The following is a 144,179-nucleotide window of genomic DNA, read 5'->3' as shown; positions in this document are numbered from 1 at the left end:
GACCTTCACCTTTGGTCAAGGTTACATTGGGCAAGCAGCCCTGAGGCTGGGACAGGCAAGGGTCAGTTCAACATGGGTTTCCATTAATTTGGGTGGTATGATCTGCCACTTCACGTCCTCAGTCCCTGGGTAACTTCAGTCACACAACTCTTTTATTTCATGCACTCAGTGTTAAGGCACCCTTTCCCTCAGAATTTGCCAAAATTTTATGTTTTGCAGCCAACATACTGAGTGTGGTCACAGCATCTTCAATGCAGATCACCCCTCGTTCTGACTGATGTTCAGGCACCTTTTCTTATCCAATACATGCCCCACATTTGAGCCTGTTATTTAAAAAATGCTGTGGTATTCCTAGCTCTGTGTTAGAGAAAGCCCACCCTTCATCCAGCCAGTCAGCCCATGTGGGAGGTTTCTTGACAGCAGAGCTTGTTGCTCTCTACCGCCCACACCTGCTGCTTCCCTTTGTCTGGAGGTTGTGAACTGGGGAGATGCAGTATGGTTTGAAACCAAAAGGAAACTACTGTGATCTGACCTAAACACCTCTCCTTAATCAATCACTTCTATATTTTGTCTTATCAATAAAATAATAACATGAGACAGTGGCTCTTGGGTCAGAGTGGGATGACATGGAACATGAGCCAGGAGTTCCTTCCAATGAACTCAATTACCTGCAAATTAATTTCTAATTTTTTCATTACTCCATTCACAATTCTCTTTGTGGGTTTTTTTCCATTTTGTATTGAGGTATATTCACATACCATACAATCATCCAAAGTGTACAATCAATTGTTTACAGTACCATCATAGGGTTATGCATTCATCACCACAATCAATGTTTGAACATTTTCATTACTCCAAAGAATAAAAATAAGAACTAAATTAAAGTTAAAAAGAACATCCAAAATATCCCAATCCATCCCTCTATTATTCATCTAACTTTTGTTCCCATCTCTCTATTTATGTCCATACACTGGAAAAATGCAGTGTGAATCTCAAGGTTTTCACAATCACACAGTCACACCATGTAAATGCTATACTTATACAATCAACTTCAAGAATCAAGGCTACTGGGTTGCAGTTCAACTGTTTCAGGTATTTCCCTCTAGCTATTCTAATAAACTAATAAACTAAAAACTAAAAACTAAAATGGGATATCTATATAATAAACTATAAACTAATAAACTAAAGTCTAATAAACTATAAACTAATAAACTAAAAACTAAAATGGGATATCTATATAATGCAGAAGAATAATATCCAGAATGACCTCTTGACACCATTTGAAATCTCTCAACCACTGAAACTTTATTTTCTTTCATTTCTTTTCCCCCTTTTAGTCAAGAAGGCTTTCTCAATCCAACAACACCAGGATAATCACTGGGAGTCATGTCCCACATTGCCAAGGAGATTCACAGCCCTGCAAGTCATGTCACATGTATGGGGGAGGGCAGCAAGTTTACCTGCAGAGTTGGCTTAGAGAGAGGACTCATCTTAGAACAAAAGAGGTTCTCTGGGGGTGAGAACTTAGGCACAATTTTAAGTTGGTTTAGCTTCTCTCCTGCAGCAATAAACCTCATAAAGGCAAGCCCCAATCAAGGGCTTGATTTCTAAATTGGTAGTCCCCAATGGTTTTGAGAGTATCAGTAATTCCCCAGGTGGGGAAGTTTAATATTTCCACATTTTCTCCCCAGTCCTTCAAGGAGGCTTTGCAAATACACTTTCATTCTCTGCCCAAATTACTCTAGGATGTATTGGGCTTCAAAGCAGCCTGGACAAACCAACCAGATCTCACTCCCTATTCAAAGTTGCATGCAATCATGGTATTTGAACAAACTGACCATACAAGTTAAATTACATAGTGTGCTACTGAAAATATATATTTTGCACCAAATAAGCATCTCTTCCTTTGGTCTTACACAGAAGTTAAAATTTCAAAACACTATCAATATTGTTCTTTACACTTTAGTCTGATTTACTTTTGTCTTAACCAAGTCCATTTCATTCATATCTCTAATTGAAGTCTGATCGCTTTTTCAGTTTCTTTAACATTTGCTCTATGGGGTAATGCCAGCATGCACAGCCACCAAACTCTGGCTCTGAGTCTCAGGCATCACATATATATCTGAAGTTCCAGAGACTGACCAGGTTATAGACTGTGCCGGTTTGAATGTATTGTGTCCCCCAAATGCCATTATCTTTGTAGTTTTGTGGGGCAGAAGTTTCGGTGCTGGTTAGATTTGCTTTGAATGTGCCCCACCCAGCTGTGGGAGATGATTCTGATGAGATGTTCCCATGGAGGCGTGGCCCCGCCCATTGGGGGTGGGCCTTGATCACTGGAGCTATATAAACGAGCTGACTCAGAGAGAGGAAACTAGAGAGAGTGCAGCTGGGAGTGAAGTTTTGAAGAGAAGCAAGCTTGCTAGAAAGGAACGTCCTGGGAGAATGCCGTTTTGAGGCCGGAGCTTTGGAGCAGATGCCAGCTGCCTTCCTAGCTAGCAGAGGTTTTCCGGACTCCATTGGCCATCCTCCGGTGAAAGTACCTGACTGCTGAGGTGTTACCTTGGACGCTTTGTGGCCTTAAGACTGTAATTGTGTAGTGAAATAAATCCCCGTTTTATAAAAGCTTATCCATCTCTGGTGTTTTGCATTCTGCAGCATTAGCAAACTAGAACATAGACAAAGAGCTTAGCATCTCAAAATTTAGAAATAACCATTACAACTCAGGAATAGATGCAAATGCTGTAAGAGCATACAATCTAGGAACATTTACCATAAGCCTTCCCCTGGTAACCTATTCTCTCAGGTTCAATTCTCAGTATTTCCATATTATACTTAGCCCATATTAGTAAGTCTTTATAAAGTTTGTCTTTTCATTTTTGGTATTTCACTCAACATATTGTCCTCAAGATCCATTCACCTAGTGGCATACCTCACAACTTCATTCTTTATTTTAGCTGCTCAGTATTCCATTGTTTATATACACCATAGTTCACCATTCCATTTGTCTTTCAATGTACACTTAGGCCACCTCCATCTTTTATGAATCATGAATACTGCCACCATGATTACCAGTATGCAATTGTCCTTTCATATCCTTTCTCTCATTTCTTCCAAGTATATACCCAACAATGGGGTTGCAGGACCATATGGCAACACCAAAGTTAGCTTCCTGTGGAAGTACCACACTGCCTTCCAGATGGGCTGAACCATTCTACTTCCCCTTCAACAGTGAGTAGGTAGATCCCTCTCTCCACATTTTCTCCAGCACTTATATTCCTCTGTTTATTTTTTAAGCAATTTTATTCACACATCATACAATCCATCCTAAGTAAACAATCAAAGATTCCTGGCAAAAATCACACAGTATGTATTTACCACCACAATCTATATTAGGACATTTCCATTTCTTCCACAAAGAGGATGAGGCCAAAAAAGACAAAAGAAAAAACAAAAAATGAATTAAAAAATAAAATAAAATAAAATAAAGTTCAGACAACAATACCACTGCAAATAATCCCATACCCCTCCTTTATATTCCCCCTTTTATGTATTTAGCTTTGGTAATTTGTCTTGTTACAATTAATGAAAGTATTTTACAATATTACTGTTAACTATCAATTCTAGTTTACATTGATTGTATTTTCCCCCAATAAAATCCCGTGTTCAACACTTTGCAAACCTGACATTCATTTGTTCTCCCTCATGTAAAAAAAAACATATTTGTACATTTAATCACCATCATTGATCACTCTAGGTTTTACTAAGTTATGCAGCCCCAGTCTTTACCTTCTATCTTTCCTTATGGTGTCCTATATGCCCCTAACCTTCCTCTTTCAACCATATTCACAGTCATCTTTTTTCAGTATACTTACAATTTTGTGCTATCATCACACAGTATTATGCTATCCATTTCTGGATCTATACAATCAATCCTGTTGAACACTCTATACTCCTTCAGCACTGAGTGCCTGATCTCTGCCCTCTTTCTGTCTCCTGATAAAATATGTAACCTTTTAGTTACTTTTACTGCTTATCTTCATTCCACATTCTACTCCAACCTCTGTCTCCTGTCTTTTACTATCTGTCTGTAGCACTCTCTCTACTATTTCTTGTAGAGGAGATCTCCTGTTCATGAGCTCTCTGTGTCTGTTTATGTGTAAATATTTTAAACTCTCCCTCATTTTTGAAGGACAGTTTTGCCTGATACAGGATTCTTGGTTGGCAGTTTTCCTTTACAGTATCTTGAATATATCCTACCACTGTCTCTTCACTTCCCTGGTTTCTGCTGAGAGATCCACCTTTACTCTTACTGAGCTTCCCTTATATGTGATGGATCACTTTTCTCTTTCTGCTTTCAGAATTCTCTCTTTGTCATTTGGCAATCTGATCAGTAATTGTCTTGGAGTAGGTCTATTTGGATCAATTCTTTTTGAGGAATGTTGTGCTTATTTGACCTGTGATTTTAAGTCTTTCATAAGAGTTGGGTAATTTTCATTGATTATTTCCTCTATTATTCTTTCTCCCCATATTCCCATCTCTTCTCCATCTGGGACACCTATAACACATATATTTGTGTGATTCATGTTGTTATGCAGTTCTCTGAGATCCTGCTTGTATTTTTCCATTCTTTCCCCTATCTGTTCTTTTGTGTGTAGGATTTCAGATGTCTTGTCCTTTAGTGCACTAATCCTTTCTTCTGCCTCTTCAAGTGTGCTGTTGGATGTCTCCATTATGTTTTTCATCTCTTCTATTTTGCCTTTCATTTCCATAAGTTCTGCCATTTGTTTTCCCAAATTTTTGAGTTCTTCCTTATGTTTGCCCAAAGTCTTCTTTATGCCCTTCATCTCTTTTGCCATATATTCCCTCAACTCATTGATTTGATTTTGGAATTGATTTAGCATGTTTGTTTGAACATCTTTAATTAGTTGTTTCAACTCTTAAATCTCAGTTGAGGTATTAGTTTGTTCCTTTGATTGGGCCATATTTTTATGTTTTCTGTTGTAACTTGTGATTTTTTGCTCTCTAGGCATCTGGTTTTCTTGATTAGTTTGTTCTGGAGGTGGTTTCTCTCTTTTGCTAGGGTTTTCTTCTTGGTTGCCTTTTATTTCTTTCTGTTCTTTGTTTCTCTCACTGGCCAGTTGTCAGATTGGCTCTGCTCCCAGTTTTCTCCCCAAAATCAGGCATCCATAGTGGCCTGCCAAAAGGATGGTAGGTAGGCACTGGGCACCCCAGGAAGTTCAATGTGTGTGGAAAAACAAATCTGTTGGCTTTCATTGGTGCTCTGTTTTTCACCAGCCAACAAGACCTGGGTTTGTTTTAGAGCCCTACTTTAACAATTGGGTCATCTGTATTTCTCAGTGAAAACAGGGCTGGGTTTCCATGCAGGGCATGTAGACAAGCTCCTGTGGTCCTAAGAAAGTCTGGAGCATATTTTTAGAAGTGTTTTAATTCCCTTACACCTTTCAGACTGTGCAGCAGATGGCACTTTTTGGTAACTTAATCAACCTCAGAAGTTGCTTTGCCTCTGAGCACATGCTACATCTACATTGTGGGATTCCTATGCCTTCACTTTGCTGACCAAAATCTGGCTCAATATGGGGCTTCACCTGTGACAGAGGACTCCCTTGACTGATGCAGTACTCCAGCCATTCCCCAGCCAAGGAAGCAGTCACCTGTTTCTGCTTCCCTCAAGGGTGGGGGAAGGGCTTTAAGACCCAGGGCTGGAAACACAGTCTCTGTCCACATTTTCTCAGTCTCTTTGTCCCTCCTGGACGTGGGCCTTGAAATGACCTCCCCTGCCCCTGGGTCATCACACTGTGGGGGTATGTCTCACTGATGTTTGAGATTTTATATTCTGTGTCCTGGTGGGAGGGATCCTGTCTGCTATTTATGTACCTTTCCCACACTGAGACCAAGTGAGGGGTTGGAAAGAGGAGCAGCTGGTCTGGGATGGAAGATTCCTATCTGATATTTCTTCTTTCTCCAATTCTGCATTTGCAGTGTCCTTCTCCAGTCCATATCCTCCTCCAGAGTTTCAAACAATTCAGAATTTTCCATTTTTTCATTTTCTGGAGAGAAGTTTACAGTCATTGTTTGTGTCTCCATGTTGATTCACAATTCTCTTTTAATTTTTTTCTTCAGTATTCTTTCTTGCCCTTCACCATTTGCATAGTGTAGGTGTTGGGTTTTTAAATTAAACATTTTATTTTGAGATTATTGTACATTCACATTAAGTCATAAGAAATAATTCAGACATATTCCATGTATTTTTTCTCAAGTTACACCAAATGATAACATTTTTCAAAACTACAGTACAGTGTCATAACCCAGATGTGGACATTAATACTTTCCACTGATCTTATTCAAATTTCCTGTTTTATTTGTACACATTTGTGTGTGTATGTGTGTGTGTAGTTCTATGCAATTTTATGATGGGTATGTTTGAGTGTCTATGCACACAGTCAAAATACCCAACAGTTCCATAACTACAAGGATCCTTCATGTTTTCATTTAAAAATAACACTCCTTCCCTCCTTTTGCTCCCCAACTCCCATTCCCAAACTCTGGCAATCACTAAACTTCTGTATTTCTATAATTTTATCAGTTCAAGAAATCTATATAAAGGGAATAATGCAATATGTAAACTTGGCTATTGGCTTTTTTTACTTACCATAAGTCCCTTAAGATTCATTCAAATTATTGTATGTATAAATAATTTGAACCTTTTAATTGCTGATAGTATTCCATGGTATGGATTTACTAAGTTTAACTATTCACTCCTTGAGAGACATCTGTATTTTTTCTCAGGTTTTGGCTAACTCAAATTAAGTTGCTATGAGCATTCATGTGCAGGTGTTTGTATGTACATCAGATTTCAATTTCTGTAATAATTACCCAGTGGTTGACTAACTCTGATTTGTAGCAGTTGCTTGCTTAATTTTATTATAAAATGTCCAATTGTTTCCAAGAGCTATGGTAATATTTTATATTCCAACAAGAAGTGTGTGAGTGATGCAGATTCTCTGCATCTTTGCTGGATTTGGTGTCACTATTTTTGTTTTAACCATTCTAATACGTATGTAGTGATATCTTATTGAGGTTTCATTTGTTTTGTTAATGACTACTAATGTTGAATATCTTTTCATGTGCTTATTTGCACATGATATTCTCTTCAGTGAAATATCTGTTCATGTCTTTTGCCCATTTTCTAATTGATTTTTCTCTGAGATTTGAGATGTCTTTATACTTTCTAGATAGCAGTCCTTTGTTAAATAAGTGTTGCAACTATTTTCTCCCATTCTGTAGCTCGCCTTTTCATCATCATAATGGGGTTTTTCACAAACCAAAAGTTTTTAATTTTATGAGGCTCAATTTATCAATCTTTCCTTTTATACACTGTGCTTTTGGTATCAAGTCTAAGAAATCTTTGCCTGGTTCTATATCTCAAACATTTCTTGTATTTTTCTAAAAGTGTTTTAGTTTCATGTTTTAAATTTAGGTCTATAACCCATTTTGTGTTACTTTTTGTACAAGGTGTGAGAATTTGGTTAAAGTGTTTTTTCCCTTGACATTTCTTTTTTTTCCATTAAATTGCTATTGCAGCTTTCTCCACACAAAAAAAAAAAACAGATAAGAAGATATGAGGGGTTCTATCTCTGCATTCTCTACTCTGTACCACACATACTTTTTCTAACCCTCCACTGATTATACACAGTCTCAATTACTGTCATTGATAATAATTCTGGGAATTGTGTAGAGTGATTATTCTCACTCTATTATTCGTTTTTTAAAAAAAAAATTCCTTTAGCTGTTCTGGTTCCTTTACATTTCCATATAAATTTTAGAATATTCTTCCTTTGATTTTGATAGAAATTACATTGAACCTCTGTATCAGTTCATGATCATATAGGTTTTCCATGTATTTAGAAAGTCTTTGAATTCCTTCATCAGTATTTAGTAGTTTCAGAATACATGTCTTGTATTAATAAATTGATAAATTGGGCCTCATAAAATTAGAAACTTCTGCTTTGTGTTATGATGATGAAAAAGCAGGCTACAGAATGGGAGAAAGTAGCTGCAACACTTATTTAACCACGGACTGCTATCTAGAATGTATAAAGAAGTCTCAATAGAAGTTTCCTTCTTCCTATTTTAGAGTGTTTTTATCATGGATGAGTGCAGAATGTTACCAAATGTTATTCTTGTATCAACTATCTGATCATGTGGTTATTTTTTCTTGGCCTCTTAATATAGTAGAGTACATTATAATTTTTGAATGCTTAAAATAGAATAAAGCTAAACATTCTGGAATAAACCCCACTTGATCATGGCATATAATTCCTTTTGTATATTATTGAATACTATTGGCTAGTTTTTAAAGGATTTTTGCATCTATATTTATGAGGGATGGTGGTCTGTAGTTTTTTCTTTTGTCCTATCTTTGTCTGGTTTTGGTGTCAGAGTTTAGTGACACAAAATTAATTAAGAAGTGTTCCATCCTCTTCCTTTTTCTGGAAGAGATAGTGTAAAACTGGTATTAATACTTGGTTGAATTCTGCATAGAAACCATTTGGGCCTGGAGATCTCTTTCAGGAATTTTTAAATTATGAATTCAGTTTAGCTTGTTGTTATATGAATATTCATGTTATCAGTACCACCTTGATCATTTTGGTAGTTTTTGGTTTGTGAGAAATTAGTGCATTTCTTACAAGACATCAAATTTATAAGCATAAAGCTGTTAGTAGTATTCTCTTATTCTTCTAATGCCTGAAGGATTTGCAGTGACATCCCTTGTTTCATTCCTATATTAGTGTTTAGTGTTTTCTCTCTTTTTTGCCTTTGTCAGGCTTATTAGAGGTTTGTCAATTTTATTGTTTTTTCTAGAGAACTAGCTTTCGATTCACTGATTTTTTCTATTGTTTTCTAATTTTCAATTTCATTTATACTTTTTACATTTTTTCATATATAACTTTTCTTTTTCATTTTTAACTTTATCAAAAAATTTAAAAAAGTATTTCAAAGAAAAACAAAACAAAGGAATAAGAAAAACAAATAACCTAAAATTACTACATGGCTTCCAATATGTTCCTACCATACCCAAGAAAATTTACTAAACCATAATCATTCCTGAGCATTCCTATAACATTAAGATTACCCTCAATAGCTTATCTGTTATTAGATTATCATCCCCCCTTCCCTATTGCTGTCTATCTCTAGGTCACCTACATTCTACAGTATAAAGCATTTATTTTACATTTTTCACTGAGTTCACATTAGTGATAACATACAATATCCCTCTTTTTGTGACTGGTTTTTTTCACTCGGCATTATGTCTTCAAGGTTCATCCATGATGTCATATGTTTCATGACCTCATTCCTTCTTACTGCCACATGGCATTCCATCATGTGTATATACCACATTTTGTTTATCCACTTATCTGTGGTAGGTCATTTGTACTGTTTCCATCTCTTGGCAATTGTGAATAATGCTGCTATGAACATTGGTGTGCAAATATCCATTCATGTCACTGCTTTCAGATCTTCCAGGTATATACTGAGAAGTGAAATTGCTAAATTGAAGGGTAACTCAATATCTAGTTTTCTAAGGAACCACCAGACTGTTCTTCAGAGTGGCTGTACCATTATACAATCCCACCAACAATGAATAAGTGTTCCAATTTCTCCACATCATTGCTTCTTTTATCTTTCTTATTTCTTTCCTTCTAATTGTTTTGGGTTTATTTTACTCTTCTTTTTTCAGTGTCTTGAGATATGAAGTTAGATTATTGATTTGAAATTTTTCTTCTTTTCTAAATGTAAGCATAATGTGTTATAAATTTCACTCCACTCTGATTTACCTGCATCTCACATATTTTCTCTATTGTATTTTTATTTTATTACCGTTTTACATATTTTTATTTCCTTTGTGACTTCTTGTTAACTCATGGATTATTTGGAATTGTGTTAATTTCCAGTTAGACATAGATTTTCATGTTATCCTTCTGTTTTTGCTTTCTAGTTTGATTCCATTATGGTCAGAGTACATACATGATCTCATTTCTTTGAAATATGTTGAGGTTGCTTTTTGGACCAAGAAAAGTCTATCTTGTTGAATTGAAGGGCTGCTGCTGTTGGGCACTGTATTCTACATATGTCAACTTCATCTTGTTGGTTGGTTGTGTTTTCAGATCTTCCATATCCTTGCTGATTTTCTGTCAAGTAATTCTATCAGTTGCTGAGAGAGAGGCATTTAAAGTCTCAATTACAATGGGGTTTTTGTGTGTTTCTCCTTTCAGCTTTATTAGTTTTTGAATTGTTTGTTTGAAATTCTGGTGTTTGGTGAATACATATTTGAGATTATTGTATCTTCCTAGTAGATTGATCATTTTTCCATAATGTAATATATCTCTTTGCCTCTAATAGCTGTCTTTAATTTCAAGTCAACTTTATCTTATGTTAATATAGCCATTCTGTTTTTTCAAAAATTAGTGTTTGCATGACATATCTTTTCCTATCTTTTTACTTTCCACTTACCTATGTCATTGAATTTGAAGTTATTGTCTTGTTAGTGGCATTTGTTTTTTTTTGTTTGTTTGTTTGTTTTTTGCCTTGCCTTGCCTTGCTTTGCCTTGGTACATATGAAACATTTTCTTTAATAGTATTAATATGTTAGGTTAAAGTTTATCATATTATTATGTTTTTCTTGTTAGTTTAATCTTTCTTGATACTCTATTTCCTTTTCCTTGCCTTTCTGTGTATAACTTGTTCAATAGTTTTTAATACATCTTGGTTTAATTAAAGAGTTTTTGAATGTGTTTTGTAGTGTTTTTCAGTGATTGTTCTGGATATTTTTATTTTATGGAGACAGACATGTATAGACATATATACTTATATGTTTATATGTGTATGTGCATGTGTGTGCACATTTGTGTGACTTAACACAGACTATTGGCATCAACATTTTACCACTTTCTGTGTTTTTACATACCATCATGCTGAGTATTAAATGGTATTAATATTTTTCTTTCAATCATCTAATTCCTAAAACTAATGAGAAGGATAGCCTGTTGTGTCTATGTGTTTTTCTCCTCTTTCCACCATCTTGGTGTTGCAAGATATCTAATTTTATCATTATCTTTCCTTCAAAGAATGTCTTCATTTCTCTTAAACTCTGAAGGATAATTGGCCAGATACATGTGTTATGTTAGCATTTCTTTCAGCAATGAAAAAGTTTTTTGCATTGCCTTCGGCCCTCCATTGTTTCAGATGTCAAGTCTGCTGTCATTTGAATTCGTATTCTATGTAATTAATGTGACATAGAATTATGTCTGGATGATTTCAAGATTTTTTCTTTGTTTTTATACTTGTCAGAATTTTTTAAATGTATTTTTATGGACTTTCTTGGGGTCATCATATTTAGCATTCACCCAGCTTTTTCTAATCTGTAGGTTTTGTCTTTGTCCAAATTTGGGAAGTTTTCATCCATTATTTCTTCATGCATCAATTAAGCCCTGTCCTCTTTCTACTCTCATTCTGGAACTCTCTTGAAATGAATATTCCATCTTTGTTATGACCCATACTTTCCTAAGGTCCTATAAAATTTTTCACTCTGTGTTCATTATGATGTTCGTATTTGGTAAATTCTAGTGACTTATCCTCCAGTTCAATGAACCTATTTTCTATATTGTCCATTATTGAGCCAATCCAGCAATATTTGTATTTCATAATAAAAATTTTCAGTTCTATTATACCCATTTGTTTTTTATATAACTACTATTTCTTTCCTGAGATATTCAGTTTTCAAATGTATTTCAAGAATCTTCATAGTTAGCTATTGAAATGTTTTTATATAGCTGCTATGAAATACTTATCAAATAATTCCAACATTTGTTTCATTTTATTTACTTTAGTTGACTGCTTTTTCACATGCATAATGATTTTCTTGGTTCTTGGACAGATGAGTGATTTCCAAATGCATCCTGTCTATTTTTGCTAATACATTAGGAGGCCCTAGGTTCTCTTTAGACTTTTTATTTTAGAAGGTAGTCACTCTGGGTGTAGCATGCAGGTACTGGCTTACAGTTTTGGTCTATTGTTTTGATGAAATTTTAAATTTCAGATACTTTCAGTGCTTCTTAGGACCTCTTAGTTGTTTGGTGCTTATGTATTGCTTCCAGTAAGGGAGGAAGCTTTCTTTAGTTGGTTACCTGGTGTCTCTAATAAGGGGAAGGTAATAATGGGTGAAGAATGATTCCCTGTCAGGATCTTGTTTTAGTGGAGTCTCCTCAATCAGGATTATCCAGCTCACTGACATTTCTAGGTGAGAAGAGGAATCCTCAAACCTGGAGTAGACTAAGGATACTTCCTAGACTTGATGCTTATTGTGACTGATCTGTCTTGCCAGTGCTTCCAGCCTTCTCATAGTGGACAAAGGGGGTCTTAGGTCTGCATAGGAAAAGGGGTATTTAATAAGACAATGCATTTAATGTGGCAAGTCTAAGAAGAGATAGAGCACATAGATTTTGAAGAGTAGAAGTGAGAAATTTTATAGGTATTAATTACAACCTGGGTAGTGAGATAGAAAGAAGGATTAGAGTCACTAATTCACATAGTCATGCATTCAGGGAACAGATATTGATTGAACATCATTCTATACCATGTACTGAAATAGATGTTGAACATTCAGCAGTCAACAAGACAGGTATAGTGTCTCTTTTCATGAACCTTTACAATATAACAAGGTATTTAGGCATTAGACATATACTAGTTGCATAAACTTAGGTCCTCTGAGGAGAAAACCCTTAGATGGAGACAGAAATGGAAGAAGTTTATTGGGGACAACAGGTGGGAATAAAGACTGCAGGAGCATGATTGGGCAGGGAGAGCTCACACCTTGATATGGGACTCACACTTGTAAGAGGAAAGGAGGCATGAAGGAAGAGAGCAGGGAGCCTCAAACTGTGATGCACATCTGATAAAGTCTGAGATAGCATATTTGTGGGAATTCTGGAGCAAACTAGAGGATTTCACTTTGGGAAGGAATGGCCAGGCCCTAGTGCGCTCCATTCTCTATCACTGGCTGGGGATGCCCAGGGAGAGTAAAGTTTCTACAGTTGGAGGGTAGCTTGTTCATTGCCCTCCTCACAGAAAATTCTTCTGTAAAGGACTATCTGAGTGTTGTCAGTCTGTGGCTGCTATGATGGTTATGTGACAAACAAGAACATCACAATGAATGTAGGTAATATTAACAACCTTAAATTGGCATTCCTGATGGCAATTTGGATAAGATGAATAAAATAGGATGAGGTAAAAGTCAAATAAAAGAGGATCAGTATGGGAAGAATGGAATTCTTTTTCTAGGTAACCTTTTATCATCTCATCCTACCTGTCATCTTCTACTTTGCAGCAACTGCACAATCTCAATGAATTTTTTCAGGAACAAGGGTGTACTGGATTTGTTCAAGACAATCAGTTTAATCCTATATCCATAAACATTATCCACACTTAGATAGGTTAATCCTATTATGTCCTGGCTCAGAAAATGGTTCACTGATGGAAAAATAACACACTTTTGTTTAAAGTACTGGATAGGTGTGCTGAAGAAACTGGGAAGGAAGCTTTGAAAGTATTTTGAAAGAGCTCCTAGAAGTAAATGCCTCTCTTTTTGGATTTGGACAAAAAAGCATAAATTACCAGGGAGACATGTAGGCACAAGAGGAAGATAGCTTAGAATGAAGGAGATCCCACTAAGACAAAGAAAAACAACAAAACAATCTCATGATTACATTGTCATGACTTTGATCCCACGAAACCTTAAGGGCCACCCTACTTGGCCTTCAACTTTCCAGGGCCATCAAATCCCTTATTGATTAAGTAAGCTTGAGTTAGTGTTGATATTACTTGGGGCTGAAATTATCATAAATGACTTAGGAGAGAATGATAACAATCTCCAACTAAGGTACCTGAGAGTAATCAAAAGATGTCATGGAAATATTTGTAGTTATAGCCTGGAAATTGAGAGTGGTCTTATCTGGACATGTTAAATTAAATGGTAATTTGGATATCTCTCTCAATAATATCAGCTAGGGATATTAGATAGAATAAAATAGAGATAGAGGATTATTCTGTAGAGAATGATAAAGTAATAAGAAATCCAGAGTGGAAAATATCACAGAAAGAAAAGCAAAGTTTCACAAAAGGATGAATTAACTTATCTAAGAAGGTGATAACACAGATTTGAGCTTCAGTCTGGATAATTCCAAACTAAAGCCTTTACCCATAGTGCTGTACTTCCCACTAGCCAGAAAAACTCACCTAACTGCTTTCCTTTTCAATCCCATGTGATGGCTTGGAGGTATATACCACCAGAAAATCAAGTTCTTAAGCTTAATTCACTCCTGTGGTTGTGAGTTGTTGTAAGTAGGACCTTTTGTTGAAGTTACCTCAGTTAAGGTGTGGTCCAACTCAAGCATGATGGGCCTTAATCCTATTAATGTACTCCATTATAAGCAGCATGAAATTCAGACAAAGAAAGCCATGGGAAGAAAGAAGCTGATGCCAGTGGAAACTAGAAGAGAAGTGAGAGGCCAAAAGAGGCCTCCATATGCATTGCCATGTGACAGAGGAGCCCAGGATCAAGGATCAATGGTAGCCAGTCCCAGAATGCCGGTCTTCAGGAAACATCACCTTGATGATGATTAGATTTGAACATACCCTAGCCTTAAAACTGTCAACCAACAAATTCCCATTGTTTAAACCAACCCACCACATGGTATTTGCTTGAGTAGCCAAGGAACCTAAAACAGATTTTGGTATGGGGGAGGGGTGCTGTTACTGCAAATACATAAAATATGGAAAGCACTTTGGAATTGGGTAATGGGTAGAGGCTGGAGGAATGTGAGGTGCCCAGATTGCTTTGAAGTGACTGTTGGTAGAAATATGGATGTGAAAAGTACTTCTGATGAGGTCTTAGAAGGATATGGTAAATGTTTTATTGGAAGCTGAATAAAAGAGGATCCTGGTGTTGAAGTGGCAGAAAACTTACAGTATTGAGTTCTGATGATGGATACAAGACAGAATTTTGAAAATGATGAACTTTGGTATTTCCCTGAGATTTCCAAGCTAAGTTTAGAAGATGATGCCAGGCTTCTCCTTGTAGCTTTTGGTAAAATTCAAGATGAAAGGAATAAGGTGTAAACTGAACTTTTAAGAAAAAAGAAACCATAAATTAATAGTTTGAGAAAGTTCTTAGCCTATCCAGATAGTGTGAGCCAAGTCTAGGGCTATAAGTGACTCTGTGAAGGAAATCTGAGCTTCCAGGAAGGGAGTCCTCAAAGAACAGGGCTTCATGTGAGGGTTAACTGAAGATGGGTGTAGACAGCCATTCAGGGTAAGCCAGAATTGGAGATGAAGGTATGTAGGAAGAGTAAATGGAAAGTCCCTCTGTCTAGTGGTTTGATCCCTATGAACTGCATTCTAAGACACAAGTTTTTTTGTGAAATTTGTTCGAGCATCCCCACTGCCACCCTGGAGTGAAATGACAGAGAAGAGATGACTCTAAGGAAGAATGACTTCAAGGGAAGACTGGAACAGAGATCTCAGGACAAGAGTGATGGGAAACCCATGTATGTGGACAGGGTGCATCCACCCATGTACATGGAAGACGCAAGCCTTCTAACTCATTGTTCCAGGGGATGTGTTGCCACCCCAATGTTTGGAGCTGGTGGGGTTGTGCTCTGGCATTTTTGTGGAGAGTCTGACCATGATTCTGATGCTCAGAGAGGTGGAACCTCCACCCTAGAGTTCTGGGAGTGCACAGACATTGTGAAATAACTTGGAAGGGGTGGGGCTGCCACTCCATCAGGCCCAAAGGACAAAACACCCATCTATAGATGACTCCCAGATCTTTAAATCAGCAGGAGCTTGCCATGCTGGGTTTCAGAATTGTTTGGGACCCATGACCCCTGTTTTCCTTCCAAAACCTCCCTGTGGGCATGGAACTGTTTATCCTATGCCTGTCCCTCTATTGTATATTGGAAGCAGATAAATTGTTTTCTAAATTTTGCAGGTCCTCAGACAGAAGGGGATTGTTCCCCTGGACAGACCACACACAAAACCTATTTTAATGAGACTTTGCTCTTAACGTTGTCTCTGAAATGACTTATAAGGCTTTTGAGATATTGTGATAATGAATTGATTTTCACATAGAAAAATATATCATTTGTGGGTCCAGAGGGGGACTGTGGCAGTTTGGAACTATTTACCAGAGAAACATGTTATTGAGATTAATTCATTCCTGTGGGGGTTAACCCATTGTAAGTGGGACTTTTTGAGGAAGTTACTTCAGATAAGGTACGGCCCAACAAAATCAGGATGGGCCTTAATCCTATTACTGGAGTCCTGTATATGTGGAATAAAATTCAGACAGAAAGAGAGAAAGCCATGGGAAGCACGAAGTTGAAGATCAACAGAACCTAGTACAGAAGGAGGAGGTCAGGAAAAGCTCTGCATGTGTGTCACGTGACAGAGAAGCCCAGGACCAAGGATCACAAGCAAGTAGCCTGCCACAGAACTCCAGACTTTTAGAATCATTGCCTTTGATGATGCCTAGATTTGCACATCTTCTAGTCTCAAAACCACAAGCCATAAATTCCCATTGTTTAAACCAACCTATATCATGGTATTTGTTTGAGCAGTCAAGGAAATGAAAACAATCTACATTTTTATTTCTTGTCTTACTTGCTAAAAAGTTAACTTTTGGAGAGCATAAATAATTCACTCAAATAGCCATATTCTGTACTTAGAGAAGTGTTATGTTTGTAATTTATTAAATATTTATTATGAGAATGAATGTTTTATCATTCTGTCCCTGTCCCCTACCTCAGTGCTTATCATATAATAGGTACTCCGTTTATCTTCATTAAATAAGTGGAGGCATGAATCAATTAACTTAATGGAAGATGAATTTGCCTTGGAATGGCTGGTAGGGATATAAGCCCAACACATTTGGAAGACCATAAATTTATAGCAGAAACTATCTCTACTACTGAAAATATCAGCAACACAGGTAGCTGGAGTAGATAATGTGAATGGCTCTATTGATACAAGATGGCCATATTTTTTGTTTTGTTTTGCTTTGTATTTTGGTAAATGGGGCAATAGAATAAAAGGGAAAGAAACTTGACGACATCAACTACACAGTGTTTTAAAGTGTGGCTCTGGAAGTCAAGATTGGAATGAAGAAATATGAAACAAAGGGGAAACATAAGATTGAGGGGGAAAATGGCTATTGTGTGAATAAAAGAATAAGAAGGCTGTATTATTGAAAGTATCATATTAAAAGGGTCAGAAATGAAGCCCAGGTCCAGGATATGTCCATAAATGCAAAGGGTTGGCATGGTACAGATGAAGTTCAACAAAGATGAGAAAATGAAGGTGCTGTGAGGTGAGATTGGTGAATGAGTTGATGACATGGTCACCAAAGACAAATAGAAAAGTCTCTAGGTTTGGTGTGGGAAAATGACTCAAGTCAGTTGTCCATGTGAGGCAGAGCTACTAAGAAGTCAGCTATAGGGTACAGAAAAGAATAACTCCAATCAAAACAAGCAGGATAAGAAGAGCTGCAAGGACACAATATTTTAACATGAAAAGAACAAAGAAAATGATGTGTACTTCAGTCATAAAAGATATTAGTGAACCAAGTCAGGGAAAATTTTTGATGAGAAAACAATTAACTGAAAAGAAAACCTAGATGTAGGGTTGGCAAATTAAATACAACTTTCATTTGAGAAAAGGAAACTAATACCAACATCTAATTTTTAGCATGAGGTTTATTTAATGAGTACAAGTCAAATAATTGTATGATTTATGCTTCCAGTCATGTTGGAATAACTGATTCTGGATTTGTACTTCCTGTATAATTAGTAAACTGGACACAATATAAGGAATAACTGTTTTCAGACATTGGACAATAAACACCAAAGAATATAATTCCTGTGATAAGGTAAGTGAATAAAGTGAATGCTATGAACACATCAGCTATTTTGTCTGGAGTGTATCCTGAACTCCACAGTGAAAGGTGGTTCAGAGGAGTTGAGCTGAAAGAGATAAGAACTTGGAGAGGCAGTGTCACCTGTATTTGCAAAGAAGTGTACCAGAGAGGAAGAAACCACACAAAGAAAGAGCTCAAATATCTATATATGATTTTAGGATAAATAATAAGCTGCACATGCATAAAATAGGAATCCACAAGGCTGAACAAAGAGTAACCTCTAGAAGATTGGTTTATTTATTTCTTTTTTTAATTGAGATTGTTCACATACCATACAACAATCCCAAGATCCAAAGTGTACAATCTATTGCCCATGGTACCATTATACAGCTGTGCATCCATCAACACAATTGATTTCTTTCAATTTTTAGAATATTTTCTTTACTCCAGAAAAAAAATAAAGACATAAAAAGGAAACTCAAATCCTCCCATACCCCTAACCACCCACCCCCCATTATTGATTCATAGTTTTGGTATAGTACATTTGTTACTGTTGATGAAAGAATGCTAAAATACTACTAACTGTAGTATATAGTTTGCAATAGGTATATATATATTTTTTCCTCTATGCCCCTCTATTATTAACTCCTAGTTATAGTGTCATACATTTGTTCTAGTTCATGACAGAAATTTCTAATATTTGTACAGTTAATCATGGATATTGTCCAACACAAGATTCACTGTGTTATACATTCCCATCTTTTAACCTCCAACTTTCCTTCTGGTGACATATGTGACTCTGAGCTTACCCTTTCCACCACCTTCACACACCATTCAGCACTGTTAGTTATTCTTACTATGTGCTACCATCACCTCTGTCCATTTCCAAGCATTTAAGTTTACCCTAGTTGAACATTCTGCTTATAATAAGCAACCGCTCCCCATTCTTTAGCTTCATTCTATATCCTGGTAATTTATATTTCATGTCTATGAGCTTACATGTTATAATTAGTTCATATCAGTGAAACCCCGCAATAGTTGTCCCTATGTGTCTGTCTTATTTCACTCAATATAGTGTCCTCAAGATTTCTTCATCAACCCATTTTTTTAACATGGTTTTGTTCACACACCATACATTCCATCCTAAGTAAACAATCATTGGTTCCCTGTATAGTCATGTATTTATGTATTCAGCACCATTGCCACTATCTATGTAAGAATATCTCCATTTCTTCCACAAAGAAGGAGGAAGAGTCAAAGAAGTTAGAGAGACAAAAGAAAAAGAAAAAAGAAAGAAAGAGAAAAAAACAACATGACAGCTAGAAAGCAACAAAAGGAAAGATAGCATTAAACTGAAGTAGAATAAAGAGTCAGACAACATCACCAATGCCAGGAGTCCCCACCCTTCCCCTATGTTCCCCGCCCATATGCATTTTGCTTTGGTATATTGTCTTTGTTACATAAAAGGAAGCATAATACAATATTTCTGTTAATTATAGTCTGTAGTTTGCATTGATTGTATTTTCCTCCCAATCCCACCCTATTTTTAACATCTTGCAATGTGGACATTCATTTGTTCTACCTCATGTAAAAGCATGTTTCTACCTTCTATTACAATCACTGAGCACCCTAGGTTTCACTGAGTTATACAGTCCCAGTCTTTAATTTTCCTCTTTCATTCTGGTGTCCCACATGGTCCTAACCTTCCTCTTTCAACCACACTCACAGTCAACTTTGTTCAGTGTACTTACATTGCTGTGCTACTATCTCCAAAAACTGTTTTCCAAACCTCTCACTCCTGTCTTCCTTTCTGTCTGCAGTGCTTCCTTTAGTGTTTCCTATAGAGCAGGTATCTTGTTCACAAACTGTCATTGTCTGTCAGAGAATATTTTAAGCTCTCCCTCATATTTGAAGGAGTTTTGCCAGATATAGGATTCTTGGTGATTTTTCTCTTTCAGTATCTTAAATATATAACCTCACTTCCTTCTTGCCTTCATGGTTTCTATTGAGAAATCCACACATAGTCTCTTCAAGCTTCCTTTGTATGTGATGATTCACTCTTCTCTTGTTGCTTTCAGGATTCTTTCTTTATCTTTGACACTTGATATTCTGATTATTTAGTGTCTTGGCGTAGGCCTATTCAGATCTATTCTGTTTGGAGTATGCTGCACTTCTTGGATCCATAATTTTATGTGTTTCATAAGAGATGGGAAATCTTCATTGATTATTTCCTCTATTATTTCTTCTGCCCCCTTTCCCTTCTCTTCTCCTTCTGGGACATCAATCACACATACACTCCTGCATATCATTTTGTTGTTAAGTTCCTGGAGATGTTGCTCATATTTTTCCATTCTTTTCTCTATCTGTTCATTTGTGTGTAGGCTTTCAGGTGACTTGTTCTCCAGTTCCTGAGTGTTTTCTTCTGCCTCTTGAGATCTGTTGTTTTATGTCTCCATTGTGTCTTTTATTTCTTGTGTTGTGCCTTTCATTTCCATAGATTCTGCCAGTTGTTTTTTCAAACTTTTGATTTCTACCTTATGCACACCCAGTGTTTTCATCATGTGCTTCATCTCTTTTGCCATATCTTCCCTTTTTGAATTGATTTAGTATTAGTTGTTTACATTCCTGTATCTCAGATGAAGTGTAAGTTTATTCCTTTGACTGGAACATAACTTCATTTTTCTTAGTGTAGGTTGCAGTTTTCTGTTGTCTAGGCATCTGATTTCCTTGGTTACCCCAATCAGGTTTTCCCAGACCAGAACAGGCTCAGGTCTCAGAAGGAGGCAATAGTATCACATCTCCCTGAGGGTGTCTTAGAAGATTGGTACACCCTGTGAGGCCTCAAGTCACTGTGTTTTTCTGCCCAGCAGGTGACACCTGTCACCCTGTAGCTCCAGACTGGTGTAAGGAGGTGTGGCACATGGCTATTTACCCCCAGGCTCTGGAGTCTGGTTCTGAATGGAAAGCAGAAGATACACCCCTAGGGAGAGGTCATTTACATTTGAATAGACTCTCTGCCTGTGCTATGTCCACCCTTGTCTGGGTCAGAGCACTGGGAAGAGAAAATGGGTGAGGATTTCTGCACTGAGAAAAAAAAAGGGACAGAAAGCCCCCATGGACACCCTCTGGCTCTCCAAGGTCAGTCATCACCAAAAGCCTCTGTCTGTTTATTGGGGATTGGTATCTTGTATTGAGCAGAGCACTTTGGTTATTAAAATCCCAGCTGGAACTCAGCTGAGCTATATTCACTTGCTTGGAGAGCGCTGCTCTGTAGCACCACAAGTCTTTGCAGTTCAGGCTGCAGGGAGAGGGGTCTCCTGGCTTGGATCTCCAGTTTTTACTTACTGATTTTATGCTGCAACCTTGGGTCTTCCTCCCAATTCAGGTTGGTGTATGATGAGTGGACATCACATTTGTCCCCCTGCAGGTATTCCAGATTATTTACTAGTTGTTTCTGGTTGTTTATTGGTTGTTCCTGGGGGACAAACTAGCTTCCACTCCTCTCTTTGCTACCATCTTCTGGGACCCTCCTGCTTTCTTTTGGCTGTAGCTTGCATGAAATATTTTTTTCCATTCTTTCACTTCAATTTTTCTGAGTCTTTATGTGGACAATAAGTCTGTTGTAAGCAACATATTGATGGTTCATATTTTTTTTAATCCATTCTGCCAGTCTGTATTATTTAATTGGGGAGTTTAATCCATTCACATTCAATGTCATTACTGTGAAGGCATTTCTTGAATCAGCATCCTATTTTGGTTTTTGTTTGTCAAATATATTTTTTCCCTCTCTCTCTTAATTTCCTTTAATGTACCCTTATTAAATCTCTTTAGTTCTGAACCTTTCTTCATACCTCTCTCTCCTTTCTTTGCTTCCCTGGCAGTAGGGCCTCCTTTAGTATCTCAAATAGTGAAGGTCTTTTGTTAACAAATTCTCTCAGCATTTGTTTGTCTGTGAAAAATTTAAGCTCTTCCTCAAATTTGAAGGAGAGTTTTGCTGGATAAAGTATTCTTGCTTGGAAATTTTTCTCTTTCAGAATTTTAAATATGTCATGCCATCACCTTCTTGCCTCCATGGTGGCTGCTGAGTAGTCACTGCTTAGTTGGGGAGCCTCTATTAGCTTATCTGAGGCAAACTCTGGACTTCATCTCTTAGCTTAGCATCTTCAAATGTCCTTCTGCCCACATCTCCAAGCACCAGCAAGCATCTCTCCAAAAGTCTCTCCAAAATGTCCCTCTTGGTTGCTCTAAGCTCCTTCTGTTTGTGAGCTCTTATATAGGACTCCAGTGATTAAATCAAGACCCACCCTGGATAGGCAGGGTTTATATCTCCGTGGAAATAATTGGATCAAACATTTCACCCACAGTTGATTGAGTCATATCTCCATGGAAATATTCAAAAGGTTCCAACCTAATCAACACTAATAGTCTGTCCCCATAAGATTGCATTAATTATTATGGCTATGGGGGAATAATATATCCAAACTCTCACAAGCCATCATATCTTTTTTCGTGGTATGCCTTGTAATTTCTTGGTTGAAATCTAGACATATGCATATTTTATTGTGCTAACTAAAAATCAGATTCTAACACTTTGAAAATGTGGGCTATTTTTTTTTAGTCATTGAAGGCTATAGTTATTTGCTTAGTGATTTTTCCACAGCATTTTTGCAAAGGCTGTATTCCTTGATCTTTGTGGTAAGTGAATTCTCTGTTCCTTTAGCTTGTGTTCAGGTAGTGTTATGACAGAGATTTCCTTGAATTTTGAGAGTTAAAAAATGTAAAACAATCCATCAAAATAAAACCAAAACATTTCTGTCAGTGTTTGTAGATTTGTTCTGTGCTGGTGCTCTCCTTCAGCACATAGCCATCCTTTCACTGGGTTTGGTGATCATCCATGGTGAAAGCTTAGGGTCTTTTCAAGTGATTTCAAAGTACATGTCTTGCCTTGGACATGCACATGTCTTTCTAAATCCCTCCTTATATACTGATGCTTCAAATGATGCACTTTCCCAAAGAAAATCTCCACAGACTTTCCTGAAGACCCAAGTGCTCTATTGTATTTCTCAACCATAATCATTCTACCCAGGCAGCTTCTGTTTGATGGCTCCTTAAGAATGTTTTCACAATGATGACTTCCACTTCTCTGTACTAACTGAGTTCTGGGATAGGCAAATGAAAGATGAGTGCCCTGGATCAGTCCTTCAGAAACCCACCAGATTTGTTAGACTTTACATGCCTCCTAAATAGCAAAAAAAAGGTTTGCTCTTTCCCTTCTGGAACAGAGACCTGCATGTAAACACTGATGCTATCTCACAAACTACTGTGAGGGGACAAGGATTAGGGTGAGAGAAGTGGTAGTAAAAGCACACAAAGTTTTCCTACCATTTTTAAGTTGCCTTTTTCATAATTCAGCATTTTCTTTGTTGTTGTAGAACTTTAACTGTTTTCCAAACTTCTTAGGCAGGGTTCTCCAGGGAAACAGAAATGACAGGAGGTATACATAATGAAAATATAGTGAGATTTATTATAGGGATCGGCTAACATAACTGTTGGGATTGATGAGTATGAATTCCATAGAACAGGCCCTAATCTGGGAACTTGGATGAAGGTTTTGATGACTTCCCCAGGAGAAGCTAGCTGGCTAGCAGTAGAGATAGAAATTCTTCCTTTTGACTGATGAAATCATCCCTTTGAGGTCTTCAATTCATTGGATGAGATTTCATTTATTGCTGAAGGCAATCTTTGTTGATTGTAGATATGATCAGCCATAGATGCCATCAACTGAGTGATGATTTCAATCCATGCAATATCCTCACAGTAACACTCAGACCAGTGCTTGCTTAACCGAACAACTGGGCACCATAACCTGGCCAAGTTGACTCATGAACTTAACCATCACTGTTGGCTCTGAGAGTTTCTGCTTCTTTGTTTGTTTTGATATTTCTTTGGGGGGAGAGGATTTTGGGTCTTCCTACTTCACCATCTGGATGACATAATGCTGTCATTGTGATTTTTTTTAACTTTTTAAAAATACTTTAAAACTTACAGGAAGGACAGTTATAAAAATAATACAAACCCCATACAGAGAACCCAAAATATACTTATACCCCCAAACAGATCCATCAATTTTAACATTTTTCACATCATTCTATCTATTCATCTATCAATCAGTCTCTCTATCCATCTATCTCTCTGTCTGCATGTGTATCTATCCACTTATCAATGCATTTTCTGAACACTTGAGTGTAGGTTGATTAAATCATGCTCCTTGAACACAATATTGCTATGTACTCTTCCTATTTAATATTGATATGAAACTTACAGTCTATATTCCATTTTTTCCACATCCTAATCATGTCCTTTTTTTGGTTATAGAACTTATATATTTAAATGGGCAAAAAATTAGTTATCATTTACAGTGTCTGAAGACAAGATGCCTTTGAAGGGGAGCTTCCTTTCCAGTACTTTGAGGTCTACAAGATGTATCTAGAAAATTGACTACTGTGGAAAATGAAGACTGCTTAAATTTAATGGGGGTGGAGGGAGGGCCTGTGGTTTTTCTTTTTGATTAATTACTGTAACACTGCCTTCAGGCAGCTGAGAAAGTTTCATATTTTCTTTAGACATCATTAGGCACTGAAGTTCTTACAGGACAACTTTGATGCTGTATGAATTCTGCCATTTTGCTAGCACTGATATGGCTCTTGGGTCCACCACTCCATTAGAACTATTAACTCCATTCATATTAATTTTTGTTACAAATCTAACAAAGGGAGGTGCTTCTGGGTATTTAGGTCCACATTCTATTTTAAGGCTGTATATTCAGTTTTCATAAATTGTTCTTGGAGGCCCAATTATCATCCCTGTCCATCTTGTAAGTGTCATGTGTTTGTCATCTTCTAGACCCCAGCTAACTCTGCCATCTTCTTCTCCTTTCTGGCCTTCTTTGAGTTCTTCCAACAGTTGGAAATTGTGAGGAACTTTTACTCCCAAGCCTGTGGTGGCTGCCATCTTGTGTTGCTGTCCCTACTCATGTCCTTTTGTGCATTTTCTTCTCCCTTGTTAGATCCTATCAAGGTTCACATATTGCATTTAATTGTCATCATCTATTTAGTTACCCTCTTTTTTAAAATTGTGAGAACATATATACAATACAAACTTTCCCATTTCAAACACTCCAGAGTATCCCATTTTTAGGGTTAATCACATTCAAAATGCTGCAACTCCCTCACCACCTTCCATTACTAAAACTTTTCCATCTTCTGAAACAAAATTCCTACACCCATTATGCATTAATTCCCCATTCTGCCTACCACCTGCGCCTTGCAAACCTGTACTCTACTTTCTGTCTCTAAGATAATTTCTTTGCATTTATCATGGGGCTTAAATTTAACCTATTATATCTATAACAATCTTATTTGCTTTGACACCAACTTAACTTCAATAGTATACACAAACTATATTCCTATATCCCTTTGTCCCTCCACCTTTATGTTGTGCTTATCTGCAATACGTGTTTGTACATTACGAAAACAAAACCACTGATTTATCATTAGACATTGTGCATTTGCCTTCTTGATCCTGTAGGAAGAAAACAGTGGAGTTACTAACCAAAAATACAATAGTACTGGCATTTATATTTATCCATGTAATTACCATTAACAGAAAATCTTTACTTCTTCATGCAGCTTTCATCTATTATCTATTGTCCTTCACTTTAAACCTGCAGAACTATCTCTAACACTTCTTGTAGGACAAGTCTAGAGATGACAAACTCCCTCAGCTTTTTTTTATCTGGGAATGTCTTAACCTTTCAGTTTTTAAAGACAGTTTTGTTGGATGTAGAATTCTTGCTTGGCAATTTTTGCTTTTGCATTTTAAATAAGCCATCCAACCGCCTTCTTGCCTCCATGGTTTCTGATAAGAAATCAGCCCTTAATCTTATTGAGGCTTTCTTGTATGTGACATGTTATTTCTCTCTTGTGGCTTTCAGATTTCTCTCTGTCTTTGCAATTCAACAACTGATTATGATACCCTGAAGAGTGAGACTGTTTGTATTTATGCTAATTTTTGTTCATTAACCTTCTTGCCTTTCATTATATTCGGGAAATTTTCAGCCATTATTTCTTTGAATATTCTCTCTGTCCCTTTCTCACTTTCTCCTCTCTCTGGGACTGCCACAATGTATTTATTGGTATGCTTGATTGTGTCCCACATTTCCTCCAAGAGTCTGTTCATTTTTCTTCATTCTTTCTTCTTTAAGATCTTCAGATGGGATGGTTCCAATGGTCTCATCTCCAAGTTCACTTATTATTCCTTCTGCCAGCTCCAATATCCTGTTGTAATCCTTTAGGGAGTTTTTATTTACATTACTGTGGTCTTCAGCTGTTTAATTTCTTTTCATAATTTCCATGTTTCTATGATATTCTCTTTATGTTCAGCTATCATTTTACTGATTTCCTTTATTTCTTCATCTATGTTTTCCTTTAGCTTTCTGAGCATATTTAGGACCATTTTTTTTTTAAATATACCACACAGTCTTGAATATGGCTAATTATAGTAATTTTTAAAATCAAGTAGTAACATCCTCCAAATGCATTCTTTTTCTATGTCATTTGCATTTCCATATTAATTTTAGAATCAGTTTGTCAATTTCTACCAAAAATCCCTTCTGGTATTTTAGTTGAGATTACAATGAATCTATAGATAAATTAATGTTAAACCTAATCTCTGATTATGGTGCATTTCTTGTTTCATTTTTAATTTCTCTCAGCAATGTTTTATAGTGTTAAGTATATAAGAATTGCATATATTTTCCTAAATTTCTCCCTAAATATTTAATGCTTTTGATGATATAGTAAACAATATATTTAAATTCACTTTCCAATTTTTTATTGCTAATATACAGAAATATAATTTATCTGTGTATAATAAACTTATATCCCATGAACTTGCTAAATTCACTTTCAGTTCTAGTAGCTTTAATGTAGATTTCTTAGGATTTTTTAGATATTCTCTTATGTCATCTGCAAATAGTGTCTTCTTTCTTTCTGTTCTTTCTCTTATTACACAGGTCCTAACCTCCAGAACATGATTAAATAGAAATGGTGAGTGCAGACATCCTCATCTAGCCCCCAATCTAAGGGAGGAGATGTTTATTCATTCATCTCTGAGTATAAGGTGGACCAAGGGGTGGCTCTTCTATATTAGTTGTAGGTTTTTCATAGACACCCCTTATTAGGTTAAATTCCTTGGTATTACTAGCTTTTTGAGAGATTCCATCGTGCTTGGATGTCTAATGTGGAATCCATTTCTGCATGTATTGAGATAATCATACAGTTTTTCTCTTTTATTCCATTCAAGTGGTGAATAACAGTGATTGATTTTCAAAGGTTAAAGATTGCATTCCTGTAATAATCCCAGTTGACCATTAATACATATATGTGTGTGTGTGTGTGTGTGTGTGTGTGTGTGTGTGTGTGTATATATATATATATATATATATATATATATGTATATATAAGTGTGTGTGTGTGTGTATGCTGGCATCTATGTTCATAAGTGTTATTGGTCTATCACTTTCTTTTCCTGTAATGTGCTTTCTAGTTTTGGTATCAGGTTATTGTTACTGCTGGCTTCATAAAGTGAGTTGGGCTTTTCAGAAAAAGTGTGCTGTACCTGTAAATTGCTTCCAGGCAGATATCCAGAGCTATTGTGAGGCTACCATCATTTTTGTCACTTTTCTGAGAGATCAAAGTTCTGTTGTCTCATAGTTGAAAGCAGTCACTTCATATATTTTTCCTGTTTCAGAGATGCCTGTGTTGGAATTGCAAATTCTATATAATTTGTTCTTCTGGATAGAAGCAGAATGCCCCATTATATAAAGTTTTATCACATTTAACCCTTTATCTAACCCTTTATTTAACCCTTTATTTTTTGGCTGTCCAAAAAGTGACAAAGCCTGTGCAAGGTCTCATGATGGCAATTCCAGCAGACACTAATTCTGTGCCTTCTACAAACATGAGGCTGCCACCATGATATGTGGGGTTTGGCAACATTTATCATGGGAAAAACTTTTCTTACCCTGCAAGAGGGATGAATGAAGAAATGGCTTCTCAACTCTAGGAGTCTCTTAATATCTTTCTACTCTGTCAGCCGCAGAGGAAATAGCCAAATCTATATATTCACATCAAAACATGTGTTAAAAAAGTAGGAGAAGCCACACTGCAAGGACCCAACACTGCAGAGGAATTTGAGGTTGGATATACTTCACACAACACTCATGAATGCATGGAACAGCTGAGATCAGCAAAATCTGTAAATTCTCAAGGCCAGGGTGCCCCTTCCTGCCAGGTTTCTCTGCTTTCTTGATTGCTCCTTAATCAACCTCAACTCCTTGTCTTTTAGCATTTCAATAGCCCATTAGATCTGCAAGGACTGTAAATAGTTCATCCTGGGCCCTTCTTTTTCTTTTTTCTTTTTTAAATATTTTTCTTTTTCTAAAACAATTATTCTAAGAAGCCCCCTACAGAAAGCCTCAAAGACTTGCAATTTGGGCACAGGCAAGAGCAGAGCTAAGATAGCTCTGAGAGACAAAGCAATAAGTCTAGTGGCTGGGAAAATTCACTAAACACCATAACTTCCCAAGAAAAGGGGGGCATGGTCAAGCTCAAGTTGTAGCCCTCCTTCTGGGAAGTCAGACCCCAGGGGCTGGAATTCAGAAACTAGCTTCAGTCAGCCATGCCCCCAACAGGGTCAGTCATGGTCACCTGGAGAACTAAAGGCTCCATGCCTCCTTACCCTGGTGTGGGAACTACAGGCTGGGAAGCACCACCTGCTGGAAAGCATAGGAGAAGTACAGAGTCTAAAGGCCTCACAGGCGGGTCTCATTCTCAAGGAAAGTCCATACATTCCTCCTGAAACCTGGGCCTCTCTGGACTGGGGTTAACCATATCTGAGGAGACCATCACACAAAAAGGCTACAAAGAGGCAGGGCAATAAACAGAAAAACAAGAGGTGAAAAACTCTGATCAACTAAACAGAATCTAAGTTAAAAGTCTAGAATAAGCTGAACTGAACACCAAAGGTTAGAGAACAAAGACAACCAACAAGAAAATCCTAGGTAAAAGAGTGAAAACAAGCTCCAGAATAAACTAATCAAGGAAGTCAGATGCCTAGACAGCTTAAGATGATGAGCCATACTAGGAAACATGGAAATATGGACCAGCCAAAGGAACAAACTAATAGTTCAGCTGAGATACAGGAGTTGAAGCAATTACTGCTAAATCAATTCTATGAACTGAAGGAAGAACTAATTGGAGATGTTCAAACAAATCTGAATCAATTCAAAAACCAAGCCAATGAACTGAGGGAAGACAGCAAAAGAGATGAAGGATATAAGAAGGACACTGGATGACCATAAGCAAGAATTCATAAACTTGAAGAAACAAATGACAGAACTTATGGGAATGAAGGGCATAATGGAGGAGATGAAAAAGACAATGGAGGGATATAATGGTAGATTTGGACAGGTAGAAGAAAGGATCAGTGAATTGGAAGACCAGACATCTGAATTCACACAGATGAAAGAACAGATGGTGAAAAGAATGGAAAAATATGAGCAGGGCCTTAGGGAGCTGAGTGACAATATGAAACACACAAATCTAAAAAAAAAAATAGTAGAGTTAGGCCAACCAGTTGATACCTGGGTAGTAGAACTAGTAGGAAACAAGGGAATGTCCAAAAAAGAAGAGCAGAATTGGATGCAGAAGGACATGAAACAAGAAGCATGGAGCCTTCTCATAATACCAGGTCTTCTCCATCCCAACATTGTCAAAAAAATAAAATGATAATCCTGACTTCTGGATCACTGTCAACATTTATATTTTTAAAGTTTCTTTTGGCTGCAGAATGGAGAAAGAATTGGGAGTGGCAAGTATGGAATTAAGAGAGACCATTTGAGAGCTTATTGTCATTTTGCAAGAAAGAGATGATGATGAAAGCTTATGTAAATATGGTGGCAGAGCACATAGAGTGAAGTAGACAGATGGAAATAGCATGTAAAGTTGGAACCAGTGATTCTTGGTGGGACATTCAATGTGGGGCTTGAAAGAAAGGGAGGACTTTTGGATGACTCCCAGGATCATGGGCAGTCTCCATCTATAATAGTGAAACCACTAAAAAACAAAAAGGTAGAGGTAATAAGCCAATAGGGGAGCTGAGGAGGAATTCTAAACATACTAGAGCAAAGTAATCAGGAAAAGAAACAAAAAAACAAATGGGGCAAACAGAAAACATACATCAAGAAGGCAGACAAATCCAACCATATTAATAACTACATTACAAATAAATGGTCTGAATATTTAAATTAAAAGTCATAGATTTTCAAAAGTGGATAAAAAGAAACCCAAATATATGCTCTGGACAAGGGTGACACAGTAAATATAAAGCTACAGATAAGTCAAAAGTAAAAGGATGGGAACAGATATCCCATGCCAGAGTTAATGTCAAATGATAAAGATTTCATGACAAGGAATATTATTTAATAAAATAAACAATTCATAGAGAAGACTAACAATCTCAAATCTTAAGGAAGAAATTCCAATCTTAGATTTTACCAAAAGAATAGAGGAGGAGAGAAGATTTCCCAACTCATTTAATAAGGCTGGAAAACCGTTAATACTAAATCCTTGTACAGATACTGAGAAAAATTTTCTGGCATACATTCCTCATGAACATAAGATTACAAATGCTTAACAAAATATTAGGAATAGAAACATGCAATACTTACAAAGTATAATGACTAATGATTGTTTTAGTTTCCCAATTGTTTAAATAAATGCCATACAATAAGTTGGCTTAGCAATAGCAATTTATTTTCTCAGGGTTTCAGAGGCTAAAAGGCTTGCTTCCTCCATGATCAGTGTCTTCTGGCTGGCCATCCTTGGGGTTCATTGGCTTTTCCATCACATGGCAATGCACATGGTGGCATGTTCTCCATTCTCTTGTGGGTTCCCTTGACTTCCAGCTTCTGGGTGCTACCTGTGGCTTCTTCTCTGTGTCCAATTTCCTTTGCTTATAAAGATTTCAGGCATATTGGATTAAGGCCCACCCTCATTCAGTTTGGGCACACCTTAACTAATAACATCTTCAAAGGTTGTATCTACCAGACCAGAGTTTGGGACCTGGATGTGCCTTTTCTGGGGACATGATTCACTCCCCAACATTCCACCCTCTGGATCTCCAAAAGAAATGTTCTTCCCACATACAAAATACATTTATCCATCACAACATCCCAAAAAGCCTCATGTCATTTCAGAAACAAAGTGAATTGCAAAGTCTCCTCAAAATCATTTAGGGGTGTGGTCTGTCTGATGGACCTGTGAAAGCCTAGTAAACAACTTATCTGCTTTCCATATACAGTAATGGGGTAGGCATAGGATAACATTCCCATTCCAGAAGCAAGAAATTGAAAAGAAAATAGGGGTCCCATGTCCAAAACCCAGCAGGGAAAACTCCATTAGATCTCAAGGTCTGAGAGCCATCTTTGGCTTGATTCTTTGTCTTCCAGACCTGAAGAAGTGGCATTCTTACCCTTCCAAGCACTTTCACAGTGGCCATGCACTCTCTGAACACTGGGGTGGAGACCACACCTTCTCTGAGCACTGAAAATGTGGTCAGGCTCTCTGTGAATACTGGGACACAAGCCCCATCAGCCCCAAGCATTGGGTGGGGTGATGACACTCTCCCTGAACATCAGCACTCAAGGCCTGCCCCCACAAGTGCTGGGACAGTTGGTCTGCTTGCTGCAAGCACGGAGGTGGATCCCTTTTCCACACATGTGGGTGAGACCATTCCCTTCTCTGAGGTGATCATTCAGTCCAGATGTTTGCTTCCATGTTTCTGCCCTTGATGACATTCTTACTTCAATTTGTCCATTCTCTGTCCCTTCAGGCATTGCTTCTGTACATACAAGTTTTGCAAAAGCATTTTTGGTTTGTGTTCAGTTCCAGGGGATTCAAATTATCAGACAATAGAATTTTTCACAGATCCTTCCTGGATAAGTACATTTCCAATCCTACTTGCACTGGAATGACTGGCTCCATGTTCAGCCATACCCTTTTAGCAAAGGATTGTTTAGTTAAATGTTCACATGGTACCCTGTTCTCTGGGGACTCACCTCCCAATAGCACAGAGAGGTAACTTGTAGAATGCTTTCTGGCCCTAGTCTCAGAGCACACTATCTGGATAGGCTCAGAATTTTCAAAATCTTTAATTACTGGGAATTTTGTGTTTAAGGGTTTAATTTTCCTCTAACATTTTGCTATATGCTGCATGGAGAAACCAAGCTGTACTTTCCACACTTAGCTTGGAAATATCAGATAAACATCTAAGCTCATCACTTAAGAGCCCCATTTCAATCCGACATTGAAACACAATTTTGCTAAGTTCTCTGACACTCTGTAACTTGGATAGCCTTTCTTCCAATTTCCAAAAATACATTCATGTCTGTCTTAGCCCATATTCCTTCTAATGCCCATATTTCTACCAATGGTTTCTTCAAAGCAATCCAATCTTTTTCTATCAAGCACTTCACAATTCTTCCAGCCTCTACACTTTGTCCAATCCCAAAGCCATTTTCACATTTTTAGGTATTTCCAATAGCCACAGTACACAAAACTGTTTTAGTTTATCAGCTATTAAAACAAATGCTATACAATAGGTTGTCTTAACAATAGGAATTTATTGACTCACAGTTCCAAAGGCTAGAAAGCTTGCTTCCTCCCTGATCAGTATCTTCTGGCAGGCTGGCCATCTTTGGTGTTCCTTGGCTTTTCCATCAAATGGCAACGCACATGGTCACACCTTCTCCTTTCTCTTCTGGGTTCCTTTGATTTCCAGCTTCTGGCTGCTCCCCATGGCTTTTCCTCTGTGTCCAATTTCCTTTGCCTAAAGGACTTTGGCCATATTCAATTAAGGCCCACTCTCATTCAGTTTGGAAATACAGTAACTAATAATATATTCCCCAAGGTCCTATTTACAAATGGGTTCACACCCATGGGACCAGGGATTGGGACTTGAACATGCCTTTTTTGGGGACACAGCTCAATCCCAACAATGATCAAATAAGGCTTACTCCAGAACACTAATTTGGTTTAATATTTAATGTTAATAATGTAAATTATTACATTATTTAATAATTTAATGTTAATGTTAATAATGTAAATTACCATGTTAAAAGAATAAAGGAGAAAAATCATTCCATATCAATAGATGTATATAAAAACATTTGACAGATTCATCAACATGGTGACATAAACAGGTACTGAAAACCTCTCCCCAGAGATTCAGTGAATAAAAGACAACTTTCACCTGTTCAGAGCTCTATAGGAAGGAATAGACTGGAGAAGCATCCCACAAATGCTGAATCAAAGAAACAGAAAAATATCAGGTAGGAAACTTCCATTCCAGACTAAATGGTCCTATATAGCTTATACAGTGTGACCATGTGATTGTGAAAACCTTGTGCTCACACTCCCTTTTTCAAGTGTATGGACAGATGAGTAGAAAAATGGGGACAGAAAAAGTAAATGAATAATAGGAGGGAGGGGGGAGATAGAATGATTTTGATGTTCATTTTTAATTTTATTTTTATTCTTATTTTTATTTTTATTTCTATTTTTTGAGTAATGGAAACATTCAAAAATTGTGGCTTTGGATGCATAACTATATGATGATACTGTGAACAACTGATTGTACTCTTTGGATGATTGTATGGTAACTGACTGTATCTCAATAAAATTGCAGGAGCAAAAAACCAATGGTGTTTCTATATGCTAGTGATGAACTATCCAAGTAGATAATCAAGAAAAAAATCCATTTTTAATAGTACCTAAAAGAATCAAATATCTAGGATGTAAATTATTTGTACACAGAAAACTATAAAACATTGCTAAAAGAAATCAAAGAAAACCTGAATAAATGGAAGGATATTCCATGTTCATGGATTGGAAGGCTAAATGTCATTAAGATGTCAATTGTACTGAAATTGATCTGCAGATTCAATTGAATACTGATCAAAATTTCAATGACTACTTTGCAGAAATGGAGAAGCTAATTATAAATTTTATTTGGAAGGGTAAAGGGCCTCAAATAGCTGAAAAGCATCTTGAAAAAGAGGATGAAGTGAGAGGTATCACACTTCCTGACTATAAAGTATATTATAAAGCCACAGTGGGCAAAACAGCATGATACTGGAATTAAGACAGAAATATTGATCAATGGAATCAACTTGAGAGCTCAGGAATAGATCCTCGGATCTATGGTAAGTTGATTTTTGATAAGGCTCCCAAGCCCATGCAACTGGGACAGAACAGTCTGTTCAATAATTGGGGCTGGGAGAACTGAATATCCGTGTCCAAAAGAATGAAAGAGAACTTCCATCTGACACCCTATTCAAAAATTAACTCAAAATGAATGAAAGTCCTAAATATAAGAACCAATACCATAAAACTCCTAGAAGGAAATATAGGAAAACATATTCAATATCTGATGATAGGTGGTAGTTCTTAGACTTTACACCTAAAGCACAAGCAATGAAAGAAAAAAATAAATGGGAACTCCTGAAAATCAAGTATTTCTGTTCTTCAAAAAACTTTGTCTAAAAGGTAAAAAGCAACTGATTCCTTATGAGGGGTGACAATGGGATTGGGAAAGCCATAAGGACCAAACTCCACTTTGTCTAGTTTATGGATGGATGTGTAGAAAAGTAGGGGAAGGAAACAGACAAAGGTACCCAGTGTTCTTTTTTACTTCAATTGCTCTTTTTCACTCTAATTATTATTCTTGTTATTTTTGTGTGTGTGCTAATGAAGGTGTCAGGGATTGATTTAGGTGATGAATGTACAACTATGTAATGGTACTGTAAACAATCGAAAGTACAATTTGTTTTGTATGACTGCGTGGTATGTGAATATATCTCAATAAAATGATGACTAAAAAAAAAAAAAAAAAAAAGCAACTGATTCAATGGGAGAAAATATTTGGAAACCACATATCTGATAAGGGTTTGCTATCCAGTATATACAAACAAATCCTACAACTCAAAAATATAAGGAAAAACAACTCAATTTAAAAATGGGCATTTTGAGTGAACTACACCAGAAACAAAGGCAAACACTATAATGCCTCACCAATATGGACAAACTACAATGTGTAAACTCATAATTGAATCTTACAGCACAGCTTATCAGGGGAATGCTTATTGTAATGGTCCCTAGGTTGTAAAATCTTACAGCAGTCACATCTATTCCTGAATTGTAATGGCTATATCCAGATTCTGAGATGCTGGTCCCTTTGTGTATAATCTGATCAATACCTGGAACTTTGGGTATCTGTGTGACACCTGAAACTCAGAGCTAGAACTCGGCAGATATGAATATCAGTATTAGCGCATTCAGCAACTGTGGAAAAAGCTGAAAAAGAGTCCAGACTTCAATTAGAGATATGAATGAAGCAGATCTGGTTCGGACTAGGGCAAATTGAGCCAAAGGGTAAAGGATGATACTGACTGTGTTTTAAAACTTCAACTTCCTAATTAAAATGTAATATGAATGTCACAAAAAGTATCCAAGCAAAAATTTATATAAAATCATGCTGATATAAACTACAACTGTTTAAATCCAATTTTTAGATTTCTTATTTACAACTGATTTTTCAGTTGAGTTTGGGGAATTTTTGGAATAGGATCAAAAATTATGTTAAGTATATCAGCTGGAATACATGGGAGGAATAAAAGAAAAACTTTTACTCATTTTAATACTGTTATGTCTACCCAGGACTTTGTCAGTAATTTTTCTTTATTTCTGTAATAGGCTCACAAATCAACAACTTGTATTAAATAGATCATGTCTATCTATTAAAGAAAAAAACCTTCAACTTCCATGTGAGACCAAAGGAAGAGATGTTTAGTTGGCACAGGATCTATATTTCCTAAACAATTTAATTCATATGGTTTGTTCAAATACCATAACTACATGGAACTTTGAATAGGAAGTGAGATCTGGTAAGTTTGTATAGGTTAGTATGAAATAATGATACATCCCAAAGTAAATTGGGCAGAGAATAAAAGTACATTTTTATTTCCCCTAAGGAGTGGGGGGGGTGTAATTTGGGCAGAGAATAAAAAGTAATTTGAGCAGAGAATAAAAACATATCTTTTATTCCTCCTGAAGAGCTGGGGGAAAATGTAGACATGTTGAGCTTCTTTACCTGGATTATTGCTGATGTTCTCACAAGCATTGTGGACTGGCAGTTTGGTGTGCTGAGTCCTGTATCTCGGGACTTGCCCTTATGAAGCTCATTACTGCAAACGAGAGGTTAAACCTGTTTTTATATGTGCCTAAGTGTCTCCCCCTGAGTACCTCTCTGTTGCTCAGTTGTGGCCCTCTCTCTCTAGCTAAGCCACGTCAGCAGGTGAACTCACTGCCCTCCCCACTATGTGGGATCTGACTCCCGGGAGTGTAAATGTCCCTGGACATGCAGAACATAACTCCCAAGGATGAATCTGGACCCGACATCATGGGATTGAGAACATCTTCTTGACCAAAAGGGGGATGCAAAATAAAACAAAATAAAGTTTCATGGCTGAAAGATTCCAAATGGAGTCAAGAGGTCACTCTGATAGATATAGATAACCCTTTTTAGGTTTTAATACATTGGAATAGCTAGAAGTACATACCTGAAACTATCAAACTGCAATTGAGTAGCCTTGACTCTTGAAGTTGATTGTATAGCAATGTAGCTTACAAGGGGTGATTGATTGTGAAAGCCTTGTGGATCACACTCCCTTTATCCAGTGTATGGATGGATGAGTAGAAAAATAGAGACAAAAACCAAATGAAAAACAGGGTGGGGGGGATGACTTGGGTGTTATTTTTTACTTTTATTTTTTGTTCTTATTTTTACTTTTTCTGGTATAAGGAAAATGTTCAAAAAATAGATTGGGGTGATGAATGCACAACTATATTATGGTACTGTGAACAGTTGATTGCACACCACAGATGACTGTATGATATGTGAATATATCTCAATAAAACTGTTTTTTTTTAAAAAGTAAGATTCTGTGAGGGCAAATAAAATACTGGATGCAATTTGGAAAAAAAAAATTGGCAGAGGACATGAATAGACATTTCTCCAAAGAGGAAATACAGATGGCTAAGAGGCACATGAAAGACGCTCAGCCTCACTACCTATTAGAGAAATACAAATCAAAACCACAATGAAAGGCCATCTCATACCTACTAGAATGGCTTCTATTAAACAAACAGGCAACTAGAAGTGTTGGACAGGATGTGGAGAAAAAGGAACACTTATTCACTGCTGGTGAGAATGCAAATCATACAGCCTCTGTGGAGGATGCTTTGGCTATTCCTCAGGAAGAGAAGTATCCAAGTATTTTGGATATATCCAGAAGATCTGAAAGCAGGCATGCAAACAGACATTTGCACATTGATGTTCATAGTGGCATTATTCACAACTGCCAAAAGATAAAAACAGCCCAAGTGTCCAGCAACAGATGAATGTCGTATACATATAGGAAAACAAAATATATATAGGGAAACAAAATGTGGTATATATATAGGATGGAGTATTATTCAGCTCTAAGAAAGAATGAAGTTCTGAAGCATACAACAATGTGGGTGAAATTTGAAGACATTACATTAAGTGAAGTAAGTCAGATGCAAAAGAACAAATATTGTATGATCTCACTGATATGAACTAATTATTATATGTAAAGTCATAGACACAAAATATAGGATTTAGGTTACCAGGATATAGAATGAGGCTTAAGAATAGAGAATGGCAGCTTAATATGTGCAGAATGTTTAACTCAAGTGAACTTACATGTTTGGAAATGGACAGATGTGACAGTAGCACATTATTGTGGGAATAATTAACAGTGCTGAATAGTGAGTGAATGTGGTAGAAACAGGAGGTTTAGAGTCATGTATTTCACCAGAAGGAAAGTTGAAGGTTATAACACGGGAATGTATAACCCAGTGAACCTTGTGGTGGACAATGCTCATGATTAACTGTACAAATATAGAAAAAGTTCTTTTATGAACTAGAGCAGAGGTACAACACTATTATATGGAGTTAATAATAGAGGGGTATATGAGGAAAAATGTAACTATTTCAAACTATGGACTCAAGTTAACAGTAATATTTTAATACTCTTTCATCAACAGTTACAAATGTACCACACCAACACTATGGGTCAATAATATGAGGGGTAAGGAGTATGAAAGGATTAGAGTTTTCTTTTTTATTTTTATTTCTCCTCTGGAGTAATGAAAATGTTCTAAATTTGATCATGGGGCTGTATGCACAACCATGTGATGATACTGTGAACCAGTGATTGTATAGGTTAGATTATTTCTATGCTGTGTGAATATATCTCAATAACATTGAATAAATAAAAAGCATCTGACAAAACCAATAGCCAGTCACCATGAAAATACTTAGCAAACAGGGAATAGAATCTCAGTCTGACAAAAGGCAGCTATGCAAACCTATGATTAATATCATTCCTAGTAGTAAACTCTGAAAACTTTCCTCCTAAATCAGTAAAATTGCAAGGTAGTCCATTCTAACTCTTCTATTCAAAAATTTACTGGAGATTTTGGTGGGTACAATGAGACAGGGAAAGAGTAAATCCATTCAGATTGGAAAGGAAGGAAAAAGCAAAACTTTTTACTTGCAAATGACTTGATTATCTTCATGGAAAAATCCCAAGAAATCTACAAAAATGCCACTATAATTAATGTCAACTTATAATGGTAACAAGATACAAGGTCAATATACTAAAATTAATTGTATTTTTATATAATAGAAATGGACAATTGGAAAATAGATCTACAGAAACAATAACATTTATAATATCTTCAACAACATAAAACAAAACAAAAATAAGAGTAATGCTTTCTATGCAGGACCTGTACCATGAAAACTACAAACTGTTGGTTAAAATAATTAAAGAAGACCTACATAAGTGGAGAGATATATCATTTTTGTTGATTGGAAGTCTCAATATTCACAATCCCAATGAAATCTTAATTAAAATTTCAGTAGGCTATCAAGAATACATTGATAAGTTTATTCTAAAATTTTTAAGGAAATACAAAGGACCCAGAATACCCAAAACTGTTCTGAAGAAGAAGAACAAATCTGGAGGACTTGCACTACCTGATTTCAAGACTTATAAATCTACAGGAAGAGGCAGGGCAAGATGTTGGCATAGAGAGGTGTGGAATTTAGTTAGTCCTCTATAGCAACTAGTAAATATCCAGGAACAACTAGTAAATAGTCTGGAACAATTGTTGAGGGACATCTGTGAATGCTCACACATTGTACACCAGACACAAATGGGTGGTACAGCTGAGATTGCAGCATAAAGTAAGTAAAAACTGGACTGCTGCCTCTCCCCCTTGCATGGCAGGCCAAGCTGCAAAACTTCTGCTGTGTGAGAAAGAAGCAGTCTCGGTCAGAGCAGGAAGGGGTGGCTCAGCCAAGCTCCAATTGTGGTTTTAATTTAACAAATCTGGACTACTGGATACAATATACAAGCACAGATAGACCCTGGGCAAACAGGAATCTGTGGTTCCTCCCAGCAGAGAGGAGGCAGGGCTGAAGAAAAAAAAATAAAACAGAGGCTTTTGGAGACTGCTGAGCTCAGAGAGCTGGAAAATGGCTGTGTCCCCCCCATAAAAGGGGGCTCAGAGAACTGGGTACAAACTCTTGTCAACCAGTGAAACTGAGGGGCTGGAGACAAGCTCTGAAAATGGGCTTTTGCTCTTTTTCCATTTTTTTCTCTCATTCTAAGCAGCTCATTAGAGAAAGCCTCAGGCATTTTCATTTGGCAGCAGCTGACCCAGGTAAGGGTGGAGTTAAGAGAGTCAGAGAGACAAAGGAGGAATTCAAGTGCAGAAGATAACTCCCTAAAGGGTCTATCCTCCCTAAGAAAAGGGGGGCAGGACCCAGCTCAAGTGATGGCCCCTCCCTCAGGGAACTCAGACCCCAGGGTCTGGGGAAAAACAAATAAACAAACCAGAAACAACTTGAGCTTGGCTTCTGACACCCTCAGCCACTGGCCAGGACTGGTCCACTGTGAAGTAAAGGGACCACACCTCTTTACACTGATGGGGAGCTGCAGGCTGACAAGCACTGCCTTCTGGGCAGGAAAGGAAAAGCACTGAGTCTAGAGGCATTACAGGAAAGTCTGACAACATGCTGCTCAAGGAAACTTGAAACTGCTTACAACTTCCTCCTGAGACCTGGGGAAATCTGATTGGGGTAATCAAGGAAACCAGATGCCCAGACAACAAAAGATTCCAAGTCACCTTAGGAAAAATGAAGATATGGCCCAAAGGAACAAACTTACACTTCAACTGAGATACAGGAATTGAAACAACTAATTACTAATCAAACAAATCTCCTAATAAATCCAAAAATCAAATCAACAAGTTGAGCTAAGATATGGCAAAAGAGATGAAGGATATAAAGACGACATTGGGCAAACATAAGGAAGAAATCAAAAGTGTGAAAAAACAACTGGCAGAACTTATGGGAATGAAAGGCACAAAACAAGAGACAAAAAACACAATGGAGACATGCAATAGCAGATTTAAAGAGAAAGAAGAAAAGATGCATGAACTGGAGGCCAGGACATCTGAAATCCTACACACAAAAGAGCAGATAGGGAAAAGAATGGAAAAATATGAGTGGATTCTTAGGGAATTGAATGACAACATGAAACACATGAATGTATGTATCATAGGTACCCCAGAAGAAGAAGAGAAGGGAAAAGGGGCAGAAACAATAGTGGAGGAAATAATCACTGAAAATTTCCCATCTCTTATGAAAGACATAAAATTACAGATCCAAGAATCACAGTGTGCCCCAAACTGAATAGATCCAAGTAGACCTATGCCAAGATGCTTAATAATCAGATTATCAAATGTCAAAGACAAAGAGAGAATCCTAAAAGCAGCAAGACAAAAGTGATCCATCACATACAAGGGAAGCTCAACAAGACTGCAGATTTATCAGCAGAAACCATAGAGGCAAGAAGGCAGTGCTATGATATATTTAAGATACTGAAGGAGAGGAACGACCAACCAAGAATTCTATATCCAGCAAAGCTGTCCTTCAAAAATGAGGAAAAGTTTAAAATATTCTCAGACAGACACTGAGAGAGTTTGTGAACAAGATACCTGCTCTACAGGAAATACTAAAGGGAGCACTGTAACAGATAGGAAAAGACAGGAGAGAGGGGTTTGGAGCACAATATGGAGTGATGGTAACACAATAATGTATGTTCAATCAACAAAGATGGCTGTGAGTAAGGTTAAGGGAGGAAGGTTAGAGACAAGTAGGCTGACCGAGGGAAGGACAGAAGATAAAGACTGGGACCGTATAACTTAGTGAAACCTAGAGTGGTCAATGATTCTGATTAAATTTACAAATATGTTTTTACATAAGGAAGACAAATGAATGTCAACTTTGCAAGATGTTAAAAATGGGGTAGTATTGGAGAAAAAAATACAATCAATGCAAATTGGGGCTTATGGTTAATGGTAACATTATAATGTGCTTCCACTAATTGTAGCAAAGGCAATATACCAAAGCTAAATGTCTATAAGAGGGGGATATACGGGAGGGATAAGGGGATTCTTGGTGTTGGTGGTGTTGTTGGAATTTTTTATATATTTTATTTTCATTTTATTTTTTCTTTTGTTGCTTTTTAGTTCTCACATTTGCTTTCTTTCTTTTTCTCTTTTCTTTTTATATTTTTTGCCTCTTCCTCTTTCTTTGTGGAAGAAATAGAAATGTCCTTATATAGATAGTGTTGGAGAATGCATAATTAGGTGATTATCCAGGGAACCATTGATTGTGTCCTAAGGATGAATGTATGGTGTGTGAATAAAACCATCTAAAAAAAAAACAGAGGGATACAAGTGCTGGAGAAAATGTGGACAAAGGGATGTACCTAATCACCACTGGTAGGGAAGTAGAATGGTGCAGCCCATTTGGAGGGCAGTGTGGTGGTTCCACAGGAAGCTAAGCATGGGGTTGCCCTATGTTCCTGCAACTCGGTTATTGGGTAAATACTTGGAAGAACTGAGAACAGGGACACGAATGGACATTTGCAAAGTGTGTTTTATGGTGTCAGTATTCATGATTTGCAGTAGATGGAATTGACCTAAGGGTATATCGACTGATGAATGGAATGGCAAACTGGGAATGGAATATTGAACTGCTATGTGGAGGAGTGAAGTTGTGAGGTGAATATACATTGAGGACAGTATGTTGAGTGAAATAAACCACAATGAAAAGAAAATATTATAATGCTTCACTAATATGAACTAAATATAATGTGCAAACTCTGAGAATTGAGTCTGAGAACATAGCTTATCAGGGGAAGGCTTGTTGTAAAGTTTCCTAGATTGTAAGCTCTTAAAGCAGTTACATCTATCCCTGAGCTGTAATGGTTATTTCTAAATTCTGAGATGCTGAGCTGTTTGTGTATAACTTGGTTGGTCCCTGGAACTTTGGGTATCTGTGTGACACCTGAGACTCAGAGCCAGAATCTGGCAGCTATGAATGTCAGTCTTACCCCATACAGCAAATGTTAAGGAGTCTGAAAAAAGAGACAGACTTTAATTAGAGACATGAATGAAATGGACTTCTTTAGGACTAAGGTAAATCAGACTGAAGGGTAAAGGATGATATTGACAGTGGTTTTAAAGCTTCAGCTTCTGTCTGGGACCAAAGGAAGAGATATTTATTAGGTACAAGTCTATGTTTTTTGTAACATATTATATAATTTGACTTGTAAGGTCAGTTTATTCAAACAACATAATTACATGGAGCATTGGTTGCGGAGTGAGATCTGGTTGGTTTGTACTGGTTAATGTGAAGCCCCAAGACATCCCAGAACAATTCCGGCAGATAATGAAGATGTACTTGCAAATCCCCCTTGTGGGACTGTGGGAAAATGTGGAAATATTAAATTTCCGCACCTGGGGAATTATTGATATTCTTGCAAGCATAGGGGACTACTGATTTAGAAGGCCATGCCCTAGACCTTGGGGTTTGCCCTTATAAAGTTTGTTACTACAAGGGAGAGGCTAAGCCTATTTAAAATGGTGCCTGGGAGTCATCCCCAGAGAACCTCTTTTGTTGCTCAAATGTAGCTTCTCTCTCTAAGCCAGCTCTGCAGGTAAACTCACTGCCCTTCTCCCTATGTGGGATATGACTCCCAGGGGTGTGGAACTCCCTGGCAATGTTGAACATGACTCGCAGGGCCCTGGCATTGAGGAATTGAGAAAATCTTCTTGGACCAAAAGGGGGAAGCAAAATGAAACAAAATAAAGTTTAGTGGCTGAGAGATCTCAAATAGAGTCTCAAGAGGTCATTCTGGAGGTTACTCTTATGTATGATATAGATATCACTTTTTAGCTTTTAGTATATTGGAATAGCTAGAAGGAAATACCTGAAACTACTGAACTGCAATGCAGTAGCCTTCATTCTTGAAAATGATTGTATAATTACATACCTTACACTGTGTGACTGTGTGATTATGAAAACTTTGTGGCTCCCACTCCCTTTATACAGTGTATGGACAGATGAATAGATAAATGAGGACAAAAAGTAAATGAATAATAGGGAGGGATGGGGATGAGATGTTTTAGGTGTTCTTTTCCACTTTAACTTTTATTCTTTTTTTGTGTATGGTACTGAAAATGTTAAAAAATTGAATGTGGTGATGAATGTACTATGTAATGGTGTTGTGAACAATTGATTGTACACTGGGGATGATTGTAAGGTATGTTAATATATATCAATAAAATTGAATTTTAAAAAAATCTAAAATACACTATAGGAAACAAGACAGTGTGGTGTTTTATAGACATGGATAAATAATGGAACAGAATAGAGTCTAGATATAGACCCATATGTATGTGTCAGTGAATTTGTTGAGTTTCAGAAGTAATTCAATGGGGGAAGGGATAGTTTGTTCAAAAAATGGACACATTTGAATTACAAACATGAAGCTTACCTCATAACCACACAAATATTATTTCCAAATGGGTCACAGACATAAAAGTAAAAGCTAAATTATAAAATTTCTAGAAGAAAGCATAGGAGAAAATCTTTGTGATCTTGGAGTAGGTAAAGATTTCTTAGAGAAAATGTAAATAGCATGAAGTTTAAAATTAAAAAATTGACAAATTGGGCATCATCAAAAGTTAATACTTATGTTTTTCAAAAGATACCATTAAAATGCAAAGGTAAGCCATAAACTGAGAGAAAATATCTGCAATACATATTCCTGACAAAGGATTTGTATTCAGAATATATAAAGAGCACTTAAACCTCTGTAATAGGAAGATAAGCAGCACAACAAATAATGGAGAAAAAGATTTGAACAAACGTTCACAAAAGTGGGATATATGAATGACCAAGAAGCATGTGGTAATATGCTCAGTATCCCCATTCATCAGAATAGTGCAAATTAAAACCAGGAGATACCACTACACATCCATTAGAACAGCTAAAATTAAAGATTGGCAACACCTTGTATTGGAGTGGTGTGGGGCACCTAGTACACCTTGTATTAAAGTGGTGTTCTGTGGTCATATGTTTTCTAAATATTTGCAAATAATAGTTATTTTAACTGTAATTAGTGAAGACCTCTGTCTCCTTCCACTTTGAGTTCCTTTTTTGATGGTGCAATGGAGTGGCCACAGAAACTTTTCAGACTCCATCTAAGTGTCTAAGTGGAAGTGGCATTTGGATTTTGGGGGATACACTTACATGGTTCTCAGTCAATTCCATATATATAGTTAAGTTGTTTCTAGATATCCTGGTACAAGAATGGCTTCTAAGAATACAATTGTCCTCACTGTGGTTGACTCACCAAGCGCAATGACATGGAAAAACAGGCCCAGAGATTGCATTGAGACAGGTTATACATCTTATGGCAACTGACACCAGAAATATGTGCAGAGTGGAGGATGAATCTCGTCCACTTGTCAGGTGTGTAGAACTGTAAAGTGAGGATTTGGTTCTCATTGACAACACTGGGTGAACATCATCAATGATAAAAAGCAAATGTTGATCAACTAGGATAGAGGAATGGTGGAATTATCTTTCTATTCATCATAGATTGATAATGAGATTATTAAAATGATACCACAAAAAGTCATACAATAAAAAGGAAAGGGCTACTGATCCACTGGGCAACATGATGATTCTCAGTTGCTAAGTCTGGGTAAGTGAAAGACACCATATTCAAAAGGTATATATGCTGTATGATTCAAATTTGATGACATTCTGGGAAAAGCAAAACTCTAGGGATGCTGGTGGAAGGGGTAAAGGGGCAACATGAAGGAGTTTGGGGAGGGGGGATGGACTGTTTTAAAACTTGACTGTGGTCGTGGTTATGCAAATAGATGCATTTGAAAAACTCATAGAACTATACACCAAAAAGGATGTATTTTTCTGAATGCAATTCTACCTCAATTTTATTTTTTGTTTTTTTTTTTTAGCTTTTTTTTTATTTCTACCTCAATTTTAAAACAATGACATCTGAGAAAACAGTCAATGAGTACATAGTAAAAAATGTAAGAAAAACTATATAGAGGTGTCGCAGAGAGTTTAACGTAAAATATATATATAAAGTAATTCTTAAGGATATTTTGGTGTTTGTGTTGTCAGCTTTTTAAAATATGTATTTCTTTGAAATTTTCTTCTCATTACAAATAAGTATTCACATTGTATTTTATGTTATATTCATAATTTTGTATGCTTTTTCTTAAAGAGTACACACCTACCCCCATTGTATAAGCTCCAGACACCAAAAACCCCTGGGAGGTGGAATAGTGATCAAAAATGTGATTGCAATCCATGAATGCAGAGCACAGGGTGGTGTGAAGTTGCATGTTTTTGTTGGCTCTTTTTGGCTGGTGTACAGTTTTTAATGAAGTCTCATCTAGTCTATGGTGAGGTCCTTTCTCCCAGATCCTCCAGGTTCCACAGGACCCCCTTGATGAACAACACAGAACAAACACTGCTGTTTTCTGGTGCTTTGGGCTTCCCCTTCTATTCTGCTGAGCTGGCTAGCTCCTATTGTGGACCACAATTCCATTCCTGACTGATTGTCCTGAGAGTCCACCCAGGTCCTCTTGGTTGACATCTTGGATACTCCCTACCTCCTCGATCACACTTCTACAATCTCATTATTTCTTTAGACATGGCTGATCTCCTTTTCTTTATGTCAATTTTACCAGTTACCACTCATAGGGATGTTTAATTTCCAGGTCCTTGAGGAAGCATCTTGTTGCACCCATTTGTCGCTGACAGAGGCAGTCACAAAGCATGACCCCAGATGAATGAGGTAATGATTAAGGTGGAGTGGGACCAGGAGGAGGGTGACAGGGGGGCACAGAGAGAAGAGATACAAATGATGCAGCACATGCATCTAAGGAGTGAAGCTGAGGAGACAATTGGAGAGTTCGCGAACAATTCTGTTAGAGCAGCTTTGTCATGACAAGGCAGTGAAATAAGCTACAGCAGCTTCAGAAGGGGTGAAGTGGGAGGACAAAGTGAGGTCTCAGCTCAAACATACCTTCACCAAGTTGGGCCCACTGTATGTCTCCTTCAACACAACTTCCAAGGAGCTATAATCAAGTATATGATCATTTATTCTGAGTCTCCAGTATCTAAGCAGCAGACACATAGCAAGTACTTCCTAAATGCTCATAGAATCAATGATGAAACAAATGGGGTCAAATGAATTCAGATGTCCCAGTGTGTGATATTTCCAAGTGAATAGGAGGTTTGTGCATGGGAGGAGGGTTATTTATCACCTGCTCTTTGCTTTTAAACACAGTCTTGCCCTTTTACACCAAACCCTGGAGACCAGGGACCTACACTGTGCTCTGCATTCATGGATTTCAATCACATTTCTGATCATTATTCCACCTCCCAGAGGTGTCTTTTGGTGTCTGGACCTTGTTGAGTTGATCTATGTTGGACACATATGATTCATGTAACACATTCTTTCTTTGTTCTACACATGACCTACTATAAGCACATATGGTACAGACACATGCAGACTCATCTAGCTTCATACATCATCTGCTCATCCGGCATGCCTGCCAAGGGGAGGGAGCTGGGCAAGGGAGCCAAGCCTGTGGAAAGTGGGGACACTGGGCTGGGCTGGACTTGGGGAGACAGGTCTTCCAGTTATTGTTTATCATTCAAATCTGCTCCCCAAGTTTCTCCATGATAAATAGCAATCAGAACAATGATAATACACCACTTGCTGAATGCTTGATGTGTGCAATTTCAAATGCATTCTCTCAATTCTCTTAAAAACCCTATGATGGATCCTGTGTCAGAATGGCAGATTGCTGTACAAACAAAAATTGCAGGACCCAATAGGAAGCAGAAGATCCGGGAAGGGAACCATGGAGAAAGTCCAGAGGAAAATCACACCAGGACAGGTGTTGGTGGGCTAGGTCAGAGTGCAGAGCTGAGAGAGCCATGGCTGAAGGCAGGAGAGGCAGAGAGGAGGCTAGATTCCTGGGTTTCAGGTCTGGAGGGATGGTGGGCCAAGCCACATTTGTGTGAGAGGCACAGGAGCCTGAAGAAGCTGGGGACTTGGGGTCCTTGAGCCACGTTATCATCTAGGAAACATAGACCATTGAGGAAATGTAAGAAGGGGGTGGCCGGAAGACAGAGGGCAAAGGCCTTGGGCGTGGGTGGGAGTAGAATAGTGCTCCCCAAACTGTGGAACAAGATATGGTAGATAGAACTATGTACCCCAGAAAAAACATGTTCTTAATCTTAATCCATTCCTGTGGGTGTGAACCCATTGTGAATAGAACCTTTTGAAGGTGTTATTTTTAGTAAAGGTGTGGCCGCCTGAATCAGGATGGGTCTTAATCCTATTACTGGAGAGCTTACACAGAGAAAGCCAGAGGAAGGAGCCAGAAGTCAGGGGGAACCCAGAAGGGAAAGAAGAGGACATTGCCATGTGTGATGGTTTGAGGCTGTACGCACCCGAGAAAAGATCATGTTCTTTTAATCAATTCCTGTGGGTGTAGACCTGCTGTAGGTGGGACCTTTTGATTTGGTTATTTCAATAGAGATCCTCTTAGGAGTCCTTTATAAGAGGATAAAAGACAAAGAAAAAAGTCCCAGAGAAGCTGAGAGAGGGAGCAGCCAACACTGAAAGCAACAAAACCCAGGAGAGAAGGACCAGCAGACACCACCATGTGCCTTCCCATGTGACAGAGGAGTCCTGGATCACCAGCAGCCTGTCTTCAGAGTCCAGGTATCATCTTGATGGCACCTTGATTTGGACTTTCTCATGGCCTTAGAACTGTAAACTTGTAAGTTAATAAATCCCCATTGTCAAAGCCAGCCCATTTCTGGTATGTAGCACTCTGTCAGCTTTAGCAAACCAAAACACATATGACAGGAAAGGCAAGGAACCCAAGGATTGCCCACTGTCTTAGTTTGCTAATGCTGCAGAATGCAAAACACCAGAGATGGACAGGCTTTTATAAAATGGGGGTTTATTTCACTACACAGTTACAGTCTTAAGGCCACAAAGCATCCAAGGTAACACATCAGCAATCAGGTACCTTCACCGGAAGATGGCCAATGGTGTCTGGAAAACCTCTGTTAGCTGGGAAGGCACGTGGCTGGCGTCTGCTCCAAAGCTCTGGCCTCAAAATGGCTTTCTCCCAGGACGTTCCTCTCTAGCAAGCTTGCTCCTCTTCAAAACATCACTCTCAGCTGCACTCACTGAGTTCCCTCTCTCTGAGTCAGCTCATTTATATAGCTCCACTGATCAAGGCCCATGCTGAATGGGCGGGGCCATGCCTCCATGGGACCATCTCATCAAAATCATCACCCACAGCTGGGTGGGGCACATTCCAAGCAAATCTAACCAGCACCAAAACATCTGCCCCACCAGACCACAAAGATAATGGCATTTGGGGGACACAACACACCCAAACTGGCACATCCACCATCCAGAATGCTACCAACCCAATGGAGGAAACAAACCTTCTAGCTTCTGAAACCGTGAAACAATAAATTCCCATTGTTTAAGCCAACCTACTGTGTGGTATTTGTCACGGCAGCCTGGAAACTAAGACACATGGGTCAGAGCAGTTGTGCACTATCTACTGGGTTATGATCACCTATAAAAAAATGAAATAGAATACAACAGGAAATATCAGAGTGCACCCCTTCTAGTAGGAAGTTTTGGTGAAGTTTGTTTCAGTTATATACTTATCACACACATACACTTCTGTAAAAGGCATGTCTTTCTGACTAATACAAAAAGTTAAAAAGTCACTGTCTTGATAGTCAGAAGAAGCTACTGGACAGTGGAAATTTAGGCTAGAGATGAAGGCAAGTCAAAGGAGAGTAACTTCTGCTTCTTCTGTTGTTCTATACTACCCTGTTTCCATCCAAACATTGGGCAGAGCTGGTGTTTCAGGAGGTGTTCATTCTTCCACGCTGTCAACTGACAAATAACAAACTAAGCTTCAAGGCAACTAAGGCATTTATTTGGGGTCTTAGAATTGCAATTCAGGAAGCACAGATTCAGGTAGCAGCTCAAATCACATCCCAGCTTGGCATTTCCAGGCAAGGGTTTTTAAAGGAAAAGAAGATTACATAAGTTGTTTGGGATTGTGGATATTTGGGGTGCTTCAATTGTCCTTCGGTTCTTTATGTTGTGGTTTGTTTTCTTTTGTCCAGATGTCCTTGGGGTTTTGAGGAACATTGTTGCCTGAGGCTTTGCATACTTTGGCAGTTTGTGAAACCTGACTGTGACCCGCAGAGTCACCTCCAGAATGACCCCCAATTCCATTTTAAATCTTGTGCTGCTTTGAGACTGTTATGGGCCCTAGAAAAGCCATGTTCTTTTAATCCAGTCTAGTGGGTACAGACTTATTGTGGGTGGGATCTTTTATTTAGGTTGTTTCCATGGAGATGTGACCTCACCCATTCAGGGTGGGGCTTCTGATTAATTTACTGGAGTCCTTTACGACAGCTCAGGGAGAGAAGGAGCTCAAAGAAGCTGACAGAGTTTGGAAAGAAGCTAAGATATGCAATCAAGAGTTTGCCCCAGGGTAAAACTGAGAGAAGCTGAGTGAGATGCTTACAGAGAAAATGCCCAGAGACATTTTGGAGACAGCCATTGAAACCAGACATTTGGAGATGCTAAGCTAAGAGATGAAACCCAGAGTTTGCCCCAGAGAAGTTAACTGAGACCCCCAGATGCTTAAAGAGAAAGCCACTGGAATCCAAAGCTGAAAGCAATGCAATACAGGAGCAAAGGACCAGCAGATGCCAGCTGTGTGACTTCCAGCTGACAGAGGTGTTCTGGATGCCACTGGCGTTTCTTCAGTGAAGGTATCCTCTTGTTGACGCCTTAGTTTGAACACTTTTATGACCTTAAAACTGCAAATTTGTAACCTAATAAATCCCCTTTATAAAAGCCAATCCATTTCTGGTATTTTGCATAACAGTAGCTTTAACAAACCAGCACAAATCTCTTAGCCATGGTAACTCTATTTTGTTTTATTTCTTTTAACAACCCACATCTCTCCTTCTCTAGAAGGAGGCTCTCAGTTTAACTTGCTGAAAGAGATTTCTCCCTTCCAAACAAGGATGGCTGTGGAGTGCATCAGCTAAGGCTTCCAGGAAGTAGATTTGGTAGTTAAAGCTGTAGAGGAGAGCGATGAGGAAGGAAAGGAGCTTACTGTGGGCACCAGGACCCTACCGAGGTCAGGAAATGTTGGGATGCCCTCAGCAGGAAACACTGAGAGAAGCACACAGCCCAAACCCTAAGCCCTGAAGCACCCATGGAGGCTCTGTCACCAGTGCTTAAAGGCCAACTTCCAACAGAGGGGCCACTTCTGAAGCTGCTGTTGCTACTGGTTTCTGAGAGGGTCCTCCCATCCCAACCCCAAAAAAGCAAAAAGAGAAGATGCAGGAACATCAGCCCTGATGAGGGTCTGAGGCCACACAGCCGAGCAGACCAGAGGGCTTAGGACACTCTCAGCTTTTGAGCCCGTTGAATTTCTTTTCTCAAATGTATATACAGAATGTATTGTTTCTAGGATAAAGAACCGCCCCCCACCCCAAACAAGCAAACAAACAAAAAAACACACCACTCTGCAGAAACACTGTATTTGTAAGAGCAGAGTTCCTTGCCCTTAGCGGCCAAAGTGACAGGTGCAGAGGAAGGTACCCATGAGTTTCCCAAACCACCCCCTGCTCCCTTCCCCCTCTCTGGGGGCTTCCCCTACTCAGGCCAAGCCTCTGAGGTTCACCCACCCTGGGCTGCCTGCATAGCTCCTCCTTCCCAGGACCCTACTCCTGCTCCTTTCAGGGCCTAGGGCACCCCTTCCCTGAGGCTGCACGGCCTCTCCCCTCAAGCTCTGAGATGACTGCCCAGGAGAGCAACCCCTCCCCATCAATAAGTCTGTCACCCCCCAGGCTTGTTTTATCTCATGACTCCTGGGCACTAACTTTTGGACAGCACCTGACGATTCTGGGACATCCTATCCCGCATCGGTTGTCTTTTCACTGTTTTCCTTCCTTTCTAGAATGAGATGCCTGTGATATCCAGGGACTTTGACAACACCCAGCTTTACCCTCAGCTTCTCCAACAGTGTCTGATACAGAACAGATGTTGAAACTAGAGTGTTTGGAGGGGCGCAGGAGGCAGAAACGGATGCTGGGGTTCCGGGCACACCTGGTCTGAGGCTCCGAGAAGGCGGTTCTGGCTCCCTGACCTGGCCCCAGTGTCAAAGATGTGGGACACGGTGAGAGGCGGGAGAGACAACTTTCATTAGGTACACACCACTAAGCACCTTTTTGGCATAAGCCACTAGACAAAGGTGACCCAGCAATGGATAAGAAGTGAACCCTCCCTTCAGATGGGCTACCTTTCAGCAAGGGACTGGAAACAAGAACAGAGAATGCTTTAATCCACGCAGCTGACAGGGGTGGGGGTGGGGTGGGGGGTTGGGGGGTTGGGGGGGATGCTGCCTGGGCTTACTGGAGGGATGAATGGGGTCACAGTGGGTAGAGCAGCCAGGGTGGGGTGGCGTGGGGTGGGGTTGGGAGGGTACTCGTAAGTGGAAGGAGAGCCCAGAGCAGGCACCAAGAGGCTGCTTTGTGGACATGTTGGTCCAGGAGGAGGAGGGGTAGAGTAGCGAGGTAGGAACAGTGGGCTGTGCTGCCAGAGGAGAACAGAAACTGCTACATTTTCTACAGGGTGTCACCTGAGGAAGGAATCTTTAGGTAAAAGCAATGCAAGCGTCGCCTAGAGGACAGCCTGGAACAGGTCCCTGGAGCTTATTCAGGTGGTGCTGGGTTTGAGGGGTGAAGGTTTCAAGTAGGGCTGTGGCCATAGGATTGCAGAAAAGCATGTTACCCTCTTCTCACCGAGGCTTCCCAGACCCATTCTCCCCACCCTGCAGCAGCTCCTGCTAGGACCGCTGTGCTTTTGTGTTGTCCCGGTGCCCTTACCACTGTCTGACTCACTATCTGTTTCATTTGTTAATGGTCCACCTCTACCACAGAGCAGAGTTTTTGTTTCTTTTGTTCACTATAACCCAAGTGCCTAGAACAAGACCTAGCACATAGTAGGTGCTAAAAACGTATTTGCTGGATGGATGATTGATTCTGGAGACACCATGGGAGATTTAACAGCTGCAATGTGAGAGGGGCACAGCCCAAGATGACTCTGCAATGTTTAAGTTTAGGGGATGGGTGAATTCTTGTGCTAGTCATAGACATACATAACCTGGGAAGCATTTCTGATTTGTGAGGACAGAGGGGTTCCATGTGGGGCCTGCTGAATTTGCATACTTTGGATCAATGAGAGCACAGAATTCAGGAAGCTGTTGGAGATGTGTCCTCAGAAGAGATGTGGGGTTGGAACAGTGGCTTCCATAGAATGGTCATTTGCCCAACATTTCCTTGCCTCCTTCCTGCTATGCACCCATGGTGTTCTGCCTGCAAGGGACTGTGTTCAACAAGACAGCCAAGCCCCTGCCCAAAAGGCTCACATATTCTGGGAATGTGGGAAACATAGCATCATGAGTCCCCACTTAGAGGATAGGATGGTAACTGCTCTAGAAGGCCTTCAGTAAAGAAACCCTATTTCACTATTTCCCGAAATAAATTGTGCTGGAATATTTTCTTAAATAATGCCTATTCACACGAGGAATACACAATCAGAGACGGTGGGTCCGGGTCTGTCTGCCCAGGTTCCGGGGTCAACAGAGTGGATCAACTCATGAGAAGAACAGTTAGGGCAGACACGGCAAAAGAGGAACTCTGAGGAGCAGAGCCATGTGGCGGGTGGAGGAGGAAGTGAAACAGACATGGGAAGAGTTCCATAGGGAGTCACATGGAGAGGACAGAGAATCATAGAACTGGCCCCTGAAGAGCTTAGAGTCCACCATTAGGAGGCTAGCAGGCACTGGTAAGAGTTTTCGTTAGTTATGGTGAAGTGGTGGGAGTTGAACCCTGATTGTAATGGTTTACAGAATGAATTGAGTCCTCCCAGGGGAGCAAATCTCCCTGACAATGTGGGAAATGACTTGAGGAAATAAGCTTGGCTCCCGCATCACAGGATTGAGAAAGCCTTCTTGGACCAAAAAGGGGAAGAGAAAGGAAACAAAATAGTTTCAATGGCTGAGAGATCTCAAATAGAGTCGAGAGGTCATTCTGGGGTTATTTTTATGCATTATATAGATATCCCTTTTTAACTTTTAGTATATTGGAATAACTGAAGGGAAATACCCATCTGAAACTTGAACTGCAACCCAGTAGCCTTCATTCTTGAAGACGATTGTGTAACTATAGCTTATACTGCGTGACCATGTGATTGTGAAAACTACGTGGCTCCCACTCCGTTTATACAGTGTATGGACAGATGAGTAGAAAAATGAGGACACAAAGTAAATGAATAACAGGGAGGGAAGGGGGATATGGGATGCTTTGGATTTTTTTTTTTTTTTTTTACTTTAACTTGTATTCTTATCCTTGTTTGTATGCTAATGAAAATGTTCAAAAATTGATTGTGTTGATGCATGCACAACTATATGATGGTACTGTGAACAAGTGAACAGCTGATTGTACCCCATGGATGACTGTATGGTATGTGCATAAATCTCAATAAAATTTAATTAAAAACAAAACAAAACAAAATGAATTCTGAGCACATACAAGTTCATTAGGCCACATTCTATTGACTCCAGCCTCTCCAAAAGTCAGGTTGATCTCATGGGACCACCGTAAGTTGCAGTGTTACTGCTGGGGGCACAGGACTAGGATTGCAAATGAGTCAATCCTGAACCACCTTTGATGGACCAATCAAGATAGCCCACGATGCAAGCACCAATCAAAATGGCCTTCAGTGGAACCAACCACAAGTCGCTCTTAACTTGTCCCCCATTTGACCACAGTGCAGTCCCTTATTTGCATAGAAATCAGCCAATCCTAAAACACCATATGTCTAAGCCCTCCCCCTCTAACCAATAAAAGGCCAAGACTGAACTCACTGAGGGCAACTCTCTCTTCAGTTCGGCTGTGCTGACATTCTTTGGCATGTACCATGCTGAGCTGTAACTGCCTAAGCTGTAATTAGCCTGAACTGTAGCCCACCAGGAGCAGTGGTCTCTCTGCTCAGGGACTCCAGCCTGATGGTGCCCTCTGTAACATCTCAAATAAAGCCTTGCTGTTACTTTGCCACTGGGCTGTATCAGTGGGACACCAAACCTGGAGTAAGACTCCACTCTGGTTGGCACCCAGCCTCCTCCAGTGAGCCAGTAACATTGAGGTAGCCTAACTGGTATAGCCCCACAACACCAGGTAAACAGAGGCAGGGCGTTCCAAGGGCTTACAATTTACCACCCAGGAGCCAAGGGCAAAAGTCAGGCAGAGAAGAAGGCTCAGTTCCCTCTGAAGTCTCTTCCAACTATAGGACTCCCTTTTCCTACCAGAAGATTTATACTGTCTTTAAAATATGGTCATTTGTACCTGAGAGAGAAGGATCCCTAGAGGACATCTAATCTTAAGGTTTTCGATGGGAGAGCTCCCGCAACCGAGTGGAGGCTGTGAGAGCTTGTGGGCACATGTTCTGTTGTATCACAGATAGTGGACCAAGAATGTGACATCCTGCAGCATGCAGGCCAGCCCAACCCAGGGACTCGACACATGTCCCACACGTGTCCTGACTGTCCCACCAGACACCCATGGACGTCAGAACTCTGTTTCACACACACGAACACAGAGCACTGTTTGCACTATTTTAATATACATTTTGAGGAATGCAATGTCTGGTAAAGTGAGGAAAAACTGCACATTGTTTAGTTTGGAATTTGATCAAGAATTAAGCATCATTTCAGAAAAGAACATCCCAGAAGGCAGCGTCCCTGTGGATTTCTCTTTGGAATCCCTCCTCGCTCAGCGGGCATTTGCAGCCCTCCAGATCACAGTTCTGATACAGACAGAAGCTCACTGCTGGTACATCTCTGGTGCATTTGCACCCAAGCATTTACATGTTGACATAATTATTATTTTATTATAAAATGCTTGCCTTTTATTTCTTCTTTGTTTTAAGCTCAGCACTCACAGCGATGTTTTTTTAAAATTACATGCAGGGAGAATTTGTTATCTATGATTTTCACTTTTCATAGCAAATACTTTTCAGAAAAAGAGGCATTGGGCCTGAAAAGTCTGAGGCCATTCTAACCCACTCCACACTGCACTTCCTCTCCAATATCATGCACAAATTGGGATTCAGCCCACATGATCAGGAAAGCATGTACCTTCCAGCATATGAGGACAGCTCACAAATCCTGTCCTCTTGCCCACAAACCTTTTGTCCCCCTTGATAAGCAAGCCAGGTCTGCAACCATAAGGCTCATGAGGTGACTGCCCAAACCCTTACCATTCTGGTCACTTTTGTCTATTTTCAATGCTTCTCCTAGGGAATGTGGAGTTTAGAAGGGTGCAGCATCCCAATGGGACAACAGGCATACCACAGCTCATCTTTGCCCCCTTTCATCTTATGCCATGACCACCATGACTCTGCAAGGCTAACAAGATGCCAGGGTCTGCCTTCTGGGTTCGAGCAAGTTCATCACCGACTCCTTCAACCAACATCAAATCCACCAACTCATAATGCTCTCTGTGTGACTAAACCACTGCAAATGAGACTGAAATGGCTTGTTACCATCTGGGTTTGCCAAGCCCATGAGAGTCCCCCAACTTGGTAAGGAGCTACCAGGAAAGAGAAGAAATGAAGCTCTTCTGGAATGAATGTTAAGAAGCCTGGGTTATTTTAGCAGCCACAGCAGCATGAGGAGATGCAGCTAATCATGAGGTCCCTAATTGCTTTGTCTAACATCAGCCTCTTTCCTTTGCCAACTTGCTCTGATCCTCAGGAACCCAACTGTGGGGGATGAGGAGGGGCTGGGGCAGGTGTACCTCCAAACACAAACACATGGGGCTTAGAGGGGCCCCTGGGCAATGCCTTTGCAGCTGCGCCCCCTCCAGCAATGAGAACACCCTTGGTGCTCTCTCCTGGCCTTGGACAGATGGTCAGACTGGTCTGACACCATGGGGGGGTGATGAAGATGGGCCGGAGGGGCCCGTGAAAGCCAGCTTGGGGGATGGTATAAAGGTGGGATTCTTCATTCACATTGTAGAAAGAAAGCTCCCCTGCCTCATAGTCGAGGAAAACCCCAACCCGGGGGTAGAATGTTTTCTGAGGATAGAAGGTGCCTGCAGGAAACAGGTCTCCCTTGCTCCAGCATCCACCATCCTGGTTCCAGAGGGCTGACACCTTCCTGTTGGCATCGTCTTTGCAGACCCCGAGGGTCCAGTTCCCTCCGCCTCTCACCTCCACCTCCCAGTAGTGTCGCCCAGTGGTGAAGCGCTCGCAGCCCAGCACGCTTGTAAAGTCCCCCAGCAGCTTCTCCAGACTGGACTGGCTGCGCCAGGGCTGGGTCTGTGTCACGGTCCTGTGGTCCTCGGACAGGGTGAAGCTGGGGGACGCACTCTTGGGGTCCAGGGTCACTTGCACTGTGGAGACAGCCCATGGACACTTCATCAGCCCAGGCCTGAGCCAGGCAAGGCAGGGGCAGACAAACTTAAGGGTAGACAGATGGAGCAAACTGAACCAGACAGAAGCTCCATCCACCACCCACTGTGACCCACACTTCAAAACCAGCCCCCTACGGGCTTGCAGGCATCCCTCCCCATACTGACCCTGTAGGAGGTCTACTCCTCTCTCTTCCACTGGGAAGGTCAGACTTTGAGTAATGGGGTGAGGAGAGCACAGTGTGTCCTTTTTTCCTCCACATCATCAGTGTTGGGGAGGGCCTGGCACTGGAGGGGCACATGCAGTAGCCACTTGCTGGATGAATGACTAAAGACAGATGTGTAAAATACTATCCTCACTTGCCTTTCACAAAAGTCGTCTAAGTAATAACAAGAGTAATAATATTGAACTTCATACATATTTAAATTATTTAACACTGGTGGCTGCTAAGTTTCCCTAAGCTTTGGTTCTCTCTTCTGCAAAATGAAGACAGTAACAGTCCATCCCTTGGTGCAAAATGAAGACAGTAACAGTCCATCCCTTGGTGCAAAATGAAGACAGTAACAGTCCATCCCTTGGTGTTTTCGAGTGGAGACCACTCAGGACACAGGCAATGCCAGCCCTTCTCTGTTACTTATCACTGCTTCTTACTGTGGAGGGAAAGGCGTCTTCCCACAGAAAGGAAGTGCAGGAAAGGGCCGCTCTGCTGCCCGTGCTGCGACTTCTGGTTTCTGCAGTCGCACTGCAGCCATACTGCGGCATACCCACTCTGTTCTCTGTGAAGCTCTACCTGGGTCTCGGCCTTTCCAAGACTGAGCACCTTGGAAGAGGTGGCACAGCTGATGGAAAAACTCCAGCCCCCTGGAAGACAGACGTGCTGTGGCAATGCATCGGCAGGTCTGGAGAGGGGAGAAGATGCACTCCACAGAGCAGGGGGCATTCGGAGCTTGAGTGGTTAGGGGATCTTGCCACCATAGCACGTGGGCTGGCATGAGACGACAGGGCAGGAGGTGGCGATTTAGAGGGGCAGAGGAGGGGACAGTTAGAGCAACAAGAAGGGTTGTGCAGAGAAGAGAGCATGAAGATAAAGGCTGAAACTTGCAGAGTCCTGGGGATGGAGCGCTGGTAGGAGAAGGGTTACTATTGACAACAGAGGAAGTGTGTGTGTGTTGGTGGGGGGGTTGGTGAATGTAGAACAGAAAAAGACTGGGTCACAAAAATCCCAAATCAGGAGACAAAGAGGGAGCATGGGTGGCAGAATAAAGAGAGCAGAGAGATCACGGGATCTGAGGATGAAGGTGTGGAGAATAAATGGAGCTCGCCAAAGTTTTGTCTTTTTCCCAACGTCTCCATAATGTTTCACATTTTTTCCAAAATAAGGAAGTTGGAAAGGAAGAATGCTAACACAGGTCTTATCCATCGAGCGGTGGGGACAGAAACAGTGTCTGCTTCAGCCACCCTGCCTCGTGTCGCCTGCCACCCCCAGCCTCAGCCCCCACAGCAGTGCTCTGGGGAGGTTTTTTCTGACCCTGGACTCCAGACCAGGCCCCCACCCCTGAGTGGAGTCTCTCGTAGCAACCTGACACTTTTCTTCAGGGCGCTTTCCATAGTTTGTGGTTATGCATTAATCTGTGCACTTGTTTGTTCTAAAGCCCCAGAGTACAGGGCACGTGCCTGCCTGTTCACCTCGATCCACAAAGAGCCTGGCCCCGTGCTGGGCACAGGATAATTATTTGGTGAGTCAATTATCATTGTATGCTGAATAATTATATGATGAATTAATGTAGGCTTTGGAGATAACAGCCCCTTTCTTAAATCCCAACTGTTGCCATCATCTCGGAGCCAGGAAATAGGTCTACGGCATTTCTGCCTGGAGGTGGACAGGGAAAGCAGAAGCAAGATGAAACCACTGACAGAAAGGGAAAGTGAGAGGAAGGAAGAAAGGGCTTCCCTGGATCCTGTCCCACTGAAGATAACCCAGTTCTAGGATCAGGGCTGGGAGTCCTTGAGAAAGTATCTCAGAGGGAGGCTGTGTAGAAAGTCCCAACTCTGCAATCTCAGAACCACAACACGGGAGACATCACATGTCCTGAAAGAGACCCCACAGGCCCCTTACCCTGAAATCTCCTCAGGGTCTCCAGGAGCCCAGGAACTTTGCATGTAGTCCTCAGCTCCATGGAAAAAGTCGCTGGCATCTCGAGCTTCAGGTTCTTAATCCTAGAAGAAGCACATGTCCCGTCACCCTCCATGTCCAGAGAGATGCTGGGGCCATCTGGTTTCCTAAGAACACTCTTCAGCACCCAGGGAACACATACCTGCTCAGAATCTCTCCCAGACCCTGAGGAGAAAAGAGAAACACCGGGTAAGTGGAGAGAACAGTCAGCTCCACCACCACCACTTTCATGAACCACAAGAGTTCAAAAACTTCACATGCGTTTCCTCACTGGCTCCTTACCAAACTTTCCCCCTGTGCCAATCTCCCCCCAGCTGCGGCTCTCACTCTCCTCTCCTTCAGATGTCCCAAATGAACTGTCCATTCCCATCTCTATTTCTTCTACCTCTAAATCAACATCAACTCTAACCCGATGTCCATCCTCCGTGCTTGACCAAAACAGCTCTCTTTATGGATATCAACAATCTCCACATGCTAGACCCCAGGGGCATTTTTCAGTCCTTATCTTTCTGGATCATTCAGCAACATTGGAGACCTCTCCCCAGCCATACCAGACTCTCCCCCATTGGCTGTCTCTCCTGTCTGTACCTTAAACCCTCTATAGGATACTTTACCCAGCCCTACAGCAGAGGGTTCACTTTGCCCAAAACAAAGGTTTTGCCCTTTGCTCGGCTCCTGGGACTCAAACCTGGAATGGTTACCTTGGAATGCCCAGCCCAATAAGTGCCTTTCTTTACCTGGAGGTCCTGGGCCACAGCAGGTAGTTTACACTAACAGCGTGATTTGTGGTCTATGCTAATGATTGGATTTATTGGGGGGGGGGGCAGTTCTTGGGACACATGGCATCAGCTTCACCTCTGGAGTAGGAAGAGACTGAGGTCAGCCACACACACCCACCCCAATGAAACCCAGACACAGAGGCCCAGGCGAGCTTCCCTGGTTGGCAATATTCTGTGTGTGTTTCACACATCGGTAATGGGAGAGATCTGCGCTCTCTGTGTGTCTCTACCGGGAGAGGACAACCAGAAGCTCACACCTGGTTTCCTGGACCCTGCGCTATGTGCCCCTTCCTTTGCCGATTTTTACCTGTATCCTTTTGCTGTAATAAACCACAATCATCAGCACAATGGCTTTGTTGAGCTCTAGTGAATTCTGGAACCTGAGGGTGGTCGTGGGGTCCTCCAGAACAGTTCCCACCACGATCACTCTTTAATTCAAGAATGTGAGCTACCTGTCAAGTCAGCGTTTCTACTCAGGCGAGACCAGTTAACATTTAACAGAACTCACAACTCAAGCTGTCACTTGAACCCCTTCCAGGGCCCTATCATATCTCAGAAATTCACTCCAGAAACCTGGACTCCATCCTCCTCCCTCCTTCCTCTGACTCCAGCATCCAACCGATGCCCCAATCCTGACTGTCGTGTCCTAACTCCCTCAGCTCTGACCCCTGAGCAACACCTCCAAGAAGAACACCCCAATTCAAGTCAACATCTCTCATTTCTACGGTGAGATGCCCTAGGCACCACCCGTCCTCGGCCAGCCCATCCCATCCCATCATGCTCTCCCCCTTCTCTCCCCATGTCCATCCATGCAAGTCTCACCTGGAGCAGGCCCAGAGCAGGACGCTCACTGCGCTCATTGAGCTCCAAGACGAGCTCCTCCACGGTTCGGCCATGCTGGGCCAGGGCGAGCTCCTCCTTCTTCAACTTCTGCAGCATCGCCTCCTCCTCCTCCTCCAGCTCCCTCAGGAGCCGCAGCTCACCCTCTGCGAGCAGTTGTCGGAACTTCTCGAACTCAGACACTGTCCTCTGTTTCCGCTCCTGCACCTTCGCCTGGGGGTGCGGGAGGAAATGGGGAAAGGCTGAGCAGGGGCTTGGGGTACACACAGGCAGGGCCTGCCCCAGTGGAAACAAAATGGATTCCTCAGGAACTGCTGGGGCCACCACACAAGAGCTGACATTAAAACTGTTACCAATTCTGCAAGTCAGCCGTTAAACACAGTCGCTATTAAAAATGACATTAAACTTACAATTATATAAATTACATCAAAAACAAAGGTAATGAATACTAAAACTTCCTTATTTCCTAATTATTTTACTACATGTTACTGTTATCTATGTCTTAGAAGTTATTTTATGATTATTGTCTCTGCATGGTGTGGTAAGACACACTGGTGTGTATCTTGCTATGTATCTCTCCCCAACTTCTCATTTCAGGAGAGTTTTCACCAAGGAAATGTGCAAGCAGCACAAATCAGCCCTGCTTACAGAGTCCGTTGTTAGCGTTTACCAGTTCACCACCAGGACCATCATCCTTTCCTGCTTTCTTGGAAACTTCTCCAGAGAGCTCATTTTATTGTTGCTCTCAAATCAGATCATGAATGAGCTGAGGCCACTGTTTTAGTTTTTTTTCCTATTAACCCCCAGGCTGATAGCATAATGGTTTGAACTGGACAACTAAATCCACACTGTCCTATTATATGGTAGCTTCTTTTGAGGTGCTGTTCAGTACCTAGCCATGTTTCAAGTACTCAAGATGGCATTCACACTAGAACACTCTAAGTGTAAAGCACAAAGACGGAGGTTGAAAAAGAGAATTGTGCTGATGACATGTTGAGAGGATAACATTTTTGATATAATGGTATATTAGTCAGGGTTCTCCAGAGAAACAGAACCAGTAATAGATATATATATATATATATATATGACCAAAACAAACCAAATTAAACACACACCCACACACATTTTAAGGAATTGGCACATGCCATTTTGGTGTTGGCAACTCTGAAGTCTATAGGACAGCCCAGCAGACTGGATACTCAGGCAGGAGCTGATGCAACAGTCTTGGGTCCACAATCTGTAGGGCAGGGTGGCTGGCTGGACAGTAAAGCTGCAGTCTTGAGGCAGAATTTCTTCCTCTCAAGGAAATCTCTGTTTTTTGCTTTAAGGCTTTCAACTATTTGGGTGAGACTCACCCACAGCATCGAAAGTCATCTCCTTTACTAAAGTTAACAAATGGTAGATGTCAACCAAATCTAAAAAGTAACTCCACAGCAAAACCTAGATCAGTGTTTTGAGTAAATAACTGGGTACGAGAGCTAGCACCATTGGATCTGCTGGGTCATATGGTCCGAGTTGGAAAGTGTCTTGCATGGCAGCCTGGACTTGTTGCAGCGCCTCTTCTTATTCTGGTCCCCAGTCAAATCCAGCAGCTTTTCAAGTTACTCAGTAAAAGAGCCAGAATACCACACTTGAATGGGGAATAGGATGCCTCCAAAATCCAGAGGCCTACAAAGCACTGGGCCTCTTTTTTGGTTTAGGAGGGGCCAAACTCAACAACCTATCTTTCACCTTAGAAGGTGTATCTCAACATGCCCCACATCACTGGACACCCAGAATGTCACTGAGTTGGAAGGCCCCTGTATTTTTGTTGCATCTGTTGTCTACCCTCTGACACACAAATATCTTTCCAATAAGTCTATAGTAGTTGCTACTTCTTGCTCACTAGGTCCAATCAACATGATATCATCAACATAATGGACTAGTGTGATGTCTTGTGGGAGGGAGAAATGATCAAGGTCCCTGTGGACAATATTATGACATAGGGCTGGAGAGTTGATATAACCCTGAGGTAGGACAGTGAATGTAAACTGCTGGCCTTGCCAGCTGAATGAAAACTGTTTCTGGTGGTCCTTACTTACAGCTATTGAGGAAAAAGCATTTGCCAGATCAATAGCTGCATACCATGTACCAGGGGATGTGCTGATTTGCTCAAGCACTGATACCACATCTGGAGCAGTAGCTGCAATTGGAGTCACCACCTGGTTAAGCTTATGATAATCCACTGTCATCCTCCAAGACCCATCTGTTTTCTGCACAGGCCAAATAGGAGAGTTGAATGGGGATGTGGTGGGAATCACCACCCCTACATCCTTCAAGTCCTTAAGAGTGGCACTAATCTCTGCATTCCTCCAGGAATGAAGCATTCTTCCAGCTCACTAATTTCCTAGGGAGGGGCAGATCTGTAGCTTCCACTTGGCCTTTCCTGCCATGCTAGCCCTCACTGCATGAGTCAGGGAACCAGTGTGAGGGTTCTGCCAGTTATGGAGCATATCTATTCCAATGACACACATTTAGGAGCTGGGGAAATGACCACAGGATGGGATCAGGAACTCACTGGATCCACTATGAGATGGACCTGAGCTAAAACTCCATCTATCACCTGACCTCCATAAGCCCCTACTCTAACTGATGAGCCACAGTGACATTCTAGGGCTCCTGGAATTAACGTCAGCTCAGCGCCAGTGTCTGATAATTCCGGACAAATCTGATTATCTCGTTTTCCTCAGTGCACATTCATCCTGGTAAAAGACTGCAGGTTCCTTTGGGGAATGCTTGGCAAATATTTTTGTCAGTGTAACTGGTTCTTTCTTCATTCAGGAGGGCTCTGGGTCTGTAAATTGGCTCAAGTCTGGGAGCTGATTGAGTGGCCATGACTCTGTTTTGGTGATTCAAGACAGACTTCTGTTCACCTGACCTAGAGTTCTTTCCCTTATACGGATCAAGTAGGAATTTAGTAGACTGCTCATCTACTTCACTTCTGGTTCCCATTTTTTTCTTTGGTTGTTTTTTTTTTCCCCACTGAATTGTCTTGGCAACCTTGTCAGAAATCAATTGCCCCAGAAGTATGGGTTCATTTCTGGATTCTTAATTTATTCCATTGACCTTTATGTGTGTCTTTATGCCAGTACCACACAATCTTGATTTCTGTAGTTTTACAGTATGTTTTGAAATCGGAAAATATAAGTCCACCACCTTTATTTTTATTTTTCAAGATTGTTTTGGCTATTCTGAGTTCCTTGTATTTTCATATGAATTCTAAGATCAACTTGTCATTAGTTTTTTCAAAAAAGGTGATTTTGATTCTGATAGGGATTGTGCTGAATTTGTAGATCTATTTGGAAAGTAACACCACCTTGACAATATTAAATTGTTCAAATCTTGAACACAGGATGCCTTTCTGGTTATTTAGTTTTTCTTTAATTTCTTCCAACATTGTTTTCTAGTTTTCCATGTATAAGTGTTGCACTTCTTTTGTTAAATTTATTATTATTATTTTTGATGCTATTGTAAATGGAACTGTCTTCTTGATTTCAGGTTTTGGATGGTTCATTGATATTGAATAAAAACAGAAGTGATTTCTGTATATTGGTCTTATATCCTGCAACCTTTGTTATTTATTAGCTTTACTTGCTTTCTTGTGTGTTTTTAGAAGTCCTTACACAACTATTTTGCTGATGTCACTTCCCAAATTATTTTTTGGCATGGTGCAAAAGCAAGTCAATGGGGGAAAGATAACCTTTTCAACTAATGGTGCTGAATCAACTGAGCATCCACGAGCATGTCCCAAATGCCACATCTTACAGAAAAATTCTCAAAATGGATTGTGGATTAATTGTAAAACATAAAACTATAACACATTTAGAAAAAAAAACTGGAGAAAATCTTAGGGTCTTAGGGCTAAGTGGAAAGTTCTTAGATTTAACACCCAAAGCACAATCCATAAAAGAAAAATTGATAATTTGGACTTCATCTAAATTAAATAATTTTGCTCTGCAAAATACCCTGTGGAGAGGATGAAAGTCAAACCACGGACCCGGCAAAAGACCTGTCTCTAGAATGTACAAAGAACTCTTAAAACTAAAAAAATAAAAATTGAATTAGAAAGTGGACAAAACAAATGAAACGATACTTCACTGAAAAAGATACGGATGGCAAAAGAGCACAGGAAAAGATCCTCAACATCATTCACCATTAGGAAGACGCAAATTAAAACCACAAGTCTATCCAAATAGCTAAAATTAAAAATAGCGGTAATACCAAATGCTGACAAGGACACAGAGAAACTTGATTGTTCCTATGTTGCTGGTGTAAATGTAAAATGCTACAGCCATGGTGGAAAAAGTCAATTCTATTTCTGTATACTAGCAATGACCAATCTAAAACTGATTAAGAAAAAAATTCCATTCACAATAGGACCAAAAATAATTAAATTCTTCAGAATAAATTTGGCAGAAGAAATGTAAGTCTTGTTTAGTGAAACACAACAGTGAAACTAAACACAACCATGGGCCAGAAAACCCAATAATGTTAAGATGGCAATTTTCACCAAATTAATCTGTAGATTCAGTACAATCTCTATCAAATTCCCAGCAGGGTGGGAATTGCAATGGAAATGCAAGGACTCACAATAGTCAAAATAATCTTGTAAAAGAAACACAAACTTACACTTCATGGTTTCAAAACTTATTGCACAGGTATAGTAACGAAGACAGTGTGATATTGGCATACATTAGACATATAGATCAATGGAAACAAATTGATAGTCAATTGATTTTCAACAAAGTTGCCACAATAATTCAATAGAGAAAAAAATAGTTTTGCATCTAATGGTGCTGGGAAAAATTGGTTATACGAATGCAAAATTAGACGTTTACCTCACACTCTTTACAAAAATAACTAAAAGATACTATGCTGGTTTGAATGTATTATGTATCCCCCAAGAAACCATGTTCTTTAATGCAGTCTTGTGGGGGAAGACGTATTAGTCTTTTGATTAGGTTGGAACTTTTTGATTGAGTGTTTCCATGGAGATGTGGCCCCACCCATTCAAGGTGGGAATTAATCCTTTACTGGAGCCCTTTATGGGATGATATAAAAGGCAGAGACATTTTGGAGAGCGCTCAGAGAAGCTAAGATGTAATCCTGAGTTTGCCCCCAGGAGAAGCTAAGAGAGAAGCTAAGACAGAAGCTCAGAGATATTTTGCAGAAAGCCACGGAAACCAGAAGCTAAATCCGGAAGAGGCCCAGCAGACTCCAGCTGGGAACAGAGGAACCCCAGATGCCATCGGCCTTTCTTCAGAGAACTTACCGTCCTACTGATGCTTTAATTGGGACATTTTCATGGCCTCGGAACTGTAAATCTGTGAACTAATTAACCCCCATTGTAAAAGCCAACCCATTTCTGGTATACTGCATTTCAGCAGCTTTAGCAAACTGAAACAAAATGTTTGTTTTTAACAAAATTAATTAGACTAGAGTAGAGCAGACTAGGAGATACCAGAATAAACTGCATATAGATAAGACTGTTTGATAAAAAAGTGTTTTCCTCCAATGATGTACATATTTTCATATGTATGAATATTTTAGTTTGAGGTGTTAGAAGTTTTGGGCAACTGTGAGTGGTAGCCAAAAAAACTCCAAAACCACTGGCCTGGAAAACATAATCTAACCCAAATTCTAAGAAAGATATTTTTCAAATGTGTTCCCCACCCCACCTTATTTCTTTAAAAAAAAAAAAAAAAGAAAAAAAGCCCTCCCAAATGGTGGCTTCCTATGCAAGTTTAAAGTACTCAAATGGACCAGGTCCATAGCTGTGCTACCAGTGTCTTAAACCCAGTGCCAGATTTCCAACAGTCTACCTGGCCCTGAGTGGGCTTCCTGACTGGCTTAACCCTTCAGCACTGCTACCCCAATTTGTCCTCGACCCCAGGAATCAGAAGGAGGAGCCCCTTACTGGGCTTGCTTCCCAGGCTGGTCCAGCCACTTGCCTGCCACACTTCGGAAGTCGTCACCACTTCCGTCTGCATCCTTTCCGCCTTTTTCATCTCTTTCCTCAATTCTTCCAGCATCTTCGGAAAATTCTCCTGCAGGACAGAGCAGGGAGGTTAAGCTTCCTTGGGCAGGAATTTCATGTGGAGTCACATGAGAGGGGAAGAAAGCAAGCAGCGTTCACTTCTCACCCATTCATTCAAGGATTTACTGAGTGCTGGGGCCCAGAGTTAGATGAATGAACCCCGTTTTGAAAAGACCCCAAAGGATGTGGGGATGTAAGGAAGACCCCTGAAGAGCTGGATCTGGATTGGAGGTATCAGAATGAACTCATGATTTTATAATTTCAGGTATATATTTCCTGTCAAGGGAAACAGCCTAGAATCAATGAAACCCTAGTAGCAATGAGCACACCAACACCCAAATCTTGGTTTCTAAGCACCATCATTCCCCACTAAAAGGTGGAGAAAGGGCAGACTCTATGTCTGGGCCCAAGCACGTGTGCTAGTTTGGATCTATTATGTCCCCCAGAAAAGCCATGTTCTTTAATGCAATCTTGTGCGGGCTGACTGATTACTCTTTTCATCAGGTTGACACCTTTTGATTAGATCATTTCCATGGAGGTGTGGACCCTGCCCAATCAGGGTGGGTCTTGATTAGCTCACTGGAATATTTAAGAGAGCTCAAGAGCCGACACAGACACTGACACTTGGAGATGCTTGGAGATGCAGACAGAAGGACATTCGGAGATGCTAAGCTGAGAGATGAAGCCCAGAGTTTGCCCTGGAGAACCTGAGAGAGGTCCCCCAGATGCTTAGAGAGAAATGTCCTGGGAGAAAGAAGCAAGGATGCACAGCAGCTGAGAGGAAGGAGTGAAGACAGAACCCCAGAGACATTTTGGAGAAAGCCATTTTGAAATACAACCTGGGAGCAAAGGACCAGCAGATGCCAGCCACGTGCCTTCCCAGCTGACAGAGGTGCTCCGGACACCATCCGCCATTCTTCAGTGAAGGTATCCTCTTGTAGATGTCTTAGTTTGGACACTTTTATGGCCTTAGAACTGTAAACTTGTAACCTAACAAATCCCCTTTATAAAAGCATATCCATTTCTGGTATTTTGCATAATGGCAGCATTAGCAAACCAGAACACCATGGTATGAAAGAATCCTAAAAGCATGTCACAAAAACAGCAGCTGACTTGAAAGGGGCTCCCCTTGGCCAGACTTGTGACAAATCTGAGCATCAAAAGGAACAGTGGTTGAACAGTTGATTGTATACCATGGATGACTGTATGCTATGTGAATATATTTCAATAAAACTGAATTTAAAAAAAGGGGGGGAACAGTGGAGGTAATAAATTATAACCAATTAAATTAATTTAAGAAATCATAACTCCGCACTGGTAGTCAAAAGAAAAGAGGTTGGCCAGGAAGGGAAAATGCTTCCTTATAGAAAAAATGCTGGCTAATAAATGTTGAGGGAATAAAAGTAGAGGACTGTGCACCACCACAATAATAACCGATTCAGGCAGGGATCATTCACAGGTGTTAGAAGCACTAGGGGACAGGTTGTTGGAGAAGAGGAGGACATGGATATGCTGTCTCAAACATCATCCCCCAGATGACTTATTAATCAAGAAGGGAAAAAGTATTGCACAATGGAGAGAGACGGTGGTACCACCATTGGGGACTGAATCACGTCCCCAGAAAAGGCACAGCAGGACCCAAACCCTGGTCAGGTGGGTGTGAAGCCAATTGTAAATAGGAACTTTGGAGATGTTCTTGGTCAAGTCGTGCCCAAACCCAAGAGCAGGCCATAAACCAGTTTGGCTGCAATCTTTATAAGCAAAGAAAGCCATGAAAAGAAGCTGGGAGTCAATGGAACCTGGAAGAGAAAGGAGAAGTCACCACCATGTGCCTTGCACGTGACAGAAAAGCCAAAGACCCCATGGTCTTCGGGGGGAGAAAAGCATCGCCTTTTGAACATCTCACCTCAAAAACAAGAGCCATTCAATTCCAGTTGTTGCATGGATTGTTACATTATACCCTGAGTCTTCTCCACACAGGCCTAGTCAACCAAGCCTTTCACTGTTTGTTCCCTCTCATGGCAAGTAAATAAACTTGGCTTCCTTTATGTTAAGCTCTTTCGGACTTTGCTTTCTTCTTTGATCCCAGGATCAGCCAGCAAGCCCAGGTCCCTGCTGTGGCTCTGGGTTTCCCATCCTCAGTGCAAATCACCCCACCGATACCCACCCTGTATTATAGGAGGCCTAGGAAACAAGGCTCAGTGACATCTGCCTACCTCCAAGGATTGTTAGAAATGTCACTGGAATTATATTTCTAAAATCTCTAGAGTTGTTGAAAGACAGTAGCTGTGTCACTACTGAATCTTGTGGTGATGTTGCTATTCCCTTTTTAAAACCTTAATAAGATATTCTTCCCTGTTCTTGGATGCTTGCTGCTTCACATAAAATATCTTTCTGTGATCCACATGCATATTCAGATGAAATTTTGAAAATAAAGATATTTTCAAAGTTAAAAAAAAAATCCTGTTGTTTAAGCCAACCCATTGTGCGGGAATTGTTTTAGCAGTGGGGAAACTAAAACACCACCTTAATCAAGTGGAACTTGGTAAAGCTTAGCATCAGCCTGGCATTGTGGACCTTTGGATGTGATACTATGTGGAGTATAAAGCATTATCTAGGTGGGATTCTTGACAATGCTTAATGTGAATCTAATCATAAGGAATCATAAATATATGTATATATGGAGACAGAGAGAGAGAGACAGAGACATCAGGAGAGAAGAGTTCCCAGTCTTCTGGAAAATACAGATAGGGAGCCTGCCTCCTGAGTTTGAATCCCTCCTTGGCCCCTTACCAGCTGAGTCACCAGAGGCAAGGAATCCTTCTGTGCCTCAGTTTCCCCATCTATAGAATGGGGATAATATGAATTCCTGCCTCATAGCATTGCTGTAAGGATTACCTGAGTCAACGGGCCTAGAGAAGTTGGACTAGTCCCGGGCAAGCCCAAGCATATATGAGTGAGGGAGCTCTTATCATCAGTGATTGGAGGAGGAGAACACTGAGTCCCTCCAAGTCTGATGCAGCTTGGTAAAGCGCCTTCCCTCCAGCTGAGCTTATAGTCTGGGTTAGGAGGTGACCTTGCTGAGCCTGCTGGGCCTCCCCAGTCAGGAGGGAGGCAGAGCTGGAGGGGGAAGTGGAGGAGGAAGGATGAAATCTGAGCGAAGATGAGGGAAGCGAAATCTCGGGGCTTGGTCTGGGAGCGAGTCCAGGCCTAGAGGGGTGAGATAAGGGGTTGTGAGATTGTAAGGAGGGGTCGGGAGGAGAGGGGGCAGGGAGTGAGGTCTGCTGCTGTAAGTCCAGAGGTGGTGGAAGAGGGGATGGAGCCGCGCTGGGGCGGGGCGGGAGGTGGTTTGGAGCGAAGGATCCCGGGGCAAGGCAGGGGCGTGGTCCTGGCGTGTCTGAGGGTCTCCGGGTAGGGCTGGGGCGTCTGGGGCGGGGAGCGAAGGTCCGAGGCGGAGCGGGGTCACGAGAGGAGGGTTGTGAGATGCGGGAAGGGGGCGATTGCAGGGGGCGGGGTTGGGGAGAGGGGTCAGCCAGGGGTAGCGGGTGCAGTTGGGGAGAGAGCCGGGACTGCGGCGTGGAGAGAGCAAGCGAAGCGCATACGGGAGCAGGACGCGGGTGGGCTCGAGGGTCCCAGGAGAGGCGTGGCGGGGCCGGCCCCGGGCTCACCCGGTGGGTCTGCGCCGCCTCTTCCAGCGGCACCACGCGATGGTCGCGGTGCGCCCGGGCGCAGTCGCACACCACGCAGATGGGGCTCCCGTCGTCCTCGCAGAAGAGCTTCAGCGGCTCCAAGTGCTCGGTGCACAGGTCGCAGGGGTCGCGCGGCCCCCCGCGGTCCGAGGTCGGCCGCAGGCGCGCGAGCACCGCGGCCACCCTCCCGAGCGGCCGATTGGGCCGCAGGCTCCGGGGCGCGCAGGGCTCGCGGCACTCCGGGCAGGGGAAGGGCGCGTCGCCGGCGCCCCGGCTGCGGGCGACGCAGGCGCGGCAGAAGTTGTGGCCGCAGCCGAGGGACACGGGCTCCGAGAAGAGCTCCAGGCAGATGGGGCAGGTGGCCTCATCCTGCAGGTCCTTGGCCAGGCTCCGCGAGGCCATGGCGCCGCCGCTTCCGGGTCCGCCTTTCGCTTTCGGGTTCCCGGAGGCGGGAGGGGCCCGAGCCAACCCCGCCCGGTCCGCGCCCTCGGGGCGGGGTGACAGTGGGGGAGCGCCGGAGCCCGGCCGGGAAACCTCCGGGCGCAAAGCCCGGCTTGAACCTCAAGTGGCAGGAAACGTCCAGAAGAGGCCCATCTCTAAAGGCCAAGTGGGGTGACTGTCCTTCGGGGCTGGGACCCGGGCGGGGCTTCTCGTGGGTACCAGGTACCTTATTGGGGTGACCGTGGTGCTCCTTTCACAACTCGCCAAGTTGCCTGAAAACCCCTGAATTGTACACTTGAAAGGGATGAATTTGATAGTGTAAATTATACCCCAATAAAACTTGATTTAAAAATTCCCACTTTATTGTAGGCAATTTAACCTGCACCTGTTATCTGCGTTGCTCCTCTTGACCTCAGAGTTGCTGTTACAATTACTTAAAGTCGAGGACCCCAACCACTGATAAGTCCCACTTATGTTTTAAACCACTTTTGTAAATGTGTTGATGGTGGAATGTGGGATGGCAGGGAGCAGTGCAGAACAGGGAAGGAAAACAGAAGATTAATGGTAACTATGCTTTGGAAGCCTGGCTGGCTTTTCTTTTTACATTATCACCATGGTGCTTAGGGTTACTAGTAACCCCCACCTCCACCACCCCCACCCCCACACACCCCATGGGTTCTGTATTATGCCACCCTCTTTATCTTTGCCAGAATGCTCTTGTTTTTCCCAGTTGGACTGGATTCCAGGTATTTTAAGAACTTGGTAGGCTCCAAGCACTTACTTCTGGAAGCCCCTGCAATTCACTGAGGTCTGTCTGACTCCTAGAATGGTGTGTGGGACAACACAAAACGTACGACTCAGTGTCGTGCATCTTGCTGACCATACCCTGGGATGACCCTGCTCTTCCCACTTCCCTTCCTTGCTTTATTTTCTCTCCAGACTATTCATCAACAGCTAGGGGAGGACTTACCTGGTTTATTTCCTTACCGGTTGCCTAGGAGTTCCTGGGTTCACTGAAGTCTCTCCGACTCCTACAATGGCGCATGGGACAACGCAAAACGTGCGATTCAGTGTCATGCGTCTCGAGAACAGAGCCACTGAAGATGTTTCTCTGAACTGTTGTTCAGCTGTGCTCTGAGACTGCAGCCAGAGCCATCCCAGGTATGGTGAGGAGTGGGGCACGGAGGTGCGGGGTGTACACTCTGACACTGTCCCACTGCTCACACCTCCAGGGCCCACGTCCAAGCCCCAGATGGATTTTCCTGCCCAGGGCATGAGCAAAGCATAGCATCTTCAGTAGGAAGCGAAGCCAGCAGCGGTCTCTTGGGAAAAGAAAATGGCACTATTTACCCACCGTCCTAAAGATGCTCAGACCCCTTGAGCTTGATGGGGAATAGACTCCACCCTATGTAATAACTCAAAGGCTCCATGGAGGGAACCCTGCCCCCCCACAGAGACTCACTCAAGTCCTCACACTCGGTCCTGTGTGTGCAAACTCATCTGTGAATGGGATCTTTGACAATTTTATGAATTACAAGGTCAAATGGAATCAGGGTGGGCCTCGATCTGGTAGGATGGAAGGCCTTATAAGCAGAGGAAATTTGGACCCAGTAGGAGCAAGCAGGAGACAGCTGCTGGAGGCAGACACTGAATTACGGATCACCAGCAAGCCACCACCAATCGCTCGATTTCAGAGACAGCATGAGCCTACCAAAGCTTTCATGTCAGACTTCTGGTCTCCAAAACCATGACTCGATAAATTCCGGCTGTTTAAGCAAAGCAGCCTGTGGTCCTTGTCACAGCAAACAGGATTCAACAACCTGGGAAAGGTTTACTGCTTATTGGAAGGAAAAAAATCCTGTTAACGTGTGTAAAAGACAACAGAGATAAGCTAGGGATCCCAGGGTTTCTGTGTTGGAACCAGCTGCACATTTCTTGCCCTTGATTTTGTCTGGGATCTTGCCTTTCTAATCTCCTTGAAGTCAGAATAAACACTGGACAGTAGGATTACAGGCAAATGGTTAAAATTTATTTATTTAAAGTTAGAACACTGTTCTTACAATAAATAAAATGCAGGGGGGTTAAAAGAGAGGCTAAGAGCTAACCTTTCTCGAGGAAGATGAGGAAACCCCAAACCTGAAAGCAAAAATAAACCTCTGGATTCTGTGTGCATTCAGATCTCCATGCCCTCCTGGGGTGAGAGAATGTCTGCCAAGCACTTAATAGGGTTTCCTGCATGTGGGCAGCTCAATAAATTGTGCCTCTTACCATTGGAGCAACCTCCGAGGAGCCCCAACATTTGTTTTGCAACTCTGGGGGCAGCCTAGCTCAAGCCTGTTCCCAGGGGATCATAGTTGAGAATTACTGGACAGCAGTAAGCACTTTATAAACACCCTCTCAGTGAATTGCCATAACCCTGCAAAGGAGGAATTACTGAATCCCATTTCATCAGTGAGCAAACCCACATACAGTCCTGTTAAAAGCTTTCTCAGGGTCGGTTATGCAGCTAGTGATGGGGATCCAATCAAGGTGGGTCTAACTAAAGCCTGGGATCCCCCTGTATGTTGATAAAACCTATAAAGGAGGCCAAGAGTCTGGGTTTGGGACACGAAGACTGGCATTTAGCTTCCGATGGACCAAACAACAGAATCTGTGAGGTCAAAGAAAGACCACTGGCTCTCAAAGCTCAGTGACGGTCTTAGTCTTAAAAACAAGACTGGAGTCTGCAGTCCACCCTGCCAGGGGTAGGTCCTGAGTCCTCGTCTCACCTGTGGCCCCACAGCCCTCGTGAACTGGAATGTCTGCATGTGACTTACCGGGGAAGTAGCATTTTCCAGAAGCAGCCAAGCAGCTTACACACAGTCAACCTTCGGGACCACAGCTTTCAATGGCACCTTCCTAGGGACACTGCCCCTTCAGCCTTTATTCGTATTTCCTCTTACTCTTTGGCTTTCCCAGATAATCCCTTTCCTGAAGATTCCAAGTGCCATACCCCAATTACTCTGAAGGAATCACATGCAATGTTGGGATTGATTCCCACTAATCCTCTCAATTTAGGCTGATGGGCTTGGAGCAGACTTTCCCCCATAGCTACTTCCCACCAGTGCTCTCTGGAAAGCAGGGGGTGCAGGGGGTGGGCCTGCAAGCCTGAGGAAGCCGGGGTGGCACAGCCTCTGTGGGTGAGGCTCCTGGGGGACCTTAGGTTAGAGGTCCCAGTGTCACGAGGACTTGGGCTTCTGGAAACGGCTACTGGCACTCCATGGTTGGGGTGGGGACGCTAAAACTTTATAGTCAGAACATCCTGCCCGGTGACTGAAAACGGGTGAATGGAGCTTTAGCTCCAGACAATCTGAGAGTTCTGAGGGGGAGGAGAAGGCTCGTACCACACACCCACACACTCGCACACACACATACTCGCACACGCTTTCCTGGCAGCATCAGTTTCTGTTCTACTATGTACATTGAGAGAAGTACCATGAGTTTCTTCCCATCAGCTCAAAACATGGGCTCCCAAGAGGACACGCCAAGGGGTGCGGGGGCTGTTAGCCCCCTGCTTGCAGGCAGGGGTCTGTGGTCAGCCAAAAGCATGTCCCTAGGGAGCCAGCACGTCCCCGGGCCCACTTTTCACCCTGCAGATGGTCATAGGGGTGGGGCTGCTGGACAGCGGTGAGAAGAGGGGCCGGAGAGCCCCGGAGAAGGACGTCTCGGGGAAGATGAACAGGAGTGACCCGTCAGTCGCACTGTAGAAGGACAGATGGCCGGCCTCGTAGTCCAGGAAGATGCCCACGCGCCGGGGGGGCTCACGCAGGGGAACGAAGGCCTGCTCGGGAGAGTTGTAGTAGCTGCCCAGGAACACCAGGATCCAGAAGCCATTGCCAGCCGACAGCTCGCCCGTCTCCTTCCTGTTGACGTTCTCTCGGCACACGCCCAGGGCCCAGTTGGCCCGCTCCCCGACCTCCACCTCCCAGTAGTGACGGCCCGAGTTGAGGCGCAGGTGGCCCAGCACACAGGGGCCCGGGTCGAACCTCTCTGGGGTATCGGGCAGGGCCTGCCGCAGATCCCCCCGCCTCACGCTCCGCCGGTCCTCGGACAGGACCAGTTCGGGGTTAGCTGTGTCTGGGTCCAGGGTCACGTCCCCTGCAAACAGAGGACAGAGGTTACCCAGAAAGTCAGCCCTCAGACCCCACCCACGAACCCTTCCCCTCTCCCAACAAGCCCGAGCAAATCAACCCACATTTATTTCTTCGCCACTTCTGTCCTCCCTCACCACCTCCTGGAATAACTTTCTCCAAACTGACTTTGGGGTTTGGGGGCAGGAGCTCTCTTGCCAGTTACCCTCCCCCCAACCCCACTGCCCCCTCTGCTCTGGTAGGGGAAAAAAGATCACTTTGAGTTGCAACTCAGTATAGCTGCAAATTTCTAGAAATCCTGCCAAGTTTCCTTAGCAGTATTTTCTCTTGATCCAGCGATTTGAGTTAAGTTCTGATGCTTTTCAGTTTCACTCAGTGTCTAGAGGGACGTTCATGAACTCCAGCTCAACTTTCACCCTCTACACTGGACTCCAGTTGCCCCCAGAATCAAAGGCAGACTGTCTCTCAGGAGTGAAGAGATACAGCTGTCCACTGCGCTGGGGCTGAAGTATGGGCTCAGATATCCGGACAGCTCGAGTGCATGGGCTAATCTCCTTCTCTCCTCTCTCAGCCCTTCTCCTAAATGCATCCGATGAATAAATGCTCTGGGCCTGCCCTCCCCATCCCAGACCAGAGACCCTCTCATCTTCACCAAGCCAGAGAGCCCGACCACTCCCATGCTTCTGTGACCCTCCCTAGAACCTGCACGTGTTTCATACCTCGCAAACCACAAAAAGTAATGGCCAGAATTTCTGCTGGGTTCCCCAGTCCCCGTGAGCCCAGGGCAAAGCAGCCATCACGTGCCATGTGGTCACTGTGGGCTGCCCAAGGTAAGCCACAAACCATGCAGGCCCCCTCTCCGAACCCACCTCGGAACCTCCGCAGCGTCTCCACCAGCCCGGGGACCCTGCACACCGTCCGCAGCTCCATGGGCACCACCTCCGGAGGCTGCAGCTTCACGTCCTGGATCCTAAAGGGCACGGCACAGGCTTCACCCTCCACGCCGGAGCCCCCAGCCTGCCCCCGGCCCGCCGTCCCCAGGGAGAGGCAGAAGGACTCCTACCTGCACAGGGCGTCCCTGATGTCCTGTGGAGAGACACACGTGGGGCATCAGTGCCTGCCAACAACCCTGTCCCGTGGCCGAGGCCCCTCCATGCACCCCGGGACCTGCACACAAACTTACTCGGCCTCTCCCGACCTCCTGGAGCCCCACGCAGCGAGGGACAGTTGCTGATAAGGGTGGCCAGTCCCTAGCGCAGCAGGAGATTGCGAGCAGGCCTCGGGCTCCTTTACCCCACTGGGTGAGCACATTCCTGGGGTGCTCAGGATCAGGGACGCAGCCTGGCCTAAAGCAGGGAGCTGCATAGGCCTGGAAGACACCTCCCTGCCTCCCCACACAGCTCCTAACCCCCCTCTTCTTCCAACATGCCATCCCCTGTCCACCTCCCCTAGCTGGCTCTCCTCACCGTCTGACATGCAGCAGCCTTTTACTTAGGAAGTCAGCTCCTCGAAGGCAAGGGGTTTGGGGTTTTGTCTTTTAGAAGCAAGTCCAACACACAGCAAGAACGCAACCCCCTGCCCCTTTGTCTAAGGAAGGGCTCCTGCAAGCATTCCCTCATACCACTGTGCACCAGCTACCAGGCTGGACACCAGGACTCCAACGTAAAAGACAAAAGAGGCCCCCGAAGGTGAAGAGGAAGAGTTTTAACCCACAGAAGTCGCTCATTCTGTCTGGGAAGGAATGGGACACGCTAGGCCACAAAGAAAAAGGGTTTTGAAGCCCATGGAGGAGTTTCCCAGGCCAGTGAAGGGAAGGGTGTGCAGACCAAGGGAACAGCATGTGCGAAGGGACAAAAGCGAGGAGTCCAGCAGTTTGAAACAGCCTGTCTTGTAGATGTTCTAATCAGGGTGGGCCACCCTGGGGGCCCTTGGAAAAGTTGTCACCAGCCTGGGGGGTATCACTGTGTCCTGAAATCACTGCTCTCTGGCCCATCTCAGGAACCAGACATCCAGACACACCTGGGAAGGACAGCAGTAGAAGGATGCAGCGAGGTGCTCAGCCCTCCCCAGCTGCCTTGAAGGAAAGGGTTCAGTCTACATGGATACTGGGGTGGGGGTGGGGGGGAGCTACAAAGCAGGGCAGCCATTTGGATACATGCAATTTTCTTCTAAGAAAACCACTGCAGCTGCAGAAGACAGCGAAGGGACAGGAGGCTGGAAAGTGGAGGGCTGAGCCCCCAGACCCTCTCCAAATTGGTTCTCAGGAACGCAGCTGAACCCTTGTCTCTGCTGCACAACCGGAGCCCTCCGTGAAGCTGTGGGCTGTCCTCGTGTGCCAGGACCCCGGGCCTGAGTGTCCCCCGCAGCAGGCCCTCCCTTGACAGGACAGGCTGAGTGGGGACACAGGAGCTCTCCTTCTCTCGCCCTGGTAAACACGGCTTGCACAGACATGGAACCAACTGGGATGCTGTTCTCCTGTTCTGCCACACCCATGTGTCACCCCCCACAGCAAGCTCAGGGATGGGTGCCAGGACCAAACCAGGTCACGAACAGGGAAACTGAGGCACACAGAGGTCATGGAATGGGTAGTCGCACAGTCTCTTGGCCCCCACTCTTTGTCCCTGCCTGACTGTCCATTACGCCCCACAGAAGCTCTTCTTCTTACATATAAATTCCTTGCAGACTGGCCCTGGCTTTCCAACCTCTGCCAACACCCCTGGTAAACCCAGGCTGCCCAGAGGCCTGGCTGGGGCTCTCCTTACAGGCCAGAAGCGTGACACCACGGCAGGGCCTTCTCCATCTTCACCCAGCACTGTCCACCTCTCCGTCTCTACACACTGATCACGACCAGGTCCCTGCTGACCCCTGGGCTCACTCTCCTTCCAGCCCTCTGCCCTCCACGGGTGCTGACCCCAGGGCCCAGCCGGGGCCACCAGAACCCGGCTACCCCTGACCTGTACTTGAGAGCCCCAAATCCCATCGCAGGGACTCGGGACAAAGTCCCTCACTAACCAGCAGGTTCACCACTCACACATCTCTCTTAGGAAGGGCCGACGGCCAAGTGAGTGCCTGTCCAGCACCAGTGCCTGTGCACCATCAGCATAGGCCATGTGGGCCTGTATACACCGGAACTTTCCCTTTCACGTGCACAGAGGCAGTGGAGATGAAATGTGGCGCGAGATGCCTCCTTACAGTGCCTTACGGAGTGGGAGCCCACCAGCTGGCGGAGTTAGCCATGTCTGTTTATTACCACAGGAGTACCACGGGGCCACTATCACAAAAGCTGGTGAGCTCACCTACGAAAATCAGGTATTGAGAACTTTCAAGGCAGTAAATGAGTAACGAGCAATCATTTTAAATACAGAGCTGGGTTCACTAGATATGTTCAGGGAGAACACTGTTATTTTTGAGGCCAATGTTTTTATAGAAATGAAAACAATCGTGGAAAGCCGAGTACCTGACCACATCATATCATCTTCCCCACCGTGGAGAACTGTGTGGTGCATTTGTATTTACGCTGCATTTAATGGTTAGTTTATTCCATTCCAGCCATGAGTCCTGCCACCCACCCCGCTTGAAGGCGCAGAACCGTAACAAGGAAACTGGCAGCTGACAATACCTGGAAACAAAGAGCATGCTCTAAAATGTTAGGGGGGCAGGTTCTAAGCAACGGAATGGCACTGAAAATTAACTGGGGTTGGAGAACCGTCGTCCCTTATTTTCTAAAGCTGGGCCCTTGGCCTCTGGCCCCAGGTATGCACAGCCCCTTCCCCTTTGGAGGCAGCGGCAGGGGATGGGTCCTGCACCTCCGAGACCCCCGTGCACACACCAAGTCATGGCAAGATCCCCGAGGAGCCCTGCACGAGCCTGGCCACCCCCTCCCTTTCCCTGCCCTGACCCGCTGGCCGCTCCTTCCCCAGGCTCCCTCTGCACAGCCTGGCTCCCCTTCCCGTCATCCCTGGAGACACAAGCACAAGGCAAACAAGCAATGCAGCTCCTCCTTCGCAGCCGTGTCAGAGTCCCCACACCCACCGACCCAGAGGGCAGAGGAGGTCTGGGGGAGGCTGGAGGGAGAGGGACGGAGTCATCCCTGCAGTCCCAGCCAGGACAGGCTCGGGGCTCAGGGGACCCACGGGGGTGAGGCACAAGGAGCTGGGACCAAGGACAAAAGCCAGGACCAAGGGGCAAGAGCACTGGGACGTGGTGTGGGATAGTGGGGAGCAGCAGGGAAATGGTGGCGAGTGGGCGGGGGGCAGATGGGGAAGCAGTGGAAAGCAGGGAGGGGAGCAGTGGGGAGCAGGTAGGAGACCAGCAGGGAGCCATGGGGAGTGCTGGTGAGGAGAAGGGGGAGCCAGCAGCAGCACCCCAAGACCGGTTCAGCTGAGAAGCCCAGGACAGCCTCACGGCGGAACCAGTGGGCTCTCACGCAAACCCTCCTGGTGTATCTCTTCGTTCTCACACTCTCTGCCTTCCTGGCACTCTATCCTCTCCTCCTACCACCGCATCCTGTGCCGAGGTCCCGCTTCCCCGTCCTTTAAATCCCGAGATATCCCGGATCTGACGGTGGCTCTCTCCCAGCCTAGGCTGGGACTCCCCCAACCCACCCTCCATCCAGGATCCTTCTGGGTCAAGTTCAAAGTCCCAAGGACAGCAGCGGATCATCCCAGAAACATCTATTCGGCACGAAAGGCTCAGCCAGGGTCCCCTCCTCCAGGCAGGCCCCATGGGGCTCTGCAGGCAGCACTGTTCACCCCGGCTAGGGCGTTGCACTTCCCCGAAGGCACAAGCATCACTGGCTTACACACCCATCCCTCACCTACACAGGGCACCGCATCCCTGTGCAAGAAGGAATTCTGGGGGTGACATCCCAGCCCTTCCAAAAGCTTCTTTCCCTCTCTACTGGGCTCCTTTCTATGACACAAAAAGGGAGCTGAGCGGTGAGGGGAGAAGGCTGCCACTCCCAAATCCACCTGCCACTCCTTCACCCTGCTGCCTCCACCCCAGGGTTGCAAACCCCAAGAGGGCTGGTCCACTATGTCAGGGGCTGATGATGTTTTCAGAGGCCTAGGATCTTGGCATTACCAATGTCACGCCCAGCCAGTCCCAAATGGGGGCTGCCAGACAGGGAGAACAGGAATTCTAGGGCTCGGTTTGGGAGCCCCCAAAGCCTAATCATGCTGCACACCCTCTCCTTTCAAAACAGCACCGTCTCTCTTTGCTGACAGCTAGCCATGCAGAGACCTGGATGTCACCTGTCCTTGGTAAGGACAAGAAAAGGTGAGGACAAATTAAGTATTCACTTTCATGACCTCATAAATAAATACCAGTGATTCAGGGCAACAGAGGAAAACGGAATTTTTTTTTTTTTTTTTTTCCAGCACACAGATTTTTGGTAGTAGAATGGCTGGGACATGTGTCCCAGGCCCTGTCATTTTAAAGATGAGTGGTGGGCCCACAAGGTAAGGGCCAGGCTGGGGTAACCCAGTGCTGTGGGGTGCTGATCTCTCCAACACCCCTCAGCCCTGGTCTGGGAGGTGCCAACCTCCTCCAGCTAACTGTCCTTGCAACTTCTGGCTAACCGCACCCCCAGGTTCTCACTCAATATCGTGTGTCTGGAAAGCCTGCAGACTCTGTCCTACACCCTACTCGATCCACCAGCACCTATAGATGTTCTGTTACAGACTCATCGTCTGTACCCTGCCTCTGTGTGGCCATCGCCATGTCCCAGGGTTTGCCAACAGCAGCCGGGATCACTCCACATTCATTCACGGAGGAATTTCTCAACAGACCAAGTGTGAGAGCTGGTGGGGGTGCAGGGTGAACTGAACGGTACCCCAACAGGTGGCAGCCCCTTATCTTAACCCATGTTCCTCAGAATGCAGGCTGGAGCCCATCTGTCAACAGGACCCTTTGAAGACGTGTCCTCAGCCAAGATGTGGACTCATTTGTGCAAAGGGTCTTCTAAGATCCTACCTAGGCAAGGCTCAACTGAATCAGGGTGGGTTTTTGCCCGTAATACCAGAGACCGCATAAATAGAAGAAATTTGGACGGTTAGTTAGAGAAAGCCACACACAGAGGAGCCAGAAGCTGGAAGTCAGTGGAAGCCGGAAGAGGGGACACGGGGAGAGTTCACCATGGCCTGGGAGGCAGGGCTGCCAGCCAAGGAACCCCAAGGATTGGGACGAGATGGGGCCAGTATGCTACAGGCTGCGGGGAGAACGCAATTCTGGACGTCTAAGCTTCTGACACCGGGACCCGCCCTCCTCCGAGCTCCTCCCGGCCCCCTCCCACCCCGTGCGTCCCCAGCCCCCACCAGAGCCCTAAGTGCGCATGCTCCCCCTGGAGCCCCGGCCGCCCACCTGCAGCAGCCCCAGCGCCGGCAGCTGGCAGCGCCCCTCCAGCTCTGCGATGAGCTCCCCGAGCGCGCTGCTCTGCTGCACCAGGCGGGCGGCGCTCTCGCGCAGCCGGGGCAGCACCTCCAGCTCCTCCTCCTCCAGCTTCTGCAGCAGCTGCTGCTCCTCCTCCACCAGGAAGCGGCGCAGCCGCTCGAACTCGGTCAGGACGTTCTGCCGCTGGCTCTCAACCATCTTCTGTGGGCGGGAGAGGGGGACAGCTGAGGCCCCGGGGACCCCCTGCCCGGCCTCGTCCCTGGTCGCCAAAGTAGTTACACAGGGCTGCTCCTCAGTCGGGCCAGGCCCGCCCAGGAGGCATCTGTGTGGGCAGACGCTCACCATACACGGGACTCCTTCGCCAGTCACACGCCCACACACATGCACAAACGCCTCCATTATCACAGTTACACACCCACCACACACACAACTCCATGGCCACAATCACACCCCCACACACATGCACAAATGCCTCCACTGTCACAGTTCCACACCTACCACACACACACATCTCCATCGCCAGTTATACACCCACCACACGTCTCCACCAGTCACACCCACCACACACACGACACCATTATCACACACCCAGACACATCTCCATTGTCAGTTACACACCCACTACACACACAAGTCCATCATCAGTCACACACACAAATGCCTCTATTGCCAGTTACACACCTACCACACACACACACCTCCACTGTCAGTTACACACCCATCACACACATCTCCATCGCCAGTTATACACCCACCACACGTCTCCATCAGTCACACCCACCACACACACAACTCCATGGCCACAATCACACCCCCACACACATGCACAAACGCCTCCATTATCACAGTTACACACCTACCACACACACACACCTCCACTGTCAGTTACACACCCATCACACACATCTCCATCGCCAGTTATACACCCACCACACACAAGTCCGTCAGTCACATGCCCACCACACACAACTCCAGTGTCACAGTCACACCAACCTGCACAAACGCCTCCATTGTCAGTTGCACACCCACCACACACACGCCTCCATTGTCAGTCACACCCACACACACATGCACTAATGCCTCCATCACCAGTTACACACCCACCACACACATCTCCATCGCCAGTTATACACCCACCACACACAAGTCCGTCAGTCACATGCCCACCACACACAACTCCAGTGTCACAGTCACACCAACCTGCACAAACGCCTCCATTGTCAGTTGCACACCCACCACACACACGCCTCCATTGTCAGTCACACCCACACACACATGCACTAATGCCTCCATCACCAGTTACACACCCACCACACACGCCTCCATCACCAGTTACACACCCACCACACGTCTCCATCAGTCACACCCACCACACACACGACACCATTATCACACACCCAGACACATCTCCATTGTCAGTTACACACCCACCACACACACAAGTCCATCATCAGTCACACACACAAATGCCTCCATTGCCAGTTACACACCTACTACATGACTCTATCATCAGTCACAACCAGCACACACATGACTCTGTCACACACCCATCAAACACACACAAATGCTTCCATTGTCAGTTACCCACCCACCACACACACAAGACTCCATCAACAGTTACCCACCATACACACGACTCCATTGCCACAGTCACACACCCACCATATACGGGACTCCACTGTCACATTCACATACCCACCACACACACAAGCACCATCATCAAAGTTCCACACCCACACAAGACTCCATCATCAGTTACACACCCACCATACACACACCATATGCAAACACCTCCCTTGTTGAATAAGTACTACCCACACATCTTGGTTGTCACACACACACGCCACATGCACACGGCTCCCTCATCACACACACACACGCACGGCACGTCCCTCGACATCCAAATGTACCCAGTCCCCAAACCCAGGCTGTGAGAGGTCAGAAAGCAAAGGGTAGCATGTTACCCCAATACCCAGCCCCTGAGTTTGGGACAGAGAATCGAAGGAAGTGCATGGAGCAAGGGACCCCAGCCCCATCTCTACTCAGTCCTTAAATTCACAGAGAGCTCAGCAGGGGCTTGGACAGCAGTAACCACCATGTTATCTTAACACAACCAGTACCTGAACTTGCGTTATAAACAGCGTTCAGACAGCAAGGATACCATCTTATATATAAATACTACGCCGTGTTTCCTGAGGTTGAGCGTTTGGGCTGAGGGACAGGCCTCCTCTGCCTGGGATCCTCTGCCAACCCCAACACCCCTGGACCCAGGGCAGGCCCGGCCACCTGCCTGCCACAGGGCACAAGTCTCCTCCGCCTGGGCCTGGAACAGCAGAGCATCTTCCATCTGTTTCCGCAGATGCTCCAGGGACATCTCCAGCTTCCCCTGTGGGAAGATGAAGCTGGACAATGAAGAAGTGCATTGAGACCCCACCCCAGTTCGGCGGCCTGGAGCCTCTCTGTAAGCAGCAGGCCACACTCCCTGCCTTAGAAGCCCCCTTGTCACCTGCCAGCCACCAGCAGGAGGCTCCCCTCCCTCCAGACTGGGCAGCTGCTCCACCTGGACCTCCCCCATTCAACAAAGTCCAAGCACGTGCAAATGACCACGTCCCTTTTGTACTGCATGGCTCATGTTCCCACAGGTGTTGTCAAAGGGAAAACTGCTCAGGGCTGCCCAAGCACAGCCAGCTCCTAAAATCCGCAAGCAGGGACCACCTCCCTGGAAAACCACGTCTAGGAGGTTATGGGAAATTAAAGTCTGCCAGGACAATGAGGGAGTCGGGATAACTTCTAACTAGCATGTACCATCTGGGACCAGTCCCAACACTAACCAGTGCTTCTGGGCCCCCTGGGCACCCCCAGGCTGTGAGAACCCTCCAGTCCTTCACCCTGGTTAGACAATGAGTCATCGTACAGTATCTTTCCCTTTCCAACAGCTCTCAGTGAAGCTGTTTTTCCAGTTTTCAACATCCCCAGCTGTTTCTGAAGGTGCTAAGCTCACCTCTCCCTGCTCTCCAGGTCCAAACTCCCCAGCAGAACTTCCCCTGCTCCTCCCCCCTGCCAGTCCACACAGGCCCAACAGAGCCCGAGTTCCGACTGGGGCCGCTCTGACCGCGGACAGCCTTCCTTTCTCCAAATCTCTCAGCACTGCTTGCGTGCACGCCACCTGCCGTGTCTCGACTTAACCACAAGCCTGTAGGATGTGCATGTTTGCAACCTGCTTCCTGGGTCCTGATGTTCTATCTTTTCTTAACTGCTAGCAGGCTCGCATCATTTGCACAAGGAAACAGTGAGTTGCATAAACAAGCCAAGTACACTGCACGTTTGAACGGTTACACTGTCTTCTATAAGGGTTTGACTGTGTCTCTTCAATGCGACAAGATACACTTGCCCGCTATGGAAACCACAGAAAGCTCAGTTTGTGGGAAGATCTGTGGGACCACTGTGACAAGCACTACAAAGACAAAGCTCGCAGGAACAGAAGGGGGGCTCACCCCCATATGTCCCCTAGGCCCACACAGTTCAGCTCGGGCAGCTCTCGGCCAGCATGTGGGCCAGTTCTTCACTTCATCCGTGTTCCAGAAGGTCCGAGGCCCAGGAGGTTGTGGAACCCACCCTGGTCACGCGGCTAGCAGGGGGCAGGATGTGAATGCAGGCTGCTGGGTTCCAGAATGTATGCTTTTAGCACACATGACACCCGCCTGCTCATGAGGCCTGTGGTCAGGCACTTCCTGGAGGCCAAGGACTTTTCTAATTCCACTTCTTTATGTCTCTAGGGCTACTGCCTTGGCTCAGGCTAATTGCACTTCTCTGGTGAGTGCCCTTCGCACTCCAGGCCGCGTGCCCCGGCTGCAGGCATAGAGCATAACATATAAGAGTGCATCCAGTATAGGCAAGCCCTGGTACTGCAGCTGTAAGAATGTAAACTTCCTTACTCTGGAGGAGGCCCCAAAGGGCAGGTCCGTGTACTTCCCCCTCCTTCCTTTTCCTCTCATCTCAACGGTAAACCCTGTCTGACCTTCACATTCCAGAATATTCTGAGCCTCCAGCAGCCCTGCTCCAGAGAAAACTGGGCGGCTTTCACCTCTGGGTCTCACAGCACTGCTTCCTGTTGGCAACTAAGCCCGGGCTGAGTCATCTTGGACCCCAGGTCAGGGTCAGGCACAAACAGCCCCTGAGCAAATGGGCACCCCAGGTGTGGCAGGGGATCCCTCAGCCAGGGTTCTGCTGGGGAGATGCAAAGCCCCCTGGGTGGGACTGTTCCTTCTGGACCCCTGAGCCTCCCGAGTTCCTGTGCAACTTGGTCTGAACTCTAATCCAGGATTTTCCAAACTGCAATCTGCAGCCCCATCAGTGGCAGATAAAAGGAATTTGGTGGGGCAGCCCCAACACTTAAAAAACAGGCAATGGAACATAAAAAGGATTTAGTGCCGTTTCATGAGACTTTATCAGGTCTGCAGTTACCCCTGCAGGGAGCTTCTGGAAACCAATAATTTTCTGCATCCTGTCTGAGTGCTTGGTGACAAGAGGACTTTCCTGTAGGTGTGTTCTACCATAAAGAAGAAAAAATTACAGGAATGCACAGCTTGATGTGAACACTTACATGGATCTTAATAAATCACCTCCATGGCTAAAAAAACAAAAATGGGGGGTAGGGAAGGAGAAACAGATTTATCTTTTAACTTGCATCAGACTTTGACAGAATACTGGTTTTCACATTGATTAAACTATGTATCACATGCATCTCTCAACATACACACCTAACTGGCCATGATGCAAAATGCACCCAGCAATTTAAAAAGTGTGAGAAACGGCCCAGTCCATACACAATTGCTCCAGAAACAATCACAGCTGCACAGCCAGTGAGGAAATCTGGACAGAGCTGGCCCAGGCTAGGAGAGACCTTTGGCCCTGATATTCCTAACATGTCTCTGTTTGGGTTTTAAAGAAAAGCACGACTGTAGCAGGAAGACAAGTGCAACTCAGTGTTGGCTCCAATTTGGATATGTGCCCTGGCAGTCCCCAGTTACCTTACCCAGAAAATCAGCACCCCCCAGAACCCCAGGCAAGAAAGCTGAGGCTGTCTTTCAGGTCCCAGCAGGCATACCTGTCTGCGTCTGGGGCAAACAGCGCTTTCCCATTATCTTTTACTGTCGGGAGTTGGCAGCGACTTCCTGACCCTTCCTTCCACCAGCTCCTCTGCCCTCCCCACCCGCCCCACCCCCCAGACTCGCTTCAACAGGCCGAATGGAGCCTTTAACTGTCAGTCATCACAAGTCCCCGCCCTGCTTGCAACGCTCCAACGACTCTCAGAAAGAGCCTTTGAGTCCGTCCACCTTTAATGTCCTCTTCCCACTCTGCTCCCGGCCCCGGGCCCTGCTCTGGGTCCTGCACGCTCCGGGCTCCTCCTCAGCCAGCTGTCACACCTGCCTGAAACCCTCCGTCCTCGGGCTGCCCTTCCGAGGTCTCCGTGTGGCCTCCGCCTCTAGATGCACGCACGCCCCCCAAAGCCGGCGCCCCCAGCACCCGGAAAAGGCGTGCGGACCCCGAGGCCCACCTTCAGGTCGTCGGCCGCGTCCTGCAGCGGGAGCACGCGGTGCGCCCAGTGCTCCCGGGAGCGCTCGCACGTCGCGCACAGCAGCCGCAGCTCGTCGCGGCAGAAGGAGGCCAGCGGCTCGCGGTGCGCGGCGCACACGCCCTGCGGGACCGGGGACGGCGGGTGCAGGCGCCGCGCCATCTCAGCCATCTTGGCGAGCGGGCGGTTGGGGCGCAGGTTCCTCTGCGGGGAGAGCTCCCGGCACTCGGGGCACGCGTACGGCCCCTCGGGCTGGCCCCAGCAGCGGCTGATGCACTCGCGGCAGAAGTTGTGGCCGCAGTCGGTCATCACCGGGTCCGTGAAGTAGTCGAGGCAGATGGCGCAGGTGGCCTCCTCCTGGAGGTTGGTCGATAGGTCCGGGGCGGCCATGACGCGCGGGGGGCCGGGGGCGCTGGAAGCAGGGGGGCCGCGCGCCGCCGCCGGCAACTTTGGGGAGCACGGGACGCTAGGGCGTAGAGACGCGCGACCGGGGAGGCGCGGGGCTCCGGGGCGCAGAGCGCTAGGGCGCAGAGCGCTGGGCACAGAGCTCCGGGACGCGGGCAGGAAGCGCAGCCCGCGGCGGAAGCAGGAAGCGGCTGATCCTTTGTTTTTTTTTTTTTTTTTTTTGGAACAACCCGCTTCTGCCTCCGATTGGCCGAGGCGGGTCACGCAGTCCGTGAGCCAAACAGAATTGGAAGGGGTTTACCCGGTGACCTGGGCGTCACCGCTGTCGCCCGCCCACGGTGCAGACCCGGGATCGCCTTTGGGTCGGGGCGGAGCGCGCAGCTCGGCCTCTCCCCGCTGTTCCCCGGAGACAAGGGCTCGGGAGAGCCCGAGGCCTTCGGCAGGTCGAGCTCCTCGCCCCGCTCCCCGGCACCCACGCCAGGCAGCAGCGCCCTCACCTGCCCGGCGCGTCCCCAGGGCGGCGTCTGCAGGCGCTGAGCCGGGCACGGTCCGGGGAGCGCGGAGCGGGTCTCCCGCCACAGCGTCTGATCTGCCCGACCCTAAAGGGCCCAGTTCTAAACCAGGATGACTCTGTAGCTGCGCTGTTCCTGCCTCGCCTTGACAGGGTGATAGACTGACTCTCAAATTCTAGTGACTGTTACCTGGCCGGAAATGGGGAAACTGCCAGGGCTGGGGCGAGAGAGTGAGTATAGAGAAATGAAGGGAGAAGGAAGTCCTTCAAATGAGCCGAACCTACGTTGAATTCTGTGCCGGTGAGCGCCCCTCTCTGACCCTTTTATTTTCCTGAGCACAAGTCAGTTCAGGAGGTAGGTGCTGGGGTGGGCAACTGCGGCTTTTAGGGGTTCAGCTTGAAAAGTCTCGCTTTTCTGCTTACTTCCAAAGCAGGACCCCGTCTTCGGAAGGGATGCCATAGAATTTGTTAGACAAAGAATGCAAACACTGAGAGCATGAAAATAAAATACCTAAATACCCTGTAAATAGTATCTAAAGAGTGTGAGGAGCCTGAAGCCAAGTGAATGACTTAGCACAGTTAAAAAAACTAGTTCAGACTGTACCTGATAAGTTTAAATACCATGTGGTTACATATTGGCTATATATAGCCAATCTCACAGGTCTGAGATATATATATATATATAAATTGATAAAATATGTATATATATATAATTGGTAAAATATGTATGCATAAAAGTTAGGGCTTCCTTTCAAAAGTTTTTCTCAGCTAAGCATCTGTAAATATCATTTGTTAACATTTAACTGCTTTAATCATGATTATATTCTGACTCTGAAACAACCACCTTGAACAGCTAGTGGATTTATCTGGACCCCTGAAAATCCTTGGAGGGGCCCGATGAGTGAACAGAAGGACCTCCGCCTTACACAGAAATGATGGCAGGCTTAGCTTTTCTCCCTGTTGCAGCTTTATCCCTTAACCCACACGGTCACCGTAGAAATCACCATCTGGCCCGACTTAGGTGCTCCAAGGCAGAAGAAGGGCTGGAGGGGCCCAGAGAAGGTGGCCTGGGAGTATGTGTGCAGGTGTGTTCCGTCGTTCACACTGTAGAAGGAAATGTCGCCGGCCTCGTAGTCCAAGAAGATCCCCACGTGGCTGGGCGGCTCCATCAACGTGAAGGGGGTGGAAGCACAGATGGTGGACAAGTATTTCTTTCCCTTGGACAGCTGCACGACCCAGAATCCGTTCTCAGGAGATGTCGGGACCCTGTCCTTGCGGCTCACGTTGTCTCTGCAGACGCCCAGGGCCCACAGCGCGTCCCCGGTGAGATTCATGCCCACCTCCCAGTAGTGTCTGCCCGAGGAGAAGGTCTTCTGTCCCACCACGCAGGGGTAGGCGAGGAACCTGTCCCTGTTGCGGAGCGTGCTCTCCACCGGGGAGCTGAGGTAGCAGCGCTGCCGGCTCTCGTACAAGACGAGGTGAGGGTAGGCCGTCTCCACGTCAGGCACCACGTCCACTGCAGTCAGGCACGGGCCATGGGAAAGTGGGGCCACGTGAGGTGGACATGGGGGTGTGTGCCCCCAGGGCGGGAGGGCTGCTTGGGAAGAGCCTAGCAGGTGGCCAGGTCCTCGAGGGGCGGGAAAGCATGGGCTGGGGTGTCTATCCTATGACTCCCTGCTTCTCCCTGATTCCCCAGGTCCTCCCTGATCTAACTCTTCAGCGGTCAGGCATAGGAATTCAGTGTTTTTCTCCTCTCTGGAAGAGTGCAATTGAAGCAACCATTCCAACTTGTTGGGATGGAGCGTTATGGTAAACCGAGGCCGTGGATGGGTTGTGCATGGGTTGCTTTACTTTGCCCCAGCATAACTGAACCCATAGTTACATAATGATCCCCTACCCCAACTATGGGTATTAGTATTTTGTCATGCAGATGTGGGAAGGACAATTTGGGCAGCTCCATAAGCTTCTGCTTGGGGTGGGCCATCAGTAAAACCACTTGTACAGGAAGGGAGCAGCTAACCCTTCTTCAGCAGCACTTATCTCAAATGCACAGATTGCAAATATTCAGTAAAGCTCAAACATTGGACAGTGACGTTCAAGCCCTAAGGACACATTCCGCTTGTTGAGAGCTATGACCCCGTACGATTGCCTGGCTCCTGAGACTACGGGCAGGGCCAGGGGTGATGTTTTCTGAAGAGTTGGATGTGACTCCCCAGCCGTGGGCTCCCACTTACCTTGGAAACTTTTGAGCATCTCTATTTGCCCAGGAACCCTGCACACCGTCTTCAGCACGGTGGGGACGGCCTCTGGGTACTGCGTCTTCAGGCTGTTTTCCTCCAGTGGACACAGGTCTCGTTGCCCCCTCTGGCTCCACAAATTGCCCCTCCCATCTCCCCATCACCGCCTGTGTCCACCTACCTGACGAGTGGGTCATTCATATCCTGTGAAAGAAATGGGGACAGGAAAACAGCGAAGGCTGTGGCACCTCCCATCCCTCATTGTCTTATTCATCTCATTCATCCCTGAAGCCCGCTGCCCTGAGTCCCTCTGTTGTCAGTACCACTGCGGCCTGCCTTCTGCAACATGAGGGATTTAAGGTCCCGACACAGACATTGGCCCATAATCTAAGCCTAGAACTGTCCTTTCAGCCTGCGGCCAGACCTATGAGTCCCAGCTGGTCAGCAGAAAGGACACAGAGGAAAGACGAGACAGTGGCACAGGTTGCCGGGAACTCGTGGCACTTTGGAATCAGACCTCATGGCTGCTCCCCCTCTGCCCCTTCTCAGCGGTTCTGGGGCTTTGTCTTCCATCTCGGTGGGTGCTGACCCACCCACAACAGATGAAATCACAACAGGAAGAAATTGGGGGTGGTGAGATTGGACCATGTTTGGTTCTGTTTCCCAAGAAGAGGGAAAGTGGGGTAACAGAGCCAAAGCAACTTGGGGACTTTCTAGAACTTCTTTAGGGTTCAGGGTTGTCCTCTAGCATCATGTCTCCACACCTCTGTCCTGCCATGCCTGCTAGAAGGGCAATGTAACAAACTTTATAATGTTTTCCAATATCTGTGTTTCTAGATTGCAGAACATACTCCTAAGTCTTGGTGTAGGAGTCTTATATTACGTATTACTTGGCCCACCTTTGCTTCCTCTTCTCGCTTACAGGAGCAGAGAGGAAAACCCCAAATGCTTTCCTAGTCACAAGAGTGTGTTAACTTGCCTATGAGGTGTGTGAAATTCAACAGTGGTTTTCAAACTGCAGACCCTGACCTTCTAGTGGTCATGAAATCGGTTTTGTGGGTTGCAAACAGATTGCCTTTGAATAAAGTAGAATAGAAGACAATATATTACTCAAAGTTAGGTTGATTATATAATTCATCATTTGAACCAGGACACCACTGAAGACAAACTGTCAGGACAACGGGCATAAAACGGACACTGTCCCAGATGAAGCGGGACCTATAGTTACCCTACAGACAGTAGTTGTTTCATGAAACTTGTGTTTTGGTTGTATAAATGGATGTGTGAGTGTGTCTGTGTGTGTGTGTGTGTGTACTGGGACACATTGTAAAAATATCTTCACTGTAGATTCCAGTCCAAATGGACATTTGGGTGCATCAGTTATCCACTTGTCAGCCAAAATCACCTCTCGCCCTCTTCCAGGGCAAAGGAAGTGTGGGCCAGCCCATGCCATCTTCCTGCTCTGTCTCCATCTCCCAGCACCATCTTAGTCTTGCTGGACCCTGTGACCAGCTCCCATCCGCAGCCCTGTGTGTCTGTCCAGGCCAAGGTGCTACCTTCGCTCCATGACCAGGAGTCCTCAGCGAATGGAGGAGCCAAGATGGGAAAAGCCTGTGCCTGAATCACTTGGCCGACAGCCGCCCACAGATCGCCCCCCTGGGCTACTAAGGGAATGAAGAACACATTTCTGTTGGGTTTGAGCCATTCCATGTTTGTCCACCGACTAATACAGCGAGGTCAGCTGGGTGATGTGGCCATGTTCTATGACTATGCCCCTGACCCCGCGCCCTTTCAACAGAGCTGTGCCTGCGGTCACAGTGGGTTGGAGAAATGACAGCAGGTAAAGCTTGGTGCCTGGTTCCCAAGGACCACAGACCCAGCTCGGAAATTCCCCCGGCCATGGGCACCGCCCTGTCTCACCTGGACCATCTGCAGGGCCGAGTGCTCGTTCTTGTCCTCCAGCTCCAGGAGGAGCGTCTCCAGGGAGTGGCTCTGCTGATCCAGGATGGCCTTGTTCTCCCGCAGCTTCTCCGAGGTCTCCTCCTCCTCCTTCTTCAGGACCGTGAGAAGGCGCTGCTCCTCGTCGGCCAGGAAGAGGCTCATTTTCTCAAACTCCACCAGGATGCGTTCTCTCTGGAGCTTCACCTTCTCCTGGAGGAGAAAGGGGCAGGGAGCCTGGACATGTGGCCTCTGGAGCCCTCTCTCCCAACGTGTCCATGGGGACAGGCCCACCTTCCCATCCTTCCCAGCAGGTGCTTGGCGGGACCTGTTCTCAGGGGCACACGTTCACCTGCCCCCCTTGTGACCCACAGAAGACAGCAACACTGGCTGGCATTGGAGATTTTGATGTGGAACAAGGGATAAGGGCGAGGTGGTGAACTGATGTGGTGTAACCGCTGGGCCCCAAACAGCAGCGGTCCAGGGACTTTGCCACTTGGAGCAAACCTTCCTGCTCCTTCACTCCTTGCATTGGAGGGGAGAGGAAGCCTGCAGAGGCATCTGCCTCCACAAAGGGGAAATATGATGTGGAAATGAGAAATCCAGATGCTATAAATACAGCAAACACATAGGTAGCCCCAAAACCAGATATCCACATGGAAACTCCATGGGTTCCTCTGGCCCGTCTCCCTTTCCTTCTGGGAGGTCTTCTCATCCCTTCTTTGTCCTGAAGAGCGACAACTTAGGACAAACTGCAGCCCTGGGGGGTGTGCCAAGTTTGGGTGTATTATGTCCCCCAAAACTCCCTGTTCTTTGATGCAGTCTTGTGGGGGCAGACGTATTAGTGTTGATTAGGTTGAACCTATTGGTTCAGTGTTTCCATGGTGATGTGACTCAATCATCTGTGGGTGAGACCTTTCATTGGATTATTTCTGTGGAGTTTTGCCCCATCCATTCAGGGTGGGTCTTTATCGGATCAGTGAAGTACTTTAAAAAGAGCCAAACAGGCCCAGATGCAGAGCTGTTGTGAGTGGCATTTTGGAGAGCAACTGAGAGTGACATTTTGGAGCTGCAGCTAAGAGAGGACAAAATGCCCCAAGAGCAACATTTTGGAGAATGCCATTTTGAAACGCAACCTGGGAGCAAACAAGCCAGCCACATGCCTTCCAAGCTAACAGAGGCTTTCCAGATGCCATTGACCATCCTCCAGTGAAGGTACCCTATTGTTGATGACTTACCTTGGACGCTTATGGCCTTAAGACTGTAACTTTGTAACCAAATAAACCCCTTTATAAAAGCCAATCCATTTCAGATATTTTGCAAAAAGGCAGCATTAGCAAACCAGAACACGAGGTTTCCACACTCAGTTCTTGACAAGCTCTGCTTCCTGGAGAGATCCCCAGAAGGAACGGGTAGGGAAGGGACCAGAGGGGAGGCAAGGTTGGCGGATGGGTGAGGGGTGGGGAAAGGTGGGGTAGGACAGCGCTCACCCCCCAAAGTTCTGCAAAAGGGCCTGCATAACTTGGCAGAACCCTGAAAACAGTCAGAGCCTTATTGACTCATCTTTAAAATAGTCCATCAGGGCTGAACGTGTGTTTTGAGTCCTGATTCTGTCTGGTAGGACACTTCAACTTTCTGAGATTCCATTTTTTCCATCAGCGGACTCTAATAATTCCCACCTCAGAGGGTCTTTATGAATGAAAGTGTTCTGCAAACCCTAAAGGCTCTGGACTCTGTCAGGCCCTGCCCACATGGCAGAGGGGGCACTTGTACCCTCCCCTTCTTGGAACTAGCCCTCCTGTCCCTCCCCAGTCCCCTCCCTCCTGTTGGAGCACACTGACAGACCCAAGCACCTGCCATTCCTTTAAGGTCTGGTCTTCTTTGATCTGCAGCTTCTCAATCGTCATCATTTCATCTCTCAGATGCTTTATGCTCTCCTTCAACTTCACCTAGGGGGCACATAAAAGCACAGGATTTGAGAACGGGCATCCCTCCCCCCACCGCACCCCAATCTGAAGTCATCTGAAGCTGCATCCACCTGAAAGACCATCAAGGAAGTGCGGTAGGTTGAGTTATGTGCTCCCACAAGCACAGGTTCTTCTTTTTTTGATGCAATTTTATTGAGATATATTCACACACCATACAGTGCATCCAAAGTATACAATCAGTAGTTCACAGTATAGTTCCATAATTGTGCATTCATCACCATGATCATTTTTAGAACATTTGCATTACTCCAGAAAAAGAAATGAAAAGAAACATGCCTCACCTAAACTGTACCCCTTACCCCCACCCCCTTATTAAGCACAGGTTCTTAATCTACATTCTTGTGGGTGTGAGCCCATTGTATTGGACCACTTGAAGATGTTGTTTTTAGTTAAGGTGGGCCCAACTGAATCAGGGTGGGTCTTAATCCATCTTACTGGAGGACTTGTAAAGAGACAAAACCGGAAGCCAGAAGTTGGGGAAGACCACACAGGAAGAAGCAGGAAACTCAAAGGGCCCATGAAAAGAGAGGGCATCGCCATGTGTGATGGGAGGCAGAGATGTAAGCTGACAGACCGCAAGGATGGCTGGCAGCTAGCACTGGAGGGCTATAGACTCCAGGAGAAAGCAACAGTTGTTAATAACCGTATTTGGGATTCTTCTAGCCTTGAATCCACGAGCCAATAAATGCTTGTCATCTAAGCCAACCCACGTGTGGTGTTCTAGTTTGCTAATGCTGCCGGGATGCAAAACACCAGAAAGGGATTGGCTTTTATAAAAGGGGGTTTATGTGGTTACACAGTTACAGTCTTAAGGCCATAAAGTGTCCAACGTAAGGGGGTACCTTCACTGGAGGATGGCCAATGGTATCCAGATAACCTCTGTTAGCTGGGAAGGCATGTGGCTGGTGTCTGCTCCAGAGTTCTGGTTTCAAAATGACTTTCTCCCAGGACATCCCTCAGCTCTTGTGCATTCTTCAAAGTGTCCCTCTTGGCTGTAGCTCCTCTTCAAAATGTCACTCACAGCTGCACTGACTTCCCTCTGCCCCTCAGCTCATTTATATGGCGCCACTGATCAAGGCCCACTCTGAATGGGTGGGGCCATGCCTCCATGGAAATATCTCATCAGAGTTATCACCTACAGCTGGGTGGGGCACATATCCATGCAAACAACCTAATCCAAATGTTCCAACTTAATCCCCACTAATATGTCTGCCCCACAAGACTGCATAAAAGAATATGGCTTTTTCTGGGGGACATAATACATTCAAACCAGTACACAGTCTTAAGGCCATAAAGTGTCCAAGGTAACACATCAACAATCAGGTACCTTCCCTGGAGGATGGCCAATGGTGTCCGGAAAACCTCTGTTAGCTGGGAAGGCATGTGGCTGGCATCTGCTCCAAGTTCTGGTTTCAAAATGACTTTCTCCCAGGATGTTCCTCTCTAGGCCACAGCTCCTCTTCAAAATGTCACTCTCAGTTGCTCTTGGGGCATTTGTACTCTCTTAGCTTCTCTGGAGCAAGAGTCTGCTTTCACCAGCTGTCTTCAAACCATCTCTCATCTGCAGCTCCTGTGCTTTCTTCAAAGTGTCCCTCTTGGCTGTAGCAAGCTCGCTTCTTCTGTCTGAACTTACATAGTGCTCCAGTAAACTAATTCAGACCCACCCTGAATGGGTGGGGTCACACCTCCATGGAAACTATCCAATCAGAGTCATCACCCCCAGATGGGAGGGTCTCATCTCCACGGAAATACTCAAAGAATTACAATCTAATCAACACTGATACATCTGCCCACGCAAGATTACATCAAAGATAATGGCGTTTAGGGGGACATAATACATTCAAACAGGCACACATGGATATCCCTACCATTGCTTATTAAGCACCCATAGGGATGGCATGCTAGCTGTAGCACTTAGTTTGCCAGTGTGACAAATACCACACAATGGGTTGGCTTAAGCAGTGGTTCTGGAGGCTAGAAAGCTTGCTTTCCGCTCTGGGGTTGGTAGCATTCTGGCTGGCCGGCAGTCCTTGGGGTTCATTGGTTTTCGTGTCATGTGGCATTGTCCTCTTCTTTCTCTTCCCAGTTCCCACTGACTTCCCATTTCCAGCTCCTCCCTGTGACTTTCTGTATATATTTCTGAATTTCTTGTGCTATAAACAACTCCGATAATCCAGACTAAAACCCACCATCAGTCAGTTGGGCCACTTCTTAACTAAACATAACACCTTTAAGAGGTCCTATTTATGCAGATTAAGAACATGTGTTTGTTGCAATACATAATTCAACCTACCATAAGCATTAGGTGAATGAAAAGAAATGATCTTTCCTAGGAGTTAGCCAGTTTAAAATGCCTGTGGTTCAAAAAGGGAGAAGAACACAGACAACAGCAGTCAAGACCCAGAGTGAGAGAATGGAATAACCGGAGAGCACTGTGTTTGGGAGACAGGCTTGGGGCCAAAGGCTTTCCACCAATCGAAACCTCTCCAGGCCATTGCACGCTTTTCTCACCCAAGATCTGGCCCCACAAGGTGACGTGACCTCGCTCTTGCACGTCCCCAGGTTTTAGGTTCCTGTGGTTTCTGCCCAGTCACTGCATGTCTCATTCTGTCTTATGTGGCAGAGGGAGTCTGCTTTCACCCGGTTTCTGGACCCAGCGTTCCCGGGTTGTCCACTTTCCGGCTGTTTGATGTCGGCCGAGTTACTCAACTTCTCTGTGTCTCAGTTTCTTTCTATGTAAAATGAGGATACAAATAGTGTCTACCTGCTAGAATGGTTACAAGGATTAAGTTAGCTAATGTCCATCAGCTACATGCTGACCTTCAGTGAGTGCTTATTGGTTAAAGAACAAAGGGAGATAAGAAGAGAGGTGGATAGCTAGAGGGAATGACACAAGGTCTTCCTGAGTTTCCTCATCCTGTTGTTGTAAAGCTCTGAGAACTCAAGTTCACCAGGCTGGTGTGCTTTCCTAAAGTGCCTCACCAAAACCCATGTTCTTTTTTCCTCCCAGGCACAGGGCTGGACTACATTTCCCAGCCACCCTTGCTGTGAGGCATGGTCACCTGACTGTCCTGGCCAATGGAATGGGGGCAGGCGCTAGGTGAGCCATTCTAGGCCCCGCCTTCCAAGGCTGACAGCTGCCAAGGCTCTTCCAACCTCTTTCTCCTCTGAGTGGGCTGAGTGGAGAAGAGTCTTAGGGTAATTGTGGAGAGCTCGTGCTGTCTTTGTAAGTCTGGACTCCTGAAGAATGGTGGAGATGGCTACCTTGCTGACCTGGCCACCCACTTGGGTTTGTCATATGGGAGCTGGAGTGGGGCTTAGACTTCCCCAGTATTATACATAGTAGGATCTATTTGTCACAGAAGTCGTTAACCTGTCGCCCTAACTGGCACATGTCCCCCCAACCCCCACCCCTCCCTCTGACACTCCAGCCCATGGCTGTAAGGTTGTTAGGCTATTATGGATTGAGCTGTGTGCCCCCCAAAAAGACATATTCAAGTCCTAAACCCTGGTCTTGTGAATGTGATCCTATTCGGATATAGGGTCTTTGAAAGATGCTATTAGTTAAGATGAGGCCAAACTGGAGTAGGGTGGGTGCTAATCCAACATGACTGGATTCCTATAAGAAGAGGAAATATGGACACAGACAGACAGAGAGGACAGCCATGTGATGGAGACAGACATTGAGTTAGGCCACGAGTCAGGGACCCCCACAGATGGCCAAGAAGCCACCACTGAAACCCACTGACGCCTGGATGTTGTACTTTGGGCCTCCAGTCTGTCATCTGGAGCCACCCAGCTGGTGCACGTTGTTATGGCCAACCTTGTACTCCTGGATGGCCTCTTCTATGGGCAGCACTGCGTGCAGCCGGTGCTCTCGGGACTCCCTGCAGACCACACAGAGGGGGCTCTGGTCGTCCTTGCAGTACAGCTTCAGCAGCTCCTGGTGGATCTTGCACAGGTCCTTCTTCTGGATGCTGGGGTGCTGCCGTGCCATCTCGGCCACCTTGGTCAGCAGGCGGTTGGGGCGTAGGTTCCTCTGCGGGGACATCTCCCGGCACTCGGGGCACGGGAAGGAGCCTCTCCGCTTCCTCCTTCCCTTCTTCCCTTTCCCCTTCTCCCAGGTCATCCGGATGCACTCCCGGCAGAAGTTGTGGCCGCAGACGGTCATCACCGGGTCCGTAAAGTACTCTAGGCAGATGGAGCAGGTGGCTTCCTCCTGGAGCTTTCTGGCAAGTTCCACAGCATCCATGGCTCCTGGGGAAGAAACAGAGTGAGGGGTTTTTGTTTTTTTTTTTAATTAAATTCAGTTTTATTGAAATACATTCACATACCATACAATCATCCACAGTGTACAATCAGGCGTTCACAGTATGATCCTATAGTTATGCTTTCATCACCACAATCTATTTCTGAACATTTTCCTTACATCAGAAAGAATCAGAATAAGAATAAAAAATAAAAGTAAAAAAGAACACCCAAATCATCCCCCCCATCCCACCCTATTTTTCATTTAGTTTTTGTCCCCATTTTTCTACTCATCCATCCATACACTAGATAAAGGGAGTGTGACCCACAAGGTTTTTGCAATCACACTGTCACCCCTTGTAATCATTTTCAGGAGTCCAGACTACTGGGTTGGAGTTGGATAGTTTCAGGTATTTACTTCTAGCTATTCCAATACATTAAAACCTAAGAGGTGTTATCTATATAGTGCATAAGAATGTCCACCTGAGTGACCTCTCGACTCCATTTGAAATCTCTCAGTCACTGAAACTTTCATCTCATTTTGCATCCCCCTTTTGGTCAAGAAAGTATTCTCAATCCCATGATGCCGGGTCCAGATTCATCCCCGGGAGCCATATCCTGCATTGCCAGGGAGATTTACATCCCTGGGAGTCCGAGTCCCACATAGGGGGAGGGCGGTGAGTTCACCTGCCAAGGTGGCTCAGTTAGAGAAAGAGAGAGAGAGAGAGAGAGAGAGAGAGAGAGAGAGAGCGAGAGCGCCACATCTGAGCAACAAAGAGGCACAGAGTGAGGGTTTTGCTTTAGGTAACCCCAGACAGAGTCTAAGGTGAGCAGTTTCCAAGCAAACCCTGCCAGAGAGCAACTTGGCTTTTTCCTAGTGTCACTCATGTTTTACCTGCTGTACCATTTTACAGATGTAGAGTAAAATATTGTCTATTTAGGGGATACAAGCGTGCCACCTCAATACCAGAGGCACAAATGCCTCCCGAGAAACCCTCATACAACAAAGGAGAAGAGGACTTTAGTGAAAACAATAATCTCTGCCCTTAGGGAGGAAGGAGATGTAGGGAAACAGATACATGGGACTTGGAGTCTGAAAACCCTCAAGGGAGAGAAAAATCTTTTCCCTCCCCACTTCGTGGGGGGTATCACTTGATTCTTTCAAGAACTTGCTATGGGCAAAGCATTTAATGTCCTTTTGCTCGGTTCTCACTGTCTGGAAGGCCCTAAGCTGCACGTGCAGAAGCAGAGTGTGGAGAGGGCATGCCGGGGACGTCTCCGGGGAGTGTCCCACCTGATCTGGCTCTGCCTGGGGAGACAGCATCCTAAAGCCTCTGTGTTATTGGTCTTGGACAAGTCCCTGAAGATCCTCCAGAATATTTCTTCTGTAAAATGTGGGGTCCAAACAAGTGTATCTGACTAGTCAGAATCATCTGTGGTTCAGATTTCTATACACCCTCAAAGGCAGACAGAAAATGCTCAGTTGTACAAGGGTGGGGGGATGAACCAGGGATCTTGACACGAGATTGAGAGCAAATAACAGCCCAACACCTGGTTGCAAAAAAGCAGCACATGCAGGATAACCCCAGATGCCGCGGAAGCTCGGGGCCGGAGGTCCATTGCCTCCTTTCAAGGGGCCTTTACTCACAGGGGCGGGCACGGAAGCGGGTGGAGGGGCGGAGACAGCGACGCGGAGGAAGGGTCCCCGGACCAGGCCAGCAAACCAGGGGCCCTGAGGCCCTCTAGGGACAGAAGGGGGGGGTTTGATCATAGAGACCGTCGCGGGCAAGGCAGGGAGCGCCGGGCTGGCAAGGCTTTGTGATGTCAGCCAGAGGTGGGGGCGGGCGCCCCGTCGGCTGGGTGGGTGTTGCAGGGGAACAGTGTATGGGGGGCCCCACGTGTGGTCCGCGCCCTCAGCGAGACAGGCCAGGGGGCGTCCTCGCCCGGGCTTAGGAGGGGAGGCTGGGGCGGGCCCGGTTCCCGTAGGCGCCAGGCAGGTCGGAGCCCTCCTGGGGGGTCGGCTGTCCCCCAACCGTCAGTGGCGCGGGAGCTTTGCAGTCCAAGGGGCCGGCCGCAGAGCAGGCCCTCGCTGACTGGCGCACGCCCTGAGTCCTCCTCCTGCTCCTCCTCCTCGTCCCGCGGAACGGGCAGATGGGGAAACTGAGGCTCGGGCCACCCAATGGACGGGTACTGCTCAGTCATCCCGGCCGGAGAGAGCTGGCGGCGGCCGTGGTCCTCGCGCTGCCCACCCGCGGCCCGTGGCGCGGCGAAGCAGACGCGCTGAAAGGTGGCGCAGCACGGTTGCGCCCTCTCCAGGAGCGCGCGATTCCTGCGCGCGCTTGCCGGTGGCTTGGCTGCGGGTGTAGACCGTTTGGCCGCGGAACCAGGACGTTGTGGGCAGACGTCCAACTCACTTTTCCCTGGGCTCCGCTAGAGTGCGTCTCCTTCGTGGCTGCCTCTCCCCACTGCGACACAAGACCGGGACACGTCTGGATCTTTCAGCCTTGTGTGGGACGTCCAGGGCAGGGGGACACTCAGAAATACACTCAAGGAGGGATAACGGTTGCTAGTTTTAATTTGGTCCTTGCCCTCCCAGCCCCAGAACCCTTCAGCATGCCGTTTCCATCAGTGAGGGGACTCTGGGCTGAGGATTCCTTTCAATTCAGAAAATAGAATCGCAGTATTTAAAAAGAAAACTTTAATAAACACTTTCACACACGCCAGGAAAGAGAACAGTACAATGAACCCCACATTAAAATCACCTGGATGAATATTTTGCTGAATTCACTTCATCTATCCTGTTTTCTTTTTCTGGGCAGGATTTGAAAGCAAACCCCAGGCATCAGTAGGTCTACCTCACATGTTCCAAACTCTCTAAAAATAAAGATGTTTTCTTACCTAACCACAATAACTTGCATACATAACAGAATTGACAATAATTTCTTACTTTATCTGACATCCCAGCCATATTCAAAATCACCAGTTATCTAAAAAATGTGTTATTTAAATAGTTCAGTTGTTCGAATTGGGATCCAAACAGGGTTAGGAGGCCTTTTTACTTAAATTAGTACGGTTTCTCTTGCTTTGCTTTTCTTTCCTCCAGCCCTCCCTCCTTCCTTCTCTCCTCTACTTCCTCCCTCCCTCCCTCCCTTCCTCCTTTCCTTCCTTCCTTGTTTTCCTCCTTCCCTCCCTCCCTTTTTTTTTTTTCCATCTTCCTTCCTATCTTCTTGCCATGAACAGCAGCCTGCACATTTGGATCTAAACCCTACATGGTAATCAATAGGATGTGCCAGTCAAAAGACTGATATCACTTATAAGATAAAAATACACCAGTGCAGACTGGAAACACAGCTTTTCCTGCCCAAGGCCCACGAGGAGTTCCTTCTGTGAGTGTTACAGTAAGTAGAGCAGGTGGCATTCCTGCAGGATCAAAGAGAGCAAAATATGGCTTATTTTGTTATCACTATCTAAAAAATTATAATCAATAATAGATGAGCTAATCCTTACTAATAGGTAACTGTTTTAGATGCTTCTTGTAATTCAGGGGAAAATATATCATCCACATTGTCATGATTTCTTTATTCACCTGCATTTTCCTTCTTTGAGAGAAAGTTTTTTTTTCAATTTTGAAACTGTGAGGCATGTGTATGTATACATGGCATCTAATTCATTGTTTCTCTTGGATGGTCAACATTTATTTCTTGCTTATGCCTTTTAAGGTAAAATCTATACTTTTACTTCAGCAGCACTTTAGAAAGAATTCCTTATTCCTTTATCAGGTGATAATGAAATTGTAAACCCCAAATAAATTTGAAAGGAGAAACAAATATGAGCAAACTTTTTAATTCACCCTCTACCCATGCATTTGAAAATATTTCTGATATAGATTTAAATGGTTTGATAGTCTCTGAAAGCTTTTCAAAGCAACTAGTAAATAAAGGTAACAATGCATTGAGCAGTCAGTAAATAGCTTTCCAATGTTTTGAAAGTATCATTTTTTATTTTTTTTTTTGCAAATACACAAATAACAGTGCAAAGAAGTGACCATATTGTGAACATTTTAGAGTTCCTTCTCTTCTTTAGAAAAACCTCATCACCAAAATGCATTCATTTTGCAATTTGATGCATTTGACATTATGCATACAAAAAATTATCTGGGTCCCATTCTTTCCATTTAATTCAGCACATGTTCTTTTGCACAAGCAGCTTCGTCCTTTCTTTTTAATGGGCTCTGCAATGTTGTTAACTTGGGAGTTGGAGGGAAGAACTTCAGATCGAGAGTGTCACCAGTATACCAAAGTGGAATTTACCTTGGGTGGTGGTTTGGAGCTGTATGTACCCCAGAAAACCTATGTTCTTAAACCTAATCCATTCCTGTGGGTGTGAACCCACCAATAAGTAGGACCTCTGGATGAGGCTACTTTAGTTAAGATGTGACCCACCTCAATCAGGATGGGCCTTCATATTACTGGAGGCTTTTGTAAGCAAAATGAAATTCAGACAGAGACAGAGAGGCACAGGGATCAGCCAAAAGCTGAAATTCAGCAGAACCCAGAAGAGGAGGGAGAGGCCAGGAGAGGCCGCCATGTGGATTGCCATGTGGCAGAGGAGCCAGGAGTAAGGATCTCTGGCAGCCAGCCCCAGAATGCCAGTCTTTGGGAAGAAAGCAATGCCTTGATAGTGCCTGGATTTGGACTTTCTTTTAGCCTCAAAACTATGAGCCAATAAATTCCCATTGCGTAAGCCAGTCTGTTGGATGGTATTTGCTAGAGCAGCCCAGGGAACTGAAACACCTTGTAACAGTACAAATAAGACTGCTGTTTCAGATTTTACGTTGCTGATTTTTTTTTTATTTGAGTATTTTACTCTTAAAAAGACAATCCACATAAATAGTCTAAAAATTTAAAAATTCCAAAAGCGTGAACAGTGAAAATTGAGTCTCTTTCCTGCCTGTCTTCCTTAGCCTTCGGTGTCTCCCCTGGGATGCAGTTTCTCATATGTTCTTAGCTAATTATTATTTTTACCTAAATGATAGATGTTGTCTTACAACCTATCTTTTTATTAAATCTAACAATGTATCAGGACATCTAAGAGCTTATTGTCCCTAATGACTTTGTAGTTTTCCATTTTGTTTATGTAACCAGTTCCCTTTTGAGTATTTAAGTGTTTACAATTGTTTAACCCTAAAGGTGATATATTTCTCAGCCCAATAAGCAGAGGCCCCTAAACGGGGGCATTAATGATGTGTATATTCTTTAACAAAACTTGCTAGGCTGATGCATCAGTTTTATGAATATTCCTTGACTACCCCCTGTCCCCTTTATGGGGCACCAGGAGGAGATGTGCTGCAGGACACACAGGGTGGCAGAGGGTTCACGTCACCTCCACTGTCCTCCCCCAGGCACTGGCTCTTACTGGGCTCTCTGTGTTCGAGTTATCGTGCTTTTGTTCCAAGTCCTTTATTTCTCTTCTGCATTTGTGAACTATTGGAATAAACCCATCCAGACACCGCCTGTCAAATTAAGGAATGTGTTGTGTTTTTTGAGGACTCTCAGTTGCAAGTGCCCAATTCAACCTAACTTCCAAATTGGGTAGATTCATTTTAAGGATATTGGGGCATCTCATGAAACCCAAGGGTTTCAGGAACAGCAGAAATGTAGAATCTTCCTCTCCCACCTCTCTTCTCTCCAGCTGCATTCTTTTATCTTGCTACACATGACAGAAAACTCCAGGGCCAACAGATCCACAGTGTCACACTTTTCGGCTTTATCCACCAGAGTGAGAATAAAGATGTTCTCTCTTGTCCACAAATTCAAAACTCACCTCTGGGTGGAAGGGAGAGGAATAAATGATACAAATGCCCATGTGAGTTTTAATGCTACTGGGTACATCGAGTGGCCTCTGCCTGCTAGGCACCATGCAGATCTCTGTCCGATGGTCTCACCTGATTATCTGAATCAACCCTCTGAGCAGGCTGGTGGCACTGTGAGGCCCAGGGACTCATGACTCACTTCAGTGCAGGTGTTCACCTCTGGGCCACAGACTCAGGTAAGAACCAAGCATCTCCTGAGCCTGGGAGGGGGTGGCTGTTTGCTGTGTGGCGTGGGTGTAGCTGGAGGCAGGGGAGAGTGATGGCTGGCTGGAATCAAGAGTCACCCCTGAAGAAGCATCAGAGAGGGAGGCCGAGAGAAAGTCCCCAGGATTCCTCTGCCTCTCAGGCTGTATTCTTGAAGCCAAGGCCCCCTTCAGTGGGCAACACAAGGTACAGCCCACCCCTCTCACTGGAGCACTGGCCCTACCCTCAGCCCCAACAGGTCCAGCCAAGGACAGCCCCTCCTGTAGCCCCTGCCTTGATCAGTGAGACTCCCAAACCAGAAATCTCTTTATTCCTTCTCTAAATTCTCTGGATCACTTTCTTCCTGTTCCCTTTCCTTGGGGGCAGATGTGTGTGTGTGTGTGTGTGTGTGTGTGTGTGTGTGTGTATGTGATTCAGCCCTTAAGGAACATTAAGTCTCATGAAAAAGACAGACATGATTTCTTTCACTTATTTTATTAAATATTAAGTGCATACTCCTGCAAAGGAGAAGCTAAACCTACTTATAATTGTGTCTTAGAGTCTCCCCCAGAGAACCTCTTTTGTTGCTCAGATGTGGCCTCTCTCTAAGCCCACTTGGCAGGTGAATTCACTGCCCTCTCCACTACATTGGAAATGACTCCCTGGGGTATAAATCTCCCTGGAAACATGGGACATGACTCCTAGGGATAAGCCTGGCCCTGGCATTGTGATTGAGAAAGACTTCTTGGGTCAAAAGGGGAAAGAGAAATGAAACAAAATAAAGTTTCAGTGGCTGAGAGATTTCAAATGAACTTGAGAGATCACTCTGGAGGTTATTCTTATGCATTATATAGATATCCCTTTTTAGTTTTTAGTACATTAGAATAGCTAGAAGGAAATACCTGAAACTATTGAACTGTAACCCAGTAGCTTTGATTCTTGAAGATGATTGTATAACAATACAGCTTACACTGTGTGACCATGTGCATGTGAAAACCTCATGGCTCCCACTCCCTTTATCCAGTGTATGGACAGACGACTAATAAAGACATAAAAAAAATAAATAACAGGGGTGGGATAAAGGGTATAGGATGTTTTCAGTGTTCTTTTTTTTTTTCTTTATTTTGGAGTAATGAAAATATTCTAAAATTGGTAGTGGTGATAAAGACACTGACTGTATGCTTTGGAATGGATTATATGGTGTGTGAATATATATCAATAAAATGTCATTAAAATCATTAAGTACAGGCAAAAGAATATAGAATGTATAAGATATAAAGAATATAGAATGTATAAGATATAAAGAATATAGAATGTATAAGATATAAAGAATATAGAATGTATAAGATATAAAGAATAAGAAAATTGACATCCACAAGGCCACTTCCCAGTATAAGATATAGAATGTCATGGATACTGTTCTAGTATCTGGCATCTGCTTGGAATCTTGTACTTAACTCTTGTTACTGAAATGATTTAAGTTTCTGTGATATTGTTGTGGGATGAATGTATTTTGTATATGGAAAGACAATGTCATTTTGGGGTCCAGCGGGTGGAATGTGCCAGTTTGAATGCATTGTGTCCCCCAAACACCATTATCTTTGATGTAATTTTGTGTGGGCAGACCTATCAGTGTTAATCAGATTGCAATTCTTTGAGTGTTTCTATGGAATGTGCCCCACCCAACTGTGGGTGATGACTCTGATGAGATAATTTCCATGGAGGTGTGGCCCCACCCATTCAGGGTGGGCCTTGATCAGTGGAGCCATATAAATGGGCTGACAAACAGAAGGAACTCAGTGCAGCTGTGAGTCACATTTTGAAAAGGAGCAACAGCCAAGAGGGACACTTTGAAGAAAGCACAGGAGCTGCAGATGAGAGACAGTTTGACGACGGCCGTTGAAAGCAGACTCTTGCTCCGGAGAAGCTAAGAGAGGACAAATATCCCAAGTGCAACTAAGAGTGACATTTTTGAGGAACTGCAGCCTAGAGAGGAACGTCCTGGGAGAAAGCCATTTTGAAACCAGAACTTTGGAGCATACGCCAGCCACGTGCCTTCCCAGCTAACAGAGGTTTTCTGGACACCATCAGCCATCCTCCAGTGAAGGTATCTGATTGCTGATGTGTTACCTTGGACACTTTATGGCCTTAAGACTGTAGCTGTGTAACCACATAAGCCCCCTTTTATAAAAGCCAATCCATTTCTGGTGGTTTTTGTGCCAGCAGCATTAGCAAACTAGAACAGATACATTTCAAGAACCCACATTAATCAGTATCTGGAATATTAGATTTATCATATCCTTGCTTTTCTTTATAATTTTGCTGTGATGTTTTTTCCTATAAAATGTGTTGTTTGCATGTTTGAATTTTTGCAGATCCTCCAACAGCTTATGCTGTTTTACCCTACACTATTAAGAGACATACATCACTTGTTACAGGTTATGGCTTCTCATTTTCATTGCTGTATATGATTCCTATTATATGACTTTACAACCATTTACTTACCATTCTCTTGTTGAGAATGGTTTTCAAAGTTTTGCTATTCATAAATCCTTCTGTATGAACAAATGGGCAGGCAAATTCTCAACTCTGGAAAATGCTGAGTGGTGTTATTGAAATGGCTGGAGCCTAAGAAAAAGAGTTAACCAAGGTTAAAGAATTAACCTTGATCAAAGAGAGGTCTGCACTTTTCCCTTGGTTATTTGGAGGTGACCTCCAGGCCACTGGAATGTCATCCCTGATAAGGGTGTCTTCATTTGCCTGGGGATTTTTACCACTGAACAACCTAATAGTGTGATTTATGCTGGGGGCCTTAAGCCACCTGGTATCAGTTCTGGCTTGGCTGTCAGCTGGGGCAGCAAGAGTGACTGGAGCACATGTCTCTTCTCATCGAGTAGGCTAGCCCAGGCTGATCACATGGTGGTAGCAGGGTTCGGAGAGAGTGGAAGCCTCAAGGCCTCTGGAGGCCTCAGTTCTCAGCTGACCCAACATCACTTCTACTACACTGCAAGTCATAACATCAGCCCTGATAGAAAGGGTGGGAAATATACTTCACCTCTCATCAGGCAGAGCTGCAAATTTTCACTGCTGAGGGTATGCATACAGGAAAGGGTGCAAAATTCTTTATTTTTTTTAAGCAACCTACCACAAGCTAATTCCTATTTTCAGGAGTTTAAAGTGGTTTTCCACTTTTTGGGTACATTGTTCCCCTGTATGGTGGGCAGTCTCTTAGATGATACCCTGCCATCACCCTCACCTCCTGGAATTCATGCCTCAGGGTGTAATTCCTCCACGTTGAGGGTATCATCTCAAGGCTAGTGACTCACATGTAAGGAATATAATAATTTAGCCAAGTGCTGGGTTCTCACTTCCAATATTAGATTACAAAAAAACCGTGGCTTTTTTTTTTTTGAGCTTTTTTTCTCTTTTGGATCACTCATCCTCTGGGGAGCAAGCAGCAATATTTATAAGCAGCACTTTGGAGACTTATGTGGCCTGGCAAAGAACTGAGGCCTTCAGTCCAACAGCCCACCACATGAGGAGCTGAAGTCAAGCAACAACTACTCACAACCATGTGAGCTGACAAGCAGATCCTTCCAGAGCTGTCAAGTCTTGACTACTAATAGCCTGCAACCTCAAGAGAGAGCTAGAGACAGAGAAACCCACAAAACTATTTCCACACTCCAGCCCCAGAAAAATCAGTTTGGTTGCTTCAGCCACTGTTCTGTGGCACTTTGATACACAGCAATAGAAAACTCCATCATCAGTACTTACGTATTACTTTTTCTTCATTAATTCATCCATACATCCAACTGTATCACTTATTTATTTTTCACTTATTCACTAAGTGTCAGGCATGGTCCCGGGGACACAGATGTCTTCACTCATCTCTTCAAGGAGATGACAATATGGTGGGACAGAAACATCACGATAGTCACTCTGTACTGTGCCTAGCACCTCCTAAGACATGAAAGAAGAGGGAAGCTGGTTGATTTTAAATCCCGATCCTAAATACCTGGCTTTCTACTATTCCTATTACTGTCCAGTTCTGCTGAATCCACCTGTCCATCACCACCCCTATTTAAACATGCACACTCAAGAATGGGAAAGGGTCATGATTGACCAAGTGAGCTTGTTAACATGAAAACCTGCAGTATTACAGCAACTCTCCCGGATAAAGTAGGTGGCTCTGAAAAGAGCCTTTGGGTCGTAACAGCGTAACTCGCAGAGCCTATCCGGGGCTTTCACACCCGCTCCCCGCGGATGCGGTGTGCCAGCTGGATGTCCTTGGGCATGACGGTGACACGCTTGGCGTGGATGGCGCACAGGTTGGTGTCCTCGAAGAGCCCCACCAGGTAGGCCTCACACGCCTCCTGTAGCGCCATCACGGCCGAGTTCTGGAAGCGCAGATCAGTCTTGAAATCCTGCGCGATCTCGCGCACCAGGCGCTGGAAGGGCAGCTTGCGGATCAGCAGCTCGGTAGACTTCTGGTAGCGGCGGATCTCGCGCAGGGCCACGGTGCCGGCTTCTTGACGCCCCCGGTGGCCGGCGCGCTCTTGCGGGCGACCTTGGTGGCCAGCTGCTTGCGAGGGGCCTTCCCGCCAGTCGACTTGCGAGCGGTCTGCTTGGTACGAGCCATAGCTAGCTTCCTTCCCGTCAACGGACTCCTCGCAGCTCTGCCTGCCTCCAGCAGACTACAGAAAGCAGCCGCGTGGTCCACATTTATAGCGCTTGCTCTGCTCCGATTGGGTGAGGGGGGCTTATGCAAGATCGCGCCACCGCAGGCTGCGCTCTGATTGGCTGGGGCAGCCACACGCGCTGGTCTAAAGGTTCTGAATTCCACTTTGTGGTGTTTCCGCGTTGGCTGAGCACACGCTTGTAACCTGTATTCACGCGCGTCTCAGAGCGTGGCGGGGAGCTGGCGTGGCTGTGTGATTTTATTTTGTCCACACGGAGGCCTTTCTCCCCACACGGTACGCCCCACAGCCATGGCGGAAAGAACTTTCCAGAAGCCCAGAACCTGGGAGTGCCGTGTTCTGCCTTTGGGGGAGTTTGACACAAAATCCCAATTAGGAGAATTCAAGAGACAACTGGTTATGACAGAGCAGGCCCACTCGTGGGGTGCAGTGTGTGTGGGGGGTCTGACCCTCACCTGTCTGGGTTCAGGTTCACCCTCTTCACCCGCCCTGAGAATTTGGGGGCGACTTTAACCTTTACAAACGTGTCCAGGAGTAGCACGAATCTCTGTTGGATGGTGGGTGTAGAGCACCAGGCATGGCCTCCCGTGCAAGTTCCCAGAAAGGAGTCGCCTCTGGCTGCTGACCCAGCAGCTGCAGGGGAGCTTCGTGTTTAACGTGACGCAGGCTCAGCTCGGCTCTGAGAGGGTGCAGGGACCTCGGAAGGCAGCCTTTGGCTCCCTGGAGATGTCCCCTCGCTTTCTCCAGTCACAGGAGCTGTTTGGTGCTGATTCTCAGTGTGTTTGAGCCCTACAGAAAATAGGACAGGATGCCTCTTGGTGCAATGTATCCGAAAAAATAAGCAAAATAAAAACCCAAAAGAATTGGGGGCTGGCTAAATGTGCACTTCACCTGCTACCCCACCTCCACCCCCACCCCCGCACTTGAAACTTTATATTATATGTAAAAATCTCTTTATACTTGGTTCAGCTGAATAGTTTGCTTTGATGCTCCCTAATTGATTTCCATTTGTTTCCTTTCTTCAGAGGGACCACGGTTCAGAGACATACTTACCCTACTTCCCAAGAAGAGACATTTTTTGGGGGAAATGAGAGAGCTTCAGATGCAAACATTCCACCCAAGAAATGGGCTTGTCTAGGACACAGGCATTTATTTATAGATAGGGCTGTGTTTGCTTGGTTCCCCCATGCCATGCCATCCTCATACAGATCACCATTTTCATGGCTTTCAGTGCTCACCACGTTTGTACATACCACTAAGGGGGTGGGGTGGGGCGGTCCTGTATAATATTTTGTTTAAGATTCTTTGAATTTTAGAGTCATACCCTGTTGGTCACTAATTTTTCTTTCTCTCTAGGATCATTCCCTCAGCAAACAAACATGCAGCCAAAGATTCTGGGTTTTGTGCTTTGTATGTTGATTTTATTAAGTCCTTGAGTAAGTATGAGAAGAACAATTCCTCACTTATGAGAGACCTAAGGTTCTTTACAGTCATGTTTCTCTGATTTTTTTTAATGTTTTAATGTCACTCTCAACGGAGAGGACACATATTGTTCCTCCGGCACCAATGACCCTATCTAAGTGTTTAAATCTCTTAGCATTGCCTTCCCAAAATTGAATATTAAGTGCTAAAGTGAAATAAAATATTTAGAATATTTTTTGTATGTAAAACTTTCTTAGAGATTTCCTAGAGGGCCCCTGGAAAAATCACAAAGCCCTTGCACTTTCACAATAAATCCAGACTCCCAATGAGGAATAACTTATTTTGCCCAGAAAGCAGAAGAAGCTGGCAACAAATATCAAACAAATAATCAAAAGGAATCAAATTTTTCTCTGAAATGATTGCTCCTAATTATAGTCTAAGCCACATATTAATTATGACTTTTAATCAAAGGAACTCATTAACTTCTATTACACAGAGAAAACTTGGGGGTGAATAATTGTGCACTGTCTGCAGAAATTTGAAACTGTATGTATCCCAGAAAAGCATGTTCTTAAGGCTAATCCATTGCTGTGGGTGTTAACCTATTGTAAAATAGGGCCTTTTGATTAGGGCAAGTTAAGACATGGCTCAGGTTTTTTTGTGTGTTTTTTTCATTATTTGATTTTTTTTTATTTTCTGAAATAGAACCATTGTACATTGTACCAACCATAGCTACTGATGGAATAAATCAGTTAAAAATTATACTGCTGTATGACACATCAAAATAAAAAAAAATCATAAAAGTAAAAAATTTGGTAATGGTGAAAAAAGGTTGGGTCTTAATCCTCTTAATAGATTCTTTTATGAAGGGGATGAATATGGAGAGAGGGAGAGACAGAGACAGAGACACCCCCACAGAAGCAAGAAGCTGAAACCCAGAAGAGAAAGGAGAGACCAGCAGACACCACCATGTGCCTTGCCATGTGGCAGAGGAGCCAAGGATCATTGGCAGCCAGTCTTCAGGAAGAAAGCATCATCTTGATGATGACTTGATTTGGACATTTTCATGGCTTCAAAACTGTAAGCTTGTAACCTAATAACTTCCCATAGTTAAAGCCAGTATATTTTATGGTATCTGCTTTTGGCAGCTTAGCAAACTAAAACGCTGTCACACATGAGCATTTTCCAACAGAACAGCAGAATTCATGAAAACATATAAGGGCCACATATGTTATTTATACACTTCTCAAAGTGGCAGAAATGAACACATACACATTTATGACAGATCCAAAGAGAATAGCCTCTCTGCAGCAAATAAAAATAAGAACAATAGCATATGTGCTTAAACTTACATTTAGTAATCAGTGTTTTGGTATTGTCTTACTTGGAAATGATCTAGCTATCTAAAGAATATCCATTAAATAACCCAATTTATCATCACGTCAAGATTTTATGTCACCTAAAGATCATGGAAATTATCTTCAAGGTGACAGATTGTGAAAAAATCACTGTTGAAATAAAGATTATCAGAATAATGCTTCAATTTGGCTAAACATAAATGTACATTTTTCATAATCTTAAACATTGAGTAGAAATAATGCTAGCTTATTTGATCAGTAAACCTGAATGAATTTAGGAAAAAATATACCCAAATAAAATAAAGGTCTACGTTTACATTTTGTTTAACACTGATAAATGAGGAAGGCATAGTGGTTTTTATTAGCCAAAAATGTTAAACTAGTCTTGTTTGCCAAAGATTTACCTAAATTATGTGAACTTCAATTTTTACATCATTTAGGAGATGGTTTCTGTAAGGATACTTTAAAAATCCAACATATTTAAAGTACCAGAAGTTCAATCTTATTATTATTTTGAATCTTTAGGAATAATCTGTATAAGTGCTTATTTATTTCTATAGGTCAATCAGAATACAGTCCCTTTAAATCGAGAGATTTTATAATTTTGTTTGGTGGTACAATCGGGAAGTGGGAAATTAATACATGCTCACAAAATGAGAGGTAAAGGCCTTCCTGGATTACAAGTACATACACTTGTAGATACAGACAGAGAGAGTTTATAGCTTCAGTGGCAAAATATCAGTCCTGGGTTCAGAGTTAACACAGAATTATAAAACTCACCAGTCCATAGCCACTGTTCTATTCCCAAGGGGTACAAATTCTGAAATAGACAAATAGACTAACAAACAGATATTCTGTCATCTTTCATCCAACAGAGACAAGATTTCTATAAACCATTAATCCATTTACAGAGACCACCAGATGGTCAAACCATAAAACCAGATTCCCAATGGGGAATAACATATTATCTCCAGAAATCTCAAGAAGCTGGCATCACAAATCAAGTGTGTACTGAAAAATAATCAAATCAAATCATTGTGCTTGTGACAAGCAAAAATCCAAAGCAGAGGATCAGGAATTGGACTCTCCATTAGTTCCATTAATTATCAGTAAGGAAAAGAGCACACAGGGCTCCAAGAGGCTCCCTTAACTGGGTGAGTAAATGGGGATCCAATGGTGAGGTTCAGTCTCATCCAAGACATGGCACCAAACTGCGAAAGAAAATTATACCTGAGTCTAACATGTCAGAAGACTTCCCAGGCAGTGCTAGAAATCTGCGGGGCTGCAGTGTGGACATGGTGTTTTGAGAACTACACGTTTTCTTCCTCTACTTTCAGCAACACACACAATCCTTTCTCCTGATTTCCAAGGTCCTTTTCATTTCTTTCTAAAGGAAAGAAATTAGGAGATGATGCTAAAAGGCAAGGTGGGAGACTAATCAGAAGTTTGGCAACAGACCAAAGATGGATATTTTTAAAAATCCATGAAAATAAGATTAGTTTCTTCCATGGACCAAAACTTTGGGGGACTCTCAGTATGATAGACAGACGATGGGATCAGATTGGAAACACAAACAAACAAAAAACTGAAACACAGATTCTCCTGTTAATATTCTGCTATCAATAATCACATAACCATAACCACAGCTTCAGGGTTGATGGGTTGACACTGCCTGCTTTTGTAAATAAAGTTTTATTGGCACTCAGCATGTTCATTATGTGTCATCAATGATGCTTTCAAAAGCACGACTGAGTAGTTACCATGGAGGCTCTATGAACCGCAAAGCCTGAAAGACTATGAGCCCTTTATTTGCCCTGTCACTGTGGCTGTTGAGTGCTTGAAATGCAATTAGTTGATTTAGGAACTGAATCTTTAATTTCCTTCAATATTAATTAATTGAAATACACATTTCAAAATTGATACTTGATTCCCTTATGGGAAATCAAGTATATTTGGCACAACTTGGCTATTTGAGTTCACCATAATCTACTATTCAATTGCTGACTTTATGAAATCTGAATTGAGATATGCTGCAAATGTAAAATACAAACTGGATTTAAAATTTTAATACAAAAAAAGAGCATAAAATCTTATTAATAATTTGTTTTATATTGCTTGCATGTTGAGATGATAGTATCTTACATATTTTGTTAGATAAAATGTATTATTAAAATTAATTTCACCTGTTTTTAATAGAAAATCTTTTGTACAGACCCACTGTTGTCACCAATAAAATTATTTCAATTTGACTGTCAAAATTGATTTTACAAGAGCAATGGGATTCATACATCAAAGACTCTACTGCTCTCTTTTTAAAAAAATCAAATAATTATGTAGGAAATAGTACAGTTTAAGAAAAAGATATGAACTGAATGACTGAACTAGGCTGAAGATTAACTACATTTTATAATGTATGATTAATTTTAAGAACTCTGAGGTTTAAATGGTAAAGCACTAAAGTTCCCTCACTATTTTTGTCAACTCTATGTCACGAAAGGACAAATATCATCAAAAGGAAACAGGCAGACAGAGGTTAAATTTGGGAATACAAAGTGATATGTAAAGGGAAAATGAATTAATGAGATTGGGTAATCAATTTTCTTGTTCCTGTAACGTCTACTATCTTCTGCAAACATCAAAGCAAAACCGTGCAGATGATTAGGTGATATAAAAAACGATGCACTTCAGACAGCAACTGTTAAAAAAAAAAAAAGCTGAAAAAGAGCCCAGACTTCAATTAGAGATATGAATGAAGCTGACCTGGTTAAGACTAGGGCAAACAGGGCCAAAGGGTAAAGGTTGAAACTGACTGTGTTAAAACTTCAACTTCCATGTGAGACCAAGGGAAGAGATGTTTATTTGGTGCAGGATCTATATTTTCTCAACAATATAACTTCTACAGTCAGTTTGTTCAAACAATACAGTTACATGGAACTTTGAATAGGAAGTGAGATATGGTAGGTTTGTATAGGTTAGAGTGAAATAGCGACACATCCCAAAGTAATTTGGGTAGAGAATAAAACTATATATGCAGGGCCCCCCTGAGGAGCTGGAGAAAAATGCGAAAGTGTTGGATTCCTCACCTGGATTGTTGCTGATGTTCTCACAAACATTGTGGACTGACAACTTGGTATGCTGAGCCCTCTATCTTGAGGCCTGCCCTTATGAAGCTCATTAATGCAAAGGAGAGACTAAACCTGCTTATAACTGGGCCTAAGAGTCTCCCTGAGTACCTCCGTGTTGCTCAGAGGTGTCCCTCTCTCTCTAGGTAAGCCACCTTGGCAGGTGAACTCACTGCCCTCCCCCTTTGTGGGACCCGACTCCCAGGGGTGTAAATCTCCCTGGCAATGCAGGATATGACTCCCAGGGAAGAGCCTGAACCTGGCATTGTGGGATTGAGAACATCTTCACCAAAAGGGGGATGCGAGATGAAATGAAGTGAAGCTTCGGTGGCTGAGAGATTTCAAATGGAGTAGAGAGGTCACTCTGGTGGACATTCTTATGCACTATATAGATAACACTTTTTAGGTTTTCGTGTATTGGAATAGCTAGAAGTAAATACCTGAAACAATCAAACTCCAACCCAGTAGGTTGGACTCTTGAAGATGATTGTATAACAATGTTGCTTTCAAGGGGTGACAGTGTGATTGTTAAAGCCTTGTGGATCGCATTCCCTTTATCAAGCATTTGGATGGATGAGTAGAAAAATAGGGACAAAAACTAAATGAAAAATAGGGTGGAATGAGGGGGTGATTTGGGACTTCTTTTTTACTTTCATTTTTTATGCTTATTCTGATTCTTTCTGGTGTAAAGAAAATGTTCAAAAATAGATTGTGGTGATGAATGCACAACTATATGATGGCACTGTGAACAGTTGATTGTACACCATGGATGAGTGTATGGTATGTGAATATATTTCAATAAAACTGAATTTTAAAAAAATCGATTGCTTTCTTTGGATCATTTTACATTTTGAGGGTTAAGAATATATGGAACACTGTGATAGCACAGAATTCCCTTTCCTGTATTTTTCCCGTGATCACGGATTACTTCCTGTAAGTAACAGTCCCGAAGGATGCATTTGGTCATCCCCAAGCCCGACCTAGGTTTCTTAGGGTGGCTTCCCCTTTTCCTTCTAATATTTTCCATGATGCACAAAAAGAAATCCCCTTCCTTCCAATTAAGTCGCTTTAGGGGAATGGGTCAACTACCAGCTGCCTTCCTTTTCGTGGCTTTTTCATCTTTCCAAATACAATCCAGAGCCTGCAAACTTGTCAAGTGGGAGTTTCCCGCTTCCCACCGAGGCGGGAGGTGTCAGAGCAAGCCCGCGCCCTAGCGGGGGACCCGCACCCATCGACCCCTGTGCGCGTCATGTCCCCGCGCGGAGGGAAGTCTGTCTCGGCGGCCCCCAGCGCAGCACCCACCCGAGGCTCCCTCACAGCCTCTGCCTGGAGGCAACAGCACAACTGAGTTAGATGGTGCCCCTGGAATTGTCCGTTCTCCTCCCGTGCCTTCCACCAGAGAGCATCTCAAACCAGGACCCAAGGTTGTGGACCGCCCACCACTTTCTCTACCTTTGAAAATGTGGCTGCTAGAAAATGTAAAACTGCATCGTAATGTGGCTTGTGTTATATTCTCACTGGGCAGCTCTGGTTTAGACATTCCCCTGTTCTGTTCTTTCTGCCATTTTCACTTTCTAACTATGTTGGCCAGAAGAATACAGAGAGTGTATTATTTCATTTTCCCAGTTGGAGGAAGTAAGGACGCACCAAAAAAAGTTGGCAGTTCTAGGAACGAGGGTGGGAGAGAGGAACTTCATGGAAGATGACTGTTCCGTTTCATTGTGGACACCAATTTTACAACTTATTGGCAGTTTTCAGTCTGGCGCAGACTCTTCAATTTATGGTTCTGCTGGCTTTCTTGCACAGTGGTGGAGTCTGCAGCAGGCAGGGAGGTGACAGGGAAGGCTGAAAAGCAGTGGGCATGGATGGAGTGGGGTAGCAAGGGCAGGCAGACCAGGATACTGGGATTTCCTGATACAGTAATGTCATTTAAAATGAAAATCCAGGAGCATCAGGGTCTCCTGATGCTTTCCCCAGGGACCACCTGGGATGCCCACCCCCACCCTCATTGTTGAGCTTCCTTTCCTCACCTCCAAAGGGAGCTGATTGTGTCCATCCTGCAGAGTTCTTGAGAAGTCAAACTAGTGAGCTTAATGAAAAGATTTTGTGAACTGTAAATCAACAGAAAACTGTAACTCTCTGTTTTAGACATCAGAAGTACTAGATAGCAGAAAGAAAAGACATGTTTTATGGAAGAGACAGCACTTAAGGTGGATCCCAGATGTTGCTCAAGACTTGGATAGGAGGAGGAAATCGGAGAGCATTTTTCAAATAGCTTTTGTTTTTGTAGTTCATTTAGGAATATACATACACACACACACACACACACACACACACACACACACATAATTGTGTCATCTAAAATAGAGGGAATTTTACTTCTTCCTTTCCAATCTGGATGTTTCCTTATACTTCTAAAGAATTTTTCTTCCTCTTCTCTGTTTCCTTCTGGTAGATTTTTCGATTTTTTTTGAACAGTACGTACTGAAGTATTTTATTTTCTGTTATGCTTGTTGTTAATCTATAACAGAAAAAACATGTAAGTGTGGTTGCTCAGAACTTTCTCCCCCTTATGGAAATTCTTAGTTATAAAAGTGAGCTAATAATAAAATGAAGATTAAAAAAAAAAAAAAAAAGTGAGCTAATAAAGCCAGGCTGAAGAGGGAAGATTATACAAAAATATCAAGTAACAATCAAAAAGCTCATGACAAAATACACAAACACTTGGATTAAGGAAACTAGAAAATCAGGAAAATAAATCTCAATGTAACATTTAGCAAATCTTTTCATAGTTTATGTATCTGTTACTCTAATTTACTGTCATAAACTAAAAAATAACAATGGAAAATTGGAGTAGATCTTTTGCAGAAAAAGATGTCTTCAGTCTTTCTCATCATTCTTAACTCTTTTTTTAAAAATTAAATTCAGTTTTATTGAAACATATTCACACACCATACAGTCATTCATGGTGTACAATGCAATCTTTTTTTAAGTAACCAAGAAAACCCCAATGGAATTATGCTGAATTTATACATCAGTTTAAGAGAAAATGGCTTTTCCCTCAAACTCATTTTATCAGCTAAGGAAGCAGGTCCCTCTGTTTCTTTAAAGCTTCCCTATAGACCTTTAAAAGAGCTTTATACTACTCTTCATACTAAATTCTTCTGACTTATTTGGAGAGGGAAAGCTATTGAATTTGTATGATAGTTTTGCATTTGGCTGACTTTTCGGAATGAACACTTTCATTTGTGTTTTGGTTGTTTCTCTGGGAATGGCTCTCAGATTTTAACATGTGCCAGAATCATCTGAAGAACATGTGCAAACATAGACTGCCAGGCCCCACACCCTATTTTTGATTCAGGGGGTCTGGGATGGGCCCTAGAATTTGCATCTCTCACAAGTTCCCAAGTGCTCCTAGTGCTGCTAGGCAAGCACCACCCTTTGGAAGACTTATTCTAGGGTTTCCAGGTATCGAATGCTATCAAATAATTTGAAGTCTGTTCCCTTTGACTCAGGTTTTTTTTTCCCGCAATAGTAAAACCTCTTTTACTACATTCACTAATATTCCAGAATACAGAAGTGAATAAGGACTTGTTACTTTCCCGAGTTCAGGAATTTGTTTGACTTTCTCCATCACACATGATACTGTGCTTTTGTTTGAGAGCTACTTGTTTTCTCAAGATAAGGAATTATCAATTTATTATTTTACTGAAAATTTACTATTTATTAAAAAAGATAACTATTCAATATTAGCAAAAACCCTATTTAGTAAACATTTTCTTTTTTATTTATCAAACTTGTGTCATATTTATGGCTTTCCTAATGTTGAAAGTCCTTGCATTCTCGTAACCCTACTTTATTCTTCTGCCAAGTAATTCTTTGTAGAGGGCCCTCTTTGCAGGTGTTCTGGGAGTAGGTTGGTATTTGTGTTCCAATTGGCTGACAACTCCTAGCTATGTTATCCAATGAGAGAGCTGAACTGGCAACTACTTATTTAAATACACTCTTTAATCCAATCAGATGTTAGATTTTTCCAAACCCTCATTTGAATATGTCCTATAAATAGGACCCATCTGTGTCAAATCGCCTTTTCCAGGACCTAAGCTGGTATATTTGAATTGTTTCTCCACCCAACAAGGCATAAAGGTTATTTGTAGTGTATCTTAGCAGGAAGGATGGAGCCGAGTCTTGGCTGTGAGGGTCTGTGGTCATGTCCCTCTGACCTCGGTCCGCACCAAGAGCACCTTCTAGCACACCAGCTGCTATAGAACCCGAAGTAGGTCTCTCATCAGACCTACTTATTTCAAGTGAGAACCCTGATTGGCAGTGTCAGTTCTTTTTGCCCGCCTAATGCTTAGGAGAGAGTGATAACACCAATTTCTATCATAGGAAGCCTTTCCTTTACTTCCCTACTTTGCACGTTCTATGGAAGTAAGGAAGTTATTTTTTGATACTAGGCAGGGTAAATTTCAGTCCCTTTGAGTTGATATTGTGGTTTTTGAACCTACAGACAAAAAACGGGGAAAGAATAAAATTAGTATGAATAAACAAGGGGAATATTCAGTAATACTTGATTCTACTGTGACTGCAATTTTGTGCTGTTTGGCCAGCCTACTCCCCCCACCGCCACCCTCAATAAGCTTCCTTATTCAACCTGCACATGCAAATGGAGGAAGGGGATTTCTCTCTTTCTAAAACTTCTGAACTTTGGTGGAAAAGATTGAGAATTCCAAGAGGCCACTCCATTAACCAAAACTATCCAGCTACCTTTTAAAGAGACTTTGTCTTATTGGTTTCTATTGCTGCCATAACATATCCCCACAAATAGAGCGGCTTGAAACAAAACCCGTGTATGGTTACACTGTTCTCCACCTCAGCAGTCCTGGCTTTCTGTTTAGAGTCTCCCTGGGCTGAGATCAAGGAGTCAGCAGTGCCGTCCTCCTTTCTGGAGATTTTGGGATGAATATGCTCCCAAGCTTATGCAGGTTGTTGGCCGTTCCTTTCAGCTGGGGGACTGAGGTCCCCATTTCCTTGTTGACTGACGGGTGGGGCCAGTTTTTTCTCCTGGAGGCTGCCTACATCCCTTCTCATGCTTTCCAGGTGGCCCTGTTTCAGATTAGTCAAATTAGGTTTTAAATCTGGGTCTGAGTGGAGGTCAGGTGCGACAGGGGAAACTGAGGCCGTTATGCATGAGAAAAGATAGTGTGATGCTCACAGGTCCCAGAGAGAACGGGATGCCCCGAGGGGTTGACAGGAAGTGCCATGGGCTGGGGTGGCTTAAACAGCAAATGGGGAGCACACAGGCAGAGCCAGAGTGCCCCCTGGGTAGATGCCTGGGGTGGAGGTTAGTAGGTTTCCCGTGGGAATGAAGGATTGATTGTTCAGCTTAAAGCAAATGCATGCAAAAAGGTGAAGGTCCTGGGATCCCAAGGCAGTGGGGATGTTCAGCTGATCATCTAGGAACAGCTGTGGGTTCTGGGTGAGCTGTGTGGGTGGTAGCTACAGATGCAGGTTTGGGCTCCAGGGGAATGGATGCCCCGGGGCTGCAAAGCAGATCATTAAATTATTAACTAGGCCAAAGGTCAGTGTTGAGGCAAATGTCCTAGCCAAAGTCAGAGGGATGCCAAGGCAGCATACAGGGAAAATTTGATGGTTTTGACAGCCCCCCACCCCCACCCCCAGCAATGGCAGGTCAAGTCCCAGTCACACTTAGAATCTCTCTGACTGCCGCTGCTCTAAGTTTCTACCCCTGGAGAAAGTTCTTATCTTGAGGACTCGAGTGTTATTTACATCTGCAGTCTCCTTTGCCGTGTCTCATAAAGTATTTACAGGTTCCCAGGATCTTTCAGCCTCTTTGGGAGGCCATTTCCCAAACTCATTTTATCACCGACTCCTATAGACAGATTTTCCTTCAGGACTTATTTAGTTGCCCATTATTTGAATCACCAGGAATATATAATGAAAATGAAGCCCGTAACCCCACAGTGGAATCAGAAATGTTGGTCGGATTTACATTTTCACTATAGACATTCATAGATGATTGCACAAAAAGGGAAATAGCAAGGATATTTTTTCAAGAGAAATGACACAATGAAACTGGTGTATGCCAGAAAACTCTGATGCAAAAGCAGAAGTCTATTACATCTCTAAGTTTATTATTTTTTTTTTGTAATTTATAAGATTTATAAGATACACACCTAAAACATAAGATATGAGAAAGGTAGAAAGTATGTATCTATCCATGTATGTGTATTATTTATATATATTATATGAAATAAATATATAAATATGACTGTATTAATATTAAACTTGGTAGACTTTAGGGCATAAAACATTACCATATATTAAAATTACACTAAAATGATAAAAGGATGTGTTGTTTAACCTCCAGGTGTTTGTGAATTTTCTAAGTCTCTGATGGTTATTGACTTCTAATTTATTCCATTGTGGTCAGAGAATGTGCTTTGAATAATTTCAATTTTTTTAAAATTTATTGAGGCTTGTTTTATGTCCCAGCATATGGTCTATTCTGGAGAAAGTTCTGTGATCACTAGAGAAGAATGCATGTCCTGGTGATTTGGGATGTAATGTTTTATATATGTCTGTTAAATCAAATTCATTTATCATATTGTTTAGGTTTTCAGTTTCCTTATTGGTATTCTGTCTGCTTGATCTATCAGTAGGAGAGAGTGATGTGTTGAATTCTCCCACAATTATTGTGAGAACATCCATTGCTTCCTTTAGTTTTGCCAGTGTTTGTCTCATGTATTTGATGGCACCATGATTGGGTGCATAAAAGTTTATGATTGTTATTTCTTCTTGTTGAATTGCCCCCAATATTAGTATGTAGTGGCCTTCTTTGTCTCTCATAACATCCCTGCATTTAAAGTCTATTTTGTCTGAGATTAATATTGCTACTCCTGCTTTCTTTCGGCTGTAGCTTGCAGGAAATGTTTTTTCCATCCTTTCATTTTCAATTTCTTTGTGTCCCTGTGTCTAAGATGAGTCTCTTGTATGCAACATATTGATGGTTCATATTTTTTGATCCATTCTGCCAATCTATATCTTTTAATTGGGGAGTTTAATCCATTTACCTTCAATGTTATTACTGTGAAGACATTTCTTGAATCAGCCATCCTATCCTTTGGTTTATGTTTGTCAGATATATTTTTTCCTTCTCTCTCTTATTGTCCTTTGATGAACCAATATTGAATCTCTTTAGTACTGAACCTTTCTCCCTCTCTGTGTCTCCTTTCTTTGTTTCTCTGTCGGTAGGGCTCCCTTTAGTATCTGAAGTAGGGCAGGTCTTTCATTAGCAAAATCTCTCAGCATTTGTTTGTGAAAAATTTAAACTCTCCCTCAAATTTTAAGGAGAGCTTTGCTGGATAAAGTATTCTTGGTTGGAAATTTTTCTCACTCAGAATTTTAAATATGTCATGCCACTGCCTTCTCACATCCATGGTGGCCTCTGAGTAGTCACTACTTAGTCTTATGTAGTTTCCTTTGTATGTGGTGAATTACTTTTCTCTTGCTGCTTTCGGAACTTGCTCCTTCTCTTCAGTATTTGACAGTCTGATCAGAATATGTCTTGGAGTGGGTTTATTTGGATTTATTCTATTTTGAGTTCGCTGGGCATTTATGCTTTGTGTATTTATATTGTGTAGAAGGTTGGGGAAGTTTTCCCCAACAATTTCTTTGAATACTCTTTCTAGGCCTTTACCCTTCTCTTCCCCTTCTGGGACACCAATGAGTCTTATATTTGGACATTTTATTTTATCTATTATATCCCTGAGGTCCATTTCAATTTTTTCAATTTTTTTCACCATTCTTTCTTCTGTTCTTTCATTTTCCATTATGTGGCCCTTGAGGTCACTGATTCACTGTTCAGCTTCCTCTAGGCTTGTACTATCAGCATCCAGAATCTTTTTAATTTGGTCAACAGTTTCTTTTATTTCCAGAAGATCATCTATTTTTTATTTATTCTTGCAATTTCTTCCTTATGCTCTTCTAGGATCTTCTTCATATTCTTTATATCCTGTGCCATGCTCTTCTTTATGTCCTTTATATCCTGTGCCACACTCTCATTGTTTGTCTTTAGATCCTTGATTAATTGCTCCAAGTACTGTGTGTCCTCTTAACTTTTGATTTGGGTGTTTGGGTTTGGGTTCTCCATATCATTTGTTTTTTTCATATGCTTTAAAATTTTCTGTTGTTTTTGGCCTTTTGGCATTTGCTTTATATATGTAGGATTTTTCAAAGACTAATCTCTAATTTATCACATCTACAACTTGGTGGCGTACACTTTCTCTAACTAACCAGCAGATGGCATCTGTGAGTCACTTATTCCCCTCAAGTCAGTTCTTCCCAACTTTGTCTTTGTGGTGTGTGGGGGTCTGATTCTTGTGGTGTCCAACTGGTGCACCAAGTTTGGGTGTGCTTTTGGTGCTGTCTGCCCTGAATGTGGGGCATGTGTCTGAGTGGTTAGGGAGGGAGGGCTGCTTTACTAATCAAACCTCCCAGGTGTTCCCAGAGATTTAAAGCTGTTGCAAGAGTCTAAACCTTCATTTCAGTCTCTCCACAGATTGTCTCTGCCAGTGACCCACAAGTCCTTGGTATTGGCATAGGGTCTCTGGGATTTCCGAGTGGGTCCCCCTTCTCAGCTGTGGTCTTCCAGGACCTCTGCTGAGGGAAGGCTGTGCTGCATCACAAGTGCATGCCGGCCTTCAAGGGAAGTTCTGGACTGCCGGGTCATGTAGGGGCATTCCCAGCCTGCTGTAAAGGTGGCTGAATGGGGTGCGTTAATTTCCCCCTTTTCGCACAGCTCCGCCTTCCCAACTCCAGGACAATTAGCAGCGGGTGGGCGAAAGGCTACTGTCCATGCCTGATATTGTGGCATGTGTGTGTGATGCTGGAAACACTTCCTATCACACTGGGGTTTTGGTGCAGCTCTGGGCTGTGGTGCTGGCACTGGGCGGGAGCATTCCCAGCCAGCTGGGAAGATGGCTGCAATGGGTGTGTTAAATTCCCCCTTTTTGCACAGGTCTGCCTTCCCAGCTCTGGGACAAGCAGCAGCGGGTGGGTGAAGGGCTATCATCCACGCCAGATATTAAGGCATTTGCACAGCCCATTCCTGCCATGCTTCACTGTGTGGTTCTCACTGCCATATCTGCAGCCACTTTTGGGTTTTTTTAAAAAAAACTAGTCCTCCTCCAAACGCCAACACACAGTTTCCCCACACCACAGTGTGGCTGCTGGATATTCAGCAGGCTTACTCACTCATTTCAGAATGCAGACTCCTGGTTTCACCAAGTGCATGGTCCCTGTGGATTTAGCAGTCCTCTTCCAGCTGGTGCATTGCTGGGACTGGTGTCCTGGGTCACTTTATGGCTTTTATCTAGTATTTTTCACAGAGGTGTTTTTTTGCCCTGTCTCACCTAGCCACCATCTTTGTTTCTCCCCCTGCCGCAGTGTGGTCTTGAGATGACTGCAGCCCTGGCAGACAGCCTGACTGCTTCTTCCTGAGACATCCTGAGCCAGAGGCACTCTGCTGAGTCACACTTAGATTCCTGACACACAGAAACTGTGTTGTTTCCAGCTGCTAAATTTTGGAGTAATTTCTAACACATCAATAGATAAATATTACCCAGTACCCCTAGATCAGCCATATGGTAGACCTCTATTTGGCTAATACCTTAGGTCACTTTGCACAGTATAAAAATTCACCTTTTCACTCTAAATCAAATGGGTAAGCAATGAAAATCCAAACTTTGAAGCCATTTTACACTCAATGTTTCCTAGAATGTACTCATTATGAAGGTTGGTATTTTAAAATAATGTCATTTTGTTATAGACTTCTAAACAACTCCAGTTCACCAAATTTACTGTTCCCAACTTGGGACAAAGAATTAGTCAGTTCTTGGTGCTAACTGCTGAGAAACATACAATCCCTAGAGCTCAGTGGCTAACAAACACAAAGATTGATTTATTGCCCATGAGTCTGTAGGTTGGCTGCAGAGGATCTGGTTTAGGGTACTGGTCAGATTCAGGAGTGCTTCATATGTCCCCTCATTTTGGGGCATGAGTTAAAGGAGTAGTAGCTACCTAGGCCTGCTTTTCATATGGGAGAGGTCAGGGTGCAAGAGAAAGAGAAGAAATTTTCAATGACTCTTATAGCTTCTGATGTGGAAACAGCATACTAACACTTCCCACTTTCCTTTGGCCATGTAAATTGCATTATAAAGACCTCACATCAATGAAAAAGAAAACAATATTCCCCCTGCAAGAGTGAGGTCAGAAGTGACTATTTGCTGAACAATAGTAAATGTGATGTAGTCTCAACTATTCAGCACAAATATTCACTATTCTTCATTCCATACTGTTCTCTTCATTCCATACTGTTTGGATGTATCACGTCCCCCAAAACACCATTATCTTTGATGCAATCTTGTGTCGGCAGACATGTTGGTGTTGATTGGATTGTAATTCTTTGAGTGTTTCCATGGAGATGTGACCCACCCAACTGTAGGTGATAACTCTGAGTGGATAATTCCCATGGAGCTGTGGCCCCACCCCTTCAGCATGGGGCATAATTAGTTCACTGGAGCACAATATAAGCTCAGACAGAAGGAGCAAACTTTCTAAAGCCAAGAGGGACACTTTGAAGAATGCACAGGAGCTTAGAGTGGAGCTGGCACACAAACCGGGATCAGCAGACACCAGCCACGTGCCTTCCCAGCTAACAGAGGTTTTCCAGATGACACTGGCCATCCTCCAGTGAAGGTACCTGATTGTTGATGCCTCACCTTGGATACTTGATGGCCTTGAGACTGTAACCATGTAACCAAATAAACTCCCTTTTATAAAAGCCAATCCATTTCTGATATTTTGCAAAAAGGGAGAATTAGCAAACTTATGTACCCTTCACCTCACTTTCCAGTGTATAATGGACAGGATAATCATGGAACCTTTAAAAAGGAGAAGAATGGAAGGCAGACAGCACTCACTGGTCCACAGTAATTTGTGAAGGTCCTCTGGACAAATGTTACTGAGTCTCCCTACCATAATGGTAGGAATATTCCTTGATTAGGTGAAGATTCTGGAATGTTCCTAGTCCATTGTTCTCCTTGTCTACTGGCTCTGCCTCTAAACTGTCTTTATCTATTATCCTCATCGACCTCAACTAAAGAACTCATTCTTGACTATGCCCATCTCTCCAGGCTGAGCTCTACATTTTCTACGTAGTCATTGGAATGTGCGGATCTAAGATCTTTTTATCTTCTGAACCACCACCGTCTCTTTAGTCCAGACTACTTTTGATAATACAGAAAATTTAAAAAAATTGTATTTGATGTCAGCTAATAACCATACCCATAATTGTCTTATAGCTCTGCCACCATCTTGCTCTTTAGCTTTAATTACTGCTGCATTGAGCTTATCAAGTGTTTTTTTTTGGATAAGACTCTGGGATGTGCCATTCTCAGTGTGCAAGACCAGAAAGCAAGAGGGCTGGCTGGCGGTCATCTACTAAGCCTTCAACAGCCTTTGCTCTGCAAACAGGACTCGTCACTTTTACCCCCATGCCATTGGCCAAAGCAAGTCAAATGGTGCAGTTTCCTGTGCCTGCCACAACAAAATGCCACAAACTGGGTGGCTCAAAATAACAGAAATTTGTTCTCTTCCAGTTCTGGAGGACACAGGTCTGAAATCAAGGAATTGGCAGGGCCATACTGCCTTTCAAGGGTCTATGTGAGGATTCAGTCCTTGCTTCTTCCAGTTTCTGGTGGCTGCCAGCATTTGTTGGCTTGTGGCTACATCACTCCAATCTCTGCCTTTTGTCTTCACATGGCCTTCTTCTCTGTGTGTCTTCAAAACCTTGTGCATGTGCTTTACATTTAGGCCCCCTCCTCCCGATAATGCAGGATAAACTAACTCTTCCTCTCAAGCTCTTCAACTTAATCTTGTATTAGTCAGGGTTCTCTAGGGAAACAGAACCAATAGGAGATATCTGTAAGTATAAGATTTTATAAAAGTGTCTCACACAATGGAGGAGGGAATGCACAAGACCAAATTCCGTAGGGCAGGCTGCGAGCTGGCAACTCTGATGAAGGTCTTTGATGAACTCCCCAGGAGAGGTTGGCTGGCTGAAAAAGAAGTGAAAGTTCTCTCTTCTCTCTTAAAAGTCTTCAACTGATTGGGTTAAATCTTCCCTGATTGTGGAAGACACGCCCTTTGTTGATGTAATCAGCCATGGATGCAGTCAATTGACTGATGATTTAATAAACCAGCCACAAATGTCCTTGCAGTAATGGTTAGGCCAGTGCTTGCTTGACCAGACACCTGGGCACCATCACCTGGCCAAGTTGACACATGAACCTAACCATCCCAGCATCTTTTGCTCCATAAGGTAACATTTACTTTTTTTTTTTTTTTTTTTTTTTGCCACATAACATAATTTTCACAGGTTCTGACAATTAAGAAGTAAGTATATCTTTGTTGATAGGTGGGGAATATTTTTTCAACCTATGACGTACAACCATATATCTGGTCAGTGGGGCAGGGAGGTTTGCTTTTGGAGTGTGAGGATTGGAGCACACAGTTGGGGAGGAGTGAGTGGTAAATATTCGCTGAAGTCAAACCAACACAGCTCTAAAATATGATTTGAGAGATTTAATTTGATGCAATACCTATCTCCTATCATGACTGGAAACTAAGAGAAGAAAACATGCAGCAAATTGGTGTGACCTTTCTTAAATTTGTACTGTAGAATTGACACAGATGAAAAATATACACACAACCCATCTGGCTCCCCCCCCCCAAAAAAGGCCATGTAAGAGTTATCCCACAGAAATGAACAGTCTTGTAAATAATGGTGGCGCCAAAGAAACATGGTTTTACCCAACGTATGGTTCCCAGTCATGCTTCTTGCTTGGATAAAACCAAATGGAGGTTGAAACTGTTGTGTATGCACAGAAGGGATAACTTTGTGGACAACACAACTGTGTACCAACTTGACTTTGCAGGTAGATATGCTTATTATCATCCAATTTAGACCATTTGCTCAATGCTTATGTGAGGATATAAGAGTGGGACCACAACTTTCAGTACCTTGGACCACAAAAAATGGCAGTAATATTCATAAACTAAATTTAACATAGTCTTTGACTTCCACTGTTTGCTATTACCAGTTTGGAACATTCATGAGAATCAATAGATGGAGCCAAATATGTGTTTTTAGAATTATTTCTACTTTCTTTTTATAATGTCTTGCTTTAAGAGACAACTAGAGGCATGGAAATTATTTGGAAGTACTGAAAGTTATTACAATTACTTTGAAGATCTGTATACCCCCATATTTATATATATATGTGTGTGTGTATATATATATGTATATATATAATGCATATAACAGACAATACATATATAGACTATTATATAGAGACTATTAAAAAAAAGAGAGAGCAGTGAACAAGAAAAACAAGAACAATTGAGTTTATTATCCATCCTTGACATGCTATATTTTTTAAACAGTCCTCTGAAAAACATAGCAAACATTTATTGAAAATTTAGTCTATATGATATACTCTTTTTTTTAATCTTCATTTTATTGAGACATATTCACATACCATGCAGTCATATAAAACAAATCGTACATTCGATAGTTCATAGTACCATTACATAGTTGTACATTCATCACCTAAATCAATCCCTGACACCTTCATTAGCACACACACAAAAATAATAAGAATAATAATTAAAGTGAAAAAGAGCAATTGAAGAAAAAAGAACACTGGGTACCTTTGTCTGTTTGTTTGTTTGTTTCCTTCCCCTATTTTTCTACTCATCCATCCATAAACTAGACAAAGTGGAGTGTGGTCCTTATGGCTTTCCCAATCCCATTGTTACCCCTTATAAGCTACATTTTTATACAATTGTCTTTGAGATTCATGGGTTCTGGGTTGTAGTTTGATAGTTTCAGGTATCCACCACCAGCTACCCCAATTCTTTAGAACCTAAAAAGGGTTGTCTAAATTGTGCGTAAGAGTGCCCACCAGAGTGACCTCTCGGCTCCTTTTGGAATCTCTCTGCTACTGAAGCTTATTTCATTTTATTTCCCATCCCCCTTTTGGTCAAGAAGATGTTCTCCATCCCACGATGCCAGGTCTACATTCCTCCCCGGGAGTCATATTCCACGTTGCCAGGGAGATTCACTCCCCTGGGTGTCTGATCCCACGTAGGGGGGAGGGCAGTGATTTCACCTTTCAAGTTGGCTTAGCTAGAGAGAGAGGGCCACATCTGAGCAACAAAGAGGCATTCAGGAGGAGGCTCTTAGGCACAATTATAGGGAGGCCTAGCCTCTCCTTTGCAGCAACCGTCTTCCCAAGGGTAAAACCTACAGTAGAGGGCTCAACCCATCAAACCACCAGTCCCCTATGTCTGTGGTCATGTTAGCAACCATTGAGGTGGGGTAGGCGAATACCCCTGCATTCTCCACAGGCTCCTCAAGGGGGCACTACATATTTTTTTCCTTGTTTTTTTTTTACCCTTTTTTCCTTTTTAAATCAACTGTATGGAAAAAAAAATTAAAAAAAAAAAAAAAAAGAAAAACACACAATAAAAGAACATTTCAAAGAGACCATAACAAGGGAGTAAGAAAACGACAACTAACCTAAGATAACTGCTTTACTTCCAACCTGTTCCTACTTTACCCCAAGAAAGTTACATAATATAGCAACATGTCTGTGAACTTGTTCCTACTATATCCATCAGAAATTAACAGACCATAGTCATTCCTGGGCATCCCCAGAACGTTAAATAGCATATCTGTTCTCCTTGGATTACTGTTCCCCCTTCCTTAATGGCTCTCTATTGCTAGTTCCCCTACATTCTACATTATAAACCATTCGTTTTACATTTTTCAAAGTTCACATTAGTGGTAGCATATAATATTTCTCTTTCTGTGCCTGGCTTATTTCGCTCAGCATTATGTCTTCAAGGTTCATCCATGTTGTCGTATGTTTCACGAGGTTGTTCCTTCTTACTGCCGCGTAGTATTCCATTGTGTGTATGTACCACATTTTATTTATCCACTCATCTGTTGAAGGACATTTGGGTTGTTTCCATCTCTTGGCAATTGTGAATAATGCTGCTATGAACATTGGCGTGCAGGTATCTGTTCATGTCACTGCTTTCCGATCTTCTGGGTATATACCGAGAAGTGCAATTGCTGGATCGAATGGTAACTCTATTTCTAGTTTTCTAAGGAACTGCCAGACTGACTTCCAGAGTGGCTGAACCATTATACAGTCCCACCAACAATGAATAAGAGTTCCAATTTCTCGACATCCCCTCCAGCATTTGTAGTTTCCTGTTTGTTTAATGGCAGCCATTCTAATTGGTGTGAGATGGTATCTCATTGTGGTCTTAATTTGCATCTCTCTAATAGCTAGTGAAGCTGAACATTTTTTCATGTGTTTCTTGGCCATTTGTATTTCCTTTTCAGAGAACTGTCTTTTCATATCTTTTGCCCATTTTATACTTGGGCTGTCTGTACTATTGTCATTGAGTTGTAGGATTTCTTTATATATGCAAGATATCAGTCTTTTGTCAGATACATGGTTTCCAAAAATTTTTTCCCATTGAGTTGGCTGCCTCTTTACCTTTTTGAGAAATTCCATTGAGGTGCAGAAACTTCTAAGCTTGAGGAGTTCCCATTTATCTATTTTTTCTTTTGTTGCTTGTGCTTTGGGTGTAAAGTCTAGGAAGTGGCCACCTAATACAAGGACTTGAAGATGTTTTCCTACATTGTCTTCTAGGAGCTTTATGGTACTTTCTTTTATATTGAGATCTTTCGTCCATTTTGAGTTAATTTTTGTGTAGGGGGTGAGGTAGGGGTCCTCTTTCATTCTTTTGGATATGGATATCCAACTCTCCCAGCCCCATTTGTTGAATAGACCATTATGACTCAGTTCAGTGACTTTGGGGGCCTTATCAAAGATCAGTCGGCCATAGATCTGAGGGTCTATCTCTGAATTCTCAATTCAATTCCATTGATCTATATGTCTATATTTGTGCCAGTACCATGCTGTTTTGACAACTGTGGCTTTATAATAAGCTTCAAAGTCAGGGAGTGTAAGTCCTCCCACTTCGTTTTTCTTTTTTAGAGTGTCTTTAGCAATTCGAGGCATCTTCCGTTTCCAAATAAATTTGATAACTAGCTTTTCCAAGTCTGCAAAGTAGGTTGTTGGAATTTTGATTGGGATTGCATTGAATCTGTAGATGAGTTTGGGTAGAATTGACATCTTAATGACATTTAGCCTTCCTATCCATGAACATGGAATATTTTTCCATCTTTTAAGGTCCCCTTCTATTTCTTTTAGTAGAGTTATGTAGTTTTCTTTGTATAGGTCTTTTACATCTTTGGTTAAGTTTATTCCTAGGTACTTGATTTTTTTAGTTGCTATTGAAAATGGTATCTTTTTCTTGAGTGTCTCTTCAGTTTGTTCATTTCTAGCATATAGAAACATTACTGACTTATGTGCATTAATCTTGTATCCCGCTACTTTGCTAAATTTGTTTATTAGCTCTAGTAGCTGTATCGTCGATTTCTCAGGGTTTTCCAGATATAAGATCATATCATCTGCAAACAATGACAGTTTTACTTCTTCTTTTCCAATTTGGATGCCTTTTATTTCTTTGTCTTGCCGGATTGCCCTGGCTAGCACTTCCAGCACAATGTTGAATAACAGTGGTGACAGTGGGCATCCTTGTCTTGTTCCTGATCTTAGAGGGAAGGCTTTCAGTCTCTCACCATTGAGTACTATGCTGGCTGTGGGTTTTTCGTATATGCTCTTTATCATATTGAGGAAGTTTCCTTCAATTCCTACCTTTTGAAGTGCTTTTATCAAAAACGGATGTTGGATTTTGTCAAATGCTTTGTCAGCATCTATTGAGATGATCATTTGATTTTTCCCTTTTGACTTGTTAATGTGTTGTAATACATTGATTGTTTTTCTTATGTTGAACCATCCTTGCATGCCTGGAATGAACCCCACTTGGTCATGGTGTATGATTTTTTTAATGTGTCTTTGGATTCGATTTGCAAGTATTTTGTTGAGGATTTTTGCATCTATATTCATTAGGGAGATTGGCCGGTAGTTTTCCTTTTTTGTAGCATCTTTGCCTCGTTTTGGTATTAGATTGATGTTAGCTTCATAAAATGAGTTAGGTGGTGTTCCATTTTCTTCAATGTTTTGAAAGAGTTTGAGTAAGATTGGTATCAGTTCTTTCTGGAAAGTTTGGTAGAATTCCCCTGTGAAGCCATCTGGCCCTGGGCATTTATTTGTGGGAAGATTTTTGATGACTGATTGGATCTCTTTGCTTGTGATGGGTTGGTTGAGGTCTTCTGTTTCTTCTCTGGTCAGTCTAGGTTGTTCATATGTTTCCAGGAAATTGTCCATTTCCTCTACATTATCCAGTTTGTTGCCATACAGTTGTTCATAGTATCCTCTTATAATTTTTTTAATTTCTTCAGGAGCTGCAGTTATGTCACCTTTTTCATTCATTATTTTGTTTATATGGGTCTTCTCTCTTTTTGATTTTGTCAGTCTAGCTAGGGGCTTGTCAATCTTGTGGATCTTCTCAAACAACCAACTTTTGGTGATATTTATTCTCTCTATTGTTTTTTTGTTCTCTATGTCATTTATTTCTGCTTTAATCTTTGTTATTTCTTTTCTTCTACTTGGTTTAGGGCTGGTTTGCTGTTCATTTTCTAGCTTCTTCAGTTGATCCATTAGTTCTTTGATTTTGGCTCTTTCTTCCTTTTTAATATATGCATTTAGTGCTATAAATTTCCCCCTCAGCACTGCTTTTGCTGCATCCCATAGGTTTTGGTATGTTGTGTTCTCATTTTCATTCGTCTGTATATATTTAGCAAATTCTCTTGCTATTTCTTCTTTAACCCACTGATTGTTTAGGAGTGTGTTGTTTAACCTCCAGGTATTTGTGAATTTTCTAAGTCTCTGATGGTTATTGACTTCTAATTGTATTCCATTGTGGTCAGAGAATGTGCTTTGAATAATTTCAATCTTTTTAAATTTACTGAGGCTTATGTCCCAGCATATGATCTATTCTGGAGAAAGTTCCGTGAGCACTAGAAAAGTATGTGTATCCTGGTGATTTGGGATGTAATGTTCTGTATATGTCTCTTAAATCTAATTCATTTATCAAATTGTTTAGGTTTTCAATTTCCTTATTGGTCCTCTGTCTGGTTGATCTATCTATAGAAGAGAGTGATGTGTTGAAGTCTCCCACAATTATTGTGGAAACATCAATTGCTTCCTTTAGTTTTGCCAGTGTTTCTCTCATGTATTTTGTGGCACCTTGATTGGGTGCATAGACATTTACGATTGTAATTTCTTCTTGTTGAATTACCCCTTTTATTAGTATGTAGTGGCCTTCTTTGTCTCTCAAAACATCCCTGCATTTAAAGTCTATTTTATCTGAGATTAATATTGCTACACCTGCTTTCTTTTGGCTGTAGCTTGCATGAAATATTTTTTTCCATCCTTTTACTTTCAATTTCTTTGTGTCCCTGTGTCTAAGATGAGTCTCTTGTATGCAACATATTGATGGTTCATTTTTTTTGATCCATTCTGCGAATCTATATCTTTTAATTGGGGAGTTTAATCCATTTACATTCAACGTTATAACCGTGAAGGCATTTCTTGAATCAGCCATTTTATCCTTTGGTTTATGTTTGTCATATATATTTTTCCCCTCTGTCTATTAATATCCTTTATTGTACCCATACCGAATCTCTTTAGTACTGAACCTTTCTCCAAGTCTCTCTGTCCTTTCTTTGTTTCTCTGTTTGTAGGGCTCCCTTCAGTATCTCCAGTAGGGCAGGTCTCTTGTTAGCAAATTCTCTCAGCATTTGTTTGTCTGTGGAAAATTTAAGCTCTCCCTCAAATTTGAAGGAGAGCTTTGCTGGATAAAGTATTCTTGGTTGGAAATTTTTCTCACTCAGAATTTTAAATATATCATGCCACTGCCTTCTCGCCTCCATGGTGGCTGCTGAGTAGTCACTACTTAGTCTTATGCTGTTTCCTTTGTATGTGGTGAATTGCTTTTCTCTTGCTGCTTTCAGAACTTGCTCCTTCTCTTCCGTGTTTGACAGTGTGATCAGAATATATCTCGGAGTGGGTTTATTTGGATTTATTCTATTTGGAGTTTGCTGAGCATTTATGATCTGTGTATTTTTGTTGTTTAGAAGATTTGGGAAGTTTTCCCCAACAATTTCTTTGAATACTCTTCCTAGACCTTTACCCTTTTCTTCCCCTTCTGGAACACCAATGAGTCTTATATTAGGACGTTTTATACTATCTATCATATCCCTGAGGTCCGTTTCGATTTTTTCAATTTTTTTCCCCATTCTTTCTTTTATGCTTTCATTTTCCATTCTGTCATCTTCCAGGTCACTGATTCGTTGTTCAACTTCCTCTAGTCTTGTACTATGAGTGTCCAGAATCTTTTTAATTTGGTCAACAGTTTCTTTAATTTCCATAAGATCATCTATTTTTTATTTAGTCTTGCAATGTCTTCTTTATGCTCTTCTAGGGTCTTCTTGATATCCTTTGTATTCTGTACTATGGTCTCATTGTTCATCTTTAGTTCTTTGAGTAGCTGCTCTAGGTGCTGTGTCTCTTCTGATCTTTTGATTTGGGTGCTTGGGCTTGGGTTATCCATATCGTCTGGTTTTTTCATATGCTTTATAATTTTCTGTTGTTTCTGGCCTCTTGGCATTTGCTGAACTTGATAGGGTTCTTTTAGGATTTGTACACCAATTGAAGTCCTTATCTCTAATTTATCAGATCTACAGCTATGTGAAGTACACTTTCTCTAACTGACCAGCAGGTGGCGTCCACGAGCCACCTGTTCTCCACAAGCCAGTTCTCCCCTGCTTTGTCTTTGTGGTGAGTGGGGGAGTGAGTCTTGTGGGGTCCAATTGGTGTACCAAGCTTGCGTGTGTAGTTGGTGTTGCCCACCCTGTATATGGGGCGTGTTACTGGGCAGTCAGGGAGTGGGGGTGGCTCTAACAATCAAATCTCCCTGGTGATCCTAGAGTTTTAAAGCTGCTGCAATAGTCTAATCCTTCAGTTCAGTCCTGCCACAGTTTGTCTCTGTCACTGACCCACAAGTCCTTGGTATTGGTGTATGGCTCCTGAGACTTGCAAGTGGGCCCCTCTTCCAGGCCGTGCACCCCCTGGTCCTCTGTTGAGGGATGACTGTGCTATGTCACAGGTGAGTGCCGTCCCCCCAGGGCAGTTCTGGGCTGCTGGGCTGTGTAGGGAGGCTCCCAGTCTGCTGAAATGATGGCTGAATGGGGCTTTGTTAATTCACACTGCTCAACCTTCCCAACTCTGGGACAATCAGCTGAGGTTGCAGGGAAGGCTAATGTCCATGCCCAGTTTTGTGGAGTGTGCCTGTTATTTGAAGCACTTCCGTCACACTGGGTTGTGTGGGGCAGCTCTGGGCTATGGGGCTGGCGATGGGCAGGAGTGTTTCCTGTCCACCAGGATGATGGCTGTGAGCGGACACCCCCCTTTTCTTGGGTAGTTGTGCTGTTTAGTGAAATTTCTCAGCCACTGGATTATTGCCTTTTGTCTCAGAGCTTTCTTAGTTCTGCTCTTGTCTTGACCTGCCCAAATTGCAAGTCTTTGAAGCTTTCTGTATTGGGCTTCTTAGAGTAATTGTTTTAGAAAAAGAAAAAAGGATTAAAAAAAAAAGAAAAAAAGGCCCTCCTCACAGATCTAATGGGTTATTGAAATGCTAAGAGACAAAGCAATTAGGGCCATTAAGGAAAGGTCCACAGAGTAGAGAGATCAGCTTTTCTTTGGGATTTGCATATGAGCCTCAGGGCCTGATCTCTGCCCTTCCCCTTTCTATGTTCACCAGAACTCCAAAAATCCTCCGCTTTTATTTTGGAGTTTTTCATGCTGTTTTTTTCTGTGTCTGTCTCCTCTCTGCTGGGCTGGCTGCTCTCAGATTCTCTGGTGTCTGGTCTCAGTCTATCTATGGTTGGAGTTTGGATCAGTAGAATGAGTTTCCGATAAGAGCTGCCACTGCAGTTCTCCCTTCTCCTTCCCGGAGCTGACAGCCACTCCTCCCACGGGACTGAGCCTGGCAGGGAGGGGCACGGGTCCCCTGGCCGCAAAAACTTACAGATTTCGCTGATCTCAGCAGTTCCACATTTTCATGAGTGTTGTATGAAGTATGCCCAAAGTCAGATTGCTCTGTGGTGTCCAGTCCACGCAGTTCCTGGCTTTCTACCTACTTTCCTGGAGGAGTAACTAAAACATACAGCTCACCAGTCCGCCATCTTGCCCTGCCTCCATGATATACTCTTTTACGTACTTTATGTAAGTTAACTAACATAATTCTCACAATAGCCCTCATGGTATGTACTGTTCTTGTGCCCATTTTACAGGTGAGGAAGTTGAGGAAGTTTTTCCAAGATCCCACAGACCTCACATGAAAACTTGCCATCCATGTTAAAGAATTATAGTATATTTGAAGTTCTGTTGTTATTTTAACTGGTGTTTGATATGAAGCATATATAAATTAATTAGGACTTTGGTTTTGAGTGCCACCATGTAGAAATTGAAGGATATTTCCACTGTGATTCCGTGATCACTGTGGCAGTGGGAGGAAGCATATCTTGGTGGTTGATGAAACCTCAAGTTATAAGAAAAATAGGGCATAAAAATACAGCTGTGGCGAACAGTGAAGGATGTGGGAGTGTGTTCTTCTTGAAGACTGAGTTTGCCCGCCACTGTTTCATGGGTGCTGGTAGAAGACATGACCAATGATAAAGGACTTGATTATCATGGTGAAGCAGGCAATACGAGCTTCAATTTGCATCAGTTCCCCTCGTCCCCCAAGTCGTGTGTGGGGGTGATGCACAGGGTCCTGATGGATTCTGCACACAGTGCATTTTCTTCATAGCCAAGGAAACCCAGGCTTAGGGAACCTGATTTTTTTTTTTTTTTTTATCATGGATTGCAAATAGATCTAACAAACTTTATCCTGGAGGGAGACGTTATTTTATTATTCTAGAAAATAAACCTTTCTCTGCTCTGGTTGGAGAGGCTATCTCTATCTTCAAAGGCTGCTTGCTACACATACTTGAAAAGATAATAGCAAACAAAAGCTGTCAGTACCTCTGCTCACAAAGTATGAGGAAATGGGAGAGACTCGTGGAGAATGCAGCCCAAGGGTAATATGCCATTTGAAAAAATTCAATGTGAATTCATATCCTTAAAGAGAAATAACTTTTCTAGCTTTTCATGGACATTTTTAAAAATTTGACAAACTGGAAGTAGCCTGCTGCTCCCTCCCCTTTACATGCTCTGCCACATGTATATCCTTCTCTTCGATTTTGTCTATAAAACTAATTCTCATTAAAAGCAACCCAAACTCCATAGGGTGTAGCTGAATCCACGTCTTGAGTTAAAACAACAACAAAAAACAGAAAACCACAAAAATACATGTTGGATCTGAAATATTTTGTGGCTGTTGGAAAGCAAGAATGCTTTCAAATATTTCAAAGACTTTGCTAAAATGACAAAACAGCTGTTTTAAAGGGTTTTCATATTGACCACAGTGGGATAATTACACATAAGATAAAAATAATGGTTAATTAGAAAATATTTAGTTTATTTAAAAAAGAATAAAACGTACCCCAAATCATAAAGATGAAAAATAACAGATTACATTGATTTTTTAAATCAATTTTGATAGAAAGCAAAGTGCTGTTATCACTTCGACCCATATGATATACATGGGTATTTTGTTTCTTAAGCATATGCCAGTTTATAGTTTAGATATGGATGTGTGTGCATCTGTATAAGCAAGAAAGTGTTAAAAATGTGTGAGACTGGTCAACAACTGAGATCCAGAAGTTCCAATAGGCAATAAGCAGACGGGGAGGCTAAGAAAAATGTATTTGGGAATGAGGGAGGGAAAAAGAAGGCTTTGACAGTGTGCACCCCAAGTATCAGAGTACTTGGATTATTGAATGAATGAGGCAGCAAGAAATAAAGATGTTCAGGGACCAATGACTTCCTAGTGCCCGCCTTTGAAGGACCAATCAAAGGAGAAAGGGCGTTACTTTTAGGAGGACTAAACCAAGGCCGTCACAGTCAGGAAACAGCCACGCTAGAAATCAATTGCATGTAGTGTGTACTTGTCAGTGAAGCACCGGATATTCTGCAATTGCAGGCGGGGAGCAAGAGTGAGCCTGTCTGAGGAGGCCCCCGGGCCTGTGGGCAGCGGACGCACCCAATCACAGCGCCCAGGCGTTCAAGACAAAAAGGGGGAAATCTGCAAGCAACACAGGCAAGCTTGAGTTCTTTAATTTACCAATCAGGAAACCTGCCAGAGTGTAAATAAAGGAAGCAAAGGCTTCACGGTTTAACACAATGAGGGTGCCGAGACCGTGGCGCGCAGGCAGAGTTCGCCTCAAAAATAAATCGCCGGCCAGAGTCACCCCGCGAGTGTCCCCAGCACCCCCACCCCGTGGCACTGTACCCCGGATCGCTCCACCCCAGCACCTCCACGCCACAGGATGTAGACCCGGCACCTTTCCATCTCTGCACCTCGACACCCCGATGCCCTAACATCTCACCTGGCACCCTTTCACCCCTGCACCCCAGCACGCAGCACCCCCACGACTGTACCCCGACACCCTGCCACCCTACCATCCCACTGGGCAGCCCTCCACACTGCGAGGTGTAGACCCCCTGCACCCGAGTGTGGACCCCTCCACCCCACCCCTCTGCACCCCCCATCCCAATACCCCAGCACCCCGCCACCATCTCTGCGCCCCAGACCCTGCCACCCCACCCCGACATCCTGGCCCCGCTGCCAGGAGTCCGCCTGCGCCAGTGCTGCCCGCGACCCCCGACATCGCTCAGGACCCCAAGTTCCGAGCCCGGCAGCTAGGGTGCCAGCCTGTGCGCCCTCCCTTCCGGGCGCGTCACTGTCATACCCAAGGACACCCAGCCCGGGATCCGCCTCCGCGGGGAGCGGGCGAGAGATGGCGCCCCAACTCCAAAGTTACATCACGCCCGAGGCTCTTTCCACATTTCAGCAAAAACAGCTGTGCTCCTCGGAGGCGGGGACCTCATAGTCCCTTCCAATTGCTCTGTGGCATGTCAGAGTCTTGGGCAGCCCTCTTCTTTGGGTCTCCAATTTTGTCTTTCCTTGGTTATCTTCCCCCTGTCCCAAAACGGAGTCAGCTCATTTGAGCATCACAGCAAAGGCTCCCAATGGGGAGGCTCCATTACGGGAGGGAGGGTGCAGAGCGGTGGAATATCTTACCGGTTGCCCCTCTCTTTGGCTGTTTTGCCACTGAAGCTCAAGTTTCCATTTGTTTTCTGTGCCTTCATTGACTATAAGGAGGAGGAGTCCTTTCCTTTTCTTTCCCCATTCATCAAATATTCATTTAGCATCTACTATGTCTATGGTGGGTCTAAGTACTTTTTGATGAACACATCTGAGAACTTACATTCTAGAGGGTGAGGAGTGGAGAAAAGTTCCATGAACAGTCAACATGAACTGGTACAGAGGCTTAGACACTAAGCTGAAAAGAAACAGCATGATCAGGCCAAGTGCACTGCTAGAAGCACAGTCCGGGCGGGTCTGAAGGAGACTGTGAGATGTAAGCAGAAGCTTGAAGGAAATGAAAGAGCTCAAGGTGAGAGAAGAGCCAGTCGGGAAAGTGCTGGGTCTGTTCTAAGAACAGTGAGAAGACTGTGTTTGGAGGGACAGGGGCCACACCAGCAGCAGGGCAGAAGGAGCTGGAAGGGTGACCAGGATGTGCTCAGAAAGATAAAGGGAAGGACAGATTATGCAGACTGTGGTCAAGATGTAGGATAGCAGCAGCTGGGACAGAGAGAAGTTACAGAAGAGAATTACAGATGTTCGTAACATGTTTTAACGCTTATGCCGATGGGACTTGTTGCTGATCTCGATGTGGGCAGTGAAGGAAAGGAATGACTCAAAGACAGCTTTTTGTTCTTTATTTGTATCTAATTGAGAAACTGGTGGGTGGTGGAGCCATTGACTCAGCTGGGAAGACTGGAGAAGGTACTATTTGGGGTGGGGGACAGGGGAATAGAAAAGCCAAGATTACGATAAAGCCTCCCCATGTGATTCTGCGGTTCAGTGAAAACTGACACCCACTGATCTGGATGGAAAGATCAGGAAGGCGGTTGAATATGAGGCCTCGAGCTCTGAGAAAATGTCTTCTATCAACAGACATTAAAGCCAGGGCTTGGGTGAGATCACTGAGGAAGGAGTACATCTAGAAAAACAGAGGAAGTCTCAGGAAAAAGGCACAAGAAACCTGTGGTAAATGGCACATATGACCAGAGTCCTCACGTCTGTATGCCTGTCCCTTTGCCACTCTTTATATCAAGAATTGGAATCTCTTCCTCCATGCCCTTGAATCTGAGCTGACCCTGTGACTGTTTTGACCCACAGAATGTGGCGTAAGTGACAATGTGCAACTTTCAGGTTGAGACGTCCAGGGCCCTTGGAACCCATTGAGGAAGTCCAAACCAACCAAGTAGCAAGACCGTGAGGAGAAGACTTGAGTCACCCCCAGACATGTGAGTGAGGCCTTTTGGGATAAGCTTGCTCCTAGCTGACCCATCAGCTGAGCACAAGTGCATGAGTGAGACCAGCCTTTACCAGGTGGAGCAAAGGAGAGCTGTCCCAGCTGAGCCCAGTTCCAATTGCTGGCCTGCAGAAGCACCAGCAGATAAATAGCTGTTGGCTGAAGCCATTCAGTTTGGGTTGATCTGCTATTCAGCAGCAGAGAACTGAAATAGCACTACTAGCAAGTGGAAGGGAGGGTTCTGCACTGGAGGCTGAGAGTAAGTTACTGAGGTAGGAAGCAGATTAGGAAATGCTGGTGGCCTAGAGGCCCAAAAGGAGGGTTTCCAGAGAGGGGGTGGCTGATTTCAGTGTTGCTGAGAGAGCTCTTAAAAGGAGGACAAGCGTGGCCCCTTAGACAACCGTAGCACGAATGTCCACACAACCTTGACAGAAGAGGCGTGAGTGAAGTGTCAGGAACCCAAGCGTGTCTGGAAGGAAGAAAGTGGGCAGTGGGGGCTGACTGTGATTTTCAGAACGATTGCCGTGTAAATACTGGAGATAAACACAAACCTTCATTCTGTTTGGCAGGCTCGGGCATAGTTTATCAAGCATCATTACAGGAAAAAATATATTCTGCAGGAGAGAGAGAAGGAAAATTCTGATAGCCAGAGCTTGGAAAAGCTGTCAAACAGGACAACTTACAGTAGAGAAATTACAAGTTCGGCACAACCAAGGTCCTGCAACACAAAACTCCTTTTCTGAAGAATATTATTCCTTTCCTAAGTACATCACACCGTGCTTTAATTTAGAGCCCAAGGGAATACAAGTTGGGGGGAAGGGGTCAATATTTTTTTTTTTTTAGTTGGAAGATTCTTGAATGTATTGGTGAGCACATGGAAATTGAACTAGTAGAGAGGAGAGATGAAAAATGTCAGAGGGCTGGGTACTAAGAGAGCAAGCCCAGGTGCAGGAGAGGCGGGGATACAGGACATGTGTGAACAGGAAGCAGAGAAGAATTCTGGGGAGAGAACACCTTATGTGTTGTAGGGCAAGAATATTTCCGAGGCCCGATATATTTCCACTCCAGTAAGGTGTTGAGCACATTGGATAAGAGCATGCTTGAGCTGCCTTCTTGGCTGCGCACTTCCTCCGGGAACTTGTACCTCTTTTTGCTCATCTTCCTCGCTAAACTGCCCCCTCGCCCCCCACCCCAGGGGTGTGTGGGGAGTGAATGAGATGACCCAGGAGACGTCTGCGTAGGCCTGTCACACGACCACTGGCTGGGACGCTTGCTCCCAATGGAACACTCAAGCCAAGTTCGGAGCAAGATGTGGCGACCACAGAGCGGGGCTCGGCTCCCCTCTTCCTACATGGTGATTCTCTGAGTGTGGCTGCTTTACCAAGAATAACTCCAGCAGCTGTCTGTCTTCCCACCGCCTAGACACAAAGTCATCGAATTGCTCACATTTCCCCACAGAATCCGTGCTGCCCTGATCCCTGCTCAGAATCATCCAACTCCAGCTCTCCACCCCCCCAGCCCTTCCTTCCCGCATTCCAGCCAAGAATGCAGCTCAAGCGTGCTTTTTTCCAACGTACGAAACACCTTACTGGAGTGGAAATATATTGGGCCTCGGAAATATTCTTGCCCTACGACACATAAGGTGTTCTCTCCTCAGAGTTCTTCTCTGCCCTTGAAGAGTCTCGTGGGGTACACCTTCTCCTTCTCCCTGCGCCCCTCTCCTACAGGTGTGCTGCCTGTCATCTCTGATCAGTGGGCTTTGATAGTAGGAAATGATTAAATAAGGTTGGCCAGGATCGTGCACTCTTCCTTCAATAAAATCTCAGCATGTGATATTCTGATCAGGGTCCCTGTTATCGTTGTATCTAGAGGTGGGTAAATGGGCTTCTTAAAAGCACTGGGAATGCACCTGTTCTCCTGGTGTCTGGCTCCCTCAGTCCACTGGCCCCATCCCCAGACCAGGCTTTCAAAGGAATCCTTGCTTTCTTCTTCAGTCGTGAAGACAGTTTGCTAGCCCGTCTCTTGAAGAGACAGGCACCTCTGGGTATTTTCCATGTTTTCTGAACATGATACCCAGATCTTAGGCGAAGGCTTTTCTATTGAACTTTCTGCTGGGATAGAAATGTTCTGTATTTGCACAGTCTAATGTGGTAGCCACATGTTGTTGGGAAACTAAATGTTTAATTGTGTTTAATTCTTATTCATTTGAAATTAAATAGATGCATATAGCATGTATCTCTATACTGGTCAGCTCAGCCTTGTAATGGAAATGAAATGCTACTGCTGAGAAACCCTCTCACCACTCTTCCTCCCTATTAACATGCTATCTGAGCAATAAAAAAAAAATAAATCTGGTAATCTATGGTGATACTTGGAATACCTTATCCTCATTTCCCTGGCAAAACTTTTTTCTTAAATACCACTGAAAGATTGGGGACTTAGAGATAGACAGAAGCTAGAGAAGGGAAAGCAGTTACCTAATAAGTTTGGGAATGGATAGAGGTGATGGTAGTTGGTAATTGGGAACCATGTTGCCTTTTGAAGGTGAACATGATTGAAAGGGGTTTTCTAAAGTCATGTATCTCACTGATTAATACTACAAATACAAATAAGTTCTTGCATGAACTACTTCAAATGTATGGCACTTGTACAAACAGTCAACAATAGACTGTAATTTGGGAAAAATTACCTTCTGCATGCTATGGACTATATTTAACAGCAATACCTTACTAGTACCATACCAGTATTAGGGGTAAATAATGGAAGGAGAATAAGGGATATGGGGTGTTTTTTTTTATGGATGGCTGTGTATATCTGTTATTTGTCTGTAATGGTGATGCTAAGCCTGTTTATAAACACGCCTAAGAGTCACCCCCAGAGAACATCTGTTGCTCAGACGTGGCCTCTCTCTCTAAGCTGAACTCTAAATAAACTCATTACCCTCCCCCATAATTGGAACACGACTTTCAGGGATGTAAGCTGCCCTGGCCACACAGGACATGACTCCCAGGGATGAACCTGGACTTGGTATTGTGGGATTGATAATACCTTCTTAACCAAATGGGGGAAAAGAAATGTAACAAAATAAAGTTTCAGTAGCTAAGAGATTTCAAAGAGTCAAGAGGTCATTCTGCAGTTTACTCTTATGCAAGCTACAACCAGATATTACAAATTACCATGGTGTCAAGCCCCAACCAACAGCATTCCTGAAAACGCTA

At 43.6% G+C, this 144,179-nt stretch overlaps 4 protein-coding genes, 1 long non-coding RNA gene and 1 pseudogene across 6 annotated transcripts; 1 reads left to right on the top strand and 5 right to left on the bottom strand.

Moving 5' to 3' along the window:
• Window positions 1-24,487: 24,487 nt before the first annotated feature.
• Window positions 24,488-25,555, bottom strand: LOC119524540 (annotated as a pseudogene).
• Window positions 25,556-54,120: 28,565 nt separating this feature from the next.
• LOC119524583 (E3 ubiquitin-protein ligase TRIM11-like) lies at window positions 54,121-71,805 on the bottom strand. The gene is made up of 6 exons (XM_037823284.1): window positions 70,746-71,805; window positions 66,992-67,087; window positions 60,984-61,214; window positions 59,525-59,547; window positions 59,326-59,426; window positions 54,121-57,190 (listed from the first exon to the last, which is right to left on the bottom strand). Exons 1-6 carry the CDS (start codon window positions 71,166-71,168, stop codon window positions 56,547-56,549), a joined length of 1,518 nt encoding a protein of 505 aa, XP_037679212.1. The 5' UTR covers window positions 71,169-71,805; the 3' UTR covers window positions 54,121-56,546.
• A 1,409-nt stretch (window positions 71,806-73,214) lies between these two features.
• On the bottom strand, window positions 73,215-87,887 carry TRIM11 (tripartite motif containing 11). Its single transcript, XM_037823267.1, has 6 exons — window positions 87,285-87,887; window positions 84,018-84,113; window positions 81,698-81,928; window positions 76,401-76,423; window positions 76,207-76,307; window positions 73,215-75,344 (listed from the first exon to the last, which is right to left on the bottom strand). The coding sequence occupies exons 1-6, from the start codon at window positions 87,690-87,692 to the stop codon at window positions 74,800-74,802; spliced, it is 1,404 nt and encodes a 467-aa protein (XP_037679195.1). The 5' UTR covers window positions 87,693-87,887; the 3' UTR covers window positions 73,215-74,799.
• Window positions 87,888-87,942: 55 nt separating this feature from the next.
• LOC119524577 lies at window positions 87,943-98,654 on the top strand. Of its 2 annotated transcripts, none has more exons than XR_005214854.1 (3): window positions 87,943-88,519; window positions 94,286-94,455; window positions 97,392-98,654. It is a non-coding gene; the product is annotated as an uncharacterized LOC119524577 (long non-coding RNA). The 2 variants fall into 2 exon arrangements; XR_005214853.1 differs by having other exon boundaries at window positions 87,943-88,573.
• TRIM17 (tripartite motif containing 17) lies at window positions 89,187-98,633 on the bottom strand. The gene is made up of 5 exons (XM_037823270.1): window positions 98,205-98,633; window positions 94,247-94,342; window positions 92,363-92,606; window positions 90,453-90,569; window positions 89,187-89,734 (listed from the first exon to the last, which is right to left on the bottom strand). The coding sequence occupies exons 1-5, from the start codon at window positions 98,631-98,633 to the stop codon at window positions 89,187-89,189; spliced, it is 1,434 nt and encodes a 477-aa protein (XP_037679198.1).
• A 10,274-nt stretch (window positions 98,655-108,928) lies between the features above and the next one.
• On the bottom strand, window positions 108,929-109,323 carry LOC119524575 (histone H3.1). Its single transcript, XM_037823269.1, is given in 2 exon segments — window positions 108,929-109,206; window positions 109,209-109,323. Coding segments are annotated over 2 exon segments (393 nt in total).
• Window positions 109,324-144,179: the final 34,856 nt, after the last annotated feature.

The sequence above is a fragment of the Choloepus didactylus genome (assembly GCF_015220235.1).
Source record: "Choloepus didactylus isolate mChoDid1 chromosome 11 unlocalized genomic scaffold, mChoDid1.pri SUPER_11_unloc2, whole genome shotgun sequence".
NCBI classification, from domain to species: domain Eukaryota; kingdom Metazoa; phylum Chordata; class Mammalia; order Pilosa; family Megalonychidae; genus Choloepus; species Choloepus didactylus.
Note: the sequence above shows the minus strand (reverse complement) of the source record. Positions and strands in the feature narration are given on the sequence as shown.

What these genes read in the sequence shown, in the direction of transcription:
- LOC119524583 (XM_037823284.1), bottom strand. Translation starts at nt 71,168, where the DNA reads ATGGCCTCGCGGAGCCTGGCCAAGGACCTGCAGGATGAGGCCACCTGC. An exon ending in CGACTTCCGAAGTGTGGCAG is followed by an intron (nt 61,215 to 66,991) that starts GCAAGTGGCTGG and finishes CCGCACCCCCAG; the next exon opens with GCGAAGGTGCAGGAGCGGAA. An exon ending in CTGCTCTGGGCCTGCTCCAG is followed by an intron (nt 59,548 to 60,983) that starts GTGAGACTTGCA and finishes TTTTCTCCTCAG; the next exon opens with GGTCTGGGAGAGATTCTGAG.
- TRIM11 (XM_037823267.1), bottom strand. Translation starts at nt 87,692, where the DNA reads ATGGCCGCCCCGGACCTATCGACCAACCTCCAGGAGGAGGCCACCTGC. An exon ending in AGACTTGTGCCCTGTGGCAG is followed by an intron (nt 81,929 to 84,017) that starts GCAGGTGGCCGG and finishes TCCCGCCCACAG; the next exon opens with AAGATGGTTGAGAGCCAGCG. An exon ending in GACGCTGCGGAGGTTCCGAG is followed by an intron (nt 75,345 to 76,206) that starts GTGGGTTCGGAG and finishes CTCTGTTTGCAG; the next exon opens with GGGACGTGACCCTGGACCCA.
- TRIM17 (XM_037823270.1), bottom strand. Translation starts at nt 98,633, where the DNA reads ATGGATGCTGTGGAACTTGCCAGAAAGCTCCAGGAGGAAGCCACCTGC. An exon ending in AGGCCATCCAGGAGTACAAG is followed by an intron (nt 94,343 to 98,204) that starts GTTGGCCATAAC and finishes TGTGCCCCCTAG; the next exon opens with GTGAAGTTGAAGGAGAGCAT. An exon ending in GGTCCAGGTGAGACAGGGCG is followed by an intron (nt 90,570 to 92,362) that starts GTGCCCATGGCC and finishes GGGGGCAACGAG; the next exon opens with ACCTGTGTCCACTGGAGGAA.